Below are 144,179 nucleotides of genomic sequence, written 5' to 3'. Positions count from 1 at the left end.
CAAATTACAGATTTAGTTAAAGGCATGTGTGCTAGAGAGTGAAATACTGGCAAATTACAGATTTAGTTAAATATTGAAAGGGTTGTTACCGTAACGCAGAAAATTAAAAGTTGTTTGTTTAGAGTAACCTGATCGTAACTTTTCTTTCAACTTTTGTAAGTTCATCAGATACATGATATTATTATATGGGCCGATTTGGAACCTAAGACAGAAAATACACTATTTCGTTATTTATCAAAAGGCTTAATATGCAAGATAACTGTAGCTCAGTATAATTTAAAGCCCTGCTCCCCGGCTATTCAAATTCTTTTGTGTGTATGCAACCCATGATTACAATAGGTAACAGTTAACGGCCACGTGCCACACTTTAGCACGCAAAACCACAGGTATTTCTTATAGAATTTTATATAAAATAGACTCTATTTTAACAAGTGTCACTGTTTATAGTCGGGGTTTTCATGCTTTTTCAGTGACAATTCAAGGTTAAAAGGTAGGATGGGAGCAGGGCTTTAAGGAGACATTGTTTATAAACTAATCGATTAATCTTTACCTTAAAAAATATACACATGTACATCTAACTCTATTTGGTATGACTTTCTTTATTTCTGTATCATATTTTCATCTTAAACATATTTTTATATGTAACTATTTGCGTTATTGGGGTGTCTGCAGGAAATCACTGCATTGCAGAATGGTTCAGTGAGAGATACCATCTAGTGGTAAAGGTGCTGTCAGATCAATAGGAAGGTCGTTGGTTCAAACCGTACAAAGGTTAATCTATTATACAATACCAGTGCTATTTTTAAGAAAGCGGAATCTAGACTGGTTCTAAAACTTGAAATCTTAATCAAATTCAAATAAATTAGTATCATTGAATGTAGTATAAATTAGCAATAATAAATACAACAATACATTTAGTTCACATTCCCGTTTCTTTTGTTGTAAAGAAAGCATTAGGATGATCGTATGCTTTAGCTTGAAGTCATTAATTGTCTCGAAAAATATATAAATTTTATTTTGTGTAATACGTTTTACATGAATTTACATTACAAGAAAAACACAAAATAGCCCCTTCTTTAGCTACTTTTTTGAATGCTTAATAATAATATTCATAGGGAAATCGAACTATCGGTACTCCATGTAAAGTATAAGTACTGTAAAGTTGATTATGAATTACAGTATGTACCTATATGTGAACTTGTTTTATAAAATACCCTTAATGAACCTCAAAATGTAAAGAATGTTTAAATAATATTTTGATATAACTAAATACTAAACTTAGTTTTGTTTGCCCAAGTGATATAATATTCACACTTAAAAATAAAGTCATCCTGTAAATGGAAATTTTAAACAATTTTCCCCCTTTTAGGGCCTCATCTATGTCATTTGTCAATGTCCTATATATTAAAAGTGTATAAAATGTAACTTAATAAATATTATGTCAAAAATAGTTACTTCTCTAGGTTATAAATTAACCTTTTGGAAAAACTAAAATCTTCAATGATTTTTAAACAATTTTCCCCCTTTTAGGGCCTCATCTATGTCATTTGTCAGTGTCCTATATATTAAATGTGTATAAAATGTAACTAAATAAATATTATGTCAATAATAGTTACTTCTCTAGGTTATAAATTAACCTTTTGGACATTGCTTACATTATATATGATTAGAATAAATAAAATACAGGCCCCTTTTTGGGGCCTCATTTTAAGCTAATTGAGGTTAGCGAACAGCGTGTCTCCTCCTTTTTTTGGATTCAGCATACTTCAAAATAGTTACATACAAAGTTTGGTGCTTTCTTCACAAAAGGAAACATCTTTTTCCTATAACCTACTCACTATTAACATCCTCGTAAAGGGTTCGTAACTTAAGGTATCGTTAGTTAGTTACGATATCGTAAGTCGTGGATAATCCATTTAGTGACGTCATTTTCGACCAACTGCACGTGGTATCTGATAGCCCACAATCTGTCTGTTGCTAAACATTATAGGAAATATATCCACATCAAGTGAAATTTTATCCCTTGCCAACGGTATAATGCCTACTAAAAAGTATTTACATTACATCACATCAGACTTTATTCCGTAATAAAATAGAAAAAAAATGTCTAATATTTATTCAGCGATGACTTCTAAATTGTTAAGAGATACGCTGAACTTAAATTCTAAACTTTTGGTCACATATACCGAGTTTTGTAAGGAATGTACGGTATTATTTTAGACTAGGGCATTTAAAGAACAAATTTCATACATAATTGTATTCAAAGAACCATTTTTCAACTGTATCGACTTTGCCTTAAAATACCCAACATCTGCACAGGAGTGTTGTCACAACAATCTACTGCACCGATGAGGCAAAGAACACTGTTGGAGTTTGCAATAAACAATGTTAGACTTTTGACGAGAAGTCGAGTTTCACGCCTTTTTCTGTGATAAAATTAGTCAATTAACTGCATAAATATCCCTGGGTTCCTTACAAGTTTTAAGCTTTCTCTACAAATGCCTGGCAACTCCCCCTCATAAGCCATTTTCATTAAATGCCCTTCATTGAAATATCCAAATAACTCATTCGACACGATTAATGTTTAAAAAGAAAATTACAACCTGCTGTCGGTCGTTCCCAAAGCTAATTGGCTATTTAGCGCCAAATCTACTGAAAACTTGCATCATCTACAGCGACACCTATCGGAGCTAACCTATCAAGAGAAATCAATTTTCGTCTAATTCACTCCTTTCAAACGACGAAATTTCACATTGTGTTTTTTGTTCATTTATAAGTTCTATCGGAGGTAGGGTTATAAGGGAAATGAAATTTCGTCGTTTGAAAGGAGTGAATTAGACGAAAATTGATTTCTCTTGAAAGTAAGGATACATTAAAATTTGTTCTTTAAATGCCCTAGTCTAAAATAATACCGTACATTCCTTACAAAACTTGGTATATGTGACCAAAAGTTTAGAATTTAAGTTCAGCGTATCTCTTAACAATTTAGAAGTCATCGCTGAATAAATATTAGACAATAAATGTTAATACAACCCTATGCGCAATAATCACACATAGTACCCAGTTTGCTTATAAGCAAACTGTTAAAAGACATATGCCTATCAACCATTATCTCGGTACTAAACCCATATTTATATATAACCATAAAGATACATACATAATCATATCTCATCCCTATGTGTAACACACAGTACCAGACTTAAGTCTGATACAAATACAATGTGCCTATATCCACACATAGTTCCCAACATGAAAAAATAACATGTTGTTCCAAAGCATGCGCCTAGACAGTTTACTGCCAGCTATTTCTAAATGCAGCCACGCCAATATACCAAGGGAGGCAACTTAGTTTGTAATATACACTTATGTATAAATAAGTTATTTCCTTTATTCTATTTAAACTTCACATACAAAGCTAACATATTGAATTTCAAATTTCCAGTCCCAAACATTCCTTTCCCGTTTTTACATGCAGTACAGGATTCTTTATCTGCGGGTAAATACATCCAGTCTTTCACAAAAAAACTGCCAAATGCCATTTGTTAAGCACAATAATGGCCAAAAATTGGCAAATGTCCACTCGGGAATAACCAAAATACCTCTGGCTTTACATTTTTTCCATTTTCTTTAAGACCCTGCTTTCTAAAATAACAAGAGGAACATATAACCCAAACTTTTTGCCCCAGTCAAAAGTAAATGCATCTACACCAGAAGACTTGTAACACCAAAATTTTGAATAGAAAATTGGCAATTTCGCATTATGTTCTGACGCAAAAAAAAAGTCTATATCTAATGTTCCCCCTCCTTCCTGTATCATTTTTAAGATTTCAAAAGATATCCCCCAGTCATCAGTCTCTACCACTTTTGATAAATAATCTGCCCTTTCATTCATACTCCTTGGTAACAACTCTACTTCTAAATGAATAGAATGTATCGAGGTAAAATTGAAAATCTTTAAGGCTAAGTCTTGCAATTCTTGTTTCATAGACCCTTTTTGATCTATAGTACATACGCCTGTGTTGTCTGTAAACCACTTCAATCTTTGAATCCCTAATACATGAACTAAAGACCGTAATAACCTATAAACGGCACATAGTTCTCTCCACGTGGAGGACTTAAGGGACTCTTCTTGAGACCATGTCCCGTGAGACACCCCGTTTACAGTACCTACTTCATAGTCCGCAAATGCTGTATTAGAGGCATCGCTATAAACGATCCTAGAACAATAATCTGAGGTATTCAAGTGCCGTGCGTTAAGAGAAATCAAAGTATTTTCCCAGAATGCTGAATGCTGTCGACTCTCTACGGACAATTTTATGTAAGATTCCATGTACGGGCTTGCAAAATATCCATGCTCATAAAACGAGTCATAATTTGTGATACAGGACCTACAACAATACTCATTGGAATAATCTTTCTAAAAGGGACCAATTTTGACATTTTCAGCTCATGGAGCACTAACATTGCTTTATTAATCATGCGCTGAGGAATACTAATAGTAAATTCAATAGAATTTAAAACAGCACCAAGCCATTCCAAAATTTGTACCAGGCACCACTGTGACTTACCAGCCTTGGGTATTAAACCCGAATCAAGCAAATCTTGCTTCACATCCATGGACAAGTTTTAGTTAACCCCACATTATCTGCAACACCAAAACCGTCATCAAGAAACATAATTACCCTTTTTCCTTCTCCCCTCCATTTTGCTATTAAAGGGCGGGTCAATTTTGTATACAAATAAGGTGCTACTCCTAATCCAAATGGGAGTACTAAAGATAACATTTTATAGCGAACTATACCTTTCATGTCAACAAAAGAAAACCGTAGAAATTCTGTTTGTGCAGAGTGAATATCAAATTTTATCATCCAGTTGTCCTTTTTGATATACATGAGTGCTATTCTCAAATCTTCATATTTCACCGACTGTTTCCATACTTGTTTATTGAATAACCGTAAATCTAAAATAAGACGTTTTTTGCCATTGTTTTGTGTAGAAACAGACAAAGGATTAACAACTGTAGGTATATCTGCACACTGTTCAATTAAACCTCTGTCTAATAAACTTTGTATAGCCTCTTTAACAAAATAACTTTCTTTTAAAGCAGACGAATTATTAGTAGATAAAGATCTACTTGGTAGGGGAGACCGGGGCTAGTTGATACATGTTTTAAACTTTTGCTAATTCAAAACGTGCTTTAGGTTATAACACACTAAATAGTTTTTGTTCTTTATTCTATATAAAATTGACCTATTTCCAATGGCCGCAGCACACACCAGGACCCATTTTAAATGTTTGTAACCTACATTTTCTTGAAAAATATTATTAGTGCTAAAGAAAAATCAAAAGAAAAGTGGCGGTCATGTTTGATGCAAGAAAAATAATTTCAGTCAAACACACATACTGCAAAATCAGCTAAAAAATGAGTCCCCAAATTATACTAGTGGTGTATGATCTAAGTTTCCATGAAAAATTTTGTCATGTTGTTATTTCATTATGAAAATGCTACCTACATGTCAAGCATAGATCTGTCATGTGATTTTAGCAAAAAAATTGCAAAGAAAATAAGGAAAATAGCTCTACAGAGCAAAAAAACTGAGGACTATTTGTGTCCGCCATTATGCCATTTTTTTCGCGCCATTTTTCTATTTAGTGTCTGTATGCCTTTACAGTCTAAGAAAAAACAAAATTTAAGAATGATAACGCAAACTGTACTTTATTAACAAGAATACTACTTTAGGTTATAGAACGCATTTTAAAAGAAACACACACAATTAGCCCCGTGCTCGGGGCTAATTGTTACATGAAACGGGGCTATTTGATACAGTTTACTATTCATTGTTGTGCAATTTTGTCAGTAGCTAAAGTCATCATCAACATCTGAAGCACAGTTAAGACAAATAAATACACAGCCTTTATCTACATTGGTACACTCGGTATGCGCCCATCCACTACACTCATCACATTTAATCCAAGTTTCTCTGGGCCTTGAGTTGGAATATGGCTTTGTCTTCTTTTTACCACCGTTCATTTTAGGTTTCTTAGTTTTCTTTGTTTTCTGTTGCTGTTCCCGTTCAATGGCTTCCTTTTCAGGCGTGTCAGTCAGTATTGAACATTTACGCTTTTTACGACCCTTAGTCTGCTGTGATCTTGGTTTAGCTTTTGGTAACGGATTAATTCTGGTGAGAAGCCAATGCCTGATTTAACAGGGGATGATAAGCCATTTACTTGTGCTTTGCCGGTCTCCTGAGCAGTACTTCGATTTACACCAGTTTCGGACGTAAGTTCAATTGTAGGGTTTTGGGTAACTATTTTTCTGACAGTATTGTAGTGAGCACAAGCACTGAGACCGTTAAGTGCCAGATAAACTTTACCTCTTGACTGTACACCTTGGCGACCAGGCGGGTTACTAAAACCGCAATCTTGCCGTCCGTTTATGTACCACTGCAGTAACACTAAAGCAGTTGCAGAGCATGCCCAGTACCAGATCCACAGTCTCAGAGTTATACTGTTTTCTGTCTATGTAGTTTTGAATATCAGACCTAAGTTGTCTACCTTCTGGCAAGAAACTCTTATAGTATTCAGCATGTGCCTCTACCTCTTTGAAAATATTTTAGCAAGAGGTCTCAAATGTTACTTTTATCTAATTCTTTACACTCTAGATTCTTCACAAATGCATTTATTAAACAATGACCATCTCCTCGAATATAACATAGCTCGAGACCCATGTCATTTAGCTGTGTACCAATAGTATTCCATATATCGGTTTCCTCTGAGATTTCTATGCTTTTACCTGAAGCTGAACTGTATACAGACGGAGGATTTGTATTAGTGCATTTGTCTGTTGGCTTGAATTCGTCAGATACCGAATTGTTGGTGTCTCCTTCTGGACGATCTGTCACGAACGAAGGAGCAAAATCATCATCATGAAATATCTCCTGGTTAAGTGGACAGATGCCTGAAACTTCAAAACCTTTGATGATGTTTGTTGATATTGAGGCCTTCGGTCACGCTTCTCTTACAACTGATGGAATTTTGTATATTGTGAGGCATCGTCCCGGATTGGATCCCATCCATGCATCCATAGCTGTGGCAACATTGTGCTTTAATGGTCCAAATACAGTTCGATCAAGCGGCTGCAATTTAAACTGCAGTGTGGAGGGAACGAGACCATAACAATACCATTACTTTTGGCAAAGTTTAGGATGTCAACAGCTATATGTGAATGATGGTTGTCTAACAAAAGCAGTACTGGGCTGTCCTTTGATGGTTTGACATGCTCCACGAAGTGTCGAAGAAATAAAAGAAAATTATCTGCAGTCATACACCCAGATAGATGAGCACTGCCAGTACAACCAATTGGACCATCATGTACAAAATGTTGCTTGAAATGAGTTCTTGGGAAAACTAACATTGGAGGAATCGTATTTCCCGGGGCACTCACAGCACAGCATAATGTAACCAGACTACCTCTCTCACCAGACGTCATAGCCCCAACCTGTTTCCTACCCTTTTCAGCAATAATCAGTCTTGGTATTTGAACGTTAGCTACTCCAGTTTCATCAACATTCCAGATTTTATGTTGAGGGAAATGATATTTGTCTAACACTTTCCTCAGTATAGAGAAGAACAAGTTAACATTGTTACGATTGAAGCTAGACGATCTGGACAAGCTTGTAGCTTCCGGCACTCTAACAGACAATGTAGGATTCCTTCGCATAAAGGATGAAAGCCAGTCAGAGCCTGCACACTTGTTTGCCTTCCAATTGTCATGCATACTGATGTCAAAGCCAGAAGCACACTCGTATGCAAGTATTCTGACGTCTTTAGGCGAGAGTCCAAAGTAAATTTTTGAAGCAGTCAATAGATATTTCACAAGCACTGCTTCCTGGTCAGACGTGAACACTTGTTGTTTGTTGTCATAGCCAACCTTAATGTTCTCAACACCCATTTTTTAGCTTTCTTTATATTGCGGCATAATGTCATTGGACTTACACCTGCAGCTTCAGCTGTGAACGAATTAGTGCATGTCAATTTGTGGGAATATGGGCCGCCGTGCGAAAAATATTGAGAAATATAGAGACCTATACCACATTGTAGATTGAAGTGAGTTATCGTAATTTCCCATGTATCTCTTTCCAGACACGCGACTGGAAAAAGTTATGACGTCATAAATATGGCGGCTTAAGAGAAAATAACAAAACTTGTTGCTGAATAATTACATGTGACAACGTCTTTGAAAACTATGTTATGATTGCAAAATTGATATATTTAGTGAAGGTAATGTTTATTCTAGCAGATAAAAAACACTTTTATGGAAAAGGATGGAATTCATTATGCTTAAAATGAAAATTATATCCATAAATATCAAAAAGTGACGAAAACGACTGAATAACGATATTAAGTGAGCAAATGTCTATTTAATGGCGCAGTATGTTCGATTTAAAATAGAAATAGTCTGATAATCTATCACTACAATAGTCGATTAGCATAATTATATGTATCTATATACCCTTGTTATCTGTATGAGTTTGTCGGATCAGCTTAATGCCCCGACACTGTGGTCAGAACTCAAAATCAATAGAAAAAATATCTGTTTCAATTTTAAGAACGCTTTTTCTAATGCATTTACACCTTGTTGTAAACTATTTTACAGTGCAGATTCTCCTATTAAAATTGATAAATCCAATCAATTAATACATACTTCCCAGTAAAACTAAGTTAAAGACATCTACGCAAGGAATCATCAGAAGATTTCTCTAATGGTGGTCTATGATGTCATCGTCGTTTAGCGCTACAGTATATTTACGTTTTACAGAAGAAAATTTATAATACTAAAAACTACACCTTGAGTCCTTTCAATGAACAGGATTTGGTCACTAATCACATCCCTTCATTTGTATTTTCAAGCAAAGCTCGCATATATGATAAGCAATATTATTTTCGATTCCTTAATTGCATATACAATTAGATTTGCTCGTTATATAAATAGATAATTTAACCTCTAATACATGTACCACTTCTAATTTATTAAATCGTATAACTTCATGTCGAACTGATATTTACCTCATGTGAAAAAAAAAATATTGCGACAAAGTATATGCAGACTCTGAAAAAAAAAAACATTCCCAGAAAGATTAAAATCCAGCAATTACAGGGTGTGCTTTTCCGTCATTTCATATAATTCCTTTACTCTTTATACCTACTTGCCAAATAATCCAATGAATTAGAAAGGAACTGCTTTAATTAAACGCCTTTTCTTGTGTATTTAATTTCAGTTAAGCCTTTTTCTGCTTGTAACATTGCTAAAAATAATTTCAATGTGAACTTGTGAGGTAGTTTGTCAAAGCATCTCCTTATTAAACGATTTCGGTAAGGGAATGCAGTTTTCCGAGAGATAATATTAAGTAATCCATGAGAACTATTTCTGCCTAGATTGTCGTATGATTTAGAAAACTACTATATGAAAACTAATTCACGCATTCTTGATGAAGTTTTCAAATACAAACAATCATTTGTTGCTCGAATAGTTGACATTTTTTATGTCAGGGAGGTGTAGTTATTAAATGAAACTAACAATTCAAAGACTACAATACTGCATCGCTTGGGATTTATATATCTCCATATCTTAAATGGATTTACACTTTCAAGTTAATTTACTGGAGTTTTTCTCTATTCAGATGGGGATGTTCCCCATACAATCTTCTGCAATGTATCAGCTTAGATAACTATCTGTTACTAGATACATAGTTTGCCACAATCAGTTGTAGGTCATGTTGTTTGTCGGTTATATGCGACGTTTAATAAATACACTTTCCTTAACTTTTATATAATCTTCATATATTTGCAAGAGCGACTTTCAAGAATTCAGTTAACGTTATCAATATGTCCTTTTGCAGATATACTGCTATTATCAAGTGCAAAAATATTCTACTAAATTTTACGATTGTTATTCAGACTTGTGTGGTTTTTTTTGAAAGTTTAATAGCAATTTAAAAACACTTCCATTACTAAGTGTATTAAAACAGTAGTTATTTATCAATTTCAGTGAACATTTTCACAAATGATGAAATGTTTTATCATATGCGGTTCTGACCCTCTTATTTGGAGATAAGTTGCATATTCGGTGTTCATTCTTTTGTCAGCTGGATGCTACATTTTCCTCTTTGATCGTGGCCAACGAAGGAGGTGGACCACGCCATGACTGGTGGTTCTTAAATGCCATTGGGACTGAGCTGCTTTGATATATTTCTACTTTCCTGATTTTTCGGTTTCTTAATAATGTTCTGCTGGTATTCTGCTTTCTGTAACGGCATGGGGAACATGCGCAAATGATTTGTTAAAAGCTTACAGAAGATCCCTTGAAAGTATAGAACGCAAATAATCAAGATAATAGAAGACTTGGTTTGACTAAGTTTGTTCCTGAGAGGTTTAGAAAGGTGAAAAAAATCTCATGCCCTTTAGCACCAGCTAAGCTGAATTATAATATAATGATATTTAACGAACTTTATAATACTAAAGGACCAGAGGCTATTTACATATTTAATGTAGATATTTACTCGATCATTTTTATGTTTCAATTAATAGCGTGCCCTCGGTTTCCCTTGCGTGAATAAGACACTCAGCAGTCGGGGGATTAAGTTTACGTATAATGTTCTATAACATTGGAATATGGTGGAGATATAGAGTGTGAGCATTATTGCCAAACTTCTGTTTAAGCATACCAGCATTGTTTTGCAACTGACCGTTCCAAGGCTTTGCCGCACTACGTTCCTTTATTTTACGTTTTAAGCTTTTGGCTTTACTTAGTTCGTGAATTTATCATCTTTTAATCTATACATACATTGCTGCAGAGTTTTACGGTTCAAAGATGCGTTGTTTTAACATGTATCAGAGTTTATCACAAATCGGATCTGTTGAGTCAGAGAAAGAATGACGAAAGAAAGAAAATGAAATGATTATCACCTGCCCCTGATGCCCCTCCTCCTGCAATTAGCAAAACATAATTACGGAAAGCCCATAATAAACGTTTAAATGCAGGTTTGATAAATAATATTGTTTATAAATACTTTTGTTATCGCTGAGCTGAAGACGAATCAAGTAAAACGCTTTCAGTGTAGATGTCAAGTTTGAATGCATATGATTAACCAGTAATTCTGAGTGAGTAATAAAGTCGACTATTATGAATCTAACTTTAAGAAAATATCTGTTAAATTTCCACCGGCAAGTCGTCTTGATCGTACTTATATCTTGTTTCAATAAAATTGCAAACAACGCATGTAATATGCACAAGTTCTAATAATAACAGCATAGACAATTACTTGTGCCGACATTGATTTGTATTGCATTTTCGACAAAATCTTTTCCTTCTAGGTACTGATTAAAACCAGATATTAATAACGTATTTTCCCTTATTGTATGTTATATTTCTTGTAACGTTAGGAAATAATCTTATTTCAGATTCAACGTCATAAGATTAGTCGAAAATATTTTATTTCAAGAGGTAGAAGCGACATGTAAAAATGCATTGTAAATTAGGTGGGTGGGGTACAAAATAAAAAATTAAAATAACTTAAATATACTTTCTACAGAGAAAGTGCAAATATAACATATTTGATATGTCCAATTTGCTTGTTTAATTACATCATATCCGATAGTATAAGTAATTTTACTAATATTTTCAATCATTATTCAGCAGTATTAATTTCGTAAACGGTCGCCATATTGATGACGTCATTTCCGGATCCAGTCGCGGTCGCCAGAAGAGATACATACATATTATTTTTGTCTTGGACCAAGGAATAATTTGGTATATGCGGCTATATTTCTCAACTACTTTCGAGCGGGATTACGAATGGCCGTGGACTAAATGCTCTTTTCACCATGAATGACCATTTTCACTGCTGACATAATGGCGTCTTGGGATCTCTCACATCTGTCTGTTCTTCGTTTAGTCTTAGCATAGCGTCTTCTGCAATGCCCCTTCTAAAACTTGCATTGGTTTTCCATGGAATTAAATGTCGAAAACATACAGAAACAAGGAGCTTTATTATTTTTGAAAAATCTTATCGCTTTAGTAGATCTAACTGTCACAAAACGATTAAAGTGCATTTTTAAAATATATGTTTGGATAAAATATAGAAATCTATGTACTATATGTAGGTAAGATGGTATAAATATATAGAGTCTACAGATAAGGTTGACTGGGGCTAGTTGATACACTGGCGAATATCGCCAGCCTAAAAATGAACTCGGCCAAAGTGACAGGCATAAAATTCAAACAAATAATACTGTTGAAAAAAAAAACAGCTTAAGAGGACATTTACGAAGTGTCGTAAATAACGAGGCTTTCGAGATAGAGGAAATAACTGCTACGAATACCTTACGAACCCTTTACGAACATCTTAGGACTTAAGGTGCCTTCGAGATAGTGGCCCCTGAACGATAACTATGTTTTTTGGGGGGGGGGGGGGGGGGGGGGGTGGTGGGGTTGGGTGGGGTTGGGGTTAACGCCGTTTTTCAATAGTATTTTAGTTATGTAACGTCGGGCAGTTAACCTAACCTGTTCTCCGTAAGTAACTTCCAACTTCCCTGCATGGATTATCGGAGGTGGAGGATGATTTGAGACTTTAAGACACAATGTCTTTTATCAAATCGTCACGGAGAACATATGCGCAGCCCGGGGATGTTTTTAATTAAGAGAAAAAAGCTGAAGATATACTGTTTCGGTTATAAATGATACCAAGTATTATTTGTCACACGGTTGACAATATCTACTAAATATTTGCCCGTGTTGTATGGTTTCTTTTCCGGTGCTGCGCTATGACGTCAGCTGCTGTGACGTAATAACTGGAACATTTATACTGTGAAAGTGTTGCATAGTAACGCACAGCTAAATTGTTCTTTGATTAATAGGAAAATAATTTGGATAGAGTACGAATGTTTATAACGTAGCAATATTTAACACATTTTACGTAAACGATGGGTAACACATATCTTATACGTAAAAATAAACGATATGACTAGGTAGAAGTTGACCTGTATTACATGATGTTACACCTGTGTACCAAAATTTATGATCCTAGGTCCAAGCTTCTCAAGTTATCATCCTGGAACCATTTAGCTGTTCTGAGTCACTGTGACCTTGACCTTTGACCTACAGAAAATGTAGAACACGGCCATTGAATTTTCCAAATGACATAAAGGCAGGTAGGGGTTCCTTGAGGGTAATAGTTTTAACAATGATTATGCGATCTCCCGTTTCGCAGTTGGTCAGTTTATCGTTTACTCTTAGTTTTTCGCGAAAATGTGAGATTACTTCAAGTCCCTGTAATGTAAGAGTTCTTACTAATAAACCGTCATCTACTGATAAGGGAATATTTTTTATCCGTATTTTAGTAGAATTTTCGCTGTCCAGACGATCTGGGTTTGTGTTTAAGACCCTTATAGTTTTGCCCCTTAAAGGTACCCCTTCGGACATGAGTGTGACTTTGTCCTCTATGTTGTCCGTGTAAACACGCCACATCTTACGCACCCGTTGTAAACCTTTGATATGAGAGGCATCAATTCTCTCTCCTATAGCTTTATAAAGTTCAACATGAGTAATCCATTCAGCCTTAGAAGGATTGCGGCTACCAAATATATCAGTCTCTTTCAAAAACACCAGAGGTATAGCATGTACGTGACTATCCTGACTATTCTGGCTGTCCGATAGCTGTGACACTAACGTGTCCTTATTTTCATTCATGTTTATTATCTTCATTTATGGTAATTCAACAAAGTAAACAATACCGTTGAAGAATTATTCCGTTTTAGTCCGTTTTCTATCACTTTTCACTGTCACTATATGTCTCTAAATACTATATTTATCAATTTATCTCCACAGAGCATAAAACACCGCCATAGCGAATATCGGCATGCTCAAAATCGTAATGATCCTTTGGTGGTGCCATTAACCATAAACGAGTTGATAATCTCATATCTAATAAGCGTCCATGTGATATTTGCTTCTTAATAACAATCATTTTGAATTAGTATTTTGTATATGCCAAGGTACTAGTAAATCAGGATATTAAGTAATCGTAATATAATTATGTTTTAAATAGTTTAACTGTTGGTAATAAATACTTTGGTATTTATGAATAATGCATACTATTTTGTGGTAAATTGTTTCAAACTATGTGCTAATGAAATAATTTTACTTACAGATCGGTTGTTTGTACTTGTTTTCTGGATGAAAAGCTAATTCAGAGCTTAGTTTGAATTGTTATATGACTTGCCGATTTAATATCAAACGTAGCTTGTCTTATAATGTTTCAATTAATCAAAATGATGCAGGGTACACATCAGCACTTCCAGCATAATTGAATTCCTATAGGTATATTTCTAAAACAATCTTCGTGACGCTATTTTTAAGATCACGTGATGAAGCATCACGGGTCAGCACCCAACTGTTCAATTGAACTCTTGCCTCAACTTTGCAGAAGTATTTATGTGTGCTATGTTCAATGTCAATTCAGAGGGAATCCAAAGTAAAAGGATTTCTGAAGTTAGCAGGATTTTATTTGCCTTTGTCATTCTCATTATCATGAGGATTTCTATTGCCATAGTTATATATATAGTCAGACCATCCTTGGGATAAGAAAAAGCGGTCTTGGTTGACAGGTTGTTTACAAACAGAGGTTTACTTACAATGTTTATGATTAAACGGCAAGAGAAAATTTGGCCATTAAGTAGCGTTTTAATTAGCAGCCGTAATTTTGTAGTGATAAGTTTAAAACATTTTTATTGATTCGTTGATAAAAACTGCAAGCTTATGCATAGCACTCTCGAATCCTCTTCTTCCAAAAAAATGGTACTCGTGTCATATGAGAATTAATTCAGGCTCAAACCCACGACACACAAGTTTGACAGTACAGTAATGATGCTACAAAGCATGTTTTAATTGGGCGAGGTTTTCCACGTATTACAATGCCGTTGTGCGTTTTACATAATTTCGGCCATTTTGGCAATGGATATGGCTGTAGTATAAACTATGGATAACAAAAGTAGTGTGTAATATTTTAATGTTGTTTGCTCTGTTAATAGCTACTCAAATTAACTAAAATGACAAAACTGTATAAAGCAGAAAGAGATATAATAACATGCGCATCTTTAACGAAATAATTTTATTTTAAGATTGTATACTACAGTACTAACATTTTAAATGTAGAAAATCCCCAGCGGAAGAAATACACAAGCTGTGTGTGAAGAGCTACATTCACAATTAAAGGTAATGTATAACATTCATTTGATCAAAAGCGGAAAATGACAGTGATAATGTTTTTAAGCTACTCATCCATAGTAAGGTCCAAACTGATAAATTGAGTGAAGATAAATACTAGCATTAGATATTTGTAAAAAGTAAGAATAATGTTGATTTTCTATATTATTTTAATGTGTTGCAACAGCACAATGTATCTGGTAATTAAATATATTGGAAACAACTGTCATATTGTACCACTGGTCACTTCTACCATACCCATTTTTTTAGCTTTTTAGCTCACCTGAGCACAAAGTGCTCAGGGTGAGGTATTGTGATCGCTCACCGTCCGGCGTCCGTCCGTCTGTCCGTCCGTCCGTCCGTCCACACTTTCCTTTAAACAACATCTCCTCCTAAACCAACAGGCCAATTTTGATGAAACTTCACAGGGATGTTCCTTGGATGGGCCCCTTTCAAAATTATTCAAAGAATTGAATTCTATGCAGAACACTGGTTGCCATGGCAACCGAAAGGAAAAACTTTAAAAATCTTCTTCTCAAAAACCAGAAGCCCTAGAGCTTAGATATTTGGTGTGAAGCATTGCCTAGTGGACCTCTACCAAGTTTGTTCAAATCGTGACCCCGGGGTCAAAATTGACCCCGCCCCAGGGGTCACTTGATTTTACATTAGAAAATCTTAAAAAATCTTCTTCTCAAAAACCAGAAGCCTTAGAGCTTAGATATTTGACATGTAGCATTGCCTATTGGACCTCTACTAAAATTGTTCAAATCATGACCCCGGGGTCAAAATTGACCCCGCCCCAGGGGGCACTTGATTTTACATAGGAAAATCTTCAAAAAATTTCTAAAAATAAACCAGAAGGCCTAGAGCTTAGATATTTCACATGTAGCATTGCCTATTGGACCTCTACAAAATTTGTTCAAATCATGGCCCCCGGGGTCAAAATTGACATCGCCCCAGGGGTCACTTGATTTTACATAGGAAAATATTTAAAAAATCTTCTTCTCAAAAACCAGAAGCCCTAGATCTTAGATATTTGACATGTAGCATTGCCTAGTGGACCTCTACTAAAGTTGTTCAAATTATGACCCGGGGGTCAAAATTGACCCCGCCCTAGGGGTCACTTGACTTTACATAGGAAAATCTTCAAAAGTTTTCTAAAAATAAACCAGAAGGCCTAGAGCTTAGATATTTCACATGTAGCATTACCTAGTGGACCTCTACAAAATTTGTTCATATCATGACCCCCTGGGCCAAAATTGACCCCGCCCCAGGGGTCACTTGATTTTACATAGGAAAATCTTCAAAAATTTTCTAAACATAAACTAGAAGGCCTAGAGACTAGATATTTGACATGTAGCATTGCCTAGTGGACCTCTACAAAATTTGTTCAGACCTTGTCCTCCGGGGTCAAAATTGACTCCGCCCTAGGGGTCACTTGATTTTACATAGGAAAATCTTAAAAAAAAATTCTAAAAATAAACCAGAAGGCCTAGATCTTAGATATTTCACATGTAGCATTGCCTATTAGACTTTTACAAAGTTTATTCAAATCATGACCCCTGGGGTCAAATTGACCCTGCCCCATGGGGTTACTTGATTGTACATAGAAAAATCTTCAAAATTTTCTAAAAATAAACCAGAAGAGCTTAGATATTTGACATGTAGCATTGCCTAGTGGACCTCTACAAAAAGTTTTCAAATCTTGTTTTTAAAGTTACTTAAAGAAAATTTCAACTATATTTTCTCATAATTCTTTTGATTGATTTCTATTATGATCTTTTGACCTTGAAGACTTGTCCTTAAGTGCAATGATAACAGGTGAGCGATATAGGGCCATCATGGCCCTCTTGTTTAACAAATGTTTTACTTAGATGTGTGAACGAGTCGCTCCACTTTACACACGATACTGTTTACACAAACACATTACTTTTATGTATACTGTTAATATCTGAATATGAATTTGGGTCTAATGTATCTTTCAACTTTTATTGAGTTAAACAATAGCAATGCCAAAGTGCTAACTGAGTGTTTAAATATTGAAATAAATAGATGAAATTTTATATCAAAACAACTTACTGTTACAGGTATAGAATACCTTAAAGTCACAACTGAGTGACAACAATAGTAGAGATCACTCTGAACCTGTAAATTTAAACAACTGCAACCTTATTTCACCCCGACAGCAATTTATAACAGCAAGAATAGAATTGTTCTTTGAAACACAGACTCTGCGTGGCCATTTCATATCCAACTTAAACGATGATAGAATCCGACCTGTTTGAGAGATCTGCACAATTGAATTTGTATTTTCACTGCAAACCAGGAAACAGTCGGATGGACCTACTGCTACACCACTTGGTTCCTTTATCTGATCGTCCTTGACAACAATTCTGGTGTTAGTCTTGAAGTCATATATATAAACAGTATGTTCGAGCCTATCGGTTAGTATCATCTTCTCAGTATTCCTTATATAGGTGCATGAACTATCGCCTAAAGAATATTTCTTATTGGGAAAGCTGACGCTGAAATCTTTCTCTTCCCCTGACATTGATACAATACGAACAGGTCTTGTATCATCGATAGTTCCAACAACAAAGTGTCTCTCATCTTTCAGACATATAGAGCTATACCGTGTCTTAACTTTACATGTCCTATTCAAAGTTATTTCATTAGATTTGCTGACACGTAGAAAGTCTATCTTGTAGTGATTAATACATGTTATCGCCACTTCCTCCTCAGATACAGCAACTACACTTTGTGGTTTATACGATAACTGATATGATCCTACTTTCTTAAGCTTCTCGTTGTAAATCAAGCATTTCTTGTTGTGTCTATCCACGGCAACCAGTCTACCATCCGGTAGGAAATCCAGTCCTGTGTAGTGCGGTTCCCTGGTATCATCTCCAGTCTGCTTCAAACCAATGGAAGTAACCTTCGTTAACTTAAATTGCGGATTTACAGGTGCGACAGATGTCTTTGCTTCAGGCAGGGTGTATTTTAATGTAAGCTTTCCTGGAACGCCTGCAGAAATAGGAAGTGGTGGCAACTTTAATGTTTTATCAAATTTAAAGGAAACGGTAGCAATCTGTAAATTTTGACATTCATTGTCCACGTCCCTGTAAAGTTCATTGGCCTGTGTTTTTATTTTCTGTTTTACTATAAACTGCTGTGATGGCGTCCCGTTCTCCGAAACTGTATCAACAATATCCAGTGACTTTGTAGCATCAGCTTTATGTTTCTCAACGCTGGATCGTTTCTTTTCCAGTGTATTAGTTACTTCAGCCTGAATTTCGTCAGTTTCCCTGGTAACGTAAACTTCCAATTCGTCGAACATTTTATTCATGTCACCTCGCATTCTTTTTATTTCTATAAATATTGCTTTGATATTTGTACTGAGTTGTTCTTTCGATGAATCAATGTGTTTAACAATCATCTCCGCTTTTGATTTTACTTCTTCCATTTTTTTCATCAACTTGAAATCATCAGAACGCGACTTCTCGGCAATCTTCGGTACTTCTACGACACTGTGGCATTTCCGGTGATCAACTATAGCACATGTACTGCAGCAGAGCTGGTTCTCGTCTTCACAGAAAAATTTCAACAATTCACCGTGCTGTTCACAATTGTCCATTCCTTTCATATCAAAAGAAGATGGTTTCGATTTCACTTCGTTCGATTTCACTAACTTGTGATTTTTCATAAACGCATAGACTGTATGTACCTTCGAACATTCATTGCACTGATATTCGTCACAGTCTGAACAAAACACATCAGCAGTTGTTTGTAAATCCTTTCTGGAACATGGCTGACATAATATTTGTTCTTTGCGCCCAGGAACAGCATCGTCGAAGCTGTTTTTAGCTGAATTTAATTTACCACCTTCCGCCATCTCAAACGTGTTTTGATGAGTGACTTCGAAATGCCGCCTACTTTATATTACTTTAACAATACGCACTATTATAACCGGACGGAAGGAGAAGGTTAAGTGTCTTTCAGTTTAAAGTAGATATCCTTATAAGGCCGTTAATTGATACATTATCAAAATAATTTGCTTATAAACCTATTTTATACATTATCAAAATTATTACACCTACAGAGATATTTAACATATGGTCAAAATTATTCACTTACAAACATTCAGATGTTTTACTAAAGTGTTCCATTTTGGCTGTGGCAAGTTAAAATGACTGCGAGTTACGTTGGGTATACATGATGATTCTGATCTGTCTCAGTTTTGTACGATATCAAATATTTTTCTATATTTTACAAATTGATGATTGCACTAAACCGTCTTTAAATCGTCTTGATAAATGCACTAAATCGTCTTGATAAACGCAATTAATTGACTTGATAAACGCATTAAATTGATTTGATAAACGCACTAAATCGTCTTGATAAACGCACTAAGTTTTCTTGATAAATGCACTTAATCGTCTTGATAAACGCACTTAATTGACTTGAAAAACGCACTAAATCGTCTTGATAAACGCACTAAATCGTCTTGATAAATGCACTTAATTTTCTTGATAAACGCACTAAATCGTCTTGATAAACGCACTAAATCGTCTTGATAAATGCACTTAATCGTCTTGATAAACGCACTAAATCGCCTTGATAAACGCACTAAATTTTCTTGATGATTGCATTAAATCTATTTGATGACAGCACTGAAATGTCTTGTCATCTTGAAAACGCACTTGCCTTGATGATTGCACAAAATCGTCTTGATAAACGCACTTAATTGACTTGATAAACGCACTAAATCGACCTGACTTGCTAAAAGCCTGGGACGTTTTATTTATTTATTTATTCTTTTTTTACCAGACATGTAATATAACAGGAACGAGTATTTCGGTAAATATTTTTACACCGAAATCACAAAATGATATCTTGTCAAGATAATGTAGATATTCAGATAAGTTAGGCACGTCAGGCACGTAACTTAAATCACTTCCTCAATGAACAAGGAAAATTTGCATCATTGAAGAGGACAAAATTGTCAAGATATATGAACTGACCGACTTTTAGCAATGCACATTGCTCAGCGAAAGTCAATTTTCCAACACCTCTTCGTCCTATAATGGCGCTCCGACAGATATTTGAATCTAGACAGGAGGAGAACGGATGTCTTCGTTTAATTATTGCGATAAACACACAACATTGTCTTGATAAACATTGTTAATCATCATCACGAAATCACCATATCCTCTTGATAAACGCACAATATCGTCTTGATAAACGTTAATCGTCGTCATGAACTCACCAAATAGTCTGGAGAACAAGTCAAATCGTCTTGATAAACTTGATCAACGCACTTAATCGTCATCATGGACGCACCAAGTAGTCTTGAATAAACTCACCAAGTCGTCTTGATAAATGCACAAAATTTTCTTGATATACACACCAGATCGTCTTGATAAACGCACTAAAACGCACTAAATCGTCTTGATGATGAACGCATAAAGTCGTCTTGATGATGAACGCACGAAATCGTTTTTATGAAGGAATCTCGACGTCACGCTTTGGGGTCGGACGCCTGATGTCTAGACTGCTAGTGGTGGCTCTTCCATTAGGAATACTAAATATTTCTATCGATTAATATACTTATGACCTTGCTTTTCCCTTTTTTTCAACCTTGAGTATTCCAACAGTATTATATTACAAAGTAGGGCGAAAACCGGGTTCTTCCCGGAAATACCGGTAATCTTTCTCTTTCGCTTTTGTTCGAAAATTTTCGTATTTAATTTGCTGCGAGGCAAACAGATATTCCAATAGCACGTGCCAGTACACGGGACCCTTATCTGACAGTTAGTAATTTTAGTTGGAGAAGCGGACTCGTGGCCCCTGTTTTTATAGTCAGTGTCACCACAGAACCACTAGTACTGCGTTCATTCAAACAGGCGGGCTTAATCATCCCATCCCAGTTTTATTCTTTCATATAGGACCCGTATTCCCACGAGAAGTTATTCGGTGTCCTAAATACAGACTGTGGATGAAATAATCTTCTGTACACACGATGACCGCCAACTATGGTTTGAACTTGGCCTTGAAGATAAAGAGAGTTTACGGTATCGCAACCCTTATTTATATGTCAACTTTATATAGTTTAAAATAAAGCATGCTTGAAATGTCAACTGAGTTCATGATAAGGCCCCAGGTTGAAGGCTAAACGATAAATGGACGTAGTCAGTCATGATATTACTGTCAGTATTGAAAGAAGATATTCGTGACTTACACAATGTCTGTTTTATCAATACTTAAAGATTATTTTATTTTGATAAAGTGTTCATGATCGAGTAAGCGAACATGCAAAAAAAAAACGGTGTCCGAAAGGGTATCGTTGGCTATTGCACGTATTCATAATCTAAATATGTCCGAAAATAGTGGAATGATACTAATTTGATGATTACATTTTCCTTGGACTTTATCATAGGCTCCCTGTGTAAAATCTCAAACTTTTAACTAAAATCAAAGTATTTACAGATTTAGTTTAAGTCATATAGAAACCATAATGACAATCGGTATATTACGTATTATACTGTGTGCGATTTCGGCATTCTCCGAATTTTACGGAAAAGTCCGAGGCGTTCCAAATATTACGTAATAATACGAAAATTACCGACTGTCATCGCTAAAACTGAAATTCTTATATTCAATCAAAAAGCCTTTCCTTTTTTTCAACTATATACTCAATGGCATTGTAACATAAACATGTTCGGGGTCACTACATTCAGCTTGACAGTGGTCTGGTGGTCTATCAGTAACACGCTTGACTGTCACTCCAGAGGTCCGGGGTTTGAGTCTAGGTCCAGGCTCTGGAGGTTACTGAGATGCTCCAGAGTATCTATTACGCAACTAACAGGCAAGTACTGGTTTACACCAGAACAGACGATATCGCATGCATCGGTGCTATACACCAGAAACGTTTACAGACGCTATGCTAAGCTAGTCCATGTAGCCGGACGGACCCGTGTATCGGATTTCTCTTTCGCTCTGCTCTGGTCAGATCATACCATGTTTGTACTAAAACAGACCTAAGCCTTTTTACTGTGTAAAGCGCCTTTGAGCGTGTTGCCATGAATAGGGCGTTATATAAATAGGGTATAATATATAATCTCGGGATTAATTCAAGTCTAAACAACAACAGTTGTTAACTGTGGACCGAAATAAGCAGAGAAAAGAAAATGAAATACATTGATTTTATGATTAATCGTATCTTTTTCTTTAACTTTGTCAATTAGTATATCAACAAATACTTAACAAGAAAAAAAATGTTTATATGAAATAGGCAAATAAATAATTATACAACATGAATGGAAAATATAAACAATGATAATAAATACATTAGCATATAATGCACGATGTAATTTGTTAATATTAAAGTATCATAATAAGAAAAAGAAAGCTGGTTTTGAACCGTGAAATAAATATATGATTTTGCGCATTGGTAACCTATATTTTATATACATGTATAATGTTATTGAATAGCTTGCCGGTCAACAGTTTTGACTACTAACCGATAGGCCTTTCGGTAAGAAGTCATGATATAAAGACATAAATTGTACTGACTATTGACCGACAAGTTATTCAATAAGTATTTTATCACATTGCATCAAAAACTAAATTTTCATTTCAAGTTTGAATTTAATCCAGCACAATTTAATGCTGAACTACAGACCGATCAATAACACAGACTATTAAACGTTGATAAGTAATAACACCATGAATGCAACTAGTGCGTAACGAAAAGTAAATAGAACATACATTCACTGAAGTATTTACATCAAGTATGCGCACTAAAATATCCGGGATAGGCCCATGTGACGTATAAAGGTAAAAGTGCTCTAAGTTGTAAATATATAATACTTAAATTCATAGAGAAAGAAGCACCCTACATCATTATCTTTAAACAAAATCATGTGAGTTTTAATCACTACTTCCAAATGCACTGCTGCAGACCTTGAAGAATATATGAGCCGTGCCATGGGAAAACCAACATAGTCTGTTTGCGACCAGCATAGATCCAGACCAGCCTGCGCATCCGTGCAGTCTGGTCAGGATCCATGCTGATCGCTAACAGTTTCTCCAATTCCAATAGGCTTTAAAAGCGAACAGCATGGATCCTGACCAGACTGCGCAGGCAGGGTCTGGATCCATGCTGGTCGCAAAGCCACTGTGTTGGTTTTCTCATGGCACGGCTCATATGATGAAATCACTTGCTAAATCACATGCTTACTCAATTAACCACAAATGACAACGCACTGACATGCCAACATGACAGGTCATTAACTAGCTTAAGCTAGTTTAAGAAAAGAAAGAATTTAAAAGCTGTTTAATATTGCAGATTTAACTACGATATTATGACATGTTTTCATGCTTAATGCGTAGTTGTCAAAATGCTTGATTTTATTTTTCCCTGTCAAAATGCATTATGAATGCATTGCTGCGAGATGAAGCACGTGAAACGCACGTGAGTGTTGACTGATTTATGTCCATGTTCGAGAGAACACGTACTCATCTGATTAAAACAGATTGATGGAAGCACCTGGTGACTGTTGCATTGACTTTATGAACACTATCTACTAAACATAGCACTTAGAATATTTATTTTCAATTCAGAAAGTGAATTTTTTCGTTTTCTTTCCACCAACTTGCTCTTCGTAAGCATCGCCCAAAAATTTTGCAGTGTCACTTAACTGGTGTAGAAGTCCAAATAATCCTTGTAGATGATGTCTGAACGCTTGAGCGGTTTTACCGGCGGCGTCAATAGCACCGTCGTCGGAAGAGTCATCACTGAGAGTGTCTGATTCTCCGTCGGATTCACTTGTACCGGCGATTCTATGGGAGCTAAGCGGACCCTTTCCACTTAATAGTTCATTCTTGACAGCGTTAATCATAACAAAATGACTGTATAAGTCCTCGCCGTTGCCCGACGAGAATGGTATCACCGACATGTTGTTGTTTTCCTCTGTTACATCCATGTTAGAGTTCTGATTCAGTTCCATATCCCGGAGACGGCTTGGTACCATTACCTTATCGTCCATAATGTTTACTGTCTCCACAAATTTATTTAACACGGACATCAAAGACTGGCTGCTGCATTTCTCACACATTTGATGTTTTCTATTTGCCATTTTGTTTATAATCCAGAATTGAATATGATAGATTTTTTGATATATAGTGCACGAAGTTCTGTGTATATCCGCAATGTTTGAATCATTCGTAAGTAAGTAAGTCTTTTGGGTATTAAAGTTGCTTGAGCAGATTCTCAATGAAAAGAAATCGTTAACTTTGTACCCCTTTTATTAACGTTATTAAGGAAAGACACGGTAATGCCGTTTCTTTTAGTATGAATATGTCAAGCTCTGTCCGAAATCCATATGAATTTAGTTAATATAAAATGCTTAAAGACCCGCCACCCCTACGCAAAAATGTAACGACCTAACCCAGATTAGACTTGCAAGGTCACGCGATTAATCACGCAAGCTGATTGGTTCGTTTCGGCCTCGTGATATTTACCATGCTACAAACACGTGGTTACTCATACCAACCGGCGAAGTGACAACAAATAAAGGTAAATGTTTTGAAAATTAACGCTTGGATAGAGGTTATAACATGATCGAATAATTTTTGCATAAACCTGTCATTCATATATTTCGTGATATTAAAGGATGTATTTGCTAAACATTTAAAAGCTATAATTCCATCCATATTATGGGATATACTGATACTACCGAGATATGTAAACAAATGTATTAGTGAACGTATGCTCCTAATTTATAAGGCCCTCCTAATTTATTCTGTGTTGAACGTCCTATTTCGCTTAAATTAATAATTACCGCTTCTTATTAAATACCGTAATAAAGTATCAGTCAAGAGAAAAACATAGTGTAAAAAAAATGTCGGTTCTAATATGAACTGGACCTTTAAAATATCATAGCGCCGCAATATCGCACAGACACTTAATTGGGATCAGGACCCCTATCCACTCATTCGCCGCAAGGGTAGAATTTTCTGCATGATTAGATCATACTTTTCTCTTAAATAACTATCGAGTTTGATAAATCCATCTAGGCACTCGCAATTCTATTTAGTATTTGGCTGATCTATTTACTGAGTACTGCAGTACTCTATTTAGGAATTGACTAATCAGTGAGAAATCTATTTAGTATTGACTAATTATATTTAGGATTTAACCAATTTACTTAGGACTTGACTTCTTCGTTTAGGACTTGGCTAATTCACTTAGGACTTAACTTAATTACTTTAATTCATTTAGGATTTGACTAGTTTATTTAGGACTGGGCTGATTGGCTAATTCATTTAGGACTTGACTAATCTGTTTGATAATTAAAAAAAATCAGTGGCATTAAAGATATGATCATTTGTGCAACCCACGAGACATGAACGGTATATGCCTGTTTGTTTCCCCATAGAAGTGAGAATATAAATAATAAAATTATATACTAGTATAGCGGACCGCCAACGTAGCGGGACTAGTGCATGCGTCAAAAACGTGAAATGTAAGGATTATGATTATGCCATATAAACGACTTCGATGAATCGGGTTTTTTTTTTGTTGTTTTAAATAGTCATTATAGTGGAAAAGATACTTTCGTTTTTTACCGGAGTCAATGTCAGTGGACACGGTGGCAAACAAAGCAGGTTGAATGTGAAATGACTAAGTATTGCATTTTTTATGCTTCAGGTTGAGGACTGAAATACAGAGTTCATCCGCTAACAACTTTGTAAAGACACCTAGAAACATCACATTGCTTCCAAGACTGTCTCCATAATAAACATATAGCTTACATATACCTTCTTAAACTATGAGGTTAATTTATTCGACTCACATTGGTTTGCTGCGACAGTGTTTTGTGGCGTTCTGTGAGTCACAGTACGCAACTTCCGGTTTAGGTACACTTGATAACTTGATTAAAAGGCACACCGAGATTACCAGAGACCACATGACACCGGAAGTAGCTCTTCATTTAATAACTAAGAACTGTTCCCTGTGGAAATCTAAGCAGGACGACAATTCTCCGTTTCCTGATCCATTCTGGGCGTTTTACTGGCCCGGTGGGCAAGTTTTGACAAGGTATGTTCATTCAATAACGCGTGATTAATGTATTTGTAGAAGTTAATGTATATTCTAACACGACACGATTTATTTCCTGGAGACAAACTAAATTGAAAATGTGTTACGTGTGTTATGGAACACATTCTCTGGGGGGGGGGGGGGTTATGCCCCCGGCATCTACTGATGCGGGAGGCATATAGTGATCGTCCTGTCCGTCCGTCCGTTCGTTCGTCCTTCCGTCCGTACGAGGTTAACCAGATGGGACCGTTTCGTCTAGCATCAATACGCCTTACTAGAATGACTTGATACTAATGCAGATGTAACCTGTGACCATTCCTCATCTTCAGACATCACCCGACCTCAGTTTGACCTTGACCTCATTTTGGACTTAGATTGCTTTATATGGGCCATCTCTTGGTTAACCAAATGGGACCGTTTCGTCTAGCATCAATACCGCTTACAAGAATGAATTGATACTAATACAAATGTCCTCATCTTCAAACATCACCTGACCTCAGTTTGACCTTGACCTCATTTTGGACTTAGGTTGCTTTATATGGGCCATCTCTTGGTTAACCAAATGGGACCGTTTCGTCTAACATTAATACAGCTTATAAGAATGAATTGATACTAATACAGATGTAATCTGTGACCATTCTCCATCTTCAAACATCACCTGACCTCAGTTTGACCTTGACCTCGTTTTGGACTTAGGTTGCTTTGTATCGATAAGGATGCCACTGGGGGACATCAAGCGTTTATTGAACGCAGCTCCTTGTTTATTAGTACGTTACAGTGATTACGTCATAGCGTCAAACGTCTCCATACGACACGTATAGGATATTAGTTATTAGTCATAACGGCGCGTTAACAAAAAACAATCAAATATTTGGTGCATATCTTCAAAGATATAGATATTATCCTTGGTAACGTTTAAACAGTGATTTGCTCATAAATAAAATCATTTGTCGTTCACGAGAGCTGCGCCCTCTATCCTTCGCATCTCAACTCCAATGACTTTCTTCAACGACAAATCAGTTTGGGGTATATTATTTCTTAACAGTGCACACAGAATTCTAGGTTATCAGCTTTGCATCAAGAAATATGCACGAGTTCTGCAGTGGAAATATTGCGCGACTTTAGGAGCTAAAGAACGTATACACATTTCTCAATGCTTTTTATCGCATATTTCAAAACATATAAATATTATATTGACACAAAAACTAGAATCTATGACGCAACGTTAATTAAATGACGTCCATGTATCCATATGATATTCAGACGTCACTATGAAAAATATTGACGTTTCCGGTTCAGTGTGTAATTTAGAGTATTAAACTGGAAAATATTGCCATACAGTATTACTGATATGAATCTTGGCCGGGACCTTATTGCCATAGTTTCATACTGATTGCTCGCGAAAAGAGGTCCCTAAAGTGTTTAACAATAAAATGTAGTTGAACAGATGCGATACAAACACAGTATACCACAGCACTATTGTGTTAAGTGAGTAAACATAACAAATCATTCCAACTTTACAGATTTATTTTGGACAACCCCACCACTTTCCGAGGAAGCACGGTGTTGGATGTGGGCAGCGGATGTGGAGCTTCAGCTGTAGCATGTAAAATGACAGGAGCCAAGGAAGTTCTGGCCAATGATGTTGACCCTGGTAAGTACAGGGTGAAAACTGAATACATAACACTGTCATAGTCAGAAAGTTTGTTTCAACTTTATCCCAGTGTTTTATCATTTAATTTGGTACAATTGAACAAGTGATTTTTGATAAACATATGAAAATAGATTGATCTGTTAAAGGGAGACAACTTTATATTTATTTATCCAATCTGCATGTCAGAGTATAAAAGGGGGACAACTTTATATTGATTATCCTATCTGCATGCCAAAGCCATTCCAAAATCTAATCAAAAGTTATAATTATTCTTTTTTCTAGTTGCAATCAGAGCTATTCAGCTGAATGCAGCAGCCAATGGAGTGACAGTAAAAACTTGTAGAGACAATCTGGCTGGTCAACTGAATCCAGACTGGTCTACTGTTTTACTGGGAGATATGTTCTATGATGAAGAATTTAGAGACAGTCTAGTGACCTGGACAACAGAGTTATATAGTAAATATGAAACAAATGTTTTCATTGGAGATCCAGGAAGGCTGCCGCTTGTGAACCATCCAATCAAAAACAGGCTTACAAAGGTAGCAGAATATGAACTATCAGGAGCATGTAAAGAAGAAAACAATGGTCTTTCAACAGGCTATGTATGGAAACTTGACAAAGGTTGACGGATAATGGGATTTAAAAAAACTGTGATCATTCAAGTATCAAAACTGTGATAAAACTCTCAGAGGCAGCATGGAGAAGAGAAATGCGCAGACTCCATCAAAATTTCCAGTTTTCATTCAGTTTGATTTGTTCTTGAAAATATGTTACATTAAAAGGAGACAGTATCCTCTGTATGCAATTTTGGCAACTTCTGGACATAACAAAAAAAAGTATTTTTTAAATTAAACAACAGGAAAATCTTGATTTCGCTTAATACTGAGAATGTGAGAACAAATGGAAATTGCAGAATGTCATTTCATGTCTACTACCTTAAAATGCAAAATAAAATGAAGTAACAGGTCAAGTATTCAAATTTTGTTCTTTATTTGTGAAAATATAATTATGTAATAAAATAAACAAAGATAAATAAATTGTTCAATGTTTAACACTAAGTATAAGAACAACACAATTTTCCTATTTCAGTCCTAAATCTGAATAATACATTGCTATAAATATATTTACATAAAAAGAGTGAAAATACCTAAATAATATCACAGTACTATTTTATGTAACAAGAGAGTCCTGAAGGCCCTGTATCGCTCACCTGACCTAATTCTAACCCCTGATAAATTAGAATTTAAGCTAACCTTGATTTCATAGAGACAAACATTTTCGATTTTTTTGACCTGGTGACCTAGTTTTTTACCCCACCTTACCCAGATTTGAACTTGACCATAAGATCATCAAGATTAACATTCTGACCAAGTTTCATAGAGATGACCCAATATCAAACTCGTCCAAGATTTTATTGAGGGTAACATTCTGATCAAGGTTCATTAAGATTGAGTCAAAATTGTGACCTGCAGAGAGTTAACAGACAAATTGTTGACGAAGGACAACTGACAACGACGGACACATGGAGATCATAAAAGCTCACTTTCAGCACTCCTTGCTCAGATGAGCTAAAATAGGTTAACATCATGTTCATAACATATATAATTCTGATTTGTTCAACCTCATCCCTAACTGCAAAATATATAACACAGCTAGAGGGGACCAAACTCCCAGCAGTGATTATCTCCCCCTAGCATTGCATAAATCACGGCTGTTACAAATACTATATGCCCATGCAAATCATATGACTCTCCAGAAGAAATTCAAATACATTTGTATTATTTTATTTTTGAATTTTTTTTTTTTTTCATTTTATAACCAAAATTAGCCTTAAATATCTTATAAATACTCAAAACAATTTCAATAACTAAACTCTTCATATCAAATGATAAAAAAGGAGTTATCAAAATTTTAATGAAAATGTCTTTGGTGGCAGAGCTCTCTTTCACTCTTTATAGTAAGAGTGGGGGTGGCGGCGGCGGCCACTCTGTAAGGTACAGATAAGGGAATGGCAACACGAATCATTCCTAACGAAATGACATTATCAATTAAATCGATATATGATCCTACCTATGAGTTCACAGTAAACACTGGCTATTCAATCTTGCTTTAAGTATGAATGAGAACTGTTCCAGATTGAAGACCCATGCGCCGTCTGGATCCAGTAACTATTATGGATGAAACAGTGTTCCGTTAGTGCCCATGTCTGCTCCCTTAGTACTATAATGAACGGGAAGTGACGGTATAGTGGGACAGTAAAATGCCGGTAACATAACAGTACGATGGCAAAGCACGATAGTACGATGACAGTCCATAGCACTCGGCATAGCACTTCACTTTTGCAAAGGGCAATAGTATGATGGTAAAGCTATGATGGTGATTCACGAAAGATGATAGCGATATCATGACTGTACCATGGCTAAGCGTGACAGTACGACAGACTGTCATCATCAGACTGTTACACTTCTCCACAGTTCCATCGTACTTCGCCATCGTACAGTCATACCTTCTCGCTTCGTATTGATAGGAAGCAGGTGCTAGCCCTGACAGAACACCATTATTATTTCATTAGTAAATATCATTCTTAGATATAAATGTTTGCAAATGCCTGATGAACAACGGCTTGCCCACGGAAATGATAAAAATATGAAACTATATCAAATAAAGTTGTGATCATTTTTTGCCCTAGTATAGCAATTCAAGTAGCATTTTTTTATTTACTGTGAAATCATTAATATTCGTTGGGGACAAATTTTCGTGGATTTCGTGGTTGAGTCAATCCACGAAATTTAATCCCAACGAACAAGGAAATTTCCCATTCATTTTATGTTCAAAAGTTGAAATCCACGAATTCATATCCCCACGAATTGCTGTTTTGACCAAAACCACGAAATTTCATGCCCACGAAATTAAATGATTTTACAGTATCTGTTATCTATTTTTACAATCTGTGCATACCTGTCATAAATGATTGTACTTTTTTGTCAAGTAGTGACAAACTAGTTCCAGTTTAATATGATATGTTTTTATTGCATTAATTTCATCATGTAAGTTTTTGTTAGTTTTCAAAAATATTTATGCCAATTTAGATACTATATAAATGTAACACAAAAACAAAAATACATATATTTCATGCATACTCAATTAAAAAGGTTACGCCAAACTGAATGTACATGAAGATTTCATTTTTTTGTTGTTGTTTTGTTTTGTTTTGCTTTAATGTATATTCAGTTCCTAATCAAAAATAATCTGTCAATAAAAATAACCACTTATAAATATACAGTTTTTAAATGAACATTAAATTCTGTAAAATCATTAATATTTGTGGTTGTGAGGGGACTTACTTTCGTAGATTTGTTTGTTTTTTTTTGTTGTTGTTTTTTTGAGTCAACAAACTTTTGTCAACAAGCAAGTAAAATTTTCATTCATTTTATGTTCAAATGTTGAACTCCACAAATTCATACACCATGAAATAACTGTGTTGACCAAAATCACAAGGTTTCCCGCACATAAAATTAAACAATTCATGTCATCACAATTAAATTCTTCCTACTTCATACTTCTTTTTTACTGAGTTAGAATTACATGTCTTTTGATAGGGTATGAGAGAACTAGTTTTCATAACTTGTTCCTTTATATAATTCAACAAATCACCACTGCTGACTGTAAAACATTCCATGTCTCTCGTTCCCAATTATGGCATGTTGGGGCCTTGGGGGTTAACCTTTCGCCTGCTTGCGACAAGTGATTCTGCCTTTGCGACCAGTGCAGACCAAGATCAGACTGCACTGCACATCTGTGCAGTCTGATCATGGTATGCACTGTTCGCTATTCAGTCAGTAAATTTTCAGTGAACGCCCCATAAAATAATAAATGGTATTGCCAAAATTGAATGATGGACTGTCCATTTTAGAAATTTAGCAGGTTAAGGGTTATATAGTTATTTCATTGCAAAGTACATTTGTATTGTATACAGTTTGATAATAAGCTGGACAATATTCTGTACATTCTTTTAACTGTGTACATGTATATATGATTTACTCTCTTTAAGTACTGTATAAGTATGATCTATGTTTAAGTGTTTTGCAGGCTATACAGGGACTTATCTATCCCAGTGATACTTATATGTTTACTTCCTGAACTGGAAGGTTTACAATCATATAAAATGTATAAACACTTGATACTCCACTTTTGCTGGAAAAAGAGTACAATAAGATAACTGAAACTGAAACTGACTCATTTAATTAAACACCTCTTACTGTACAATGGCATATCCAATCACATCCTTAAACAAGAGGGCCATGATGGCCCTATATCGCTCACCTGTTATCATTGCACTTGAGGACAAGAAGGTCCTCAGAAAAAATATCTATTAAGTCTAAAGGACAGTAACAACATTAACAAAGGGAAGAAATTTAACCAAAAAGAAAAAAAAATTCTTACAAGGTACAGATATGTCAATACACCTAAAAATTGGAGGTACCATCCATGTTGTACCACAGAAAAGTGGTCTCGGTTTTTCCCTACGGCCAATAATAAAAAAGTTACTAAATATAAGCTATTTATAGTAACATAAAAGGAAAGTAATTAAAAAAAAATATTGTAAGTGAACAAAAGAAGGGTCTGCCAAATAAATCTGTTGACTTAAATGAAATTTCAGATCAGTATCTTCATTAGTTACAGAGATATACCCATTTTAATTTGAAATAAAGGGAGGTAATTTGACATAAAATTAGTCCATAGTTATCTAACCTGATTGGCTCAGTCCAACTAATGACAATAATGAAATTTCAAATAAGTCCTATATTACCTATAAGTACTTACTGATATAAATCCATTTTGATTACAATCAGGGGAGGTAATCAGATATAAAATAACTCTGAACCTACACTTGGATCTGATTTGTCATGGAATCCAAGAATTATTGTTGTTGAAGTTATTTTGAAAGTTTGCATCAAATAAAACCATAAATGAAGTCTTTATATGGCTACAAAAGCCAAAATAGCCAATTTTGAACCTTTAAGGGGCCATAACTCTAGAACCCATGATAAAATCATGGTTCGGTCCGGGGTTCGATTCCTGGCACATTCATATTTTTTTCTTGATTTGGAACTTTTGAAATATTTAAGAAAAATCCCAAGCATGCTGCTTTAAAATACTAAACGATAAAATGTAAAAAAAAGCTCACATAAAACTAAAAATTAACACCTGCTGTTATCGCAATACAAATATCAGTAAGTTTAAAACAGTGCCATGAATTCTCTAAAATATGTAGTGTCTTCTAAAGATTTTTTTTTATGAATGTTTCAAGTAAATGGTTATGGCAGTTCATACAAGTTTGCAGGGGTGATATTTCCTATATGCAGACTGGTTCCTAGGCAATAGACTGAGTCCAAGACTTCTGTAGATTAGATAATATTCACTACAGATTTATTTTCGCTGACATTCACAAATAATGTCACCCACCAATTCAAAATATTTGTAAAAATATTAATCTGCATCATGTCCTAAACAATAAAAACTTGTGTTATGTGAATCTATAATTCTTAACACTGCAAATCATGAAATCATTAAATAAAGCCTATGCTTAAACTGTCCAATCTACGTTATAAAACTATGCATGGAAATCAGTCTCTGAATGCAGCGCTGCCATTGGTTAACTTCAAAATCATGCTCAGAAGCAACCAACCAGGTGCTCTGGATTTTAGACTGGTCTCCTAATTTAAGTTTTAAAACCATCAGCCCTTTTGCACACATGTTGAAATATCACTAACTGAAGAGTTTACAAGTCAATAGTCAAAACTATTGCCCAAGGTCTGAAAGCAATAGTTTTGAGTATCACTGACCGGCAAGCCATTCAGTAAGTATTTTGTTACATGACATTAGAAATAAATTTTCATATATTTTGACTTAAGACCAGCAAAATTTACTGCTGAATTAAATAGACCAGTCAATAGCACAAAATATTGACTGTTGATTTACGAGTCATGTAATAGTTCCATCTATGAACAAGAAGCTTTGACACTACTATGCTGAGCATTCATACATTAGAAGGATCCATAACTTCTTTATTTTCATTTCGAAACCATTGCAAAATCCTGTTACATTTTGAGAACCAGCTACTGATGTCTTTTTTTCTTTTTAAGAAAGTCTTCTGGAAGCACATGTCTAGCAATATCAGAGTCTGTGAGATTTTGAAGGGCATCATTTACCATCAAACTAATTGCTTAGTACATTTCTGTATACTGCTAAAGCCTGCTACCAAATCCTAAAATAGAAATGTCTTGAATTATACTGTAAATAGAAAAAAACTACTTTTTTGATAGATGTACATGTGACAATCCAGCCACTATTAGTTTTAAAACTGTTTCATAAATGATGCTAATTTGTATGATACATCACAAACAGTATTCAAGAGTTATTCCAGAAAAAAATATTTTACAGAATGACAGCACTACAACTGAAGGAAAAGGGAGATAACTTTAAAGTCCTTTTGGATATTTACAGCTATTTGGTATACAGAGTTAACTTTCTTGTCTTCCCTTTTACTACAGGTAGATGAATGTAATCTTTTTAGCATTTTTTAAATGATAAGAAAAGTTAACAGTATAAGTTTAAAATATTTCAAACATTTTTCACAACCTTCATGGGACAATCTTATCTCATTTGTTAAAGTTAATATTGCACAATAATTCACTTAAATCTTTTATGACTTAAATAAGTTAAATTCTGCTTATCTCATTGGTCAAAAACAGCAGAGCTTGACAAGTCAACTAATCTGCTAGTAAATAAAGGCAGAAATCAGCTCCAAGTGAATGGAACTTGCTGTATTACTTGTCCTATAGGACAAATGAGATGTTTTACCAAAAATATGATAAATTCAATAAAAGATTTAATGTTGTCCTGAAGAAGCTGGTCAGCTAAAAGATCTAAAACGAAGGTTAATTTGCTCTTCGCAACTCTAAAATCTGTCCATTTATTTATTTATTTGGGTTTTACTGTGCACCAACACAGTATAAGTTATATGGCGCCAAACAGGACTACAAATTTTGGTTTCACATCTCATTTACAGCGAAATAAAAACATGAGGTATGGAGTCAAATCTAAAATCTGTCCAACACTGTTACAGCAATGTATTATTTAAGAAATAATTTATAGCAAAACAGTGCTTTATCACTATTTATACACGATGGGTGATTATACGTTGGCCGTAATAATTTCACAAGGGCGCAGCCCGAGTGAAATTATTTCGGACGACGTATAACTACTCGAGTGTATAAATAGTGATAAAGCACTGTTTTGCTATAAATTATTTCAATTCTAATATGTTCTTTATTGTAAAATTTATATCAAATATGATGGAACTGTTTCTTTGCGCAAGCATAGCCCCAATAGTAGGTATTTGTTAAAACACGCCAGGAGCAGGAAACGGCAATACGTCTTGCGGCAGAATTCAGTTCGAGCGAAAATTATTGCAAATTATTCAGCAAAGCGAATAACTAATTCAGTATGTGTATCAATTAATCAAAACATTTGTGCAATGTGACATTTCGTTTAAAACATGTTAATAAGTAAAATATTTCATGAAATTTGAAAGCGCTATTTCTTGATGCGTACATGGCGCTACATATCACAATAACGTGACATCAGTATAACATCGTTGTGATGATTAAAGAATTGTTAGTCATATTAGAATACTGCATTCACTACATGCTCTATGGTAAAGCCTATGGTATGTATCTTTTTAACTGAATTTAAAATTGACGCTTTTGGTAAAAATATCATTTTCTTAATAAATTGTACTATACATTGTAGCAGGATGAGTGAAAATTCTAGGTACTCATCATGCAGACCGAGTTGCTCTCGAAGAATTTGTCAGACCCCCAACAGGTCACACAAAAGTTGATTCTAAGAAAGTGATATTCCCCACAAAAAGAGATATTCTTGCAAACAATCTTGACTTAGAAGCTTTACTTCAAAAAAAGAAAATCACACAAGCTATTCTAATTAATATTGATCTTTCAAACACCAGACCATCCGAGAAAATTTCTAGACAAGACAGTAGTTAGTATAGTGTTGCCGACTGTCTGTAAAAAAATATTTCTTAACAATCTAACATAGGTCTTCTATACTAATGATTAATCACACTAATTTTTTTTCTGTCTAGTCTTAAAATAAGGTACTTTCTGTATAATAATATTGGTAAATATCCAACTCTAAGGGACTGACTTAAAGGTCATATTCACCTCAATCTATGATCCTCAGCAAAAATCACCCTTGGCATATATGTATTCACCTCCTATCATCTGACATTAACTGTTAAATATACATGAAGAAATATCCAGTACTAGGGAAAATGTCTCTGCCATTTTAATGCAACAATCCAATCCTAAAACAACTGTTCAATATTCGTCCCCTCTACGATACTTTATGCAACCTATACAGCCAGCTTTGTCCTGTAAAGAAATCTGGGCTTAATTTTTTACAGTTTCAAGGGATTCCATCTAATTACAATGTCGCTACACATCAAGGTACTGCAAAACCTAAAATATCTGCTAGGTATTAATTTTCTATTTCTTCCCGTTCTGTTTTTTGGGGTAAATAAAATCTGTAGGTGAAATAAAATTACTATAAATAGTTCTGTGTGTCACAAAATGGCAATATATCGTGTTAACCCCTATCATGCTGGACACGACTGATTCTGCCTTTGCGACCATCCGTGCAGTCTGATCATGATCTACACTGTTCACCATTCAGTCAGTAATTTTTTTGGTAAGCACTCTTTTTTTAATAGTAAATGGTCCTATCTAAATTGAAAGATGGACAAGTTCATTAGAGAAATTTAGCAGGGATAAGAATTTGTAGATTTCTGTATTTGAAGACGGAACGAGTTCGAATATAGTAACGTGGCTTGACGCAACCATGATATCCAGGAAAATTAGTTCACCGCACATAATAGAGGATAGTGTCTTCTCATACTGAATTTATCAAACGAGTTGAACAAAATAATAAAATGCGAGGCTCTGCTGAGCATTTTATCAATTTTATTCAACGAGTTTGATAATTTACTATGGAAAGACAGAAATGTAATATTCTTTTTATCACTGCCGAGCATTTTGTCAATTTTATTCGATGAGTTTGATAATTTAATATGGAAAGACACAAATGTAATATTCTTTTTATCACATGTAAGCTTTGTCTGCTGAAACATCAAAATTTCTTCTTTCTATACCTTTTATTGACCAAGTAAACTCGACCAACGTTTCATCTATACTTAAAACGACGTCAAAGCTTTATTACACTAGTGTATTATCAAATCTATGGAATGGTTTTATTTCTCTCGTAAGATGTCAAACATGTCATAAATGATTTTACAGCACCCTGAATGCTCTAAAATGCAAACCCATTCCAAATAAAGAAAACTTTCATCCTTGGAAAATATGTGATATTTCAGTAGGCAATATATACCAATGCTGATTATTCAATCTGTTGGTTTTGACTGACACCTGTATTGTATTTGGATATATCGTTCCATCCTCATTTAGTCAGGTGATTTCATGCTGGTTGTTTGATCTGTCAGTTTTGACTGACACCTGTATTTTATTTGGATATATCGTTCCATCCTCATTTAGTCAGGTGATTTCATGCTGATCGTTTGATCTGTCAGTTTTGACTGATGCTTGGATTGTATTTGGATATACTGTTCCATCCTCGTTTACTCCGGTTATCATGCTGATCATTTGATCTGTCAGTTTCCAACAACTCTTGTACTGTATTCTTCAAACATCCTTGTATGTCATGTGTAACCATGCACACAGATCTATCAATTCCGACTGACGCTTGGATTGTATTCGAATATATTATTCCATCCGCGTTTAGTCAAATGATCATATCCAGCTTGCTTCAGTTTTCGAGTGGTTTCAAGAATGTCCTCAGGGTCGTGAAGGTCTTCATGTATTATATACATGGGTCGGTATCCAAGCTTGATCCACTGGTGAAGAATCTGGAAATATTGCAAACTTGACGTTAGTGCTAAGTGTAGTAGAAAATGAGTTTAAAGTATGCCGTCCTTTACAACTATCTGAAGTTGCACTTACATACTTATGGCTATGTCATAGTTTAACAAAATACCTGCTGTTATCTTAGAAATAGAATTCAAGCAGCAAAATCATGCTTAAGTAAGAATTATGCCATCTCCTGCCTCTGTTTTTAAATTACAATACTTCTCCCTGTTTCAATCACTCTAGTCTGGGCCACTATTATTCAAAATACGTTTTTCTTTATAAAACTTCATATTATAGTTAATCTAGTAGAGCTAAAAATGATTTAAAATCGAAAAACATCATTCTGTCACTGTAGTTCAGCATGTTTGATAAATCTGAATTAACTTCAATTATCCTTACAATATAGACTTAAAGGTGGATAATCAGACTTTGACCATGTAAGGGATTTGCTTGTAACTTTAACATCTGATCATTTACACTCATTTATGTTCACTAAACACTTAATACAAGTTAGATTTTCACTGGAGGTATTTTTAAAATTTGATTTTCCTATCCTGGTTGCCCAACCAAGATAGAGTTATTTTATCGTAAGTATAAATTTGATAAGCATACTTTGCTTAAGGAAAGGTATTAATATTAGATATATTGTAATATATTTGTAAAATATTTTCATTAACAATTATGTATTTAGATGGAATTCGATAGAAACGCAAGTTTAAAACATTATTATTATCCTGTCACTTGCAGTATTTTCGACCCGATATCAGGGTGCCGTATATCTTTCATGATATACCGGCAGTTGATCATGTGACCAGTGATATACGGTCAGTTGATCATGTGACTATATGATCGATATTGTTGTCATAAGAAATTTTGCAACGAAACCATCATCATTGTGTTGGAAATGTCCGAACTAAGAAAATGAGTGGTCAAATAGTGAGTTTTTATTCAAATACGAAGAAGTTATTGCGATTTTGCCGGTAATCATGTCATTATATAAGTGACGTCATTACGAATATGACGTCATTAAAGCGGTTGTCGCACATTTATTTTTTTAAAATAAATTGCCAAATATCGGAAAATGAAGTAATGACAAGATAAATAGAATAATAGGTTAGTGCCTAAGATGGAGAAAGTTTATCTGGCTCGGCTCTGGACGTTATCAGGTTCGCCTTCGGCTCACCCGATAACCTCCTCCACCTCGCCAGATAAACTTTCTCATCTACGGCACTCACCTATTATTCTCTATTTATCTCCCTTTGCCTATCTTGGTTGCGCAACCAAGATAGACTGGAAATAAATGAATTCAGAAGCTACACACAGATTTAAAGCTTGCCGTTTGGTTCAGATTGTTAAATAGTTGGTATGTCTATCAAATGCAAACGTAAAACTAGAAATTGTATCGAAATAAAATGAATTACTCAGCTTTTTAAATACTTTTATATTAAAGGGGAGTAATTACAAATTTTTATAAAAAATAATAAAACATACATTTCTAATAGGAATCTAACTCTATGTAATGGGTCTTTTTGTTCCTTAAATAAATCTCTACCAGAATATACAAAAAGTAAAAAAATGGCATTAAATATTGTTTAAATGTGATTGACCACCTTTAAGCCGGGTCCCAGTATACAAAATTAAAAATCAGTCTATGAATTTTAGGCAATCTGTTAGTGAATTCATGAAAATGACAATGTTACTATCAGTCTAAAACTAATTTGAAATAATTGCAAATAAAGTTTTAAAATCAGTCTCAAGTTTTCGGATCTCTTTCATTACATGCAAATAATTTTCTCAAAAATTAGAACACAGATCCTTTACATTTTATTCAAGGGTGTTAAAATCAATAGTCTGACTTGCCCAGGTGGTCCTGAGGGCCCACAATGACAGTCACTCATTAAACTGGAATCCTCCTAAAAACTGGAATACACCGGAATACACTTTCACCGTCAAAAAACCCCTTCAAAAATATCTTTAATTAAAACAAGAGGGCCATGAAGGCCCTGCATCGCTCACCTGATCTATTGACCTAAAGATCATTCTGACCAAGTTTCATTAATATATGGTCATAAATGTGGCCTCTATTTGGCCTTGATTTGACCCAGTGACCTAGTTTTTGATCCAATATGACCCAGATATGAACTTGACCTAAAGATCATCAAGATTAACATTCTGACTAAGTTTCATGATGATATAGTCATAAACGTGACCTCTAGAGTGTTAACAAGCTTTTCCTTTGATCTGGCCTGGTGACCTAGTTTTTGAACCCAGATGACCCAATATCAAATTCGTTCAAGAATTTATTGCGGGTAACATTTTGACTAAGTTTCATTAAGATTGGGCTAAAATTGTGACCTTTAGAGTGTTAACAAGCTTTTCATTCAATTTGACCTGGTGACCTAGTTTTTGACCCAAGATGAACCAATATCGAATTCATCCAAGATTTTATTGAAAGTAATATTCTGACAAAGTTTCATAAGGATTGTGACCAAAACTGTGACCTCTAGAGTGTTAACAGTCAAATTGTTGACGACTACGGACGTATGACTGATGGACGACGGACACAGGGCGATCACAAAAGCTCACCTTTTCGTGCTCAGGTGAGCTAAAAAAGGTGTATTCCGGTTTTGGTGTATTCTGGTGTATTCCGGTTTTTAGGTGTATTCCGGTTTAATGTGTAACCCGAAAGGACAAACAGAGTATCACTGTATTTTAATTTATTATATAGTATTACCTATATAAATTCTGTAAAAAATCGACTTGTACTTCACAATTAAATATGAACAGACAGACAAAAATTCCGTATTGTACCTTTTAAATTCTGTATTGTACCTTCTGTATTGTATGCTGCCGAACTATTTTTATTAATATGCATGACCTGATTCATTTCTATAAACAGTGCACATAAAAACTTCACTAAGTTCCATTTAATATCGATAAGCATTGAAGATTTCGTTCAAGAACAAAACAAGAATCAAAATGGTAAAGGTATATAATAAATGGGTCATTATAACAGTAGCTGGATCTAGGACTTTGTATTCGGCTCTCGTGGATTTTGTAAGTTCGGATCACACTCGGCGCTTGCGTGCCTAGTGAGATCCGATCTGGCAAAATCCACTCGAGCCGAATACTGCATCCCAGATCAAGCTACTGTTATAATAACCCTATTATATAACCATTATAGTCAGAAGGTATTTGCTAACAATAGAAGGGAAATCAGGGCAGAACCTTGTTATTGAAAAGGTAGATCAAACACGAGTCAGCTGTAAATTATTCTACCTATTTTTCACAGACACACTTCTTTCCGATGATGTTTCACCTGTTGCGGCAACAATATCAATCCCATTTGAACAATTGTAACTGACAACAGCTGATTACTATTACAGATTACAATAATTATTACAGATTATGATCTGCTACTCAGAAGTGGTCTACCAATATAGTAGATTACCATATTATTTTGCCCTTAAAACATGTAACAGAATTTTAATATTATAAATTATTTGCCAGGCATAGAGTGGCTGTAACACAATTTTAAGTCATATGGCTACTTTTCCAGCTTTTGATTGTGGAGGAAGATCTTGTGCCTCTTTAGGCATAATTTCTGGCCTGGGAAGCCATCTTGGTAGAACCATTGACCTACCACAAGCAGCTTGAATGGCTTCCTCAAACAAAGCGAGGTTTTGAACCCATATAGGTGAAGAATCTAATTCTACAGTGAATGTATTAATGATAACTCTCATACTCCTGTGGATAACACAAAATATGAACCAGAAGAATAAATATTTTACCATACTTCCAAAACCTTCTGCATCTATAGACAAAATACCAAAATGTTTTGGGACTTTGAATTTGGCAGCAAACGTTTTTACAGAGTAGCACTGAACATCCATAATTACTCCTGCTTCGTCACCATCGGAGACGACATGGCTTTCCATAGCGACAATATCAGGAGACAGTTTAAACTTGGCCGTTCCATCGTAGTCACCTATCACAGCATTCAGGAAGTACACACGCTGTTCTTTATGTTGACTGATATATCTATGAATGAAAGAAAACAGCTAAAATATTCATGATCAATAAAAAAACTAACCGGACAAGTTCTAATTAAATAATACTCACTCAGATATTTACATTTGGTGTTTCATTATGTGTTCCACTTTTCCTTCTTATGGTTTTAGTATTCTCTAGTTCACTCAGCTTGATAATGTGCATCTCGATAATGTGGATCTCTAAAGAAAATCTTCAGATTTTTCAAAGATTAATTCATACAAATATTTTTTCAAAACTTCAAAAGAATTTATATATGCTAATAACATGAATAACTGGAAAACAACATATGAAATCAGCATGTGTCTGACAGAAATCAAAATGCAAATCACACAAGTTGAAAATCTGATTTTCTATCATACATGTGCCTCGAAGCTTTTTTAAAATTTTTATGATTGACTCAGTAAATATATGATAGTTCTTTGTTTCAGATGACTTTATAATCATTTTGGGTCAATACAAAAAAATTTGGTGATGAATATCATGTATACAAAATGTATATAATAAAAGGGTTATTAGAACAGTAGGTTGTCCTCAGATGTATTCTGCTCTCAGGACTTTACACTGCTGTATCACACTTGTCGACACTTGCGCCCCATGTGATCGAAACCTGGAAAAACTGACTTGAGCCGAAAACAACACAGGCTTGTTACGATAATTATAGGTTATTAGATTTGTATTGAGAAATATGCAAGAGTTCTGCAGCAAAAATATTGCGCTACTTTAGGGGTGCAATATCATTACGCGAAAAAACAAAGCATGTTTCTCGATGTCAAATCTAATAATCTTTTTATTACATATAATACTACACTTGCACTTATTATATAGATGATATAAATTTGTTCTTTAGCGCAAGTAAAACTGAAAATATTGCCATTAGAGAACTTTCATAAACGACAACATGCATGAAACTGACGTCACAAATGACGTCACGCATCCGATATGAAATCTGAACGTCAATATGGAAAAATATTTACGTTTCAGCCTCCACTGTAACTTTAACTGAGTATTTAATAATTATATTATATTTACCCGTGCAGATTCCTCTTTGCTAGATCTAGCTGGTAGCTTTGTGGTTCCACTAAAATTGCACTCCAGCCCCAGCGAATAAAATTATAGGAATTACTAGATAAAAGTCCATCATTAGCTCCGATATCGATTACTAACTTCTCCCATTTAGTTCTGTTAATTTCAAGATTTTGTATTCTTTCAAGAATGTACATTGTCTCTCCAGATGATGAAACGTCTATACCAATTCTATTTATATAATGCTGTCTCATGGCTGTGCCGTCGTTCAGTCTTGAGATGCGTCTTCGCGACTGCTTCGTACCATCAAGATTCTCTACCGTCTCCATATAAACCCTGCCAACTGTATTATCAAGCAGAGTTACAAAACCTCCTTCTTTGCCAGAATAAATCAATTTTGCAAAGAATGGATTTACAGCCAGTTTGTCCAAAATTGTCTCCCCTGGCGCACTCACTATGTCACTGATGGCGGAATGAAGGTTCCATATAATGTACAGTACCAGGGAATTAAATATGATACTTTCTATGACGAAGAAAACAACTATACATATCACACAAGACTTTAAATGTCTCTGACATGGCAGTGATAGTCCAAAAAATTTTCTCATCTTTTAGTTTTTCCTGTCCAGAACAGTTCGGTACAAATAGAAAAAAATGCATTATCATCCATTGGATTTTTTATGATCTACATGCCTAATACCAAAGCCACTAAATAAATAAACATGATTTGAAGTTGTGAACACTGCTGTTTGTATATAGATATTTAATTAAGTATGGTATGGCAATCAGTTACATAACACACCGATTTACTTTTAAAAATGTATTTCCTTCATTTTTTCAAGATCTATTCCAGAAAAAACCTGTGCTTTTAACAATTCAAGACTCATTTCAAACTTTATGCACTGACGTTTACAACCCAGCTTGGTAGACAAAATATTGCCTTGAGAATCTTCATGTTACTACAGTCATGTTCCTGGAAAAGAAAAAATCAAGTAAAAATTTACATTACAGCGACTAGTAGAGAGCACGCTAGTTGTCCAGTATCCGGGCAGCCAGAGATTCTAGGGGTACGGATCCATACCACTCTTATAGACAATTAAGTCTGTTGGGGGTTGTCTTGGGGTTACTATATAATGGACCACCTTCTTTCAGAGATTTAAAGCTATTGACATTTTAAATTTTGTTGAAAATGAAGTCTCAAATATGACTTTAATAATCAATATTCCCCTAAAACTTGAATCTAAATGGTTTTCACACACCAGCGTTCAACTGATAGTTTACATTCTTACCTTTATAACCGAGGAACTCCAAATGAATACACTGTTCTGCGTCTCATGACTCTTGTCCATTAAGTTATGTGTAACCTATTATTTAACTAACGTCTACTGCAACATTGACATGACTCTCATGAAATGCAAGTCAAGTTGATGCCTGGTAATTTGAATATCGTGATCCATTTTTTTTTTAGAATTAATTGACTTATAAAGTCAATTTTAAAAAAGTTTATGAAATACTTAGAAAGTTTAATTCCATAAATTTACATAATACCGATTCTTAACATTTTAAACAAGTGCTAATTTTTTTAATAAAGGGCTTTGATCACGACCAACTGCCAAATTGTATCAGATGTTAAAACAAATTTGATTTGTAAACCTATTTGTAATTAAAATTCAAACATATTTTATCATTAAAATTCAAAATGTGCCAAATATGATATGAAAAAGTTCAGACATTGACAATTTGAATTTGTAATTTTTGTTACAGCCTAAGTGCTCAAGTTTATTCAATAAATGTATATCCCTGATTCCTATTAAATTTTTTTTTTTTTGCATTTTTTCTGTGCATGCTTTTTTGTACACAATTTCTGTAGTGATGGTTTTCAGCTAGTTCGCGGCATGTTTGCAGCAACTAGTTCGTGGGATGATCGCAGCAACTAGTTTGCGGGATGATCACAGCAACCTGTTCGTGGGAAGCTCACAGCTACTTGTTCGCGGGAAGTTCGCAACAACTTGTTCGCAACAAAACTAATCTGCATGTGAAAAGTGAACACCAAACGAACAATTTATACCAATTGTATCAAAAGTGTTCGCCTGATATTCGCAACATGATCGCAACAAGTGTTCGCGGCAAACTATAATATTTCCGTAAGGGATGCTTAAAAAAAATCTAAAAATTATCATTTCTTCAAGGTCAAGGTCACTAGGGGCCCAAGAACTCATTACACATAGGGGTCTAAAATGAGTTTTTGGATCATCCCACCTAGTTTCAAAGCAATATATGTAACGCTAAAGCAGTTTTTTGAGAAACTGTCAATTTGGTGAATTTTCAAAGAAGTCAAAAAAATCTAAAAAAGGCTAATTTCTTCTAAGTCAAGGTCACTAGGGAGCCAGGATTTACCACTGGGGTGTAAAGACATTTTATAAATCATCCTACAAGGTCTAAAATATATAAATATAGGAGAGATCGTGTTTGTATACAAATTCTATTTTTAGAACTGATAAGACAGTGATCGGGTGGGCAGAAGCCGACCGTCCATGTTTTTTGTAAACAGTGATGTTTTTCTAACGGTCTAAACTTTCTTAAAACACAAATTACATAAATAATTTTTTGATCAATGGAAAGGTGATAAAACAAGCAATTTATTGATTACTTTTAATTGTTATTTCGAAATAAAATGGATTAATTATGAACGCTTAACTTACACTGTTTTTCTAAAGGTTGTGAAAATCACTACGCCGCTTTTAAAATTACATGTCATTTAAAACGGTTATTTATTGAAAAAAGATATTTGGATACAAAAATATGAAGATTGTTAGATCTAGTATTTCAAATCTTTTTGAATTTTGAAAATCCATAAATGAGCAAAAAAGTTATTAAAAATTCTGATTCAATACGCAAACGGTGTTAAAATCATTTGTTTTGCCAACCACCAGATAAACAGATGTTAACGCGTGACGTCACGGCGATCTCTCCTATAATGTTTTTTTAGTAATTCCCAAATGTTGACACCGTCCCAGGAATTTGAATTGCTTAGTCACGTTTAAACTAAAAGTGGGTGAGACAAAAAGGAGGTCCATACCCCTAGAAAACCTTATCAACCTTGTCTAGAGGTACGGATCCGTACCCCTAGATATTTGTAATTAAATAAGATATATCCGAAATGTCTTGTATCCGAAATAAATATCACTGTATTTCTTTATCATCCTTTTTCATTCGTACATGTAATCTGAACATCACTATAAAATGTAAGTCGTTTATACCTTAGTTGTTTTTCTATGTCAGTACATACAGGCTAAAGAATAATACAAGGTGAAAAAATCTAAATTTTTGTGAAGTTTCTCGTTGTTCTAATTGACTTTAGAGTAGCCTTTTCTTCGTTAAAACAAGTACGAAATGAATTATTGTTGTCATCTCGGAATCTATCTTTTTTATTTTATTTTACTTTATTTTATTTTTTATTTGTAAAATTATCATTTGGGTCATGCATTTTGAATCTAATCACTTTATTCCGTGCCTAGAAGAGCGCTCCAAGATCATTTTAAAGTTAGGCGGGCATAAACCATCGAAAAAAATTCAGGAATAAAAAAATACTACTTTTACTATTTGACCAACTAAACTCTTTTCTATTTAATCTTGTCTCATCCATATTTACTACTTTGCACCAATATAATATAATAGTTTTCCAACATAAACTTATTACTGGATTCCATCCGATATCCCCACAGACCGCTGCATTTGGAGTATATCTACCAACATTTAAAAAATACCTGTCAGCTCTATTCTGAACTGCATTTATACATGCAAATATTCCTGTACCCCATAAAGATGATGCATACGTAATAACAGAGCAAACAGTAGTTTCATATAGTTTGGTAAAAGCCTCATAGGGAAGTCCACCAAAAGCCTAAAGTTGCTTTAGCAATCAGAGAGCCCTGTTGGTTGATTGAGCAACTGTCTTTGCTGTAACTGAGTAATCCAAGCGCTCTGTAAGTACAAGACCAAGATATTTATATTGTGAAACAAAACCTATTGGTGTACCTCCAATTCTAAAGCAATATTTAGACAAATTGACAGATGGATTACGAAAGTGAACAATACTGGATTTCAAAGGGTTAACACTCATAAAATTGACTTAGTATACACACTGGTCAACTATTCAACACATTCAGCATATTTTGCAGGTCATCCTCAGATGCTGCTATGAGAACAATATCATCTGCATACAAAAGAACAGATACATTCGAAGGCCTTTATTATTTGTTAAATAAACAATGGTTGACGCACGGACCGGTAAGACAGCATTATGACGTCAGTTATAACGTCAAATTGCCGCATTACGTTCGGTTCTTTTCTACTCTTACAAATGAAGCTCAGTATATTTTCATCAAAGTATTTCAGTGAACATGTAAAGATGAAAAAAGTCAAGATATTCTTGTGTCTTATCGTCTAATTTACCACAGTTCATCGTTCGGATGCTTAGATATTAAACCGCTCGGACTAACGCCCTCGTGGTTCAATTCCTGCGCATCTAAACTCTGAACCGTGATAACAAACCACTCGAAGGCCTTGATTATTTGTTAAGTATAGCTTGATCGAAGAGTACACCAGCCAGTTGCCACGTTGGACTATACCTGGTTTGTAAGTTACCTCACAGACGTATTGTTCTTAGTAATGAATTCATGGTATAAGTGATGTGACGATGATCTGTATTGTTTGTGTTCGAATTCGATGGGTCCAGGGTAACAACGTATCACGAGTTTTTCTGTCAATGTTATTACACGGAATAACGTGCGCTACTGCTGTTGTTACATTGTATCACAGAACGTGGAGAAAGTAATGTATTGTCCCTCCATGTCATGAAATGCGTGGGAAATTCTGCGTTATTTCCATGAAATGCGCGGGAATTTCTGCGTTATTTTATCACGTTTTGAATTATCCGTTTTGGCCCTTATATTTTATATATATCGCACTGGACTGTGTTAAAAGCATAACACGACTACATTTTTGACGCAACTGAGACGTCACTAGTGTAAAGATTTGTCAAATTTGATTAACTCCATTTGAGGCACGGGCTGCACGTGCAAAATGACTTTTTCCAGCAATGTCTACATGTACGAAAATTCTATCGCAAATCATGCATTGCACTTGAAAGATAGTCGACAGACTAAAAGGAATACGTTAAAAAATCCAGAATATCCTTGCTAAGAATGCCACGTTTAAGGCACGATCAACGCCATCAGGTCATTGGCATGGTTAACGCCGAACTTTCATGTCCTGTAATTGCACGTCGTATGTGCTGTTCTCACCTGACAGTCATGAAATGGGTTAGGAGACATGATCAGACAGGGTCTATGAGTAATCGACCGCGCACAGGCCATGAAAAAGTGACGTCGATATTGTATAAACAAGTAAAGAGGTATATATTAAGTGGTAACTTTTCAATGACCCCCAGTATATAAAAGGGTGTTTTAAAGCATATGGGCAATTTCCGTGTGATTTCGTCCCAGTCCGTGATTCTAGTTACCTCCCCTGACGGTCCGTCCACAGACTGGTGTGAAATGAAAGTGAATGTCATGAATTGGACTAATTCTTGTTAGGCGATTCGGCATTCTTCAAACCTAATTGTAGCTCAACGCTCGCATGATTTCCGTAAAAATCGGAGATTGCCGAACTCGCGTGATAATACGCATCTATTCATAAATCCGTATATTCATAAAATGTTTCATTACACACAACATAGCAAACGCTTTCTTATAAATTGAATTTGAAGAAATCATTGAAATTCGACAAAGGTTTGAACTTTCTATGGGTCCGCGCTGCCTTTCCGTGTATGATTTTAGGCTGAACCAGTGACCCTCTGCGTTTTTTTCTTCATTTGACGGTCGAAGTGGACATCGAATCCACACTGACAAAGGGATAAGTGATTCGAATTTTGCAAGCTTACTAACTACCCCATTATGGAAGCCCCACATAAGATATAGACAAAATTTTAAATAAATATGGGGAAAAAATGTAGGGCCTATCGGTAGCCACAATGGAGTAAATGTGAGGCGAAAACCGCGCGAAAGTTGAGCAGACGTTAGCGTGAAGATGACGCCGCATAACAAAATGAAAATGACGCCATGTCATCACAATATGACTACGACAGATGATTGTGTCAAGTACGATCCTTTTCTGGACTATATTAGAAATTTCTAAAATGTCATTCTTTCAGAAACTGCTTAAAAGAAAACCAAAACGTGATGTTAATCAATATTCACCAAGTGTAACTGACTGTTTGAATAGAGAAGAAAATGGCGTCTTTACAAGCAGCTCGGAGAAAAAATCAAATTTTTATTCAAGACGGAAGTTGATGGAAACTCAAATGGCTGAGAGAATGATAAGGAGAAGGGAAAATAATGCGAAGGAATCAACGGACTCAGATGATGATAGTGATGAAACATCTGAAGACTTTGATGATCGGATGGCTGAAAACCGGAAACGGAAGTTAAAATCACAAATTTATAAGTTAAGGTAAACAGTGTGTACCTTGACGAAGAATATATTTCTTTCATTTACTATCACCGCTTCGTGTTTTATAATCTGTTCTCGCATATTTGAATGATTGATCCACTAACAAAGTATACTTGCCTTTCAATGCCCACATACTAGGGGAACGAAGAGAGTCTGCACGATAAGTTGTGTAATTATTGCGAGTTGTCGGATTTAATTTTGCACAGTCTGCTGATTCACCTTAACTTAAGGTAGTTCTGTACATTTGGATGAAATTTTATTCTACGATGTACAATTTGAAGAAACCCTATTGTTTAAAAATCCAGAATACGCTTAGAATATTCGGTACATATAAATATATGGTAATGTGCTTGATTTTTAGCAAACATTGAATAAAAGCCAGTACTGATTACTTAGACGCATCAACTCAGATTCAGATTCAGATTGAACCTCACTCCAGTTTTCATAACAAGAGCTAGTCTTTATGAAAATCACAATTTTGATAATTTCGCTAATAGATTTTTTTATATAATGTAGAGTTTAATTTAACCTTCTCACTTTTGGAATTAGTTAACATGTCAAATATTTTGATATCATATCATACTTTTAGCAAGACAATAACTTTGTCGTTTTGAAAAATTTACTCACGGGTTTCTATTAGTTAACGATTTTCATATCCATGCACCTAGTCCAGGCTTTATTGCTTACATGCTTCGTCATCAGGATAAAGGAGCTATTCCATTACTTCCGGTTTATCAAACGTTTAGAATTACCTTAAATAACAAGGCCGTCTTTATTTCTCTGTAAACATAAGACAAAATCATTCATTTTCTCGTGCATTCGCGATGCATTTCTGTTGTTTGGATGAGAGCGAGGCAGAACGAGACGAAGAAAAACAATGTTCTTTTCTTCCAAAGGACCTTGAAACTTTGGTAGATTTATTATTTTCCGAATCGGCGAATGACTCAGATAGCATTTATCTTTTGATTTCCAGCTCCTGCCGTTAATTATTTGGCATGAATCATTTAGCAATTACTAATACACTTTGATAATGTGGCAGTCGAGTCCAATAAGTCCAGGAATGTTCAAAGATAATCCGTCATAGATCTATTGTAAAGCAAATATTGGATTTACCTGTATTGGAAAATAAACAGTGTCGATTGGATTCCTGGACTTATTGGACTCGACTGCCACATTATCAAAGTGTATTAGTAATTGCTAAATGATTCATGCCAAATAATTAACGGCAGGAGCTGGAAATCAAAAGATAAATGCTATCTGAGTCATTCGCCGATTCGGAAAATAATAAATCTACCAAAGTTTCAAGGTCCTTTTGGAAGAAAAGAACATTGTTTTTCTTCATCTCGTTCGAGATAGGTGCTAATCAGGTCTCTTTGAATCTGATTCAAGGTGATATTTGATTTTTGAAGACATTTTTTAGCTGGTGCACTCTTGTATTTATATTAATTTTTTCAGAATTTTACTGATTAGATCTTAATTTATTTTTAGACTTTGGTCAAGATTAGCACAAACCTCTCAGCTTTTACATTGTATAATTTGAAGTCCTGCAGTTGTATTATGTATAATGTGCTTTTATGCTTGATAATTCATGTGCTTTTCTATGTGCTTATTTGTTTGTATTGTAATGTGACTGTTATTTGTTAAGTCGGCTAATAGCTATTCATAGCTAATGTTATTATTGTTACAACCCGACTATAAATAAAAATTTGTATCTTGTATCTTGTATCTTGTTAACTGCCACATTATCAAAGTTTATTAGTAGCATGACGTAACGTCAATACATTGTGTTGTTGTAAACGTCGCTCTGTTGAACATTGCATGTACATACATTTGTTCTAAACGATTTCAAACAAATAATTCAGATGATAACTGTAACAGTCTCAGGAAAAATGTGCAGCCTCGAACGGGATTCGAACCTCGGACCTTCGGCTTACCGTGCAAACGCTCTACCAATTGAGCTACAGAGGCCACCCGATACGAGAACCGCTACACTAACAAAAAAAGATGAATGACGCCTTCACCTTAAACGACCATGTTTGCAAATGTTACATTTTTAAAACACTAAGTTTCGTTTCAGGAGACAGAGAGAGAAGTTGAGGAGGCGGCAGACGGATGCACTAGCCATGGAACAAGAGATCCGGGAGGTAATGTCTCTCATCAGGATAACCAAACAACAAACAGAAGCACTGAAGGAAGACGTTCTTAACAAAAAATGTGAAATGAAGTTTCTAGCAACAGAGGGTATGTTTTTATTATCTTTTTAGCCGATTGTCATAACTGTCTGTCACGGTTTCGGACTCGTTCACAGTTTTGGAAGAACATGTTTTAGCGGCCCCAGTTAACCTTATTTTATCTGCCCTTTACATATTTACAATAACAGAACATACCGGTATATACAGCACAAAGAAATAAAGGAAAAAGGGTCGGGCGACAAGTCCTTCAAACATTAATGAATGCCCTCACCTGATGAAAAACATATCAAAGCTGATCGGCTGACAAACAACCTATTTAAAGCATCAATAAACAAAATGAGTCGTGAGCATTTATGTTTAGGTTGTTTTAAAGCATCACAAGAAAAGAAGAAAAAAAGCTTGAAGAGGTTGAAGAAATTGATGCCAGTTTTCACAAGGACAAAAAATCCCCAAAGAAATTTAGTCACGAGAGATGTAATTGGGGACTGTTAATGGTACACATGCAAATCACTGCTCAAAAAAGATTGCTATGTTTTATATAATTTTGAACTTCAATAAATACTTCTATATTGTCTTCTGGTAACAGCTCATTCATTTTTTTTTTTCAAAAAAAAAAAAATAAATAAAATAAAAAAAATAAAAAAAGAGAAAAGAAAGGATGAAAATGTCGAGTCAATCGAAATAAGTAGCTCAGTCTGTACAGCATTCTTATGATATTCCGGGACTTCAAGTTTGAGTCCCGGCATGGCTGCACATTTTTCGCCCTGTGAAATTTGGCATCGGTCATTGACCCTTGACAGTATTGCTTGGTTAGCCAAATGATACATGCTGAAGTCTGAAATGTTTTAGTTTAAAACATATTTATTGCATGAATTTCACAAATAACAATAGTACAGTAACCATTTTGCATGCAAAGAATATTGACGAAAGCACATTGTACTTATAAGGTCAATCTTCTGTTATAAAATATACACCAAAAACATGGCTTAAATTTACAAAACAGAATAATATTTCTTGTGCAATACATCCAATTTTAGAAGAAAATATACGATAAGAGATGTTTCTGAAAATCGTAGACACTTAACATATAAAGCTTTATTCCTATAAATCCCAAGAACAAAACAAAATATTGACAGCCAGTGTTCGTACATATTTTAGAAGTCACAAATAAGTTAAGTGCTAGTAAGAAAATCGTAGACACTTAACATCATACAAGGCTCTTTTATTCATATAGTTACCAAGAAAAAGACAAAATATTATCAGCCTGTTCATACATATTTCAGAAGTCACAAATAAGTTAAGTGCTAGTAAGAGAAGTAAAGAATTTCAAATCGTGATAGTTATAAGAAAATAATATGTAGAGAAAGAAAGGATTAAATCAATAGATGAAAATAAGTGAAAATCCACCTGCGATGAACCAGTTAAAACGTAGAAGGATGTCAGGTGTTATCAAGATATTACAGCACATGTCACAATGGAAGTCAATGTTTTAGTGAACCTTCCACTGTCAAGAATATACTTCTGGACAGCTGCAAATAGTTCTATGTTATCTTCATCAGATAATGAGTTTTGGAATTTTTGAAATGTTTTGGACCCAGTATTTTGAGCCCGTGTGGCAAGGCAATTTAGACATACTTTACATGAAGTACTTAAAATGAATGCGAGTACTTGAGTAGCTGTAGATCTTGAGGAGATGTCATAGACCGGGTAGTGTTTGAACTTAGAATATTTCACAATTTGTGACATAATCTGGAAAGTTTTAAAGTTGTCCGAACCACCGGAACTTAAAATGCATGTAAATGTAGGAATATATCATGGATACGTACAGTTTCAAATCTGGAGTAGTTCTAAAGGCTAGGGTAGGCCATGCATTGATATATAGTAGTTCATGTTAAACTCCTTACATGTTGGGTACAATGTATAGATGTGTAGGTGGATGTATTCATATTTATACAACATAAGAGACTATTAAAGAAACCATTTTGACCTATGACTGACGAATGAACGTTAAATTTTTGCGAATAAAACGGAAGGTACTTAGTCGTAATTTCAAGTTAATTACTTTAATTCTCGACGTGGGTTACTCGAAATTTCGAGTTATTAACTAAAATAATCGACTCAGTATCTCGAATTTTCAACTTACCTAACTAAGTCGAAATTTCGAGTCAGTACCTAGTTTTTTGTTAATAAATCAAAAGCATGTGACACTAATGTTTTTCTGTCGTTTGCGCTAATTTTCAGGTGCTAAAATATATCAAGTTATTCAAGTTTCCTTGAACAATTTCAGTGCCCGAGGGATACGAGATGGAGGCAAGGAAAAAGGAACCGGTGTTCTATAAGAAATACAACAACGTGAAATCAGCTTCAGAAGCCAATAACCTGCTGACAAACTTACGGCAAAAAATAAAGGCTTTACAATATATTGAATTACTGACGTACAACAAATATTTGGAACATAAACATGATGTCAAATCGTGCTCAGTTAAGCATCGATCTGGTGCTTTGTCTAAGAATAAGAAGCGTCATTTCGGCCCTTTAAAGGACGCTATTCAATTCGGTAGCGCAGGAAAAGGTTGCAATTCGGAAGCCAATTCTGCCGACCAAGAAGCAGACGACATTCCATTGCACGCGTTTGCCACAGTGACCATTGAGTCACCGACGCCGCCACAGCAATCAACACCATCTACCCCGCCAATGCAAGCACCAGCTCCACTACTTCCGGCACAGCTGTTTCGCGGTCCTTTATCACTGGTGTCATCCGCTAACATGGCAACAGAAACATTTATATAAAATAAAACTTTGAAAAGTAGTTTGATCTGAGTACTCGTTATGACCAATTCATTCTCCGCATTTCGCGAAAACATTCACTGAAAACATACGCTTTTGAATGCGACGGAGGTCTGAAACGTTTTGTAGGCATACATTTATCGAAATAGAATGGATATACTGTATAAAAAACAAAGATTTTTTTTCTTAAAATCTTAACATATTAAAACATCTATGGCAAGTATCTCCCACAAATAAAATCATCGCTGTCATTACTATGGTTGAGGTGTAATGTACTGTAGAGTTGGGAATAATCACAACACCTTTATTTCGCTGTTTGACAGACAATAGACTTATTCGCATTGTTTGACTGACAACAGACTTATTCGCGTTGTTAAGAAGTCGCGATTTAACAGACATTCTAACATGGCTCGAATTGATTTCCAGTTAAACAAAGAAGAAAATCAAACGCAATATATCCTGCGATAAACAACGGTTGACGCACGGACCGGTAAGAGAGCATTATGACGTCAATTTTGACGTCATGTAGCCGCCTGACGTCCGATACATTACTCCTCGCGTAAATGAATTCCAGCATAATATTTATTGAAATACATTAACGTGCATGTCAGAATGAAAACAATCAAGACGTTCTTGTGTTTTATCGTCTAATTTACCACGGTTCATCGTTCAGATGCTTCGGTATTTAACCACTCGGGCTAACGCCCTCGTGGTTCAATTCCTACGCATCTGAACTCTGAACCGTGGTAAATTAGACGATAAACAACGCGAAGGCCTTGATTATTTGTTAATTCTAACATGGCTCAAATTGATTTCCATTTAAACAATAAAGAAAATCAAACGCAATATATCCCGCGATAAACCACGGTTGACGCACGGACCGGTAAGAGAGCATTATGACGTCAATTTTGACGTCATGTAGATGACGTCAATTTTGACGTCATGTAGCCGCCTGACGTCCGAAACATTACTCCTCGCGTAAATGAATTCCAGCATAATATCTATGAATATTCAACGTGCATGTCAGAATGAAAACAATCAAGGCTTCTTGTGATTATCGTCTAATTTACCACGTTCATCGTTCAGATGCTTCAGTATTTAACCACTCAGGCTAACGCCTCGTGGTTCAATTCCTACGCATCTGAACTCTGAACCGTGGTAAATTAGTCGATAAACAACGCGAAGGCCTTGATTATTTGTTAAATATGTTTTTCTGCGTTGTTCAGAATTCGCAATTTGACAAACAACAGACATAATTTGCATTGCTATGGTTTCCGTGATTTGACAATGAACGTATTCGCGTTGTAAAGAATTCGCAATTAGACAGACAACAAACTTATTCACGTTGTAAAGAATTCGCGATTAGACAGACAACAAACTTATTCGCGTTGTAAAGAATTCGCGATTTGACAGACAATAAACTTATTCGCGTTGTAAAGAATTCACGATTTGACAGACAACAAAATTTTTCTCGTTGTAAAGAATTCGCAATTAGACAGACAACAAACTTATTCGCGTTGTAAAGAATTCGCAATTAGACAGACAGCAAAATTTTTCTCGTTGTAAAGAATTCGCGATTGGACAGACAATAAATCTATCCGCGTTGCTGCTAACTGACAAAGACTTTTTGCGTTATTAAGAATTTGCGATTCCTAATTGTTTATACTAAAATTTTCAATTCGTGTATTGCTGGGTTCGCGCTTATCTAAAAAATCATTTTTCGGTGTTCGTGCGAAATGAAGGACAGGATAGGATAGGCATATCCAAAAAAAAAAAAAAAAAAAAAAAAACAGTTTCATTTCTTATATTTACATTATATTTCCGTATTTCCGTACCAGTGGAAAGGAATAGATTACTGAAATTAAAGACTTCGCAAATATTATTCAATTTTCAGACTGTAGCATGTCATTTTTCAAGACCATTTGAACATGCAGTAGAAGCATGGTTTTAAACCTTCCTTTAACACTTGCCACAGTTCAAATTAATCGATTAGAGCATTGAACTGTTTTCAAAGATTATCTTCAAAAGTCGAGTCGTCTTTTTAAATCATAATGATAAAATGATAAAACGATTATAACTGATCGTTTATTTTTGTACACAATTTGTATCTCTGCGTAACATGGGCCTTGTAACTGTGCCAAAGTGTTATATAGTAGTACGGAGGAACCTATATTGATCGAGCTGTTACAATGTTCCCAGCCTTTCATCAAAAGGTCGTCTTTACGACCGTAGAATGACTCTACTGCTTATTGCCACAGGTAGTCGCTAATTAAACTTTTCGATTTTAATTTTGGATTTATTTAGATCTTATACATCCTTATTCTATGTTTTTTTCCTTATCCCACAGATACACTGTGATATCTGTGCACTGGGACTATGATTATACAATGTACCTAATATGAGTCGATTCGTTTTCCTAGTAAACAAAGAATTAGAAAAAGTGGGAACTGAAAATTGTGTGTGTGGTATTACGCAACAATTCACTGTATGACACAGTTATGACGTCATAGCGTCAAACGTCATATAGCGGCACGTTGGGAAAAAAACTCACTCAAAACAAACAACTATTTAGTGGCTGTTAATTAGGATACACATAATATAACTCTTGATAACGTGTTTAATAGAACTGAAGTATATATCACTCGGGTTTCGCCCTCGTGATATCATTCCTTCACATCTGAAGTGCAAACAATGATTTGATCAAATCGTGAAATTATTACGCCCGATCGTGTATAAATAGTTTTAAAACACGTTTTTTTTTTAAACAAATTATTTCTAAAGTTTGTTTGTTTGTTTGTTTTTTGTTTTGGGTTTAACGCCGTTTTTCCAACAGTATTTCAGTCATATGACGGCTGGCAGTTAACCTAACCAGTGTTCCTGGATTCTGTACCAGTACAAACCTGTTCTCCGCAAGTAACTGCCAACTTCCCCACATGAATCAGAGGCGGAGGACTAATGATTTCAGACACAATGTCGTTTATCAAATAGTCACGGAGAACATACGCCCCGCCCGAGGATCGATCTCGCGACGAGTAACATCCGTCGCTAAAGCTATATAGATATCTAAATGTACACTCCTGGAATTGCAATTCTTGGTGTAAGAATGCTCGTCCTGCCGCGCTAATATTATATAGTACTACGTACGTTCCTGTACGCATACACACTTTTTTTCAAGCCCCTGTGGGATTTATACTGATAAAGCGCCGGTCGATCTTTTGATGTCTAAGATGCACGCAAAACAAGTTAACCTCGATCTTTTTTTTTGATTGCCAAGTTAATTATTATCATTCTAAATATATTATACTTAAACTTGTTGCGTAAATAAAGACACTATACAAAGATAGTCGCAAATATTTACAAAGAATGCAATTAGGGTTTTGAAATTCTAACTGGATTCTATTCAAGTTATTGTATATTTTAAATAGCAGTTATAGAAATACAGGAAAGATTGACAAATAAAACATGGATTAAAAGTTAAATACACTAGGCCATATTTGTAGATCATGGTAAAATTTTAAGTAGATGGAAGATTAAAACTTAAGCGTTTTAGAAAATAATACATACTGGAGTCATTTATGCGTTGTTAATATTTAAACTATTAATCAAAACTAAGACTTTAACAAAAATTGATCCTGAAAAGAAAAATACGACAAAGTGACACATAAATCCATAAAACCGACGAAGGATTTTATGAAAAAAAAGCAACAAAAACAAACATTCGGATTAAATTTGAGAATAACAAAAGCAAAATTGAGTTTATATTTGAGAAAATTAATGGAAGTAGGTGGCATTGTAAAAAGGAAGGAACTGCAAATAGATTGATAATCAATTACGCAAATATTACCCGTACTTTTTGTTTGTGTATTCGATTTTTATGGAGCTAAAATGTTGTAAAACGAATACAGGTCGAGAGAAAATAACTGGCACTAACATAAAGTGGAAAAAAAAACGTTTTTAATCTGATGAAATTGTTCAAAATTGTCTGATTAACCAGTTTTGAGCCCTTGAATTTTTGGATCATACTGGACAGGTGAATTTTCAGTATTTGTGCAGTGGTTAACTATAAAAAAAAGTTCAGTTAACTATATGGAAGTTTAGTTAATTAAATGCAAGTTTTGTTAATTGGTTAAATATATAAAAGTTCACAAATGATGGATATTTTCACTGCGATTGCCCAAGGGCGTGTCAGACAAATAGGACACATTTTGCAAGACAATGAAAACAGTTTATCTATCACAACCCATGATGGAAAAACTGCGCTTATATATGCCGTTTGTGAAGCCAAAGATGAAATAAGGACGCATCTAGTGCGCATGCTCCTTAAACAAGGAAGTGAGATAAACGCGACGGACGAAAATGGGCGAACCGCGTTGATGTACGCGTCAATGGACAACGACAAACTAGATCTAGTACGTGTATTGGCTAGATGTAAGGGTTGTGATCCAAATATTAAAGACAATGAAGGAAATACGGCGATAATGCACGCAATCATGTGCGCAAATGCGGCGGCAATAAAAGTTCTTGTGAACTCGTCTGTCACTAAGTCAACGATAAATCTCGAATTAGCAAACGGACAAGGGCTTACGTCATTGGAACTGAGTGTCAAATTACAAATGCCAGAATGTTGTAAGGTTCTTGTCTGTGAGGGTGGTGCAAATACGAAGCACGTAAACAACCAAGTGGGGCTTATGCGACTTCTTGAGGATGAAAACTTGTTTCAAAGAAATAATACCCCGCATTCTAGACACCCTTCAAGGAATGCATTTGTAAACAGGAAATTAGATTCTCCAATTCTTGAAAATAAACAGTTCGAAGGGTCATACATGTCACGTGACACGACACCAAATTATGTTGACGATTTTCTAGGAAGAGGAACACCACACAACGGACTCTCGCGCTCAAATAGTCTCCACAGAAGCAATAGTAACTTGTACAAGCGACGTCCAGAAGCCGGAAGTCGACCTTCCAGTCTGTCGTTCGCGAAAGATGTACTTGGGATATTAAACTCACAGAAAAACTTAAAGCGAGTGTTGACACCAATTTCCGGAAGAAACGGAACACCGGTTACGACAAAGGCCGAGATTTCCGAAGATCAGTCTATCGGAAATAGAACCAGACTTCCCAGTATTCCAAGCGGCCGGAAGTTATTCCTAGTGTCATCCAAAAACAATTTTAATGGTTATGGTAATTCGGAAACGTAGATAAACAATTTTTTGTGCATAATAGACCTACAGCAAGAGCATTTGAGCCGCGCCATGAGAAAACCAACATAGTGGCTTTGCGACCAGCATGGATCCAAACTGTTCGCTAACGGTTTCTCTAATTCCAATAGGCTTTGAAAGCGAACAGCATGGATCCTGACCAGACTGCGCAAAGCCACTATGTTAGTTTTCTCATGACTTGACTCATTTCATGTCATTACATTCTGGTGAAGCAGACATATGACATTCACAAGGATATCTATGAGGTGTTTTAATTACTAAATGATAATAATGGTTTAATAACAATTACACTTTGTTCATGAGCGTTTGTTGCAGTATCAATTCGTCATGTTCTATGTTTAATGGATTTTTCCCAAAGTTTAATAAAGTTGCATAATATAAGGATAAAATAAAGTATTGATTTTTTTTCACGGAGCCTCTAAATTGACTTTCGACACTTTTGTTTTAAACGTTACAGTCTTTATTTTTTTATTTCCAAAAGAACGGAATAATAATTATTTCGAAAATACAAAATAATGTTCAGGCGTAAAAAACGAAATATTTCACGAAATGTATTTCGTTTTTATGAAATAGTATTTCGCAATTAACGAAATAAAAAAAGAATATACTAGCGAAACTAAAAGCATAGATTAGTTCATAAATACGTAAAAAAAATATAACGAAATAGTGTTATGCTTTCACGAAATGATAATTATTTCGTATTTTCGAAATATTATTTTGTTTTTACAAGATAATAAAAAGGGAAAATGGCACTTATGGGTTCCGTAGCTTTTAACAGGAGTTGGTCAGCAAGTACAGACAATTCAAGAAGTACGGAGGAGCATTAGTGCCAGTTGCATGAAATTAAATTACAAGTTTCAAAATGTTGGCAAATTCGCTCAGTAATTTAGCTCTGCTATACGAAATATATGGGGAGCTATCCTTCTCTCCCTTGCTTCGGTGTCTAGATTCCCGTTAAAGTTTAAGTGTACTTTTACTTTATTTCTGTTATTATACTTGATGAATTTGCTTCAATCTTGTAACTAGTTTACGATCACCGGCCGCATCATATAGCGCAAAGGCAATTTTATGCTTGCACCAACATTCATGAATTAATCCATCTTTTTACTTAAACATCATGAACATAAAACTCTTTATGCAGTTTCATTCTACCTCTGTTATTTCTGAATGGATTTGATTCCAGCCTGACATACCTGTTTATTCCACATCATCACGCACATCATACGGCATTAGACCATCAACACGGGCATCCGGTGTCAAACTTCTATTCTACTTAGAATTTAAGATTAAAGTTTTGGTAGCTCTAGTTACCTCTTATTTGTCTCAACAATGAGCGTTTATGAATACGGAAGTTGACTCGTAATGACATTCGTCAATTTTCATTTGTTTACGTACGCTCCGTGAGCCATTTCGGCAATTTTCGGTTGTTCTTAAAATGGCCCCGAAAGGAGCCGAAATCACGTATAAAGGATACGTAATCGCACGTAAAACTCCGATTGCCAATTCGGGTGCTTTACCTCAAACATGTTTTCACTGGGTTTTGTCTGGAAAATCGAAAAGTAATAACACAGAAAGCTACGTGAAGATATCAACAAAGTCGCAACTTTAGAAAGCCACGAAGGTCCAATTGACCTTAGATAATGAAGTTTCATAATTGACCCGGAACTGATTGAGATAAAGAAGATGTCATATTAGTATGCAGCTCAAGTTAAAACAGTGGCCTCTAAAATATTTACAAGTTTTTTTTCTATTTATCAGACCTTAGATAATCCAGCTTTACACGTCGTGCTCAGTTGAGCTAAAAACGAAAATAAATCTGCACGTCGATATTTAATCGATTCAAAGCTAATTTGATAATCGAACTTTGCGACATTTAACAAAAAAAATGATATATCGCACGTCATTTGAAATTCGAACTTTGGGCTTTTGCTATGAATGGTATTCTTCTTTGAGAAAATTTTAACATTTTAACAACAACCCCATAATTTCGTATTTGGACACGCCCCTACCCAGTCTTCCTCTCCAGTTCCCATACTCCTAATCCTGTAGCTTCAACTCGGTTAAGAAAAGTAGCTTGTGTAATATTCTATATATAACGAGTGACGCTTAAAGACGTACCACAACCTAATATTTCTTTCCCATTTAAAAAAATGATGATGTTCCTTGTGTATGAACAGCAAAAAGGAGCGGCGCAAATGTAAAGGGCCGCTGGTACAAGACCATCAATTGTTTTTCCATAGACTTTCGTTATAACATTACAGAATTCCATAAATCGAAACAATCATATCTAATTACATGTTTTTCAAGAACTATCTTAGTTCTACCAAAATTTCGGAGGAAAAACATATGAATAGTGATACTTTAATCAAATAATTTTCGTGTGAATGAAATAACGTTGGCATGACGGAAGAAATTCGACATGACTGACCAATCAGAACGGGCAAACGTTACGTTATTCCCAGGCCCCGCGTTCACAAAACAATTTTTGGTCTCAGCTGAGTTTGAGATCAAAATTTTAATATCAATTTTACTAAAACTTCAAGGTTAAATTCAAATTGAGAGTGACCATCAATACTGAATAGCCACTTGAAAATAGCTATTAACTTAAAATTTAGTTTTTGACCTGTTATTTAGATATAAATGACAAATCAAGCTGTATTATCAAACTCAGCTGAGACTGAAAATGTTTTGTGAACAAATGGCCAGGTGTACACTCCCAGTTAGTTCCCCGTACTTTTTTTGAATTGTTGGTCTCTTTGAGGACGTCCATGTAAGGTCAGGGATAACGTTCCTTGAATCACAAGGCAGTTCTTCCGTCTTTTGAACCGTGAGAGTGGTTTTAATGTTAAATTTAACAAAATGTGTGCAATTTAAAATATAACCCAGTTTTCAAAAGGAAAGTAAATATTATGTAAACATAAGAATTCATTTTTTTTTCGAAGTTCATGCGAAATGAACGACAGAATAGGATCGGCAAATTAAACATGAATTGCGCCAGCCGATTCTATTCTGTCGTTTATTTCGCAAGAACATCGAAAAAAAAATCATTAACTGAGTGACCTACTCTTTCCTCCCAAACGAAATTCGTGAAAATCATTCTGCATTCTGATAGTAGCAGAGCTACCGGCGCCGCGAAGCGGCGCCGATAGCGTCGCATTACGGTTAAACGTATGAAAAAGAAAATGAACAGAGAGATCTAACTGTGTATACTATCGAGTTGAAAATTCGTGGTACTTTTTGGAATCGGTGTTGTTCGGATTTTTTCAAGTACACTATGCACATAGTAATTAATCAGTAAAGGCGTCTGTAGACGCTTACTGTTTACGGTTGACAAAAGCGTCTCGCTTACTGCTTTGAATATTGAATAAAAATGCAATTGAGCGTTTGATAATAAGAAATAAATGCTAAATACATTTTCTACGAAGAAAAAAAGAAATAAAACACAATATTATCATTTTGAAACGACTTTCGTCACGCTGCCATTACTGAACTTTGTTATATATACTTATGTTTGTCTCATGACGTCATAACTCCACAACGGTGTAGTGGTTAGCGAGTTCGCGTTGTAATCCAGAGGTCGTGAGTTCGAATCTCACCTGGGCCAGATTTTTTTTTAATTTTTATTTTTTATTTCATTTTTTTTGTATTATTATGAGTTTTGAAAATATTGTATAACTAAAGTCTATTGTAATTAAATTTGGAATTGGAACATTAACTTTTTACATTACTTAAAGTCCTCATTGCCCAACATTCACACGCAAAGACACAGAATTCCTTTGGCTATTGGCCTAATGAGATTCTGTTAGGTTTGAAATTTTCAAAGTTCAAGCTTTTCAATTTGAAGCAGTTATCATTTTGTGACTGGTTTCCAGTATGATAATAAGTTATGTAAAATTGTTGATGCAGTGCGTTTTAAAAAGAATAACAGAAATTATTCAAATACGTTTTTTTTCTTTATCTTGGTGCAGATGTTAATCTATACCAAACTTTCTTTTGATTATATACAGAATATTTGTAGAGTTTTCACATGTCGAGAATTAATCTTGATGCAGTCTAAAACATGCCTACAGAAATCATGAATTATCATTAATAATTTTAATAGATCTAAAGAACATAAACTTCCTAAACGAATCCATAATTCCAGATAATTCCAGCACCACTCCTTTGATTTTTAACGGGCACTGGTGATTTTTCATGGGAGCTCTGCCTTTTAGGTAGCACCTACTTTCATATTACTGCTATAATGCATGCATATAACAAAGTGAAACGTGGAAAATTAAGCCCTCCCCGAATAAATGTGTTTTCGAAAATTCATCTGCAAACTTATTCAGTAAGTCTTTTCTTTAATAGCAGAGCTACCGGCGCCGCTTCGCGGCGCCGACAGCGTCGCATTACGGTTAGACGTATGAACAAGAAAACGAATAGAGAGATCTAACTGTGTATACTATCGAGCTGAAAATTCGTGGTACTTTTTGGAATCGGTGTTGTTCGGATTTTTTCATGTGCACTATGCACATAGTAATTAATCAGTAAAGACGTCAGTAGACGCTTACTGTTTACGGTTGACAAAAGCGTCTCGCTTACTGCTTTGAATATTGAATAAAATGTAAATGCGCATTTGATAATAAAAAAATTAGTGCTTAAATACATTTTCTACGAAGATAAAAGAAATAAAATACAATATTTTCATGCTGAAACGACTTTTAAATAATTGTCACGCTGCCATTACCGGACTTTATTATATATACTTATGTTTGTCATAATGACGTCATAACTCCACAGTGGTGTAGTGGTTAGCGAGTTCGCGTTGTAAACCAGAGGTTGTGAGTTCGAACCTCACCTGGACCAGGTTTTTTTTATATTCCTTTTTTATTTCATTTTTTTTTTTGTATTATTATGAGTTTTGAAAATATTGTATAACTAAAGTTATTGTGAAATTCAACAAGTGTTTAGTTTTGATGTCAGGTTCCAATGTAGTGCCTGTGCAGTAGTCAGTAGACATAACTTTAAAAAAAAAAAAAAGCTTTAGGATCAAAATATACAGGCATTGAAATGTGAAAAGCAAATAATGCTCTTTTCCCCGTTCGCATATATTTCATCCGTTAGCTTTAAAATAACTGACCAGAGTTGATAAAAAAAAACTAAAATTATTGGCGATGAATCGAGAATTTCGGCAAACACTGTTTTTCTCTAGGTAAAATTCTGATCATTAATTTTTAAAAATTGCTAGTCTTTTGGGTTTAAAACAAGCTTTGTATAGTCATGTAAATGATTGTAATTTTCCCATACCAGGCGTCTATTATAGCAGTGTTTTTGACTGAAAGCTGGACACAATCATTCTTCCTTTCAGAAAGAACCAAAATTTAACAATAATGACATTGAAAAGAATTACAATAGTCATTTCCAGGATTACGTAAATTCTAATTTCTATAAACTTTGGAACTGAAACATTAACTTTTTACATTAAGTCCTCATTGCCAAACATTCACACGCAAAGAGACAGAATTCCTTCGGCTATTGTCCTAATGAGATTCTGTTAGGTTTGAAGCTTTTCAATTTGAAGGAGTTATCGTTTGTGACTGGTTTCCAGTATGATAATAATTTATGTAAAATTGTTGATGCAGTACGTTTTAAAACAGAAATTATTCAAATACGTTTTTTTTTCTTTTGGTGCAAATGTTAATCTATATCGAACTTTCTTTTAATTATGTACAGAATATCTTTCGAGTATTTCACATGTCAAGAATTAAATTTGATGCAGTCTAAAACATACATTCAGAAATCATGAATTATCAATAATCAATACTTATAATTTTAATAGATTTAATTTAAATAGAACATAAACTTCCTAAACGAATCCATAATTCAAGACAATTCCAACACCACTCCTTTAATTTTTAAGGGGCACTTGTGATTTTTCAAGGGAGCTCTGCCTTTAGGTAGCACCTAATTTCATATTAAGCTTTGATAATGTGGCAGTTGAGTCGAATAAGTCCAGGGGTGTTCAAAGATATTCCGTCATAGATCCATTATAAAGCAAGTATTGGATTTACCTGTATTGGAAAATAAACAGTGTCGATTGTATTGAGGTCAACTGCCACATTATCAAAGTTTATTAGTAAATCATCGCCTCCTTTACTAATCTTACTAATATTTATGCATGTGACTTATTCCAACCAATCACGATCTGGTCACTCATAAATGGTCAATGTTTTGAAAACGTTTATTCTTTGATACTGTGCAAATAAAACCAAATAGCTTTGGATATATTCTACATATATTCAGGTAATAAACATTTTTGTACTTTGTAATCATATTTCTTGATGTAACTGAATTTCTGTATTGATATTTCATGTATTTAATGAATTGTTACGAGTTATAAATTACTGTGTAGAGAGCGGTCAGTTACGCGCCACCACACCTATTGTAATGCTCGTTTGTTTACCTTTTTGACAGCTGTCATCTGTCAAATGATGTTTGTTATTTCTTGTTTATATTTACTATTTGTTGTTTTATATTTTCAGAATACATCTATGATAGTAATGAAATAATATTGAACATTATTATTAAACCCATAATTGAACATTAAAAATTCTTTGTCATCCGACCCACCCCCTCATACAGCCATGTAGCCAAGTCATCTACAACTATAAAATACTTGAGCTAGTTGGGAGCAAGAGAAGAAGGGTGACATATGGATATAAATACCACAGAAACTTTGAGGTAAAGTCCCCCTCCCGTCGCCGCCCCTCCCAGATATCAGCTAGCACATGTATATCAAAAACATTGAATAGGTTTTGTTACAAATTCAGCATGTTTCAAAAATACTATTTACTATCAATCCAATGTTTTTCTGAGCATTGATAGAATATGGTATTTTTTTAAAAACATGTTGAAATATATTGGCTGAAGGTTGGCATGGGCGGATTGTGAGGGGCGGGGGGGGGGGGGGGGGGATGCTGAACCCCCAAGTGTCAGTGATAAATACAGTAATTAATGTTGTTGTTTTTTTATGCAAGTCGATCTCAGCAGCAACTTTACTATGCATATAATAGTTGACCTAACGGTTTGCATAGCAAAAAAAAATAATAATAATAATAATAAAATAAAATAAAATAAAATAAAATAAAATAAAATAAAAAAAATAGTAATACATTGAATGTAAAAGTGAAAAGTTTCAAATGTAATTAAGCCTGTAAAAGGTTTATGCCATCCACTCCTAGGTCTTGCAAGACAGCTATTGCTGGTGATTGTGAAATATATCCTATGCACATTATTAGCATCGAAACTTTGTGTTTAGCATTATTATGCTAGATTATAAAACTATAATATGAAATTAGGTGCTACCTAAAGGCAGAGCTCCCTTGAAAAATCACAAGTGCCCCTTAAAAATTAAAGGAGTGGTGTTGGAATTGTCTTGAATTATGGATTCGTTTAGGAAGTTTATGTTCTATTTAAATTAGATCTATTAAAATTATAAGTATTGATTAATGATAATTCATGATTTCTGAATGTATGTTTTAGACTGCATCAAATTTAATTCTTGACATGTGAAATACTCGAAAGATATTCTGTACATAATTAAAAGAAAGTTCGATATAGATTAACATTTGCACCAAAAGAAAAAAAAAACGTATTTGAATAATTTCTGTTTTAAAACGTACTGCATCAACAATTTTACATAAATTATTATCATACTGGAAACCAGTCACAAACGATAACTCCTTCAAATTGAAAAGCTTCAAACCTAACAGAATTTCATTAGGACAATAGCCGAAGGAATTCTGTCTCTTTGCGTGTGAATGTTTGGCAATGAGGACTTAATGTAAAAAGTTAATGTTTCAGTTCCAAAGTTTATAGAAATTAGAATTTACGTAATCCTGGAAATGACTATTGTAATTCTTTTCAATGTCATTATTGTTAAATTTTGGTTCTTTCTGAAAAGAAGAATGATTGTGTCCAGCTTTCAGTCAAAAACACTGCTATAATAGACGCCTGGTATGGGAAAATTACAATCATTTACATGACTATACAAAGCTTGTTTTAAACTCAAAAGACTAGCAATTTTTAAAAATTAATGATCAGAATTTTACCTAGAGAAAAACAGTGTTTGCCGAAATTCTCGATTCATCGCCAATAATTTTAGTTTTTTTTTTTATCAACTCTGGTCAGTGATTTTAAAGCTAACGGATGAAATATATGCGAACGGGGAAAAGAGCATTATTTGCTTTTCACATTTCAATGCCTGTATATTTTGATCCTAAAGCTTTTTTTTTTTTTTAAAGTTATGTCTACTGACTACTGCACAGGCACTACATTGGAACCTGACATCAAAACTAAACACTTGTTGAATTTCACAATAACTTTAGTTATACAATATTTTCAAAACTCATAATAATACAAAAAAAAAATGAAATAAAAAAGGAATAAAAAAAAAACCTGGTCCAGGTGAGGTTCGAACTCACAACCTCTGGTTTACAACGCGAACTCGCTAACCACAACACCACTGTGGAGTTATGACGTCATTATGACAAACATAAGTATATATAATAAAGTCCGGTAATGGCAGCGTGACAATTATTTAAAAGTCGTTTCAGCATGAAAATATTGTACAGTGGAACTTCCGAAAACCGGACCTTCTGAAAACCGGAAACCTTTGAAAACCGCACGAAACTCGAGGTCCAGTTTTTTTCTGTTCTTATTTCTATGTAGTTCTAACTTCTGAAAACCGGAAATTCCGAATTCTGAAAACCGGACGATTTTTGAAGGACTGTTTATATTTTAACACTAAAATTGACTTCTGAAAACCGAACAGCAAAATATTTGCCGGATTAAAAACGCCCATGGCAAGTTGTCAATATGTTCTTTTATTTATCTATTAGTGGCGTGCATTTATTTTGACACGCTTTATAATCAAAATGATCATTTGATGCAAAAGTAAGGAAGTAATCGGTGATTACCTTCATTTGTATTCGGTTTATGAAAACGTGATTAATTAAATATCTTACGTGTGAAAAACTTTCTTAATGTTTGAAGGAAAGAAAGATCGTATTTTCATTGATTAAATTACATTGATTTAACTATGCATTTTCAACGTTAATACGAAATATATTGACCAGTTAAGGGCTCTAAAGATGGTATAATTTAAATAGAAAATGTTTTAAGTGGTATTTTTAAAGATATGCTTTTTAATATTTGTTAATCATGTATTATTTGTATTTTTTTAATTAGTCAGTTAATTTAATACTTTATATAAACTTGTAAAATTACTAAGAATAATAATCTCCTTTATCCTACATGTAAAAAACATAACTTTCGTGCACACATCCTCTTTGCCTACAAACTTTCAAATTTCTGAATTCCGGAAACTTCCAAATACCGAACATATAGGCTGGTCCAGAAGTCGTTCGGTTTTCGGAAGTTACACTGTATTTTATTTCTTTTATCTTCGTAGAAAATGTATTTAAGCACTAATTTTTTTATTATCAAATGCGCATTTACATTTTATTCAATATTCAAAGCAGTAAGCGAGACGCTTTTGTCAACCGTAAACAGTAAGCGTCTACTGACGTCTTTACTGATTAATTACTATGTGCATAGTGCACATGAAAAAATCCGAACAACACCGATTCCAAAAAGTACCACGAATTTTCAACTCGATAGTATACACAGTTAGATCTCTCTATTCGTTTTCTTGTTCATACGTCTAACCGTAATGCGACGCTGTCGGCGCCGCGAAGCGGCGCCGGTAGCTCTGCTATTAAAGAAAAGACTTACTGAATAAGTTTGCAGATGAATTTTCGAAAACACATTTATTCGGGGAGGGCTTAATTTTCCACGTTTCACTTTGTTATATGCATGCATTATAGCAGTAATATGAAAGTAGGTGCTACCTAAAAGGCAGAGCTCCCATGAAAAATCACCAGTGCCCGTTAAAAATCAAAGGAGTGGTGCTGGAATTATCTGGAATTATGGATTCGTTTAGGAAGTTTATGTTCTTTAGATCTATTAAAATTATTAATGATAATTCATGATTTCTGTAGGCATGTTTTAGACTGCATCAAGATTAATTCTCGACATGTGAAAACTCTACAAATATTCTGTATATAATCAAAAGAAAGTTTGGTATAGATTAACATCTGCACCAAGATAAAGAAAAAAAACGTATTTGAATAATTTCTGTTATTCTTTTTAAAACGCACTGCATCAACAATTTTACATAACTTATTATCATACTGGAAACCAGTCACAAAATGATAACTGCTTCAAATTGAAAAGCTTGAACTTTGAAAATTTCAAACCTAACAGAATCTCATTAGGCCAATAGCCAAAGGAATTCTGTGTCTTTGCGTGTGAATGTTGGGCAATGAGGACTTACAGTAATGTAAAAAGTTAATGTTCCAATTCCAAATTTAATTACAATAGACTTTAGTTATACAATATTTTCAAAACTCATAATAATACAAAAAAAATGAAATAAAAAATAAAAATTAAAAAAAAATCTGGCCCAGGTGAGATTCGAACTCACGACCTCTGGATTACAACGCGAACTCGCTAACCACTACACCATTGTGGAGTTATGACGTCATGAGACAAACATAAGTATATATAACAAAGTTCAGTAATGGCAGCGTGACGAAAGTCGTTTCAAAATGATAATATTGTGTTTTATTTCTTTTTTTCTTCGTAGAAAATGTATTTAGCATTTATTTCTTATTATCAAACGCTCAATTGCATTTTTATTCAATATTCAAAGCAGTAAGCGAGACGCTTTTGTCAACCGTAAACAGTAAGCGTCTACAGACGCCTTTACTGATTAATTACTATGTGCATAGTGTACTTGAAAAAATCCGAACAACACCGATTCCAAAAAGTACCACGAATTTTCAACTCGATAGTATACACAGTTAGATCTCTCTGTTCATTTTCTTTTTCATACGTTTAACCGTAATGCGACGCTATCGGCGCCGCTTCGCGGCGCCGGTAGCTCTGCTATTAGTACTTCCCTTATACTATATATAAATATTGGAGGATTTGGTAAAAGTACGGAACACCAGACAGGACATTAACGGGGAAAATGAAATAAAACAACTAAAACATTAAGGATTTAGAGGTGCCACTATTTTACCCTACGACATACTCCCCCTGCTTCGAAAATGGCGTCCCGACATTTAACATGCAAAATGAAGCAAACCATTTTGTAAGAATATAAAATAAAACGACTATAAACGATTATAAACAATGTTTTCTAAAGTAACATCACGTGAAATATCAAAATACATTGCACACGATACATAAATAAGAATACATGAATACATGATATTATATGGTGAATGAATGAAAATGTGTATATCATTTAGAATAATTTGATATGTGTGAGGTTTATATGTGTATTTTATTTGATATGCGGACGTAATACAGGTGCCACTAGTTTACCCTACGACACATATACCATTAGATAAATAAAAAAAATGCTAAAGAACTGTAAATATATTATTTATAACTCAGCAATTGTTTTCAGTGTAAGACCAAATTAACTTTCACCAGGTGAACACTAAGAATAAGACTAAGGTATCATGCTCTAGCTTAAGACATTTGATAAACATATAGAGCAAACACATTTTCTTTTCTCAGCAGTTTTATCCGAATATCATTTATCTGAAATTTTTCACAATCGGAAATATATAATTATTATTTTCCACCGTGAATGAATGAAGCCTACATGCAAAGGGAGACAACCAAAATTTAAACAAACCGTTCGTTTAAATTTTGGTTGTCTCCATTTGCAGGTGACTACAATGTATGCATAAAAAGTACTCTGTTTTCACAAAAACCGCCCATGTATTAACGAGAGGAAAATGCTTTCACAGGGCCCTACATGTACTTCTCCGCAGATAGACATCTGGCCCCATGTTCACAAAACGTTTTCAGTCTCAGCTGAGTTTGATAATGAAACTTTATTTGTCATTTATATCTAAATAGCATGTTTAAAATTATATTTTATTTTAATAACTATTTTCCAGTTGCTATTCAGTATTGATGGTTAATCTCAGTTGGCATTTAACCTTTACGTTTTAATAAAATTGATATTAAAATTTCAAACTCAGTCTCAGCTGAGACCGAAAAAATGTTTTGTGAACACGGGGCCAGGTATCTGCGTCTTGTTTCTTCCATAATAACCTCTTTTTGTAGCATAAAAGTTGCAATCTAAAGAATGTTTGGCTGTATCAGTTACCAACGCTAAATGGAAGCCCTCACGCTTCTTCCCTTGTTTCAGTTTTTGTAGATGATAACCGTGAATGTTTAGAATCGCGTGCAACTTGTGCGATTCTTTGTTTTTACGAATCATATTTGTGATTTTGGTAAGTATCAGGCGGTATGTTTTTATCTAATTTCTGGATGAATTTCTATTATAAACAGCTTAAAAGACTGACACTACGTTCGTACCCATCCGTACTCCTAATTTGTCCGTACTCAAAATAACTAGAATGTAAAGTTATTATTCTTTAAATTGTGCTCCTGTTTACCAAATTTTGAAGTTATATGAACAATGGTAATTTTATTTTTGCAATAACGAAAAATGAAAAAAAAATCGTTCAAAATTTTTCAGTATGTGCTTTTTGGTAATGTTGTGGATTTTCTTGGCCATGGTAATTGAAAAGTGTACCATCACATATGAAAGCAATACATCGTTTTGTGTTTTTTAATGCAAAAAAGCGATAATACACGCTTGTTTGTGTATTAACGTCTGCAGAAGCCCTTGGGATATGTTTGTGACCTCGACCTTCGGTCTCGGTCACAAAAAAATCCCGGGGGCTTCAACAAGAAAACTGTATCGATCATTGTAGGGATAACGCATGTTTTTTCGTGTTATAACATCTGCAGAATCCCGAGGGATTGGTTGGTGCCCGAGCCCGTTAGGGTGAGGGTACCAACGTATCCCGAGGGATTCAACGGGGCTCGGGCACCAACCAATCCCTCGGGATTCTGCAGATGTTATAACACAAAATAAACATGCGCTAACGCTATTCTAGTATAAAACGCGTTAAAACTGACAAATTAATACAATGTCACTCAACGTCATTAAATTTCCACGAAATGCGCGGGAATGTCTAAGTTGTTTTTTTTTACGTTGACGTCATTTCGTTTTGAATTATCCGTTTTGGGGCCGAGTGACGTTTACGCTTTGCCACGGAACGCGCATATATAAAAAGGTGTTATAACAGCACGCGTCTGTTAACACACGTTTTGCACTCCTGTTAAAACACCCCCGAAAAGTGACAAGAACAACAGTTTTATGCTAGAATAAATGATTCTTTCGAAAGGGCACAAAGACGTATTTTTGTTTACGTCGTTACTTTCCCTCTCATAACGTCTATTGCTAATTTGAAATTCTTTTTTTTTTTTTCTTTTTTTTTTTTTTTGGTGACTTTTCAAAAATGGGTTTAAGTCGTAAAAGGAGTAAATTTATAAATATCTTTGTCTAACTTTGCTCAATGTTTAAAATGTTGTCGGCATCATATTGTTCAAAGAGTAATCCTTTAAGATATTGGTAAAATAAGAAATGAGGTTTACGAGTATATTTTTCGGTATTGTTACGGTTTAACAGGTATTAATCCATGTGGACTTAACAAATTCAACCTCGACAAGGAAGAGAAAAAGATCAAGTTACATTAATTTGACAAAAACAGACAATATGGGTAAGTATTTACTTAAATAGCGTCTGCTACCTCAGTGGTAGGAAATTTCCCATTTAAAAAGATCTAAAAAGATATGCCTGCGATACAGGATATTATTTGTCAGTAATTAAAGGTAAGATTAAGCGATTTGATTTTATATATAAACAAAACAAAATACTATATTTCTTTAAATAATATTTACAGTGTGCTGTATGAAAAAAAAAGGTACAATCTTTAATGAAGCTTACACAAGTTGTTTTAAAAGGTACTTTTTCTAAAAATATAAGTAGAGTTAATGCGTACGGTTTCAAAACTCTAATTAAAATGTCGTGAGTTAAGAAAGTATATTTCTTTCTTTCTTCCTTTCTTAAACTTTCTTTTTCTTTTCTTCTTCTACTTCTTCCTCATTTTCTATTTTCTTCTCCTTTAGGTTCCTTTCTGATAGCAGGAGTAGCATGATTGCCACCAACTAGGTTAAAGGTCAGTAATTCAAATCCTTCTTTGTTTCATATAAAAAACGACAACTTCAGATCGTCTTTACGTATCTTTAGAGAAATCACTTTTTCCTACACCTATTTTTCATGAAAGTTCTATCACAAGTTAACGAAAAAATGAAAAGAAAATAGGGGGTTATATAGTTCCTAGTGAAATGCCAGTCAGTTGTGGTCTGCTACCCTAAAAATAGCGCATATTTGCTCTGGTCCGCGCAATAAACACCTACTTCCGGTTTCGATCTGCAAAACTTGCCATGTGGGGTGTATGAACATGAAAACCGTCTTATTTCATGCAGAATGTATTCTAGTAGTGAAAAATGGTGATTAAAGCACTCGTTCTACACGAATTTGCGCAAAAAATGGGAAAAATTAGGATCTATTTATTATGGACTTTTTTCGACCACCACGGAAGCACATTTTCGACCGAATTACTGACCTTATTCCAACTAAACTGTCGTGTGAGCCTGGAGTAAGTATATCTCTTCTTTTTTCTTTCTTTCTTTAACACCTTTTTTTTTTCTTTTCTATTCTTCTTCCTCTTCCTCTTCCTCCTCATTTTTGTCCTTTTCCTTTTTCTCCTCACTCTTTTTTCTTTTCTTTTAGGTACTTTTCTGAAAAAATATTACGAGTCGTTTCAAATCTCTAACTGTAGGGATAACGCATGTTTTTTCGTGTTATAACATCTGCAGAATCCCGAGGGATTGGTTGGTGCCCAAGTCCGTTAGGGCGAGGGTACCAACGATTCCCGAGGGATTTTGAAGATGTTATAACACGAAAAGAACATGCGCTAACACTATTCTAGCATAAAACGCGTAAAAATCTGATAAATGAATACAACGTCACTCAACGTTATTAATTTCCACGAAATGCGCGGGAATGTCTGAGTTTTTTTTTACGTTGACGTCATTTTGTTTTGAATTATCCGTTTTGGGGCCGAATGGCGTTTACGCTTTGCCACGGAACGCACATACATAAAAAAGTGTTATAACAGCACGCGAGCGCTAGAATCTCCTTGTTAACACACGTTTTCTCTCCTGTTAAAACACCCTCGAAAAGTGACAATAACAGCAGTTTTATGCTAGAATAAACTGTTGTGACTGGAGCAAGTATATTCCTCCTTCTGTTTCCTTCCTTCCTTCCTTCCTTCCACTTTCTTTTCTATTCTCCTTTCCTTTTCTTCTTCTACTTCTTCTTCCTGTCTATATATTTCCTTTTATTCTTACTGTTTTTCTTCTCATATCTCTTGCCTTTACTTTCCTTTTTTCTTCTTACATTTTTCTTCTTTTTGCTCTTCTTTCTTCTTCTTCCTCTTTTCTCGTTCTTCTTTTCTTCGTCTTCCTATTTCATCTCCCTTTTTCTTCTTCTTTCTCTTTATCTTCTTCTTTTTTTCTTTGTCCTCTTTTATTTCTTCTTCACCAGTTCAAATAAACTTTCAAAGACGTACCGGTATAAATGAAGAAAATATGATCAGTTATTTTTTCTAAAGGCATGGCTTATGTTCTGCTATAAAGAAATGATATTTCATTTAAACCTCTGAGATGATTTGCGTCATATGTCCCTATGATTTCAGGGAAAGTGTTGCGTACAACGAAAGATGGAGTTCCAACAATGTGTCGTCTTCTTCATCATCATCATCACCATGTCAAATCGGTTAACGGAAGGTATTTCAGTTATTCATGTCCTTTGAGTCGTTACTTACCCGATTATATCATTTTCTATAATACATATCAATTATTAACCTAAATCTGTCTTATTCTTAAGTTTGCGCCTGGTACTACACGATAAAAATCTTTCAGAGATTGAAAATGCAGTGTGGGGATATCTAGTTCAACGGTTTGGTGGTAACTCGGCAGATCCTCGTTACCGCCTAAACAACGGTTATCCTCGAACCAAATATTTCCGTCCCATTCTGCAACCAGTAACATATTTTTTTTCTTGCATACATAATTCTTGAATTAATATATAGAAAAAATAAAACAAATGCTTTTCTTTTAAGCACTATTTTATTATAGTAGCGTATGCATTTACGCAGTCATGCATAAATTCAGCACGTGAGTCATCTTACACCCCGGGAGCACGTGAGTTATCTTACACCCCGGGATGCAAGACGATGTTTTTCCTGGTAGAAAAAAAGGGGAAAATCCTGTCTGGCATGCAAGAATATTATTATCATGGGTAGTTACATCGTTCGTCGTTACGGAAATGACACATTAAATGAACTGTTGTATTTTATGCCCTGATTGATTACATTTCAAATATAACCAATTAAAATCCATAACACAAGCAAATCCGCTGTATCAAACATTATCCGACATCCACGACCGATCCGATACGTTACCGTCTCTATTCATTGAATGTAGTGAAACGTAAGTAATCAGTTGCAGATATCCAACGATGATGTATGTAGTCATCCCGTAATGGCACTCAGCAATGTCCGTGTGATTACTAATTCGTAAAGTATTTTCAGGCAGAATCTAGAGTTAATACAAAATATTCATTTTCAAAAGAGTCAACTTTAGTTATATAATTAAATATTAAATATTATCGTTAAATGTCTGAGTAACATTGTAATGAAATGTTATGGGTTTGGTTTATTTCAATAAAAACTTACGTTGGCCTGCAGTTGATTGTTTTGCAGTCTACGTCCAAAGAAAAAAAGCACTTAATTATTAGGATGTATATATACATAGTTGAAAATTTGAGTAGGCCTATAAAATAAATTTTACAAAATGTTTCTTGGGCGACCCTTTACGAAGAGTGTACAAATAATTCTGTTTCATTAATAAAAAGAATTTCCGCCAGGGGACATGGTCAATTTTTCCATATATGTATGCAGTGGAAACTGTTTGATGTTGTCTCTTAGTATCTTATGCCATCATTCCCCGCCCCCTACCCCACCCCACGTCTTTTTTTCTGTCATTTGCTTATGCTAATTGTCTTTTGATGGTTGTTACTTGTCATTCGACAGTGCTAAGTTGTAATGTTTTCGTTTGTTGCAACTTGTCATTCGTCACTGGTTGCTTGTCAATCGGCAGTTGCAATGTATAATTCGTTAGCGGTGCGTAGTCATTCTGCAGTGTTTACTTGTCATTATGCTGTGTTTACTAGTCATTCTGCAGTGTTTACTAGTTTACTAGTCATTCTGCAGTGTTTACTAGTCATTCGGCAGTGTTCACTAGTCATTCTGCAGTGTTTACTAGTTTACTAGTCATTCTGCAGTTTACTAGTCATTCTGCAGTGTTTACTAGTCATTCGGCAGTGTTTACTAGTCATTCTGCAGTGTTTACTAGTCATTCGGCAGTGTTCACTAGTCATTCTGCAGTGTTTACTAGTTTACTAGTCATTCTGCAGTTTACTAGTCATTCTGCAGTGTTTACTAGTCATTCGGCAGTGTTTACTAGTTTACTAGTCATTCTGCAGTATTTACTAGTGACTGTCATTCGGCAGTGTTTACTAGTCATTCTGCAGTGTTTACTAGTCATTCGGCTACGGTATCTTGTTGTTCAGCAATGATACCTTCTTGTTCGACAATTGTGTCTTATTATTATTATTATTATTATTATTATTATTATTATTATTATTATACCACATTTATATAGCACTCTCTTCATGCACTTGTACACGTTCAAAAGTGCTTTACAGAATAAATTGCAAAAATACAAACAAATACGTATACAAAGATAATGCATTCCACATTAACAAAAATCATGAATGAAAACAAGAATAATTTAAAAACAAGATAAAAAAAAAATAAATGTATCGGTCAGTTAACAAATATTGTACAGAGAAGTGGGTTTTGAGCAGGCTTTTGACAGCAGCTAGCGTGTCAGCTCCCCTGATCTTGACAGGAAAGGAGTTCCAAAGCTTTGCAGCAGTGCACGAAAAGCTGCGATTGCCATACATCATGGTTTTAGATTTTGGCATAACCAGTGACAGCGTGTCTTGTGATCTTAGGGTCCTGACCGGTTTATGCACTTCTAGCATATCCCTAATATAGGCAAGGGACTGATTGTGTAAAGCCTTAAAGGTGTGGGTCAGAACCTTGTACTGCACCCTGTATTTCACTGGCAACCAGTGAAGCTCCTTCAGACCGGTGTTATATGATTGCGACGGGGCGTCTTAGTGATTACGCGAGCTGCAGCGTTCTGGACATGTTGCAACTTGTTAAGTGTGCTGTTTGGTATACCACTTAACAAGGCATTACAATAGTCTAACCGTGAAGTAACCAGGCTGTTTATAAGGGTTTTTGTGGCATCACTGGTAAGATACCGTCTGATGTGACCTATTCTGCAAAGTTGTGCATATCCAGCCAGGCACACCGAGTTGACTTGTTGTTCCATATCCATACCGCTGTCAAATACAGCTCCAAGATTCCTAACACATTTGTTGAAGTGTTAACTTAATATTCGGCAGAGGTAACAGGTTATCGCTGCCAAAGAACAATAATAACAGTCGAAGGACAAGTAACAACGTCATAATTTAAAGTGACCAGAACGAATTGCAATTGCACCATAATGTAATGCGACAATATCAGAACTAAAAGCAACTACAGCGTAATGTACAACATGTATTAAGGGACCATGGAGGGGCAAAAAAAAAAGGTCTCTTAACATAAATGTCTCTTAAAACATTATAATTAATTTGTTCTTTATAACACATGGACATGTTCTTTGCAGCAATTCCTGATAAGAGTGTGATATGGGCGGCACATGAAGAACTTCTGTTTTATAGCCCTCAAGTAGAACAGTGGACAAATGCCAAAATAACTCCCACTGAATTTGGTCAGGTAAGAAAAATAAACAGAAACACTGAGTTCCAAGTATTATAGTACACAGAATTCCCCAACTGAACTGGCAAGGAACTACTTTTTAACATATTTGCTCTGATCTTGTTATTCATTTACGCTTGCTAGTGTACATAACAATTTTTTAAGTTAGATTTGCAATGATCATCAAGTTGTGAAATCCCGTTTATGCACTCGGCAATTTCCGTGTGATAACGTTATTTTGACATTCTTCAGGCGTGGCTGACACTCGGTAATTTCAGAGTGATTACGTAATTTGACATTCTTCAGACGTAATTGACGCTCGGCAATTTCAGGGTGATTACGTATTTTGACATTCTTCAGCCGTAATTGACACTCGGTATTTCCATGTGATTACGTATTTTGACATCCTTCAGGCGTAAATGACGCTCGGTAATTTCAGGGTGATTACGTAATTTGACATTCTTCAGACGTAATTGACGCTCGGCAATTTCAGGGTGATTACGTATTTTGACATTCTTCAGCCGTAATTGACGCTCGGCAATTTCCATGTGATTACGTAATTTGACATAATTCAGGAGTGAATGACATTCGGCTATTTCCCCGTGATTACGTACTTTGACATTTTTCAGGCGTAATGGCACTCGGCAATTTCAGAGTGATTATGTAATTAGACATTCTTCAGGCGTGAATGACATTCGGCTATTTCCCCGTGATTACGTACTTTGACATTTTTCAGGCGTAATGGCATTCGGCAATTTCAGAGTGATTACGTAATTTGACATTATTCAGGCGTAATTCACGCTCGGCAATTTCAGAGTGATTACGTATTTTGACATTCTTCAGGCGTAATTGACACTGCAATTTCCATGTTATTACGCAATTTGACATTATTCAGGCGTGAATGACATTCGGCTATTTCCACGTGATTACGTACTTTAACGTTTTTCATGCGTAATGACACTCGGCAATTTCAGAGTGATTACGTATTTCGACATTCTTCAGGAGTAAATGTTCAACGCGTTCTTTCTTTTTCGCTGGTTTTGTTGGAGTTTGGAAAAAAGTCGCGCCGACACAATTATAGGTCATATGCGACTTTCAAGCTCTGATGTAGGAGGAAGACACAAGGCAAGGAAGACCACTGAGGGCACTCGGATAGAACCACCGCCCTTCCGTGCGCCAGCTTGATATTTAGCACCAGACAGAGGCTCTAACACACATCGATGAGGGGTAAGTGATTCGAAGCCAGCAACCTTATCCACTCAACCATGGAGGCCCTATGGGCAGCGGTTACCGCCAAAATTAGTAAATGTACAATCCATTCATAAACAAATCAGTCAGTGCAGTGCATTTCAACGCCGTCTAGTTTAAAACTTCATCACATCCAATATCACACCCGTTAACCGGTTGCGAGCAAAACAGTTCGTGGCGGACAAAACAGTTCTCCGATATTTTTGCCGGCATCTATATTGGGGTAAGTATTTTCGATCCTAGAATCGGTTGGTGCAAATTATGTTAAAGATCTTTATTTCTATAAAAAGTAGCATGAACAAAGAACATGCCATATGTTTCTCGTTTAAAAGTAACGTATATTGAGTAAGTTATGGCCAGTTAAAAGTGTGATCTTGTTGAAATATACGAAAACGAAAGTTTATCGTGATATATTTAATTCACATTTCAACTTACAGCTATACTATTAATGTCAACCTTTAAAATAATGTTTGCTCTGAATATTGTCCAACTTTTAACCGACAAAACGCAATATTCAATGAGTTATAGACATTCAAACATGATATAGTCGAAAAAATGTGTGGCGGCATTGCACAGTTCAAAATTATTTTTGTGGCGAGACAGAGCAGTCTCGTGTCTTTTGTGATTTTAGTTTAATAAATAGTATAAATAGTGATATCAAGCTCGTTACTCATTGTAAGCTGACAAAAGAAATCGGTACTAGCTCAGCAATGTCTCAGTGAGTGAAAATTTAGACAAACGTAAACCTTGGATTTAGTACCGACATTTGCGTAGTTTTAATAGCCACGGTACCTGTAAAGCAACGTGCATTGTGTCTGTTTAAGGATTGATTATTTCAAATGTTTAAATAGTACAGCGGAGATGACATTACGCATTTCTTATGCATACACTGATGTAAAATACGCGTATATTCATTATATACATCGCCAGTCCATAGTTGCTACTATTTTACAAGTATATTTTGAAATAAAGGATAATTTTTGGATTTTCATGTAATGCCATGCCGGTCAGTAGCATACATTTACGGAATAAATTGGGCTTGTTAGTTAATAATCATTATTATTTGCCCGAGGTCTGAATGCAACCAATCTATAAATAGTTTATAACATGAGATCTGAAATAGATTTTCAAGTTTTGTTAAATACCGAACACTGCTTGTTTATTTGTTGGTTCAGGGTTTAGTGTCGTTTCTTGTAGTATTTCAGTTATATAACGGCGAGCCTAACTTGTGGTTCTACCATGTTCTCAGCCAAAAAACCTGTCAACTTCTCCCCACGAATCGCAGTGGGAGGAAGAAAGGTTTTAGTAACATTGTCTTCTTTCAAATAGTCACAGAGGACGTAAGTGTCGTCCGGGGACTTGAACTCGAACTCACACTCATTATGTATAGCTCTGCCTAATGATTTAAGTGAGTGGTCTTTGTTCGAACTATGGATTGGCTTATATAAGGATTCTTATAATTTAATTAGTTTAAACATCCAATAAGCTGCCAAATTTTTCCATTTTTTATCACTTATTGGATTAATATGCCAGGTTACAGAGTTCCTAGTGAGTCAGCAAAGACACTTATTGATTTCGTTATTGATTAAGCTATTGCTTTCATTTCGGTGCGTCCATTACTGCAAAATGTAAATTTATTAGATATTCAATAAATGATCTGCAGTTGTCAGAACATAAATATTACTTTTTAATAGTTACATGCTCGATATCACTATTTAGACACTATTTATTCAACTAAAATAAAAAAATACACAGGACTGCTCTGTCTCGCAACAAATAATTTTGAACTGTGCAATGCCGCAACACTTTTTTTAGACCATGTCGTATTTGAATGTCTATAACTCGTTGAATATTCCGCTTTGTCGGTTAAAAATTGGACAATATTCAGAGCAAACATTATTTTAAAGGTTGACGTTAATACTATGGCCATATGTTGAAAATTAAATTAAATATATTGCGATAAACTTTCGTTTTCGTATTTTTTCAACAAAATCACGCTTTTAACTGGCCATAACTTACTCAATATACGTTAGTTTTAAACGGGAAACACATGGCATGTTCTTTGTTCATGCTACTTTTTATAGAAAATAAGATCTTTAACATATCTTGCACTAACCGATTCTTGGATCGAAAATACTTACCCCAATATAGATGCCGGCAAAAATATCGGAGAACTGTTTTGTCCGCCACGAACTGTTTTGCTCGCAACCGGTTAACGGGTGTGAATATATTTCCATTCAGTGCATTGTATTTTGAAACCATTTAATACAAAACTTCATTCCATCTATTTAAACATGTAACGATGCATTGAAAAACTTGTTGCGATGCACCGTACTATGAAATCATCCAACAAAACATGTTACCATGCAGCTCAATGTGAAGCCGTTTAACACAACATGAGTACGTGCAGTGTAAAATGAAATGATTTATTGCAACTTGACGCCGTCTAATGCATATTGAAACAGCTTTGTGTAATTAAGAGCGGTGTATAAATACTTGATACCATGCAGTCCAATGTGAAGTGAGTTCGTGCAGAATTTTACCACAAGGTCGGTTTTAGAACAAATTTTAAGATATTTTTTATATAAAACTGATCCAGAATCTATATTTATAAAAGGTCAAACTTATGAACTGATAGTCTTATTAACCATTTACAATGCATGTACTCGTGTTTCGTTAAACGGCTTCACATTTGGCTGCATGGCATCAAACGTTGATACGCCGCTCCTAATTACACAAAGCGGTTTCAATATGCATTCTAACATGGCTCGATTTGATTCCCAGTTAAACAAAGAAGGAAATCAAGCTCTGTATACATTGTATTTAAGAAATAATATATCTCATCCAGTGATTTGTCGTTGAATAAATCATTGTTTGGAATGCAGATGCGAAGAATTATATCACGAGGGCGCATTGGACTGCATGGCATCAAGTTTTTATACACGCTCCTAATTACACAAAGCGGTTTCAATATGCATTAGACGGCGTCAAGTTGCAATAAATCATTTCATTTTACATTGCACGTACTCATGCTGTGTTGAACTGCTTCACATTGAGCTGCATGGTATTATGTTTTGTTGGATGGTTTCATAGTAAGGTGCATCGTTCTTCAATGCATCGTTCCGTGTTTAAATAGATGGAATGAAGTTTTGCATTAAATGGTTTCAAAATACAATGCGTTGAATGCAAATATATTGGACGGGATGAAGTTTTAGACTAGACGGCGTTGAAATGCACTGCACTGACTGACTCATTTATGAATGGATTGTGTATTTACTAATTTTGGCGGTAACTGCCGCCCATAAGGCCCCTCTCACGCGTACATGGATTTTTATAAAAACCGAAGAATGCCGAAATTGCAAACGGAAGTTACGTAATTTGCCGAGCGTAATTACGGGTCCGTCAGCGTTTTGTATTTATTTTGTGACAGAAGTTAATTTATAGACATAATTATAAACACAGTAAATTATAATTCGTGTTACGTATCATTCTATCTTATTCAATCCTTAGGATATATTCGTTATTGTCTCCTTACTTACAGACTATAACACCTGCCACTTTGACTGGAACACAGTCCGTATACGGTTTGGCCGGCGACATTCCAACACGGCATTTGGTAAGCTCAGACAGAAAAAGTCAAAGAATTGTCATTTACGACCTTGACGATATGCAAGCTACGTTTTTTCATATGGGAACGTCAAAAGGTAAATAACTATTTTTATTAAAATCATAGTCACACCGAAACAAATTTAGGTCATATGGCGATTTCCAATATTTGAACCAAGGTGACACTACGAGTACTATAAGTATTATATCAGGCATTTAGACAGAACCAGCGGCCTACCGTAAGCCGACTGGATAGCTTCGATCTCACAAGGAACCAGCGGCCTACCGTAAGCCGACTGGATAGCTTCGATCTCACAAGGAACCAGCGGCCTCCCGTAAGCCATTTGGATAGCTTGGATCTCACAAGGAACCAGCGACCTACCGTAAGCCGACTGGATAGCTTTGATGTCACAAGAAACCAGCGGTCTACCATAAACCGGCTGGACGGCATGGGCCTCACAACAAACTAGTCGGCTGGATCGCTTGGACCTCACAGGGAATCAGTGGCCTACCGCTCGCAACGAACAGGCGGTCTGCCGTAAGTCGGCTAGATAGCTTTGGTCTCACATGGAACCAGCGGCCTACCGTAAGCTGGCTGGATAACATGGACCACAAATTTAGAAAAAGAAGAATTAAATGTCAAAAATTTCGAACTCACATCGGTTCGAAGTGTGGTCTATTGATTCAAAATCAGCGACCGTTACCACGCAGCAAAAGAGTCTTAGCCGTGGAGGCCTCCAATGTATGGAGCTGCATGATGTTTTTATTTAACTATTTGGTGTACAGTTACTACTTTTCGTACTGGAAAGCGAAACCCACCAGAAAATGGAACAAAATGTCAAGAGCATCAGGAATTAGTGCCTATGTAGGGATAACGCATGTTTTTCGTGTTAAAACATCTGCAGAATCCCGAGGGATTGGTTGGTGCCCAAGCCCGTTACGGCGAATGTACCAACGTATCCCGAGGGATTCTGCAGATTTTATAACATAAAATTAACATGCGCTAACGCTATTTTAGTATAAAACGCGTAAAAACTGATAAATGAATACATTGTCACTCAACGTTATTAAATTTCCACGAAATGCGCGCGAATGTCTGAATTGTTTTTTTGTTTTTTTACATTGACGTCATTTTGTTTTGAATTATCCGTTTTGAGGCCGAATGGCGTTTACGCTTTGCCACGGAATGCACATATATAAAAAGGTGTTATAACAGCACGCGAGCGCGAGAATCTCCTTGTTAACTTCTGCTAGAACATACCGAAAAATGACAATAACAGTAGTATTATGCTAGAATGTTAAATCTATAATGCTTAAACATTTTGATTACAAAGATGTTTATAACATGTATACGACTACAGTTTGATTAATTAGTATATCAAGATATAATTACTATTTTCAGATATTGGTCAGTTGGCGATTGATTGGTTAGGTAGAAACGTGTACTGGGCCGACACAGGATACGGTTGGATAGCCATGAAAAAATTACCAGCAGGAATAAACCAACATAACTCTGCAGATCCAAATTTCAGACTAGTTGTTGATACGTATTTAGAAAAGCCTACAGGAATAGTTGTGCATCCAGAGAAATAGTAATTTTTAAATTTGATATTCTTCACTTATCTGAGTTAAGATACGCGTTTCCGAAAACGCATCTTCAATAACATAATAGGTATATCCGTTCAAAATACAGACGAACTTTGTTCGTTCGAGCTCAGCGAGATCGGCAAAAATTTGGTGGTGTGATCGGTAGTCTGAAACACCGAAACAACAGGGATTTTGACGGGACCTGACTATGTGTTTGAGTTGAAGGCGTTAATTGAATTATCCGAATTCGAGCGAACGGAAGCCTGACTGTTACATCATCGGATGGGGAGAGGAGTAGATTCTACTGCAATTTTTATTATCCATCATGAACAAGCTAAGCTGTGTCTTTTATATTGTTGTACTTGGTTGCATCCTACAGTCCCATATTTCTTATGAATTCGTTTTGTCAAAGTTAAGTTCTTAACGGAATATAACCCGAAACGTGTTTATTACTGTTTCGGTACAGTCTTGCAAACTTTAAAAGTCTGTATGAAAACTTATGGGTACAATTTAAATCAAAAGTTCATGTTTATTGGTTAATTTCAGTTTCTTGTTTTGGACTGACACAGGCAGTACTCGGAAGATAGAAAGGTCTGATCTTATTGGTGGAAAACGAAAGATAATTATCTGGCATAGTCTAATCACGCCCACTACGTTATGTATTGACCAATCGGTGGACAGATTGTATTGGAGTGATCCTGCACGAGGAACGATTGAATATTCTGACTTTGATGGCAACGGAAGAAAAATTCTCTTGTCGGATCCAAATGTGGATTATTACGGAATTGCAGTCTTTCAGGTAACTATGTATTTTATTATAGAACATTTGACCTGTACATGCTATGATATTTAAAGTTTTCTTTCAATCCCTGTGTATTTGGGTACAATGAATATGTCCTTTTACAGCAAATCCAGTCCATGTCAGTATCAGTTTCTGTGTTATCTAACAACCTTGCAATGACTTAACATTACGGAAACTACACTGATGTTTTAGTATAATAGGGTTATTATACTAATAGCTCGATCTGGGAGGCTGTATTCGGCTCGAGTGGATTTTGCTAGCGCCGAGTATGACCCATCCTGAGCCAATTATAATATCCAAGATCGAGCTGCTGTTTTAATTATCGTTCTATTACGAACCTCCACCTTTTTGTTTGTTGTTTTGCTATTGAACGATTCCTTAACGACTCTTGGATCATAGAATTGTTAATTTACATGCGTTTCAATAATGACACTGTCTTAAAATTGTGAAATTAGATATAGTTGCGTTTTCGTAATGGTATTGCAATAAAGTTGTTTTCCAATTCGGCCAAATAATGGGTAATAGATTCCTGGTCATGTTATAAAAATAGACATATATTGGACATCTAATAAATCCATTGCGTGGCCAGTAAAGCAGACAGGCGCGGTGTTTATATTGATATTTTATCATATCTTATTATTGAAAGTAAAATACTAAACAAACCAATTTGTTCTTTTTGTTTTCACATACTCCCAGGATTCACTTATTTACACGGCACCGTCCTACAACCGTACAGGATATGTGTCTTTAAAGGAAAACAACGAGGGTGAACATATACAAGCCAGCATACAGATTCAAGATCTTAAGTTTTACCAGATTATGGTGTATGCTTCAGAGTTGCAGGAAAAGTCTTCCGGTGGTAAGATACATCCAGACAGATATTGCTAAGTGACTCAAAATATGATATGTAAAGAACTGATTTTCTTAATTTTGGTTTGGCTTTTTGTTTGGTTTTACACCGACAAAATTATAGGTCATATGGCGACATTCTAACTTTGATGGTGGAGGAAGACCCAAGGTGCTCATCTGTGTACTCTTTCATCACGTGCGTGCACCTGGGTAGAATCTAATATGAAATAAGGCACTGCCTCAATAGGTAATCGATCCGACTTAAACACATCCCATAAGATTTGAAAAAGAACTATCTGATGACAGCATCGATTCCGTATCGTTTTAAAGGTAGATTTTGGAATATAAAAAAAACAACACTGCCCATATTTTTTCTGATGACATTCATGTGCGAGACGTTGCGGTTCGGACAAGTTATTGGAAGCTTATTAGGCACAAGGAAAAGCGTATTCTTCCAAAAAATCCGAAGTCCGACGCTCTGTGCACGTGCCGGAAGACACGTTTTTTAATTCGATAGTATATATCTCATTCTGTATATCACATGCTACCGTAGAGGATTTGATCCCTATTTCCGTCGCTTTGCGACGAAAATCGGTAGGATCGATTCCCTATTAACCTTCCATAAGGCAACTAACTTCCTCTCATGAAGAATTCCACGGCTCCACCTCGATTAAGACCAAGTGATTCAAAGTCAGTCACCTTAACCATTCGGACATGGAAAGTATAGCAAAGATATTTTGAAACAAATTTCAATCATATAAGTTACATGCAATTTATTCAATAAAACGTAAAGATGACTATAAACTTTCTTCTTTGAACTTCGTATAAAATTGAGATAATCCTTTATCTGTAGAGATCTATTTATCTTTCAGTTCTGTGTGAAAATGTTCAAGAGTGTAGTCAGATATGTTTACACATGGAACAAGATGCTGGTTTTACATGTTTGTGTGATGACGGGTATGAACTTTCAGTGGGCCGTAATTGTTTAGGTATGGTTGCTCCAGACAGGTATTAACTATGTGTGGGCCGTTATTGTTTAGGTACGGTTGCTCCAGACAGGTATGAGCTATCTGTGGCCCGTTATTGTTTAGGTATGGTTGCTCCAGACAGATATGAACTATCTGTGGGCCGTTATTGTTTAAGTATGGTTGCTCCAGACAGGTATGAACTATGTGTGGGCCGTTATTGTTTAGGTATGTATGGTTGCTCCAGACAGGTATGAACTATGTGTGGGCCGTTATTGTTTAGGTATGGTTGCTCCAGACAGGTATGAACTGTCTGTGGGCCGTTATTGTTTATGTATGGTTGCTCCAGACAGATATGAACTATCTTTGGGCCGTTATTGTTTAGGTATGGTTGCTCCAGACAGGTATGAACTATGTGTGGGCCGTTATTGTTTAGGTATGTATGGTTGCTCCAGACAGGTATGAACTATGTGTGGGCCGTTATTGTTTAGGTATGGTTGCTCCAGACAGGTATGAACTATGTGTGGGCCGTTATTGTTTAGGTATATATGGTTGCTCCAGACAGGTATGAACTATGTGTGGGCCGTTATTGTTTAGGTATGGTTGCTCCAGACAGGTATGAACTATCTTTGGGCCGTAATTGTTCAGGTATGGTTGCTCCAGACAGGTATGAACTATCTGTGGGCCGTTATTGTTTATGTATGGTTACTCCAGACAGATATGAACTATCTGTGGGCCGTTATTGTTTAGGTATTGTTGCTCCAGACAGGTATGAACTATGTGTGGGCCGTTATTGTTTAGGTATGGTTGCTCCAGACAGGTATGAACTATCTTTGGGCCGTTATTGTTTAGGTATGGTTGCTCCAGACAGGTATGAACTGTCTGTGGGCCGTTATTGTTTATGTATGGTTGCTCCAGATAGATATGAACTATCTGTGGGCCGTTATTGTTTAGGTATGGTTGCTCCAGACAGGTATGAACCATGTGTGGGCCGTTATTGTTTAGAAATGGTTGTTTTATATATCGTTTTCGATTGCTCAAAATTTTTGTATGATAATGGATTTCGCCGTGATCGTTTAAGTGTGTTGTGTAATGGAGTGTTTTAACTATCATTTGGTCGTGATCGTTTAGGTATGGTCGTTTTACATGTCTGTGTTTTGGAGGTGTGGCCTATCAGTTGGCCGCTTTTGACTAGAAATGATTGTTTTATATATCTTTTTTTATTATAAATATGAACGCACATGGAATGGATCGCTATATTGTCTCATGCCATAAATATACTACCATTTTAGATTCCCTACAGTTTGTTAACACAGCGCCAGATAGGTCAGTCTACCTACCCCTCTGACCCGTGACATTCCGTGCAAAGCATTGTAATTACATGTACACTACTGACTAGTGCACAAATTAAACCAGCTAAAGCTAATGCGGCTTAATATATTATGTTATTATTAAGTTGATAAGCAAAACATTGTATCTATTTCGTGAATTTTAACAAAACATTTGATAATTTTAGGTTTTTATTTATTTCTTGATAACTCCCTGACATCTTTAAACAATGTTTCAGCAAATAACTTTTTTATTTACACTACAGTAAATTCTTTCATTTTTATGCCCCCGAAGATGGACATATTTAAATCGCACTGTCCGTCCGTCCGACAGTAACTTTGCAAATTCTTGTTCAGGCTGTTACCCTGCCATCCATGAAGGGATTTTGAAATAGCTTGGCATAAATGTTTACCTTAATGAGACGACGTTTCATGCGTATGACCCAGACCACTAGCTACAAAGTCAAGGTCACACTTAATTAGAAGTCAGACGTCAATATGGTCTGTTTCGTGTCCAGTTCGTAACTTTGCAATTCACCAAGGAAATTTGAAATTAGGTATCATAAATGTTTATCACAATGAGACGACGAGTCATGCGTAAGACCCAGACCCTAGCTCCAAGGTCAAGGTCAGACTTAGAACTCAAATGTTAATAGGGTCAGTTTTTGTGTCCGGTCCATAATTCTTCCATCCATGAAGGGGTTTTGAAATATCTTCACATAAAACGTTAACCATAATCGGACAATGTGCCATATGCAAGACCCAGACCCCTAGTTTAAAGGTCAGGGTCATTCTTAGAAGTCAAAGGTTAATAGGATCTTTTTCGTGTCCGGTATATAACTCTATTATCCATAAAGGAATTTTGAAACAACTTGGCCTAACTGTTAACCATAATGAGACAATGTGTCAAGCGCAAGACCCATGCCCATAGCTTCAAGATCAAGGTCACACTTAGAAGTCAAGTAAAAGATCGATATGGTCTGTTTCATGTCCGGTTCGTAACTCTGCGGTTCATCAAGGGATTTCGAAATTATTTGGCGTAAATATTCCCCATAACGGGAAAAAGTGGCATGCACATCAACTAGACCCCTAACTCTCAGGTCAAGGTCACATTTAAAGGTTAGAGGTTTACATGGTCTGTTTCTTGTCCGTTCCATAACTCTTCCATCGATGAAGAGATTTTAAAATTACTTGGCATAAACGTTCCTTATATTGAGATGATGTCAGACGCAAGACCAAAACCCCTAGCTTCAAGGTGAAAGTCACATTTACAAGTCAAAGGTCAACATAGTATGTTTCTTGTCCGGTCAATAACTCTGCCATTCACCAAAGGATGTTGAAAATACTTTTATCACATGTTTGACGTCGCGGGAGTGTAATAAAGCCATTAAATAAAAACGACGTTACACTAGGTTAGAGACCACCAATTGTTTTCCCATAGACTTACATTGTAACATTATGGCGTGTACGGCCTTCCATACATCGAAACATGTATATCTAATTACAAGTTTTTCAAGAACTATCTTAGTTCTACCAAAATATCGGACGAAAAACATATGAATAGTGATACATTATTTAAGTAATTTTCATGTGAATGAGATGACCCCCTGTTTACATCATAGACATGGCGGGAGAAATTCGTTTGATAAAACTTTTTTTTCAATACACATAAAATGTAGCAAATTTTATTAAAATGTGTAATAAAATACTGTAAATGCAGTGAAAAAATATCAGTTTTGAAAAAATTATCACTTCCTGGGTTTGTTTACATGACTGACCAATCAGAACGCACAGACGTTACCTTATTCCCAGGTATACACTTACCTCATTCCCAGTAAGTTCCCTGTACTTTTTTGAATCGGTGGTCTCTGACCTATAGGTTAGAGACCACCAGTTGTTTTCCCATGGACTTACATTGTAACATTATGGCGTGTACGGCCTTCCATACATCGAAACATGTATATCTAATTACAAGTTTTTCAAGAACTATATCTTAGTTCTACCAAAATATCGGACGAAAAACATATCAATAGTGATACATTATTTAAGTAATGTTCGTGTGAATGAGATGACCCCCTGTTTACATCATTGACATGGCCTGAGAAATTCGTTTGATAAAACTTTTTTCAATACACATAAAATGTAGCAAATTTTGTCAACATGTATAATAAAATACTGTAAATGCAGTGAAAAAATATCAGTTTTGAAAAAGTAATCACTTCCTGGGTTTGTTTACATGACTGACCAATCAGAACGCACAGACGTTACCTTATTCCCAGGTATACACGTACCTCATTCCCAGTAAGTTCCCTGTACTTTTTTGAATTGGTGGTCTCTGACCACTAGTGTAATAAAACTTTGACGTCGACGTCGTTTAGAATATAGGAAACGTTGGTAAAATTGACTTGTTTATATAGTAAAAGAGAGTAGATCTTTTATGTTTTGACAGGAAAGGCTAACATATGATAAAAAGAATATTACATTTGTGACTTTCCACATTGAAGTTATTAAACTCGTTGAATGAAAATGATAAAATGCTCGGCAGAGCCTTGCATTTTATCATTTTATTCAACTTCTTTAATAAATTCAATGTGGAAAGACACTCATGTAATATCTTCTATGCCTCATTTCTTCCCTATAATGGGTTGGTGATGAGTTGGAATTTTAAATACTAAAAAATCTAATTAAATTGTAGTGGACGAGAGAGTGTTGGAGAGACACATTTTGTTTACAAGTGGTACCAACATCTGCGCAGTGCCAATTTCAGTATTAGGCCTTCCATCATCTGGAATCTTTAAAATACACTGCGATGTTGTCACAAACGACACTGTAATTACAAGGTTTGTTAATGATATTTTATACGCTCTTTTTGAAAAAAAAGACAGACGTTTAATGTGATGGCGCGCGGATAATCCGTCCGTCATATTTCTTGTCCGGAGCATGACTCAACAACCATTTAAGGTATTTACTTTAAACTTAGCATATTAGTAGATGTCAATAAGAAAATATGTATAGCACATAAACCAGGTTGTTAGGTCAAAGGTCAAGGTCACAAGTGGATCTCAAAGGTCATATTTTCTGTCCGGAGCATTACGTTATAACTATTCAAGTTATTGACCTTAAAACATGGTATATTAGTGGATGGCAATGAGACGATGGGCAGAGTGCAAGAACTAGTCAGTAGGTAAAAGGTCAAGGTCATAAATGGATCTCAAGGTCTTGGCTGTCTAATAGTTGAAAATTGTTCTTCTATCTAGCACTCTAAGACAGGGTTAAGGTTACAGATAGGGCTCCTCACAAAACTGCATAAGTTCAATGATTAGCAGTTTGATAGGTCTGCAGCAGCTATGGTCAAAAATCAGTGTCACCCAAACGCTTAATCCTTGAACAACGCCGCATCCAATTATTCCTTTGTTCTTTAAATATAAAAAAGATACAATCTTAAAGTAGTTGACTATAACCATCTTCTGCACACAAGGCTTTGGTATGTTCCAAGTCGACAATGTTTGAACTCGTCAGAAAGTTCTGAATGTCTTATGTTGTTCCATACAACAAGTGCAAAACATAAAAGAAGTTTTTGTACCATTGGTCCAAAACTGTGGAATGAACTGCCGTTAGCATTACGCAAAAGTAAATCACTAGATACATTTAAAAAATAAGACAATATATCTGAGAGATTTTACGGCATTGTTTCATTTTTTTAATTTTTTTGTTTTATATGCGATAACAGCAGGTGTTAATTTTCGTTTTAACATTTCATCATTAATATTTTAAGTTTGTTTTTTTTTAATTAAATGTATAACGTCATTGAATATATTATTGTTAAGAAATAGGTGTTTTATCAAATGAACCAGTTTCAGTATTTCTTAAACAGTTCGTGTTATTATGTTGTTGTTGTTTGGTTTAAAGTCGCACCGACACAGTTTTAGATCATATGGCGACATTCCAGCTTTGATGATGGAGGAAGACCCCAGGTGCCCCTCCGTGCATTATTTCATCACGAGCGGGCACCTGGGTAGAACCAAAGACCTTCCGTAAGCCAGCTAGATGGCTTTCCTCACATGAAGAATTCAACGCCCCGAGTGAGGCTCGAACCCACATCGATGAGAGGCAAGTGATTTGAAGTCAGCGACCTTAACCACACGGCCACGGAGGCCCCGTGTAATCTTATTAAGCTAACCCCGTCTGAGACCATAAACAGTTCTAATATGACTAGCAATGCTCAAATCACCACAACGATACTATGCTGACGGCACGTCGACGTTCAGTTTGGTTATTCGCTGTTTAGAATGACTTGACTTCATTTGCGCTCTAATGGAACTATTCCGCCAGACGTATTACCATTTCCGGTCCAGGCGTGTATTTATATATAAACATAGTTGTGTGACGATCAACCATTTGGCACCAAACATGATCGAAAAATTAGTTCTATTATTTGAGTTGTATAATACAAGTAATATTAGAATCGAAGTAATTTATACATGTAGTAAAACTGGTTTGAACACTATTTATATACGATAGGCGAGGGCGTAGCCTACAGATTATCTCTAAAATGAAAGCTACATTAATTTTTGTTTATTTCAAGGTTTTCTGTTGATATGACGAAAAAGATGATCTTTTACACAAATGGTACAGCTATTTTCAAGCAAACAGCCTTTCAAGACAACAGAGTCTTGCTTTATGATACAGATAAAACAATTGCAGGTAATATCTTATTAATTAAACTTGATTTATTGAAGGTTATAACACACTAAATAGCTGTTCTTCTTTATTCTAAAAAAAGAGTATATAAAATTGACCTATTTCAAATGACCGCAGCACACATCAGTACCCATTTTAAATGTCAGTAACTTACAATTTCTTGAAGAACATTGTGAGTGCTAAATAAAAATCAAAAGAAAGATGAGGGTCATTTTGATGCAAGAAAAATATTTTCAGTCAAACACACAAACTGCAAAATCAGCTAAAAATAAGATCAAAAATTATAATGGTGGTGTATGATCTAAGTTCTTATGAAAAATTCTGCAATATTGTTATTTTATTATGTAAATGCTACCTACATGACAAACATTGATCGAGAAAAAAAATTTGCAAAGAAAATAAGGAAAATAGCTCTACAAAGCAAAAAAAACAAAACAAAAACTTATGACTATTTGTATCCGCCATTATGCGACTACGATTTTTTTTCGCGCCATTTTTCTATATAGTGTCTGTATGCCTGAAGTCTAAGTGTATCCGTAATGACGGTCGGCAGTTCACGTATGATTACGTAAATTTCCGTATATATATTCGGTATTCTTCCTACGACCACTAGCCGGGAAATGCGGATATCGCATACGGAGAATTACGGAATTCAACGAAAATTACCGATTGTCATTACAGGCGCACTTACTGGATTATCGTAAAAATGTTTATGTTCATCAGTTATCCTGTAAAGCAAGTGCAAAGTTGTAAAATCTTTACTTGAACCTTCTTATAGCGACAACCTATATTAAGCAACCGATTGCCTTAGGCAGCCAGTTTGCTCACTTCACATTCAGATTTCAATTACCTTAAAACAACCATCTGCCTTAAACAACCGCCTGCCTTAAACAACCTTCTGCCTTAAGCAGGTAGATTGCGTTGCTCCCTTGACTGGTTTCTGGACACGGGTTTAAATGTAAGAATTTACGTCACAGATTGGATCACTTCCACAGATTATTTTATGATTGGTTACTGAAAATTTCTTTGGATTATTCTATGTAGTCCTTGGCGTCTCTTGTCATATAACTGTCCTTTATAGACTTAACATTCACTTAATACGGTGTTTAGTTTTCATACTTATACAAATTTACGTCAGAGTGTCAATGAAAAGATGACCGTTGTGTCTAAAAGAATATAAAAAAATGAACAAAGATAACCGTATTCATGTATGTAAGCGTAATCATGTAAGGTTAAGTTTACCAACTCACTCTTTTTGCGGTAACTCGGCAGAGCCTCCTTACTGCCTAAACAGTCAGCTAAGAGCCAGATATTTCTAGTGAAAGAATCTGATATATTTACACACAAAAAAGCACCAAGGTTTTTATCATACCATTGCTTTACCTAATTTTTGGAAGACAAATTTATTGATTGTTAAATACGATTTCTCTAATAAGAAATTACGGAATGGCTAACATGTATGAATTATCATTAATCTTTAGATTTGGATTATGACTGGAAAACTGGACAATTATATTGGATAGAATCAGCAGACGGTAACCTCTACCATATTTATGTGAATGCTACAGAAGCTCGGGAACCAGCCACAAAATGGTTGACTGATTTAGATGTCACTAATGTAGCTATTGATCCGCATAACGGGTGAATCAATTTTCTCTCTCGTAGACTGAGATTGACATGGAACTTTCGTGCAGAACAAAACATTTGCATATTTTTTGTTTCTTAAATCATATACATTATGTTTTTTTAGAATGTTCGCGAAGATCATAAAGGAAAATACACAATTAAAGGAATACATGTCTTCCGTTTTTTGATGCATTCATAATCAACACTTTGTTATTTTCTGTGATCTGGATCATACAATTTCAAAATTGCCAATAAAATGTCTTTTTGTCAATTTAGAAAAATATTTTGGATATCAAAAGACACTGGAGGTTCTGGTACTACATATACTCTAAATGTTTGGAACAAAGCGGAAGATGACGTAGAACCTATACAGACGTCATTACTTTCAAAACCAACCGACCTGGAATATGACAGACTGAAGGACAGGTAAACACTGGGTATAGGTTATAGATCATTTATTGAACTTCTAATGCAATTAAGTTTGCCGAAACGGAGCGTAGAGTAGTGAAGGCAAAACTTAATGCATTTAGAAGTTCAATAAGTGTATCTATAACCGGCTTATAGTTTAACGCCCCGTTTCATTTAACTGACAGGTCAAAACCGCAAAAAGTTCTCGGAAGTAAACTAACCACGCCTTCTGTTAATTCATTGGCTAGTCTTATCTTCACTCATGGTGGAGAAGTACATGTTTACTACAACTTTTTACAAGGTCATTTTAGTGCCAACCTTTAGCAAAACAGCGGTTGATCCAGTGCTGGATTTTAATTTAGTTTATATCACAAATACATCAGTCTTATTGAGTAGTTTGTGGAACACAATTTTATATTCTTATTCAATGGAAATATAATATGCAGGTTTAACTCGTAATGATCTAACAGTACAATTCATGCAACTACATGTATAAATAAAACAAGACAAAGTAGAATTTAAGTGCACCCTGGTTTATTTTTAGACCAGTAGAGGTAGTGAAAGGTGCAGAAAAGTCAAACTTGAACTATGAAAGTACAGCTTGCATTAAAATATTTGAGCCGCGCCAGTCGTCTGGTCAGGATCCATGCTGTTCGCTTTCAAAGTCTATTGTAATTAGAGAAACTGTTAGCGAACAGCACGGATCCTGACCAGACTGTGCGGATGCGCAGGCTGGTCTGGATCCATGCTGGTCGCAAACCCACTAGATCTATGTTGGTTTTCACATGGCACAGCTCATTTATCTATTTGGTTCGTTTATTACATAGACACATTACTTGTATGCTGTCCCTGCTTTGTTAATTGCTCCGCCTCCTAGAATGTGGGAAATCCATAATAGGCGGAACAATGAATACTCATTAATTTTGAACTACTTCATGATTAAGTGGATCAGATTCTTCAGTTATGAAACAATATGAAAATAAGTTGGTTACTTTTTTGAAAATCCCTCGCTTGTCATTGGATAAAAACGATGGCTGAACTATAAATCTATTTATAGATTATATTCTTATACTCACTAGTTCACGCGAGATATACGTTCATTTTCATGAAACATGTAGAAGTAAACTATTTTTGTACAAATGTACGACAGTTAAACACTCTTTATTAAATGACATCCTTTATAAATCGGCGGTCCATAGTTCGTGCTGTATGACCGGTCTGTATGACCATACTTCAGTTTAAAAGAAAGATAAGTTTTAGCCAAAATCTGGAGTTCAGTCCCTTTAAACAATTACCCCGTAGATTCAGTATATAAACTTTAAATAAATGAATTTCATTAGTCAGAAAGTCCTCTCGCTGCACAACCTGAAATTACAACGCAGTGAGCAGAAATTTTGGCTGGTTAGAATTCATTCATTTATATACGTATATCTATGGGTTACTTGTTTATTGTGATATTTAAAAATGAGTTTTGTTTTTAAGAAACTATTTTTGTTCAATCAAGAAAATAATGATAAAAAAACATAAGTCTGAGTTTGGAATCGAGCCGGGGTCGCCTCAGCAATAAAAACCTTCCTACCATCTTGACCAATACACTACTTACAGACCATTTATATAAGGCTTTATAATTAATGCAGTTACTTTTGATACCCCGTGACAAACGCTTTTTAATTTCGAGTGGAAAAATTAGTAAACAACTAATTCTCAAATCATATAAACATATAATCTGTCAGTCAGTAACTAAGTATAACAGCTTTCTGAAAAAAAATATATCAGTATTCTTCCTGACATCTTCTTTTTGCTTTGTTTTGTACGATCTGGATGTCAGTCCCTTTAATAACCAGTACGACCTAGTATAAAGCCAATTCGCAATTGCCACGAAATTTTAAGGTAAAGAAAAATGTTAAGACACGGACAGAAATTACTAATTTAGTAAAGGTAGACACACTAAGAACTAAAGAAAAGATATAAAAAGAATTATAAAAAAGATGTTAAAACTTTAAGGTAGCTGAGCCGTTATGACAGTCGGTATTTTCCGTTCGTTTTCATGTTCTTTTCCGTATGTGATTTCGTTACTCTATGGTCGTAATGAAAATGGCCGAATGATGCCGAAATAGCAAAACGAGATTACGTAATCGCACGGAATTTGCCGATTGTCAACAACGATAACGTGTAGACGCTGCTATGCTTTGTTGTTTCAAATCTCTCACATTCACTGGCATCACAAAATTTCCTCCTTTCTTTAAACTGGCAAAATAGAATTTTCACTACCAAATCAAACCAAAATTTGGGGTTACGAAATATTCATTTTATCAACTTCGAAGAAGGAAGTGATCAGTCATAAAAAGAAATAATAAAAAAAGGTTTGAATAGACTGTGTGCATGAATAAGGTGCGTCTTCAACGAATTTGATTTCATTGAAATGAAACAGGATGTAGTAAATGTAACACGATTACTGTATGCCCAATAGAGAATCCTCACACTCGCTGGCGGCGTCGGTTTCCTCCGAATAAGTGTCATCAGCTAGTTGAATGACCAAGTTGTGAAAGAGCTATGTCAACCATGTTGAATAATTCACAATCATTTGAAATTTGATATTGATATTTGAAAAATCTATATTATTGCGAAAATAGCAAAATGATACAAGTAATGCAATTCAAATACATCTTTAACATTATTATCATTTTAAATGTATGTTACCAAAACATAAAATGAAAAAAAATATATATATATATATAATAAAAAAAAATTTTGATCTCCGTTGGAATTCGAACTCATAAAAGTTAGATTCTAGAGCCGTCACGTTACCACTGCACCACGGCGTCTAATTGTCGAAGAGGCAGTCATTTAAATATTTATTATAAAAATAAGTTATAAAAAGGTAGGTTATCCCTTTACTGAAGTGGTTTGTTCCAGTAACCTTTCAAATCTATTAATAAAAGCGACAGGTCACTCCTAAATGCTAGTACATTACGACGAAACGAAATGTAAACAAGGAAATTTTACATTAGATGAATTTATTTTATTTCTGCCTTGAAATGAGATTATAGATAAGATAATAAACAACCATTACCTTGATTTTTTGCATTCGGAAAATGGCTGTCCACCACATAGGTGAGAGTTACAGCCTGCCAAGAATAATCGCTGGTTTTGGATAACGCTTTGAATAAGGCTGAGTTCTGTAAAACACTATTGCTTTCTTTGGCAATGACAATATCCAGCATCCACTGTGACTTAAAGAACGTAAGTGCGATTTCCTGTTCGGTATCCGAGTAACTGCAATTTCCGTTCACACTCACACTGTCTGGGACAGAAACAGTTGCCGTGCCGGTCTAATAATAGAAAAAAAATATTATATCGTCATGATAGTTGAATATTTCAGTATGTAACCCTTTTTAAGGTTTCATGAAAAAGTAAAGGGAATGTACAGATTTCAAGAAACATCTGCAAAAAGTCAAATTGGCACCATTCTAGGAGATGTACGTACGCATATAACCAGTTTGTAAGCGAATTGATCATTGATAAAGAAATTTTGACTTTGATTTAAGCATAAACGCTTCAATTGGTAAACAATAACGGTGTTGTGAGCTCCCATAGCTCTTCTCGTTTCTTGTGAATTTTGTAATAATTGAATTTAAGAAACAATACTTACACTGCCATCCCTTTTCTGGAACGGGATGTCAAATGTTATTCTTCCTTGCAGAACAATACACACTTCCTCGTTGTCTCTTACAACGTACTTAGAGCCATGTGGAAAAGGAGTAGTTGGGATCATGGTCGTCGTTGTTTCTATTTCTGGAGCAGTTGTCATATTTGAATATGGTTCAGTCGTCATGTTTGGTTGTATTGGGGTTGTTGTTTCCGGTTCAGGTTCCGTAGTCGTGTTCGGGTGTATAGGAGTTGTCGTTTCCGGTTCAGGCTCTGTGGTCGTATTTGGCTGTATTGAAGTTGAAGTTTCCGGTTGTGGCTCTGTGGTCGTGTTTGGCTTTATTGGAGTTGTCGTTTCCGGTTCAGGCTCTGTGGTTGTGTTTGGCAGTATTTCAGTCGTTGTTTCCGGTTGAGATGAAGTTGTCTCATTATGAGGTACAACTGTCGTTTCCGGCCGAGGTGTAGAGGTAGCCGAGTCTTGACTACATTCTACAACTGATAAAGATATAAACCCGTACTTTTAGTAGATCAACGGTTATAACTGTCTCGAATTTTATAAAATAAAAGTAAAATCAGTTTTGCTTTACATTAAAAGACTAACTTTAGAAAACCGGGGATTGTTCTGAAAATGTTGATGCTACCCAAACAAACTTTAATTGATTGTAAAATCTAAAAGTAATTTACATTCACTGTGCTCGATAGTTCAACATTTTTACTTCTATCAGTTTATATATATATACATGTATACCTGTTTATGATGTTAAAACATACCTATCTATTGATATACCTTGAACAGCATTCCAACAAGTTATAACAATTTATTTATTTATATTGTTGGGTTTTAACGTCGCACCGACACAAACTTATAACAAAGTTATTCAGAGTATACTCGGATTATGCGCTTTGGTATATACTAGTGACAGTAAAGTAATTGTGAAATGAGATTAGTGTTAAAATATTACCTTACCTGGCCCAAAAGTGCTGTCTCTGATGCGATACGCCTGCACCTTTAAATTCCTTATCATCATTGCCATCATAAAGTTATTATTTGGTCTGAATTTTACCGTCTCCTGAGTCACGCATACGTATGAATTAGGGGTATCAGTGCCTAATGATAAATGTTTCTCATCATTTAATTCAATCGCAGTTGTATCATTCATATGTTTAAAATGTTTGGCGGCGTTGAGCGTAAATCGGACAGACATATCAACATTGCCATTTTGTCTTTCAAATGTAAACATGAGAAGTTCTCCGGATGGAAAAATACGGGCTGATAAAACAGCTGTTGTTCCTATATAAACATTTCCGCAGTTGCTTGAACCCTTAACAACAGTTGCACCCTTCAGTGTGAAATCTGGTGCTTCCTGAAAAAAATAAACGGTTGCAAAATCATTTAAAAAGCTATACACAGTCACTGCACATAATGATGGACTATACATTAAAGGTTTTAATACATGCTTTTCAGTACATTATTGAAATATTAGAGCAGAATATATATCTGGTATTTTCTTAGTGAAAAAAATCAAATATATTTGTCACTGGTAAAAAACTATAAAATGAGTAAATTTAATCAACCATGAAATATAAAGAAAAAAACTGAATAGTTTTCATGTATGATCAAAATATCTTTTACTCGTGAACACCATATTTTACATATTCACTCGGGGTTATGCCAATCCTGAAAGATATTTCAGTTTTACAGTTTTACGATGAAACAAACAAATTTGTCTATTTAGACATTTTCTGACCATAATTCGCGACATTTGAACAATTCTATACAATTATTGCCTTTTTTCTGAGGTCGATATGTGGATTTATCGACCTGTTAAAAGCCATATCTTATTTATCGACAGGGCCTGAAAGGCAACAATTGTTTTATAATCAAATCCGGATTATTCATAAGTATAAAAAATTAAATATGAATGTATGCAGCCTTTGGTAATATTTCGTAGTAAATTGTGTACGACGTATTGTCTTGACGTCAAACCATTGTTGTTTACGTATGACGTCACATTTATTCGTACCTAAGCGATTTCGCACGTGACGGTTTTCGGTACGGTAGGCCCAGCCCACCAGTCAATATGATAATTTATCACAGATCATGTGACCGTGTTCAAACCAATCGCAATCAACAAAAAAAAAATCAATTTAATAATAAAATGCTGTATTTCACGATTCTGTTACATAACATATTAGGTAAACATATAGAAAACATACCACTCCGAAAGGAGTTTTAGTAATTTCTAAATATAACATTGCAGCAGATTACCATTTATCCAGACTGATCATATGGAAGCAAATTTTAAATGACAGATAATCATTAAAATCATAAAAGAAAATGTTATGAATATGGGGTAGAAGGCAAAAGGAACATCGTTCATTACATTGAAATTGTTTATAATAAAATACATGTAGTATGGGCTGGAATATCAAAGCTATATTTGGTACAATTTCACTGACCTCAGTTTTGTTATGATTTGTATAGGCAAGATTGAATGTTGCATCAATGTCAAGCAAAATACACGCTCCTCCAGGTATTAAGCTGTGGAGTTCAAAATGTTCGCTGTTTGCTGCAGTGAAAGAATGTATTATAAGTAAACCTATCAAAATTTTTACTTCTTTAATATCATAAAACTTGTAATCTTGTAATCAAGGCAAATCTTGCGAAAGTTTAACATTGTAAAACACTTGTCATGTAGAACTGACAAAAGTATGCTTTGAACACAACAGAATTGACAGAAGTGTTCTACGACTGACGTATATAATACTGTTTCGAATAAAAATAACCATGGCTGAATGGTCATTAAGCACTTGTTCCTCACCGCTACACGTTCTGAATCTCACTTTGGAAATAGAATATATCATGTGATGAAATCATCCAGCTGTCCTATGGAAGGTCTGTGGTTTTACTCAGGGCGCAAGCCTTGGCCTGCAATCGTGTCCGGAGGGGCGGCTTGGGTCTTCTTCCACTATAAAACAAAACTGGAAAGTCCCTATATTAACTATAATTATGTCGATGTGACCCAACAAAACGAAACAGTAATACTTGCAACAAACGAATAGAAAGGTACAAACCACTGATGAAGCATCCAAGAAGGAAAACAAAACCTCCAATAAACTTCATTATTACTATTGTTGCTGACTTTTCTTTTAAATATTCACTAAATGTTTTACATAGTAATTTTATTGTACAGTTGATAAATATCAGTCAGTTTGTATTACAACTTTATCAAGTCATGATAAAATTTAGGTATGGTCACGGGACACTGATATGAGGATAGGTTTGTAAATCTTAATTTCTTGATAACGTCTACAAATTTAAAATGGGGATGGTGACCCAGGAAGCACATAATCTATCAAAAATCAAATAAACCTGACCGTTGAAACAAGCAGGCCTGGATTTGTTGCCCGAAAGTGTTCTTTCTTTATGGCGATTTGTTGTGCTAACATTATCACAATATATCATTAATTCTGTACAGAAGATAATCCTTAAAATTATAAATGAACCGCGCCATGGGAAAACCAGCATAACAGCTTTGCGACCAGCATGGATCCAGACCAGCCTGCGCATCTGGATCCATGCTGTTCGCTTTCAAAGCCTATTGTTATTAGAGAAACCGTTAGCGAACAGCATGGATCCTGACCAGACTGCGCGGATGCGCAGGCTGGTCTGGATCCATACTGGTCGCAAAGCCACTATGTTTTCTCATGTTGCGGCTCAAATATCAATCGGTCATTATTTACATATACATGTATTTGGTTTCCTTTCCTTACGAAGACGCGATGCAAAAACAATTTGCTAGAATTTTGAAATATCTTACATAGTTTTACTATCAATATTTAGAATCTGAAAATATTAATAATAGCTGATATTCTTAACAGACTTCGTAAACCTTTCGGGAAATTCATTAAAAATATCAAACGTTTTAATAGAAAAGGCTATAATCTTTATTTCTACAGCTGCTCTTTTGATTGCGAGATAACGGAACTGTTAGGTACTTCAAGATAATCCGGCCTAAAATCCCCTCAAGGGATGGACTTGTTTAATAATTACCCACTGTCCCGTTTCTTCATGTTCTTAAATGTGTTTCTCTTAGTGCTGTCACAGAATTAAATATATCTTTACACAGGCATATAATTTATGTGTTTAGGTTTTACAATGCGTTGCTATGGTTTCTGAAAGAGCGTAAGGGATTCACCTGACGGACAGTTATTTTATTTACTCTGTCTTGTTATATATGTTATTTTACAACTTCCTGTTGGAACATTGTTGGAACAATAGAGTGAAGTTTGGCGTCAGAAATTTTCTTAAGTCTCCCAAGCAGTGGTTTTGCTATTGACCTTTCAAAGACAGTGCCCTGCTGAGTTCTGCATGTATGTTTTTGTCTGTCTGTTATTTGTATGATTTTATTATTGCATTTATTTATGTTTATGTATATTCATTTTCTTGGCTTGTGTACACGTATATTTTACCCATATCCCTATTTCTTTGCATTTTACTGTATATTGTAACATGGTATGACGCTATTCAAAGAGGTTTTAACTTTTTTTTTTATTTTCAGGCACAAAATGTTTGGTAATTATCATACTTAATACATTTCTCAATTATGTATAATAACAATTATGGAAGAACAAAAATTGTTTGTTTTTGGTAAACGCAGGTTTTTAATGTATAACGGTGGGCAGTTAACTTAATCAGTGTTCCTGGATTCTGTACCAGTACAAACATGTTCTCCACAAGTAACTGCCAACTTCCCCACATGACTCAGACATGGAAGACGAATGATTTCAGACACAATGTCTCCAATCCAATCGTCAAGGAAAACATAGGCCTCGCTCGGGGACCGAACTCACGACCCCACGATCTGTAGATCTGCGCTCTCCCCACTGAGCTAAGCGGGCGAAGCAGTTATTCTGTTTCGTTTTGGATCATTAACATTTGTGTCTTATCAAGTTTCATAAAAAACGGTTATCAGTAGGTACAGTGAGATATGAGCCGCGCCATGAGAAAACCAACATAGTGGCTTTGCGACCAGCATGGATCCAGACCAGCCTGCGCATCTGCGCAGTCTGGTCAGGATCCATGCTGTTCGCTTTTAAAGCCTACTGCAATTAGAGAAACTGTCAGCAAACAGCATGGATCCTGACCAGACTGCGTGGATATGCAGGCTGGTCTGGATCCATGCTGGTCGCAAACCCACTATGTTGATTTTCTCATGGCGCGGCTCATATGAATAAACAGTTAACAAAACAAACAAACAAACAAACAAAAAAGAAAAAAAAAGGGGAAAAAAATCTTGGACTTTATGTATTTGATTTAGTTAACAAAAACAACCTTTGTTTCGTTTTTATCAGAAAATCATATCTGATCAACATGTAGAACACATCTGTAATCATATCAAAAACATTGATAAACACGAACACTAATTAAATGAATTCCAGTTTCAGTTAGCAGCATAATACATGATTAAGTATGCTCAGTTCCAAAAGAAAGTGTGCACTTTTTAAAGGTCCAATACTAAGGAAAGTGAACATTTTAATTTCTTTTAAAAAGCACAGAAACTATTTCATTTAATTGGAAAATGAAAGTTGGTATGTAGAAATTCGAAATAAATCGCAGTATATGTACAATTATTTTTCTATGAAGTATGAAGAAAGTTAAAAAGACCTGGGGGGTCATTCTGTCGATTCATTGAAATTTCAACATAATACACATACATTTTTTTGAGTTCCAAAGACCTTCTGTAAATTTTGACCTGCCAATCTTCATTATTTAGTGTCTTGCAGAAGTCTATGCACTGGCTATGAAAAAAATTGCCAACTCACTTTCCCTTAGTAATGGACCTTTAAGTTTAAATATTTCAAAAAATTCTCCGACGTTTTTTTTTTCATTTTTTCATACACTAACTCTCAGGTATAACTCAAAATCTAAAATATAAAATGCACACCAATTTGTTTACGAACTGATTTAAATTTTGGTACCAAACATGATAAGTTTTCATGAAAATAACCGAAAAAAAATAACAGAAAACTAAGTGCACACTTTCTTTTGGAACTGAGTGTATATTAATTTTCAGAGAACACTCCTTCATATGAAAATGGTATTACTAAAATTGAATCATGGACCAGTCCATCTTAGAATGTAGCAGGCTAAATGTTAACTGGCAAAAGATGGCTCAAGAGCATTAGTACACGTGTTGTCGCCATATAGCCTTTAATAGGAAGTGCGATTCTTATTCAGTGAACTGTTGTTTACACAGAATTGGTATATTTGTACACAGCAATTGTTTAAAATCCCGCTTTTCCGGAGTGATAAATTACTATCAGCCCTGGCCATAACCTGCCAAATCTAAAATATCAAAATCGTAATTTGTTGTTAAACTGCCAGGGTGATAAGTGGTTTTGAATAAATTGTAAATAAAACAGCACTGTCTGGTAACTCGTGCTTTTGAAAATAAGTTACCTGATAATGTTTTTTTTTTTTTTGTTTTTTTTTTTTTTGCATTCTTATGTTAATTTGTGATTATATTGCAATGAAATGAGAGAATAATTCTTCAGAATGAAAATTTTAATAAGAAGAATAATTCTAACTCTATGAGATTGTCTTTTATATAAACAAAGAAGGATTTTACCGTGTATTGTCTTGTCAATAAAACACGTTTCGCAAAATGACCTGCCTTTGGCTATTCCGCCTTATAAAGGATTCAAGATTAGTGTCCCTCTCTGGTGTAATTCGAACGTGTTAGAATGGAAATAGATTTTAGTTTTGCGCGCTTTGTTGGCAAATAAAAACATGTTTGTTTCTTGTTTTTTTTTCTCGCAAAACTGAAATCTATTTCCCAAACATAACACACAATAAAGACATGATTGCTTATCAGATATCAGCGTTATAGATACCGAGCTGCACCATGTATGTGCTGTCATGGTGATAGAAACATACTTTAGTTTCATTTTTGTAACAACTGGAAAGAGATACACTTGGCACTTAACACGGTAATGGTAATGAAATTATGGAATAACGCATGCGCAACAAAATGGACGTACAATTTGAAATTTAAAATATAAACTGTAGAATAATTGGATTTAAAGTGTTAAATTTGGATTAAATCACGATTAGGTGTTTCATAAAGTTGTATTATATCGTTGTGGACTTTTATCGAGACAGTTCTTATGCCGAGGAACAAAGCAAACAAGCGTAAAAAGTCCAATTCTTCACCAAATACGAGTAACGGGCAAACAAACAACAAACAACAAAGGAAAAACATGTCACAGAGTTTCACAATGCAAAATACAGCTAATGGACAATATGCTGTGAATACAGGATTTAACAGTGGAAATCAGATGAATCAAAGCTTTGGCCAACCGGTAAATATGAACAATATGACTTATAATATGCCAGGTCAACAAATTCAAGGGTCGCCATTTTCTGGTCAAAACAGTGCAAATATTGTGAATCTAGGTCAACCAATGTCACCCCTTGGGCCAAATATACCAGGATTACAGCTGACGAGCACTCCAGCACTGCAAGCGCCCCCGAGCCAAGATCAGTTCAGTCAGATATTGAATCGTTTAGCGGCAATTGATCAACAACTCTCAACTGTTCAGGAGATTAAGAGCATGATGACTGGATTAACGGTAAATGTCAAAAATCTGGAACAAAAAGTTGACAATATAGACACAAAGATCAAAGAGTTAGAAGCAAGCCGAGAATTTGACAGTAAGACAGTTGAAGAATTAAAGAAAAAACAAGAGGAGCTTGAGTCTATTGTGCAGAGCTTAAATAAAGTTGAAACCAAAAAGCAGGGAGTGTGATGACTATATAAATGAGCTTAAGTGCAAAGAATTCAAAAACAATTTAATATTCTTCAAGGTCGCTGATGATAAAGATGAGACAGATGAGCAAAGGAAAGAGACAATAAAAACATTATCAAAAATGACACTAAGGTAGACAAAGCCGAGGAGATTCATTTCGAAAGGATCGAGCGTATGGGAAAGCACAACCCAGGAAAAACAAGGCCTATTCTTGTCAAGTTCGAGGATTATAATGTCAAAGAGGAAGTCAGGAAGTCTTGTGGAAGTTTGAAAGGAAAGGAAATCGGTGTTAGCTAGCAGTTTCCTAAAGACATCCAGGAGAGACGCGAAGATCTCGTTCCGGAACTTAAAAAGGCAAGAAAAGCGGGCAAAACGGCATATTTGAAATATGACAGACTGGTAATAGTTGATAAGATCAAAGAGGTGCCCGAGGAATTAGTCGGTAGTGCGTAGGAGAGACACGAGAGTGTTTTGAAAGTACTTTCTTGGAATGTAGAAGGTTTGACTGCTAATAAGAAATCGTCAGAGAACTTTTCGAGCTTTATTTCAAATTATGATATAATATGTTTATCTGAAACATGGACAACGGCAAAATCAAGCATTGAACTTGAAGGTTATGTTACATTTCATTCATATAGAAAATTTCAAAATAGACGAGCGAAGCGAGCAAGTGGCGGTCTAATTGTTTTTGTGAAAGAGTCGATACAAAAAGGAGTGACTTTAATAAAAAATGAAATTGACTGTCTTCTATGGATTAAACTTCATAAAGACTTTTTCCATACGGAAAGAGGATTGGTATGTTGCATCATTTTATATTGCACCTGAAAATTCCCCCGTTCACGATATTTATAATTTCGATATATTCCAGCAGCTGGAGCAAGATATTACGAACTACTCACAGGTTGGACGCGTACTTATAACTGGTGATACAAATTGCAGAATCGGACAGAAAAGTGACTATATTGAACACGAATCTCTCACAGACCTTGATCTAAATCAAAATTTGAATTATGTCCTCTGTCAGCGACGCTCAATGGATTATGGGAACAATCGGTTTGGAGATTTAATCCTTGACTTATGTATAGCTACAAATATCTGTCTAGTCAACGGTAGATCAAGGTCAAGTGACGATAACGGTCGGTTCACGTGCATGACACATAACGGTGAAAGTTTGATTGATCTCGTAATTACCCGTTATTCGAACTTTGAACATATTGTGGATTTTAAAGTGCATAATTATACAGAGTATTCCAATCACGCCCCTGTTACATTTGGATTAAAGGTGTTTAACTGTGACAACGATACGAATCAATGCCCGAAGGTGTATTACAAATGGAACGATACGTTCAAGGAGCAGTTCAGGCATGAATTAATGTCTGACAGAAATGTCCTAGATGAATTCATGAATAATGAGAATTATTCAACGGAGGAAAAAACCCAGTTCTATACAGAGTTTGTTGTATCTCGTGCGAATAAGTACTTTTAAAAAATCCTCATATCGCAAGAAACCAGTTTTTCTCAACGGAAAGCCACATGTCATGAATAAGTGGTTCGACAATGAGTGTAAGGAGAAACTTCAGAAATATAAGGAATCAATTGAGCATTATACGTGTAGAAGAAATGAAGAATTTTATTTATATGGAGCAGTGTAGAAAAGGTTACAAATATTGTGTTAAAAAATGCAAGAGGCAATTTAATCTGAAACGTGCACGGGAAAATGAATGAAATGAGACGTAAAAAGCCGCGTGAATTCTGGAACATGTTTCGTGCAAAGGGCAAACAATCCAGTGAAAATATATCGATGGAAGAATTTTACACACATTTCAAGAATCTCGCGGCAGGAACGAATGACGTTAACCCGGACGTGGAAGATTTCATGGAGCATTTTGAGCACAGGGATGTGACCCAGGATGAACCATTAGAAACTATTGATTTACCAATTACGCAAGACGAAATTCGTAAAGCTTGTTCAAAGTTAAAACGAAATAAAAGTAGTGGCATAGATTGTATTATAACTGAATATTTTATTGAAACAATAGACATATTAAGTGATTCTCTAGAAATATTGTTCAATAGTGTTCTTGATAGTGGAAAAGTTCCAAAGCAATGGACACAAGGTGTAATTGTACCATTATTAAAAAAGCCTCCGGCAACTGATACAAATAATTATCGGGGTATTACATTAACGAGTTGCTTTGGTAAACTCTTCACAAGTGTATTAAATGAAAGGCTTAAGAATTGGGCTATAGAGAAGTTTATCAAAGTTTATTGTCTTTACATATAATACATGAAATCAATTCAATAAAATACATGTATGGCCAATCTTAAAGGATTTGTAATAGACATCAAATCAAACATTAAAACAGTTTAACAAATCAATGGCACCTTACTTAATATATAGTTACAAAGAACTACAAGAGACTGCATAATCTCAATCATATTATACATTACAACAATATGACTGAGTATTAATATGTACATGATAAAATGTAGACTATAACTGCTAATCAAGACTAAAATCTGCCATAAAAGGATTCTAGAACTAAGACACTGACAGGGAAGTTATGCACTAATGCGCTAGGGGAAAAAATGGTGTTAAGAAACTAAGTATCACCTCAGATCAGATCTGAAATGAACAGATTAGCAGTAATATTCTACATAAATGATAAAAATAATGTACATATGTACTAAAAGTAAAATACAATGGACATTATTTACAAAGAAAACACATTCTTCTATTAAGTATACAAAAACAGGTTTTGGCACTAACCCTTATAACATCATGGTTGGAAAATATAAACTTAATTCTATCATTATCAGTGAGTGACATAAAATTTTCACCAATATCACAAGCTTTGCTGAACAAGGCATTTCTTAAATCACTATATACCTCGCATTGCATCAGTACATGTATTTCAGTTTCGACATCATTACAGAAAGGACAAATTCTGTCATCAAATCTGAGACCTTCATAGCGCCCAGTTTCTATTCTGAGAGGTGCAACACCTAGTCTAAATTTACAAAATGATGATCTATGTGAAGGCGGTAAACTCATTGAACAGTATTTTTCTACAACATATTCTGATTTAAAAGTGCAATAAATACGAAGTTTGTTACCACCATTTCTAGAAGGACCAGTATTATTATTTATTTTTGTTAACCAATCTTGTTTAAATTTACACATAGCAAGATCTTTAAGTTTCTGCACATTGGAAGACATAATTGGTGAATTAATACATGTATTTAACATACCAGTATCATGTATTTTCTGACAAACATAAAAGAACCAGTTCTTACAACGACTGCCAGCCAAGGCCATAGACCAAAGCGCAACTCGTTTATTCAAACGAGATTCATTGGTGCGGGAAAGACGTACCAAAAGCCGGTACACAGAGACTAATTGACGGACCTGCGGAGGATCCCAAACCAGCTCACCATATAAACCCATAGTTGGTGAGTACTTGCCTACTCCCAGAAAAAAGCGCATTGCCCTATTCTGGACTGTGTCTATACATGAGCGAGCCCTGAAGCCCCAAATGCTAGAACCATACTCAATAACAGGCCACACCAATGAATCATATAATTTCTTAAAAACATCATGTGGGAAACCTCCTGCCGGTTTACTTTTAGCAATTAGTAAGGCTAGAGCACGACCAGCGCTTTGTGCCACAGCCTTGGCAGTAATACTATAGTCTAAAAATTCATTTAATACTAAACCAAGGTAAGTGTATCTATCAACTACATCTAATGTTTGATTACCACACATAAAACTGAAAGAAGACCTCTGAACAGATTGTTTTCTAAAATGCACAACATTACTTTTGTTAACATTGATAGTCATATCATTTGTACCACACCAATCATGTAAGGCGTTCAATAAAAGTTGCAAATCCTTGGCTGACTCTGCCATAAGAACTATGTCATCAGCATACATGAGAAGGCAAACTTTCTCATTATTTATAGTTACATCAACATTCAAAGCTTTTATATATGTAGCAAGATCATTTATATACAGATTAAATAAAAGTGGCGAAAGAACACAACCTTGTCTCAACCCGCACGTTACATCAAACCAATCTGTATGTAAATTATTGACTCTAACGCAAGAGTATGTGGATGAATACAATGACCTTAAACAAGAAAACATTTTACCGGACACTCCAATATCCGAAAGACGCTGCCAAAGCTTATGACGATTGACTGAATCGTACGCCTTACGAAAATCAATGAACGCACAGAAAGTCGATTTCCCGAATGCCTTACGAGTCTCAATAATTGACGTAAGGGACGATATCTGATCAACCGTACTACGATTCTTCCTAAAGCCATTCTGTTCATCCACAATCTTGTCATTTACATTCACCAAGAAGTCAGTCTATCATTTTATATAAAACAAAACATCTTGTACATAGCAGGGGCTAAAGCTAAAATTCCTCTGTATGAAAGAGGGTCTCTTGGATCTAATGTAGAAGACTTAGGTATTGGATTTATGATGCATTTGCTCCAAATAGATGGTAAACTACCAGAATTAAAACAAACATTATACAGTGCATGCAAAAATAATACTGAGGTATCATTTTTCAAAACATCAGCTGGAATTGTATCATACCCCGAAGCCTTACCACGCTTGGCATTGTCAACGGCTTTTTTCACTTCCAATATTGAAATATTATCATTAAAGATTCTCGGACTATCATCATTGGACGACATTGTATAAAAGTGACCAGATGTATTTCCATGGTTAACATTAAAAAGTGAGCTAAAATCAGACATTTTCTAAGAACCTTGTCAATGTCATGCGTGATAGAGCCATCACTATCAACAATTTCTACAGGGATTTTTGATGGCTTAGAACAATCAACCCCAACTTTACCTATAGTTTTCCAAAATGATGTATTATTATCATTACATTCAGCAATAATATCATTTTGTAGATTATACCAATATGTTCGTTTAGCTCTTTGAACCTCCCTATCAAATTGTTTTCTTGCTTGTACAAAGTTACTTTTACAATTTACATTACCTTTACTTTTACGCCAATTTCTTTCCAGCTGACAGACAGAGCTCCACATTTCAGACAATACCGGATTCCACCAGGGCTTACCTGGCTTAAAACGCTTACTTTGAGAGCCAGATTTGAACGTTTTATATGGCACATTATTGTACATATTTTGTTTAACAATATCACACCACTGAGTATATACAGCATCTATATCATGTTGTCTTTGTAAACCTTGTTCTAAATTTACAATACTTTCATTTAAAAGCAACAAAGTGGTTTCATCCTTCATAAAATTATCTGGAATTTTTGACAAGTCAAATTTAACATATGACTCTGAATCTTTGTTATTTTCAAGCAAATTACAATCATAATTTTCAGTACATGTATCAATATCAAGCAAAATATTCCACAGTAAAACAGAGTGATCTGGTAAACAAGTTGACATCACACCACAAATAGGGTTATTACTACCCACTAAATCAGATGGTGGAATAACCTTAAAATCAGTAAAAACATTTAAGTTCTGGTGTTTACAAATACAATAATCAACCACTGAAAGTCCTTTAGTTGAAACAGACGTATAAGTATTGAACATCTCGTCAAATCGACCATTGAGCATACACATGTTTGTATTTATTAAAAAATCTATAAACAATTCACCATAACTATACACTTTAAAATCAACAATTTTCCGAGGTCTAACATTATCTACCCCAATAATCATATCTTCTAGCTCACCACATCTACTATTAAAATCTCCGCAAATAAAAGGTAAACCAGTTTTCTGATATTCATAAAAATTACATAAAAGATTGTCGTAAAAAGAAATAACATTAAAATGCCTTGAAGAATTTTCAGGAGGAAGGTAGCAGACACATGGTAAAATTGTGAAACTTGTAACTTTATGTACCAACTTTAACCAAAGAATTCCTTCGACTGAATTGTCTAAAATTGAAACATCAAAATCATTATAAAGTTCATTTTTTATCAGAAAGCCAATTCCGCCGGACCCAGTTCGAGCATTCTTGCGTAAGTGAGATCTGTTTTGCCCGATCCACTTGTAACCTGTAATGTTGAGCTCATCAAGTCCTACCAGGTGTGTTTCAGCTACCCCTAAAATGTCACAAGAAAAGTTCTTCAAACAAAATGATCTAAAAACACTATTGTCAGAATTTGGATCACTTTTCCAACCTCGAACGTTCCAAAACCCCGCAAGAATCTATCTACGGGAATTGTACCCACGACCAGGTCCTCCACGACCCGAGCCACGGGAATTACGATGTCTACCCGCAGAACTCCACTCAGAATCACGATCACGGTAGTCATTTCTCCTGCTGTTATCATCACCGTGGTTACCACGGCTATCACCACGACGATCTCGATTATCTCGACTGTTATCATTGTCATGCCTACCAGATGAGTCCCTCCGGTTCACGACATGCGTACCACGCATTTCAAGGTTGGAATCCCCAGTCCTCATTGCAGAAAGAATTTTTCTAAAATTGTTTGCAAAGACACGTTCACTTTTAGGCTGATCATGGTTTATGTAAACTTGTGCATACTGTCTACTGTCTCTCAGAGATTTCTTGGCAGACATAACTTTCTGCTTATCTTCCCTAGAGGAAAACTTCACAATCACCACTCCGTCACTGTCTTTGTTGGCTGCTCGTTTTCGAGACACACTTGAAATTCTAATGTCACGAATTTTCAAGCCTTCACGGACTAATGCATTCACTTTGGTTTCAATGTTCTCACCTCTAGACTCTGGGAGGTTTAGTATTGCCACACTACGATCAAAATCTCTCGACACTTCACTTCCTGTTTGTTGTGAAAACTGTCCAATTTTGTTATTCAACTTGCCAAGTTCTGAATTCACCTCAGCCTTTATTTCACCTTTAATTTCTTCCTTAAATGTGTCAAATTTTACATCAATCTTATCATCAACTTTCTTCTCCAACTTATTCACTTCAGTTCTAAAACGTTTGTCAAACACATTGGATATCCTGTGCACAATTTTATCTTCAAGACCTGATTCTAATGCCTCAATTCTACTATGTACTATGTAGAGAACGAGCGTTTAACCGATGCACAGTTTGGGTTTAGGTCTGGGCACAGTACGACTGATGCTATGTTCATTTTACAGTCCCTTATTAATCTGCACAATAGTAAAAACAAGCGTTTATATGCAGCTTTTGTTGACTACCAAAAGGCATATGATACTATTTATAGAAATGGTCTATGGTATAAGCTCATTAGAGAAGGTGTTGATGGCAAAATGTTAAAATTATTGAGATCAATGTATGAAGATGTACAGTCATGTGTAAAGCATATGAATTCATTGTCTGATTTTTTTCTCATGTGATATGGGTCTTTTCCAAGGGGAAATAACTTCGCCGATCTTGTTCTCTTTTTTCATAAATGATCTTGAAATGCATTTGCAAAGTAATATACTTTCTGGACTTAATCTAGACCAAATATGTATATACTTTATTTTATTTGCCGATGATTTATATTGTTAAGTGATACGCCTGAAGGTTTACAATCTCATCTGGATTTATTGTATGATTATTGTAGACTTTGGAAGCTAACGGTGAATATTAATAAAACCAAAATTGTTGTTTTTAAAAAGAGAGGACGATTAACTGTAAATGAAAATTGGAAGTATGCAGGAGAAGATATTGAAATTGTTGATCAGTTCAATTATCTAGGCTTTGTTGTATCAAGTAATGGCTCATTCAAGCACGGTATTGAAACTTTGGCTGGCAAGGCTTTAAAAGCTATGAACTCTCTACAGATGTTAACTAGAGGTATGGAAATACCTGTTAATATTAGACTGAATCTATTTGATTCCTATGTTTCATCCATATTGTGTTACTCATGTGAGATATGGGGTTTTACTAATGGAGATAAACTTGAAAGACTACATAGAAAGTTTCTTAAGAGAATGTTAAATGTGAAAATGTCAACATGTAATGCTGCTGTATGTGTTGAAACAGGCAGGTTTCCATTATGTGTAAACTGGAAGATTCGCACGGTGAAATATTGGTTGAAAATAGTAATGAGTGAGAATTGTATTATAAAAAATGTGTATAAGTCATTGTTAACTGACTGTGAAAATGGTAAAAAGAACTGGTTGTATAATGTTAAAATGTTGTTACATGAGTTAGGTTTTGCATATGTATGGTTATTTCCTGCATCTGTTAACGTCGATGTATTTCTGCATGTACTTAAAACAAGATGTGTTGACAATTTCATCACTGAATGTAGAATAAAGATGGACAGCAGCCCTAGTTTGACACTGTTTAGAGAGCTTGAAAATGGATTTGAGCTTGCGCAGTATCTCATGAAAATTAATAATTTTAAACATAGACAAATACTGTCAAAGATAAGAATGTCTTCGCACTGTTTAAACATTGAATATGGAAGGCATAGGAATATTGAGAGGCATAATAGATTGTGTTAGCTGTGTGATAAACTAACCATTGAAGACGAGTTTCATTTTGGGTTGGAGTGCGATGCCTTTAAAGACTTGCGTATTAGCTACATACCTCGCTATTATAGACAGAGGCCAAATATGTTCAAATTCGTGGATTTAATGAAAACGGACAATAAACGTTTACTCCATAACATTGCTCTATACTTATTAAAAGCTTTTCAAAAGAGAAATGACTTACTGAATCGTGAATGAAATAGACACTCTCGTTAAATATTTATTTGTAAAGGTTATTTCATACTTGCACTATTTGTTACCATGCATTGCTAGTATCTACCATTGTTTATGTCTATATGCTGTATTATGCATTCGACTAATAAATTTTCTGTTCTGTTCTGGTAAAAGTGGGCTTGTTTAAAGACAACAAATGATAAAGCTGATTATGTATTATTATGAAAGTCATTTGAGATTAAAGTCGCATTCCGCGAGGTGTGCTGCAAAATGAAAAGAAGGCCAAACAATGAAAATGAGCGAAGATCTTTTTTAATATACGACTATTGTCATCAAACAACTTTTTCTCAGTGGCTAACCGGCGGAGGCACTGTACAATGTTGAGTCACTGTGGTAGCAACACAACAAACAATCACTATGAAAGACATCAGAACAGACCGACTATTTTAGATTTATTAAAAACCATATAGTACGTTTATCTTATGCCATTTGTTTTTATTTCCAGCGCAACTGTGTTTTGATTTTTTTACGCTCCCTAACACCGGCTTGAGTGGAACCGTATTATCCATATATATTGGATGTACTCTATGAAAGGACCAGAAAATATAACAATACGGGGAGACCTGTTTTATATTGCTGGAGTCAAATACAATTTGTTGTTGGAATAGTATTATACACATCTCTAATCACAACAATATAACTACTCATTTTGAAAATATCTTTGGACTCTTAAGCCGAACACAGCGTGAATAACACCAGAAGGGAGGGGGAGGAAAATAGAAGAAGAAATAATGGTTATTCTCTTTTTCTATCTTCTGGTGCAATGGAAACAAATTTATTGTTTTTGCATTTGATAGAGTACTTCTGGGGCATGAAGGGTTTGCAAATTTCATAATATCACATGAACAGACTCGATAGCTGTAAATACTTCCTCATGTAAGTACACGTACCGCTAAACTTTGTCTGAAGCATGTGAAGAATTGCAAATAAAAGTACATATCATCACCTCAGCCCAAGAAATACAGTTGAACCTGCCTAAGGGTCATCTCTATTGAACAGCCACATGCTTTAAGCAGCCATTTATCTTACTTCCTAAAATGATTTTCTGTCTAATTTCAACCTCTCTTAAGCCAGCTGCCACCTGCCTTTAACAGCCAGATCTTGCTGCTCCCTTGGCTGACTGCTTAACACAGGTTTTACTGTATATCATAGAGAAGTACTTCTTGTGTGACAGGTCTCTATACCTATCAAAGCTTGATCCAGCACGGGTATAAGTAAACAATGACTATAACACATACTTCAACAATTTACACTTTGCTGTTTTTGATGAATATTCTTGAGAGAAACATGGAGGAATATTTATTGCATTGGAACGAACAGTTACCAGTTAATTAATGTAGCGGGTTATAACCGGTTTGTGGAAAGCCAGCTTCACACGTGCTTCATACCTGCGCAGAGATTGTCACTTCTGAAAGCGGTGATAACGCTATGAACGGACAATATCTAATTGAAATTTTATATAGAAAACATGTATTTAAACCTGCAAAACATTGTCAACCGAATGACCCAGGTTTCTAATTTAAAATACTATCACATAATTGCACATCTAGCCAATCAACATTTATTTCATCAACTGATATCAGATTTTAGTTATTGAACTTGCTTCGAATATTTTTATGAGACTAAATGCTAATGTGGGTGATAGTATGAAAAAAATAATTCGAAAATAAGGAAATAACATCTGAATTTCATTTTTAAAGGTCGTCTGATTTTTATGGTCACGTGGTATATTTGTGACGACAGAGATTGATATAGCGCTAGCGGGGATAATCATTTACTTTTTTTCTATTTTTGAATATTTAAGTAGTAAGTCTAATCATATTTCCCATTCGATTACATTCGACAAAAGTTTAGCCCACCCGCTTTGCTCAGTAGGTAAGAGCGTTGGTCTACGGATCACGGGGTCGCGAGTTCGATCCTCGGGCGGGGCGTATGTTCTCCGTGACTATTTGATAAACGACATTGTGTCTGAAATCATTAGTCCTCCACCTCGATTCATGTGGGGAAGTTGGCAGTTACTTGCGGAGAACAGGTTTGTACTGGTACAGAATCCAGGAACACCGGTTAGGTTAACTGCCCGTCGTTACATGACTGAAATACTGTTGAAAAACGGCGTTAAACCCAAAACAAAAAATCGACAAAAGTTTGTCACAAGAGAAATTATTAGACACGGATCAAAGACTTAAATATTAGCATAATGTTATTTACACATATTGAAGTAACACATTTTAATTCTTGCAAAAAGTAATCAAGTGTTGTCCAAAACATTCATTGTTTCTTTTCACTTCCCCTACCTATTACTTTATCATTATACATTGTGTATTAATAGCTTTAGATTGAGCGAAATCTAATGTGATTCCGTTCATCTTGTTACATAACTTCATAGTCTCGTTGCTTTCGTCTTTTCACACACACTCCTATGACAACAATCAATATGATAAATGCCAATCCTCCGAAGACAGACCCTAAAACAATTGCAACTGTATGATCGTCATCGTCATCATCGTCACCCCCTTTGTCTGCAGCACATTCAGAGACATCTGACATGAAAGAAAGCAAGGTTACTTGTTAGCAAATAATTCGTTTTACTTTTCTAATCTCTTTTCAGTGAATTATTGGAATATCACAGTGAAACATATCAGGTATTTTCACAGTAAATTTTCACTGGTAAAGAACTACAAAATCAGTAGCTTTTTAAATAAACCATGAAAATAAAAAGAAAGTGTGTTACAGATCAAACAATCATTCGCGAACATCATATCTTATAACTTCACTCGTGGCTCCACCTTTCGTTAAAATATTATATAATAATTATGGTGTACATTGCGATGTTAACATTAGACAAGAAAATAGCTTATTAAAAGGCAAAAAATGTGAATGTAAATGTAATCACTCACATTTCGGAATTTATTTTGATAATAGGCAATATGATTGTGTAACGTTTATATTTTTACAAAAATATCTAGGACAAACTCAAAATGATCGCAGACCGTATACTTAAAATATTAATTATTCTGTCCAATCTTTTAAACTTTGATTGCAGAATATTCAATGCTATTTTTTTGCAAAAATGGGAAATTATATCCACATACCGTTATTAGGAAAATCTGCTGATTCATCTGTGCCAAAGGCTTTGTATTGAAAGTTTTCCAAATCCATGGAAACCTCTTCATCTAATTCTACAGTTTCTACTGTATTACATTTGTAAGATCCTTCGTCACTGGCCCTGAAGACTCCCTGGTCCTCATTTTTGATGACAGTCTGTTCTTTTCCAATATCTAAGAGGGTTATGATACAGTTAGAGTAACCTTAGACTAAGGTATATAATTATGTCATTCTTATAAACCGAATAATCGACAGCAACATCGTTATACAGGAAGGAAAAGATACATATATCCATTTACAATGTAATATGATAAATTCCATGTACATGTATGTATTTTTGTAATACATTGAACAATGTGACAGCGAGTTTGGACAAAAAAATAGATAAAAGTTAGCACTGGTTTTTTCAGCTGAGCAATGTAAAAATAAGCCGCACCGTGAGAAAACCAACATAGTGGGTTTGCGACCAGCATGGATCCAGACCAGCCTGTGTATCCGCGCAGTCTGGTCAGGGTCCATGCTATTCGCTTTCAAAGCCTATTGGAATAAGAGAAACCGTTAGCGAACAGAATGGATCCTGACCAGACTGCGCGGATACGCAGGCTGATCTGGATCCATGCTGGTCGCAAATGTTAGTTTTCTCATGATGTGGCTCATTAATGATTAAAGGCACCCACAGCCAACTATTTATTATTAAAATGCTTTAGTTTTAAATATTTGCTTCAAAATTCAACTTTACTAAATATATACATTAATTTTGTACGTAAAATTATAGTCATACTTAAATTTGATTGTTTAATATAACTTCCACTTTTTGTTATTCAATTTGATAGTACACATTATAGATGTACATGATGTATTTAGTCTGTTCTATCTTACATCTAATAAAGGTATTTTCAATACGCATAATTTTGTTAATTTCATGTTTACATAAACTATATATAGTAACTGTTCATATTTAAAAATATGAAATTTGAGCTTACTATCCCTTTAATTCTCTCTAAAACGGGCACATTTAAACACAAAAAGTCCTATGATCACTGCCAAATAAAATCTTTAAGAAGATCCTTTGGAAGCGTAGAATCAACCAAGCAAAGTAGTAGATCTATTACACAGTAAATGACAGATTCATTATATGTATATATGTACACCTATAGCAGCGGTTTCTGGACCCACTGACACAATAATACGTGTATATTAGAGTATGAATATCAGTTATACATTTGTGGCCATATTTCCTAAAATGGGTAATTTTTATGATTTGATAAGTACATTTCGAAGAAGCAGTAAAATAACATGTATGACACTTACCGGATTCTTTAGGCTCATCGAAATGTTCTGTATCTACAACATATGTTAATTGTATCTTTTTCCACGAATAGGAAGGCTCGGCTTTGAGATCCTGCAGTAATGAACCAGAGCTTTTCAACAAGTTTTCCTCATCTTGCGATATGAAGGCACTAAAGCTCCATTTGTCATTGAAGAAGCTGACCTTGAACTCTTGGGTTGTGTTAGTTCCATTATAATTACATTGTCCGGTGACCTTTGCATCTTCAGGCAAGGGTATGTTTTGAGTATCAGTCTAAAAGAATAAAAGAAGCACTATAAAACAAAATAAAATGAAATGAAATAAAAATAAAACAATAACAACTATGATAATAATAATTTCATAGAATAATAGTAGCAGTAGACGTGGTACCAGCACCACCAACAGCAGAAGTTGTTATCAAAATTTATGTTGGCACTAGCCGGGATCGAAACCGGACCGCTACGGCAACAGCGCCTAGCAACAGCAAAGTCAACCATGCTTGCAAACATGCAACAGCTCCGCAAAAGGTTTCGAAAGTTAATACATATCAATCTTTTTGACCGATCAGTTTCTATGGAAACGAACCTAATAGCATGTAGTAATTTTTGTAAATACGTATCAGAATTCATTAAACATGCGATTCAGTCGTAATAATGCACATTTTGGTAAATTGCTCCTTAAGATTGAAAGATAAAGGATGAGATTTATCGAAAAACCTGCATTGATCACAATGTCACAGGAAATGTGAAAGATATAAGTATGTTAGGTGAAAAATAAGATTCTAATCTTCACACATGAAAAATAATGTGATCTTGGAAAATAGGGCCATACATATGTAAGATGCAAATCTCTTATGTGATCTAGAGTTCTTAATGACAGTTTTGAAATGATATAAATCGACATTTATCTATAAAACACATAGCAGATGTTGATGAATATTCTTTATAGTGTATAATTGCTTAGATAAAAAAGAAAACGTTTACTTGCCTTATTATCGTTTCGTTCATAATTAATGTTGAACTTGATTTCACCTTGAACCAGAACGCATACCTTATCCCCGTCTTTTACCTCGTATTTAGGAATAAGTTTCGGTGTAGTAGTTGGCACAGGTTCCGGAGTGGTTGTTTCCTGTTCCGGAGTGGGAGTGGTTGTTTCCGGTTCCGGTTCCGGGGAAGTAGCGTTTGTTTCCGGCGTTGTTGTCTCCGGTACAATGGTAGCTGGTGTTTCAGGTGTTGTTTCAGTCTTCATAGTTGTTGTCGGGTTTATGGGTTCTGTTGTTTGTTCTTCCATCGTTGAAGCAGGGGTAGGTGTAGTGGTTTGGTCTGTTGTTGCAAAGTCCTGATCACATTCTATTGCTGAAAAAAAGAACACTAAAATTTAAAAATCCCATACAACACTATGGAAACAATCAGTCAAGAGATTTACTTTCATAAATCAAATTGCTATATTGTACTCAGCGTTTCATGATCTAGGGCTTAATTTAATTTAATCATATTTTATTGCTTATTAATATTTACATTTATAACAACAAACATTAAAAATGTACATGTACAGCCAAGAAAATAAGCAAATGGGTCGGGCCACAAGTTCTCACAATATCAGTAAACGGCCCTTCCCAATAGAAATAACTTAATATAACTCGGCGGAGAAAACAAAATAAGTATGCGAACTTGTGTTAATAATATTGAAATAATTTGTTACTTAATTGATGGAGAGAGAGAGAGAGAGAGAGAGAGAGAGTTGGGGCTTGTCCAGCATTTTAAAGTGTCGTCTATTAGTTAAGATATTTTCATATATAAGAAAGTGTCATTAGAATCTGCCTGTCTGTTTTACATATTTTTGAACTTGTAGAAAGATGAACGTGTTTTCATCTTCCGTATATCGATCATTCCCAAACAGAATTGTTTGTAGGTGTGGCGGATGAAATTTACGTGTCTCGTGAAACAAGACGGTTCTCTGATTATGATAATTTCTACAGTTAAAGAAAAAATGATTGGCGTCTTCGTTTTGATGACCACATTCACATAAATGATTGTTAAAAAGATCAGCATTCAGGTTACTACAGCCGTTGCGTAAGCGTGCGTGATATACAGAAAATTTTCGGTCACCAATACAAAAATATTTAGGAACTATATCTGATTTGTATTTCGCTTTCAATCTGGTTTTGAAAATATTCAATGAGTCTGAATTTTTAATATCTATTTCAAGATTATTCCATAGAGAAGTAGCAGATTGAATAAAAGATGAATTATATACCTGGGTGCGGCGGGCTAATGTCACGTAGTCATTGCTATTACGAAGTCGGTATGAGTTTGATTCGGATACAGTTCCAGGAAATAAATCAGCAAGATAATCTGGAAGCTTTCCTTGTCTTGCTTTGTGTACAGTAGTTAGTTTTTGAATAATACGTCTGTCTTTTAATGAAACCCAGCCTATTTCTGTTATTAATTTTTCAATGGAGACAGATCTAGGGCTTAGAATGAATTAAACTCTTTCGAAAATGATTGGACAAGAGATACATTAGAGCTTCGGAAATAAATCAAGAAAAAAAATATTTCTTTGTTATTATGTTGTATTGGAACAACATCAATGACGGATAATAATCGAATTACTTTCATGAAAAAGCATTACCTGGACTAAACGTTCCGTTCTCTATATCATACGCCTGTACATGAAGATTTGTTATTTTCATTGACATTGAGTACCCAGGGTCCTGGTTAAATACCATTTCTTGTTGAGAATTGCACTTGAACGACATGTTTATCATACCAATAGGTAAATCAAGGCTATCTTCCAGCTCAAACGGAACGATTTCACTCGCATTTTCAAAATGTTTCGGAGGATCAAGTGTCAAGACCACAGACATGGAGACACTTTGGGTGCTCTCATCTCTGCGGAAGTTTATTTTTAATGGCTCATCAGTCGGGAACAGACGAAGTGACAAAAGTGCGGATGTGGTTTCTGAGCCACACAGGCTTTGTGATGCGGTTTTGTTGGCACCTTCTATTGAAAAAGGGTCCGCCATCTGAAAAGGATATCGTAAACGATTAACAAAATATATATGACTTTTTGTGGGAAATATGTGCATATTTGACCCGATATTACATTCGTTTCCATATTTTGTCGACTATTTTATATGTATGGACCAGCAATTTAACGTTACTTCTTTTTTATGTTATTGTACTTCCGTTACTTCTTTATCTTTAAAAGAGGCGTTGCATAGCACTGTAACGTCGTGTGCAAATAAAGTGCAAATAATTGTTAATACCGTGTTGGTGTCGTAAACAACAAACGTTAGTCAATCTGATGGATAAGATAGTTAGTGTTTACTGTTTCTAATGTTGATTTTTCATGCTTTAGCAATGGATCCTAAATTTCCCGCACAAGTCTTCAGGGTTGCAGCTTAAGAATACATTTCACTTAATGTAAAAAACCCACACATTTCATCATGTTTGAGACAAATACAAATATCTGCAAAAATTTAGCTACCAACAATTTGTGCTGTATTTGAATTCTAAATTATCTATTTGTCAGTCTCCGACACAGATGCTTTAAGCATGATCTGCCTCTTTAAGTTTTTTGTTATTTTTATTTTGGTATCTCGGTTTAAAATTGCTATCTGTTTTTATCATGTAAATGCTGTTTAGCTATATCATATCAAATATTACCATGACATTGTTATCATAAATATAGGCGACCTGTCTTGCAGGCGCAAATGTAAGCGGCCATTCTGATGCTAATATCATGCTTAAAATCTATGTGTATTGTTAAGTTTTTATACACATTACTTTAATTACAAAATATATATTTACAACAACCTGAATCATGCGTAATCAATTGATCACCGGTCCGCTTTTTGTTGGGTGGACAACCGAAATTTTAAAATATGTATACAATAAACAATATATAAAGCAGATGTGTCGTGCGTTTATTTGTGTCACGGACACATATCATATTAAATCCACATAAGCACTAACGCCACATACCACATGATGCCAAATACGGGTTTCGCCTATAACTACTCAAAGCATCGTATGTCATAGGAATAAATGATATTTAAATAATCTAGTTAAATAATCACTTTTTAGCATCTCAGATGACACAAATCAAATACATTTCTAAGTCGGTATCCGACGATCTATTTCCAGCGGGAACCATGGAAATATTTTCCGCGGGCACCGTGAAAACCGCAGTCTGCTAGCGACGAGTGTATTGTCGTTTCTATCTCAAAGCTAGTATCTACACAGGTGTTTGAAAAAACAACGTATCTACGTATTAAAAGTGAAGGTATGCATCTTGCAAATTTTGTGTCAGTACAAAACAAAATCTAATGACATTATTTGCCAATCAAGATTTAATGACATTATTTTCAGAACAAATTAAATTAATTCTGTCAAGTAATACGTAATACATTTTTATGTGGGCCTCCATTAATCTTGCACCAGCCAATAAACACTCTTCTCGCATCCTATAATAAATACAACATAAAGTTTAAAAGGTTTGCTGTTGCTGGGCTTCCGTGAATGAGAGATAAAGGTCTTCGAATCACATGCCTTTTACCGCTGTGGGTTTGAAACCCAGATGCCAGCCCATGTCTGAAATAATGCCCGGAGGGATACCCGGGATCTTCCTCCGTCCTGAAAATCTGGAAAGACGCCGTATTACTTATAATTGTGTCGGTATGGCGTTAAACCTCCCCCAACCCCCACAATTCCCAGAAAAAAATGATAAAAGTCACTGTATTATGTATGATTTGTAAATTGGAAAGTTTTCTTACATTACACATACGCCTGTGTGTATAGCGCCTTTGAACGTGTTCGAGCTACAGTCACACATACGGATATGTCCGTGCGTTGAGGTACGGTGCGGATGGGATTGGTCTGTGGTGGGGGCGGACGGTGTCACCCCGGTATTGAAGTACTTCCGGGTCGTTGTATCCTAGGAAGTAGTTCTTTGAAATTTTGAAGTTCCTAATTTGACGCTATCCCTACTTTGACATGTTAAATTCCAAATGTATTTATTGACACTGTGTACATTTTGTGTCATTTCTGATGTCTTTAACAGTTGTTTTATCTGTGTTTTTCAGGACTACATTACTGTGCGGAAGGATTAAACAACTACACCAGACTTGCGGCCATGACAGATGTCAGTGGGAAATTTAAACATGGACTATATACTTTTATGTGTAGCAAAAATGTTCATTATTGATGATGGTGTTTTGCTGTGATATATTGACTGGGATAGTATTACTCTTCTGAAATACAGAGCTGTCAATGCTGCAGTTTTGTAGTGAACTTCACAATTCATATCCAAAAGTGCTTGTTTTACTCAAAGAGCTATAAAAATAAATAGATCGGCAACTTGAAAGGCATATAGAGCAAATCTCGCCAACATCCCGTGATAACTGAATGAGATCTCGTTTATCGGAAGTGGCGCTTTCTCCACGCGCCATTTTGTATGCGAAAGCAATTATTCATCAGTAAATTAATTATCACCGTATGGCCACGCTTCTTTTGATGGCAAGAAACATGAACCTTGTGTCTTATACCACAGTCACACATACGGCACAGGTAGCTACGTCTAGCTACGGATAAAAACGTAGTTATTCGTATCGATCCGTACCTGAGCCGTACAGATTGGTACGGATTGATACGGGTTACTACTTTATGGTACGGCTCAGGTACACATTGATACGGATCGATACGGATTACTACGTTTCTATCCGTGGCTAGACGTAGCTATCCGCGCCGTATGTGTGACTGGGGTATTAAGACTATTTCACATTAAACTAACGCTGTTTTAGAAGCTAACATTTATTCTAAATGTAGTTTTAAAGGTACAAATTGTAACTCCATGCTCGCCGGTGTTTGTTTTTACTAAGATAACGCCGATTCACGCTCTGACACGAGATCACGCGAGATTACAGCCGGTTGCCATTCTGTGTATTTTATAGTTCTTTGCTTAATACCACAGTCACACATACGGCGCAAATAGCTACGTCTAGCTACGGATAGAAACGAAGTTACCCGTATCGATCCGTACCTGAGCCGTAAGGATTGGTACGAATTGATACGGATTACTACTTTTAGGTACGTCTCAGGTACGTATCAGTACGAACAGATACGGATTACTACGTTTTTATCCGTGGCTAGACGTAGCTTTCCGCGCCGTATGTGTGACTGGGGTATTACTATACAGCAAAAAAAAGAGAAATTGTACTGGGTCGACACCGGACACGGATTAGTACGGAGCAGTACGTCTTGGTACGGGAAAAATGGTGAAAAACGGAGAAAAAAACACGGGGCGCGAATAAGTACTACGTTGAACTACGTTTTACTGCGCCTGGCAACTTGCCTAGAGCGTGGACGGGTCTGCGGTGAACTACGTTGAACTACGCTTTAGTACGCCTCGGATAATTACGTTCGGCTACGGATCAATACAGTAAGGTACGTTTCCGTGCGGATAACTACCTTTTAGTAAGTTTAACTACGGATGAATAAGATTCAACCAAGTTTCAACCAACTTTGACTAAAGCTACGCTCAAATGGCTACGGATCGCTCAAACTTTTGTGCAGGTTGAAAAGTTGGAGAAATTTGCAAGTTTGGGATAAGTCTTGAATAAGTTTTGACTAAGTGTTGGTACGGATCGATACGGATTACTACTTTGAGGTACGGCTCAGGTACGAATCGATACAGATTACTACGTTTCTATCCGTGGCTGGACGTAGCTATCCGCGCCGTATGTGTGACTGGGGTATTATCATGAAAAACGGCGCTATATAAATCTTGTATAATAATAATAATACCCCTACCTGGGTTCCCATTGAAAGGTCAAATGTTGCATCTATATCAAGTAAAATACATGGCTGTTGTCCATCGCTAAATTCAAAGTGAGCTCCATGAACTGAAATAAAAAGAGCAATGAACATGAAGAGAGAGAGAGAGAGAGAGAGAGAGAGAGAGAGAGAGAGAGAGAGAGAGAGAAAACAGTAATAATGAGGCTAAGCAAACAACATTTCCGAAATGTATAATCTTGTGTTCCGCTTTGAAACTCTTTGTTTTTCTTGTAGGGCCAAAAAAATATGTGTGTTTCCAGTCCCCTTGAAAAAAAATTGAGGTAGGTAGGTAGGTAGGGATTTTTTTGTTGTTATCGAAGGACATAACAACTAACAAAATTCTCAATTTTTAACTAACGCAATATGATGTAGACACCGAGGAAGACTCCCTTAAAGAAAAAGTAAACATGCTGTGTGTTTCTGCTTGCAAAATCCTTTAGAATTATCTGGATATAAAGACATTTTGAAACTTGGAACATGTTGTTATATATTTTCGGGTCCTCTTCATGTTCCTGTGGCACTATTAAAACTGGTCTTGACTCTTGACAGCCAGAAAAATATTGATCACAAGGTGGCGTTTGACATTTGTATATACCATGGTGTCAGATGAACAGACTGAATAAAACCTGGTCCGCAATATTTTAATGTGACTACATTCTTTGGTTCAAGACGATTCTTTATCTCCTGGCTATGTTTAAGCAATTAGTAATACCTATAAGAGCCAAAATACTATAAAATAAACCAGATACCAAAAATGATTTCAAAATATAATGCCAGAAAACTATGATTTCAAATGTTATACATGTGTATTAAGAATTCATACACTATAAACTTTCAAGGCAATGCTCTATAAAAGAACAGCTGGTGCATATTATCTAACACTTCCATTAAAATTGTTATGTCTATATCTGTATGCTAGGTGGATAAAAAATAAATACCAGACAGAAAAATTAGAATCTGTTATATTCAAAATCTTTTGTATAGAAGAACTTGAACTGATACATTTTAACACATGCATCTATAAGTGTTTGTATAATTTCCAGCTTGAAAAACCAGAATTTTGCTTTATATATGGAATCAATAGACAAGTGGCCTTTAATATAAAAATGTTTATTTATTTTAAAAGTTCAAAACCGTTTAAAGTGTTTACCCATCTAGAAGAAGAGGTATAAGCATAGCCACTAATAAAATGAAGTAAAAATGCACATGATTCTTTTTATACAGTGACATACTCTTGTATAATATTATTACCGTGAGAGCAGATAAATCATGGTGTCTTATTTAAAGTAGCATTATGCGCATCTTAGTGTGTTTGGTGACTGTTTTAGCGACTTAGTGTTTTGAAAATTTGTTCAAGTTTTTAAATATAGATTGCATCAATCAAAAAAGAAGAACTGACAAGCCATTCGGCCCCCTGCAGACAACAATCCAATTAAAGCAAAGAATCCAAAATTACAGTAAAGCTGCTTTACTTTATTCTGTTATTGAAAAGTGCTGATGTCTAACCAGCCTTTACACAAATTTCAATTAAGGTGAATCAAAGGCAAAGCAAAATCTCTTCTCTGGTGGAATTTGATCCAGTGACCCCCGGATCTTAGAGTCCGCTGCTCTACCACTACTACATGAGACCAGGGATTCCAACATGTGGGTGACTTCATACAAGTCGAAAAATGTTCACCCAACAATAATTTGACGGCACAACAAAATTTTAATTATATGGGTAGATCTATATATAGTATTAGAAAACAATGCAAAACTTTATATGCCGGGACAGACGTCTGGAAAGTTTATTGGTCCTGACCGAAGTTTTTGCACTAGGTCCGACAATTTCTGAGTAACTGGCGGACCATATGTCCGACGTTTTGTGAAAGAAATACTAGTAGTTTATTTACGAATCCAGTCGTACCATGTCAATCATTCAGGATACAATTCCAATTGTATCTGACAAATGCCTCACTACTGACACATTCTTCTCACATATTTTAGTATTTACATTTATTAGAAGTAGCTCTTCTTAGGAAACCAAAAAAGAGGCGACTTTCTAACCAAACATTTTCGTTTGGACCAGTAGTATTTTTGGCTTTGTCAGTCCGAAAAACCGGTAGAATTTTTCAACTTTTCAGAAGTCTGCGGGATCAATTTTCACATGCGTCAGGTTTTCGGGTGCAGTGATATACAAATCCTCTGGTGTATTATTAAAAACAAAAATATTTTACATCAAGATTCACAACGAAAATCTACAGCCAAAACCTAACCGTGCAGGGGCGCTGCCATTTTGTATAATTACCGTTACAGTATCGTGACGTACATCATCCGTGTATAATAACAGTTACAGTACCGTACCTTTCCCTACGACTGTTGTAGCGCCTCTCGGTGTGTGCGACCATAGAAACAAATTTTGATTTTTTTTCTCAAAACCATAAAAATGTTTCAGGTCGATGGAAAATGGATCAGGTCGGTCTGGAGACTGGAAACACACCTACTTTTTTATTGGCCTTAAGGCAATTGTTTCCACACCATTATCTATAATGCAGATAAGTAAAATGATTCTGTTTTTGGCATGACGCTGTCATCGGCACATATCCGTCCTTAATCTTTAATTATAATACTCAGTCTGGAGAAACAGGACGGAGAAACATCAATTTGAGAAGAAAAAAAATAGATTTTTGAATAAAATATTAAAAATTTAACCCACCTATAGCAATAAAAAGTCCCAAAATTACACAAGAGCTTGAAAATACATGTCTTGCCTCCATGTTTGTACAATTTGTCCTCACTTTATAATTCACATGAGTACTTTGATATCTTTGATAAATAATGAAATATCTTTATCATGTACTAATATCCTACACCATCCTACGCCATTTTATATGATAATCATCTGACTGATAAACCGAATGTGGGTAAATAAACACCATCAGGGAATGTTCAGTCTATCTATAGATAAAATATTTTTAATCTTCATGTATTAAATGTTACGTTTAAAAAGACACTGAAAAAATTCAATCAAGTTACATTGTTTTCCAAGGACTAGCTTGGTAGACTGTATATTGGTATATAAGCAAAAGCACTAGTTTCATATGTGTATTATTTATTATGTCGGAATTTCGATATAATAACCCGAAATTTCGACTTAATAACTCGAACTCGACATATTGAGATTTTGGAAATACTAAGTTGCCATATAACTGATAAATGTGTTGCTGTAACGTTAATTCCAACAAAAAATAAAACTAAGAAATAATAATGATTTTAAGAAAAACTAAAAGACTTATACAGGTGCTCGATATTGGTCGGATTCAAACTAGACGTTCATTTATGATATGTTTATACTTTCTTGCCATATCATATGGGCTCAAACTTCGTATTGATAATATTTCAAGAGCAAATGCTATACGGTTAATCTTCACGACTTTTAGGGCTGCAAAAGGTACTTACTCTTAACCAGGTTCTAAGTATGCTTCAGTATTTATGAGAGGTATAATAAAAAACAATACGTCACTCTGACAAGATAGTAAATACGTTAGACATGATAGCATTGCAACTCAACATGATAAAACACAGTAATCAATAAAACATTACAAGATCTTAAGAAGATACTACTCTAAATAAAGAAGATACATCGTAGTCATCTGACATAAGACAGCTCCGGCGTTCCATAACGTACGTCTACAATCTGACATAAGACAGCTCCGGCGTTCCATAACGTACGTCTACAATCTGACATAAGACAGCTCCGGCGTTCCATAACGTACGTCTACAATCGAAAAAAAGGAATACAAAATTCCATCCAGGATTAAAAGTTCAGTCAAGTCTACTGGGCAAGTTGAAATATATCGATTTTAAACTGCAAGTGCATGCTAAATATAAAGTGCATATGCATGTTAGTATATACGTATTCCAACTTACTTTTAAAAATCCCCATTTCTTGCTTGAATTGTTTCGGATTGACGACAAATTAGCTTTAAATGTAAACTTAATTTAGGCAGACTAATTCTTAAACGTACTGTTGAAACGGCTGAACTGTTCCACTTGGAAAAATATACAAAATGAAATGTCATCACAACTATATATCCCTATTCACTTTAAGCTACAAACACCCATCATACATACAGCATTTGTGGAAACTTTAGGTAAAGAAGCTCCCCTAATATGCTCATTCTTTGAAATTAAGGAACCGTGCTCTGTTTTTAAAATTAGGAAACAATGTATCGCTTAGTATGATTACTCTGTACAAATTCAGGGAACAAGCATCACTTAGCACGATTAGTCTTCAAAATTCAGGGAACAAGCATGGTATTCAAAATTGACGGAAAAAATATCACTTAGCACGATTAGTGTTCAAAATTCAGGGAACAAGCATGGTATTCAAAATTGACGGAAAAAATATCACTTAGTACGTTTAGTCTTCAAAATTCAGGGAACAAGCATGGTATTCAAAATTGACGGAAAAAATATCACTTAGTACGTTTAGTCTTCAAAATTCAGGGAACAAGCACGGTATTCAAAATTGACGGAAAAAATATCACTTAGTACGTTTAGTCTTCAAAATTCAGGGAACAAGCATGGTATTCAAAATTGACGGAAAAAATATCACTTAGTACGTTTAGTCTTCAAAATTCAGGGAACAAGCATGGTATTCAAAATTGACGGAAAAAATATCACTTAGTACGTTTAGTCTTCAAAATTCAGGGAACAAGCATGGTATTCAAAATTGACGGAAAAAATATCACTTAGTACGTTTAGTCTTCAAAATTCAGGGAACAAGCATCACTTAGCACGATTAGTCTTCAAAATTCAGGGAACAAGCATGGTATTCAAAATTGACGGAAAAAATATCACTTAGTACGTTTAGTCTTCAAAATTCAGGGAACAAGCATCACTTAGCACGATTAGTCTTCAAAATTCAGGGAACAAGCATGGTATTCAAAATTGACGGAAAAAATATCACTTAGTACGTTTAGTCTTCATAATTCAGGGAACAAGCATGGTATTCAAAATTCACGGAAAAAAATATCACTTAGTACGTTTAGTCTTCAAAATTCAGGGAACAAGCATGGTATTCAAAATTCACGAAAAAAAAAACATCATTTAGTACAATTAGTCTTCAAAATTCAGGGAACAAGCATCACTTTGCACGATTAGTCTACAAAATTCAGGGAACAAGCATAATCTAGCACGTTTAGTCTAAAAAATTCAGGGAACAAGCATCACTTAGCACGATTAGTCTTCAAAATTCAGGAAACAAGCATGGTATTCAAAATTGACGGAAAAAAACATCACTTAGTACGATTAGTCTTCAAAATTCAATGAACAAGTATCACTTTGCACGATTAGTCTACAAAATTCAGGGAGCAAGCATAATCTAGCACGTTTAGTCTTAAAAATTCAGGGAACAAGCATCACTTAGCACGATTAGTCTTCAAAATTCAGGGAACAAGCATGGTATTCAAAATTCACGGAAAAACATCACTTAGTACGATCAGTCTTCAAAATTCAGGGAACAAGCATAATCTAGCACGTTTAGTCTTCAAAATTCAGGGAACAAGCATCACTCAGCACGATTAGTCTTAAAATTCAGGGAACAAGCATGGTATTCAAAATTCACGGAAAAACATCACTTAGTACGATCAGTCTTCAAAATTCAGGTAAAAAGCATAATCTAGCACGTTCAGTCTTCAAAATTCAGGGAACAAGCATAATCTAGCACGTTTAGTCTTCAAAATTCAGGGAACAAGCATCACTTAGCACGATTAGTCTTAAAATTCAGGGAACAAGCATGGTATTCAAAATTAACGGAAAAAACATCACTTAGTACGATTAGTCTACAAAATTCAGGGAACAAGCATAATCTAGCACGTTTAGTCTTAAAATTTCAGGGAACAAGCATCACTTAGCATGATTAGTCTTCAAAATTCAGGGAACAAGCATGGTATTCAAAATTCACGGAAAAAACATCACTTAGTACGATTAGTCTTCAAAATTCAGGGAACAAGCATAATCTAGCACGTTTAGTCTTAAAATTTCAGGGAACAAGCATCACTTAGCACGATTAGTCTTCAAAATTCAGGGAACAATCATTTGTATTCAAAATTCACGGAAGAAACATCACTTAGTACGACTAGTCTTCAAAATTCAGGGAACAAGCATAATCTAGCACGTTCAGTCTTCAAAATTCAGGGAACAAGCATATTAATCTAGCACGTTTAGTCTTCAGAATTCATGGAACAAGCATCACTTAGCAAGATTACTCTTAAAATTCAGGAAACAAGCATGGTATTCAAAATTCACGGAAAAAACATCACTTAGTATGATTAGTCTTCAAAATTCAGGGAACAAGCATAATCTAGCACGTTCAGTCTTCAAAATTCAGGGAACAAGCATCACTTAGCACGATTAGTCTTATAATTCAGGGAACAAACATGGTATTCAAAATTCACGGAAAAAACATCACTTAGTACGATCAGTCTTCAAAATTCAGGGAACAAGCATATTAATCTAGCACGTTTAGTCTTCAGAATTCAGGGAACAAGCATATTAATCTAGCACGTTTAGTCTTCAGAATTCAGGGAACAAGCATCACTTAACAAGATTACTCTTAAAATTCAGGAAACAAGCATGGTATTCAAAATTCACGGAAAAAACATCACTTAGTATGATTAGTCTTCAAAATTCAGGGAACAAGCATAATCTAGCACGTTTAGTCTTAAAATTTCAGGGAACAAACATCACATCGCACGATTAGTCTACAAAATTCAGGGAACAAGAATAATCTAGCACGTTCAGTCTTCAAAATTCAGGGAACAAGCATATTAATCTAGCACGTTTAGTCTTCAGAATTCAGGGAACAAGCATTACTTAGCAAGATTACTCTTAAAATTCAGGAAACAAGCATGGTATTCAAAATTCACGGAAAAAACATCACTTAGTACGATTAGTCTTCAAAATTCAGGGAACAAGCATCACTTAGCACGATTATTCTTATAATTCAGGGAACAAACATGGTATTCAAAATTCACGGAAAAAACATCACTTAGTACGATTAGTCTTCAAAATTCAGGGAACAAGTATAATCTAGCACGTTTAGTCTTTAAAATTCAGGGAACAAGCATCACTTAGCATAATTAGTCTACAAAATTCAGGGAACAAGCATAATCTAGCACGATTAGTCTTCAAAATTCAGGGAACGAGCATCACTTAGCATGATTAGTCTACAAAATTCAGGGAACAAGCTTAGCATAGTTTGATCAGTAACATTAAGGGAACAAGCATAACTTAGTATGGTGAGTGGTGAGTGTAAGATGTTCTTTCTACGCGCATCTTTCCATATATATTAAACAATAACTTCAAATTGAGAAAATCTCCGTCGGATATATTTAACTGGTCTAAGTAGAAATAAATCAAAGTTATCTGTTTGATTCACTATTAGACTGAAATACCAGAGAATATCAGATGCAATAGCCACGAGTGAAAATGTAAGCTATCGTTTTCATGAGCGCATCATATTTTGATCTTACATGTAAAACAAGCGAATTTTCTTTTTATTTCAGGTTTTGAATAAATTTACCCATTTTACAGTATAGTTTCTTAACAGTGAATTATATCTTTGAAATTTTTCACTGTGAAAAAAAAAAAACTCTAATATTTTGGTAATTTACTAAAAACATGTTATAAAATAATATATGTATACGGCTGATACATTAGTATCAATCCTTTAAAAAACATTACAAGTTTTTCAGTAAAAGTTTAGTTTAAACAATATTTTATTTTGAAACAACATACACATAACATGTACAACAAATTTTTTACAGGTCATATACATGGATTGGAAAACAAGCTGATAGCTTATGTAAATTCCTTTTCAGTAGTTTGTTGCTAGTTATACATTTATTAAATGTTTTATATTTGTAACCTAATACACATTACTGTTTATATACACAAACATTTATTTCATGTTTACATAGATAATGTTCTGTAATTGTTCATTTTTTAAATATGAAACTTAGTCATACAACATTAAATCTTTGAAACAGTTTCGTTCAACATGCTCGATCTCTCAGCATATACATATAACATAAGTTTCTGAGATCAAGCAATATGTAGAACAATTAAGTATAAAACTCCATATTTGGTCTTTTATTTTTTGCATGGAGTCAAAACCGTAAAAAATAATCAAAAAGTTCACACCATTACGGCTGGTTACAAGTTAAACGGGTACAACTGATATTCTTCCCCTACACCACACGGACATGTGAAGCCTCTACCCTAATGTAGGGCACAAATGACGTCATTAGCGTTTCCAACTGGTTCTCCAGCTGTTTCCTGTATTTGCACTCAAGTTCCGCCTTTTCAGTCTATACCACGCCCATTTCATATCTGACCAGAATTCATATAGTTTAAACAACTTTTTTTTGTTTAATCAGAAGAGTTGGTGGCATGGTCATCGTGGTTTACTGAAAAGTATTTTTAGGAATTTAGGTTTCTAATACAAAAAATAGGTGAGTGCTGCATTTTATTCATATATTTGATTCGCAAATTGGGATTATATTTTGCATCATATATTTATTTCAAATATGGCTGAACTTTATCTCTTTGCCTTTTGCATGGAAACAAAAAATCGCCTTTATTAAATCCTGGGTTAGTTTAATGTTCAATCTTATTTTTTCTATTTCGCTAGTTTTCGTTTTTGTTAAAGCTTTGGAATACTTATTTTTAGTGTTTTGAGATACGTTGGTACAAACTTTCACGATTTCAGACGAAACGGCTGTTTCGAATGCGTATGAATTCGTGGATATTCAAACTGCTGAATATAAAATGAATGGACATTTTACTTGCCGTCGTCGTACTGTCTTGGCATCGTACTGTCATGTCATCCTAATATTGCGGCATCATACTTCCGTGGAGTCGTACTCTAATGTCATCGTACTGTCGTGACACCGTACTGTCATGACATCGTACTGTCGTGGCATCATACTTTCGTGGAGTCGTACTGTCATGTCATCGTACTGTCGTGACACCGTACTGTCATTATATCGCACTGTCGTGGCATCGTACTGTCATGGCGTCGTACTTTCGTGGCATCGTAATGTCATGTCATCGTACTCTCGTGTGATCGTAATGTTGCGGCATCATACTGTCGTGGCGTCGAAATGTCCTGTGATCGCACTGTCGTGGCGTCGTACTATCGTGCCGTCGCATGATCGTGGCGTAATATGGTCATGTCGTCGTACTGTAGTGGTGTCGTACTGTCATGACATCGTACTGTCTTGCCATTATACAGTGGCGTCATACCGTCAAGGAATCATACTGTCGTGCCATCGTACTGGCGTGGCGTCATAATGTCATATCGTACTTAAGTGGTGTCGTACTGTCATGGCATCGTTCTGTCGTGCCATTATACTGTGGCGTCATACCGTCAAGGAATCGTACTGTCGTGCCATCGTACTGGCGTGGCGTCATAGTGTCATGTCGTCGTACTGTAGTGTGTCGTTCTGTCATGGCATCGTACTGTCAGGCCATTATACTGTGGCGCCGTACCGTCAAGGATAGTACTGTTGTGGCATCACGAGCACATGTTCACAAAAGAATAACAAGATGGCAATAACATAACACTCTTAAAATATGAATGTCGCAGACCCGTATTGATACCCGGCTATTTCCGTGTTTTTGCATATTTCTGTTAGGCGATTCGGCCTTCTTCGAACGGAAATATTGCTCAACGCGCGAATGGCTTTTCGAATAACCGGAGAAAACCAAAACTGCATACGGAAAAATACATAACTTACCGATTGTCATTAGGGCCGACTGTCTTATCTAAAATAGTATTATGTCGTTGTCGTCTGTTCTGATATCGTCATGAACGTCCTTTAGAAAAAAGAAAAAAACTCAGTATATAAGCATTCATTTACCTTTTTTCATTTACGCAGGATATCAGCAGCAGACGAGAAAGTGATGGCCAATATGTCATTATCTGAGATGATGGAGCACATTTTGCCTGTGTTGGACCTAAATATTTCATTCTCGGATCTATCTTCAACAGAGCAGGTAATGGAGGTGTTGAATAAAAAAGTTTATTTATTTATTTTTATTTTTTTTTATTTATTATTATTTTTTTTTTTTTGATTTTCATTAATATAACCCCATGTAGATCTATAGTCGTATAAAATTTAATGATTGCGTACTAAACGGCACGAATAACTAACAATTTATGACGATTGTTTAGTTCTGGCAACGTGTATCCGTCCACAGTACTTCTGTATAGTAACCTATTTCATGCAGTACTCTACACTCCAACCCCACGCCCCCGCAAAAAAGAAAATGAATGAAAGAAACTAAAAAATCCTCCATTAATGTAAGAAAATAAGTCCATGTATACATACGTTTCAATTTTTTTTCAGATACAGTTTCTTGCGATACTGGAAGAACGTATACAGAAAGAATCTGTTGACAATCATGGGTTTCTCGAGGATATCGTCGAATATCGAATCCAGGGTTATCTAAACCTGTATGTTCCACCAGTACTTGTCCTAGTAGGATTGTTTGGCAACCTGTTGTCACTGTGTGTTCTTTTAAACAAGTCCATGATACGACATTCAACAAACGTGTTCCTAGCTGCCCTAGCTTTCGCTGATTCCTTTGTTCTGACAGCCGGCTTGATAAGACAATGGCTAGGGGAGCTAACTGGTGTGAACATCCTGCTTGAATCAAGCTACTTTTGTAAGATAGTGTCTTTAGTGGCGTACGGTAGCAGCAATTTTTCCGTCTGGCTTATTATAGCCGTGACAATAATACGGTATATTGCCGTCAGCAGACCGTATAAGGCATCCAGATATTGTAACCGAAAAAGAGCAACACGTGTGATATTATCGCTGGCTGTGATAGTGATAATTGTTAACCTTCATTTTATGTGGACAGTCCAGCTTCAGGAGCATGCGTATGGCGATAGAAAAATCACCAAATGCGACGCTTCAGAAAGCTCTGCGTATTTCATGTACACTATCTGGCCTTGGTTAGACGCCGTCTTGTCCGTATTAGCACCGTTCGCACTACTTGCATGTTTCAATACAATGATCGTTGTACATACTTTACGCGCAACGAATTGGCGACGTCTTTCTCAACCGGACTTGCAGATGAAACGGCATTCTCAACCGGACTTGCAGAAGAAACGACATTCGCAACCGGACTTGCAAAGGGAACGACATTCCCAGCCGGACTTGCAGAAGAAACGGCATTCCCAACCGGACATTCAGAAGAAACGACATTCTCAACCGGACTTGCATAAGAAACGGCATTCTCAACCGGACTTGCAGAAGAAACGGCATTCTCAACCGGACTTGCAGAGGAAACGGAAAAAATCAAGCCGTAATGATATAAAAGTGACCATGACACTATTGTCTGTCTCATTCTCCTTTCTGGTGACCACATTACCGATGGCCGTTGTTATGGTGTTACAAAATCAGTGGGCGAAAGACGCAAATGATCCAACTGTTACCATACAAACAGTTTCTCAGAGAAAGTTGATCCGGGCTATCGCTGAGCTACTCATGTACCTTAATCATTCAATAAACTTCTTTCTATACTGCGCTGTAGGACAGAAGTTCCGGGATCAGATATTTAGACAATTTTGTAAGAGATCTGGCACGAACGTTTCAAGCTCAACAAATCATAGCAAGCACTTGTACTGCTCAAAAACAGACAGTAAACATATTCGTTATGGAAAAGAAAAATCTGATTCTACACCGCTATAACAGAACAAAATAAACGTACAAACACACAAACTATAACAGTTATTAGAAAGCAAAACTCTGCTTCATCAAGAGGTAATAAACATATTTCTTGCATACCGGTAACGGGGATTTCCGGTGTTTTTACCGGTGCTCGAAAAATCCATCTGAAGATGACTCATGCTATATATGACGTATTACTATTATGAACTACATATACCTAGAAGATTTATGTGATAATTTACACTTTATTTCATAAAACGGAATAAAAATCCAATACCTTGACAGTAATTCTTATTTCCTGATTTCAAAAATTCATTACGTTACACTGCAACTGATAAAACAAAACCTGAACTTATTAACATTTTTATTTGTTTTTTTTTTTTTTGAAACGTCATGACGTCTTTTCATCTTTACGGACGTTGTTTTCCGTCGCTTTGTTTAAATACGCTGCTATAAGAAATAGTTCTTAAAAGAAAGCCGTTCGATTGAGTTTATCATTATTATTATTTCTTAAATATAGTATACAAAAAATGATTGTATTACTGGTTGACGGTGCAGATGGGAATATCCGGCTCTCGGGTAGCTGTTTTCGCGGTAACTCGGGAAGAGCCTCGTTACCGCCTAAATACCTTTGAGAACTGAAATTCCCATCTGCACCTACAACCATTACAGTTATCTTATAATAATTATTATTCGCCTCATTAAATCAATCCGCTCGATTGTTTGTGGTATATACGGTCTAAATTTAATATAAATATATTTGCTTGGCTTCAGTCAAAACTTGAAAAAAAATCTTTTGAAAATTTATTCTTGATGTCATATAACATAACCCATATTTAACTGCTTGACTAGCAAGCCTTTCAACAAGTGTTACTTTTTAAGTTAAAAAATAATCTATGAATTACCTTGACACAATGACCTCAAAATTCAGACATTTCTTTCATTTGTTATCAATTATAAATAATAGTAAACTAGAGCGGATTAGTTTGACTGTATTCATCTATGACATCATCCATGTTGTCGGTAATATATGAAAGCTACCTACCGCGTTCGTCAAAAATTGTTGTATTAAATAAAGTAAAGGGTCATGGATCCGTAGCCTAATGGCATTCGGCAAGTTCCGTAAGATTACGTGACCCGCACGCGATTTCGGCATTTATCGGCTGAGCGGTTGTATGCGTTGTGTTGACCGAGTTGTTCAACCCTAAATCCAGTGGATCAGCTGTCCACTGGATAACTTTGCCCTTTACCTGAACACTATAACTGATGAGAAATGCACGAAAATACATTAGATTTTGTGTTTTGGTAACAGGGTACACTTAGATGCGACAATTTTGGGCACGGACGGTCTTACATGTAGCGAGTCGCAATATTGCACTTCCGTTATGAGCAGAATCAGGGTGGCCATTTCGTGCATGTTTTGTGCTTTTAATTAATGGCAAGATCAGGATTCTCATACAAGAATAAAGAAAGTTATCAAAACGAAAGGTTTACACCATCCATGAAAAATAGCATGCCAAAATCATCAATTTTGCACTTTTTGAACAGCCTGCAATGATCCTGCTGCAAGAACAATGCCCAATTTTATTGCATTTCTCAATTTAATAGTCCTTACTGAACGTCAGGATATAAACGGAATGGGGGCCCATCCAGCTCGTTTTTTTCAAAAAAAATAGCGAAAATGTTTCCGAGTATCAATCAACAAGCACAGAACCCTTCCGTGATTTGAATTTTTCCGCGAAAAGGTGTCTCATTGATCATACAAAGCTACCAGCAGTTAGTTTTCCAACTGACATCAGAATTTTACATGTATCGGCTGTATAAATTTTCTAAAGAATTAATAATCATTATCTCTCACCTTAATTTACAGACATCCAAAATCACGAAGTTCTATTTATCACATATATTGACGGGGGCCAAAATTCAAAGTGTACCCTGCTACCTTAAGATTTTTCAGTTAATGAACAAAAGAGGGTTTTACTAGTTCTGAACTTTTATATGTCTTTCGCAAATTAAACCAAACAAAAATATTTTCAATAGCATTAAAAGAAGTCTGTATGAGAGAGTTTAAACTTGCCCACCCCTAATGCGCAAATTTAGCCAAAATTTATAAATTGTCGCTACGAGACAAAGGACGTACAATACATCCGTTTTTACCATTTTCTGACATGATTTAACGTATTTTGTCATTAGGAATGACATAAGGGCAATTCTGCACCATTTTGCGAAAATAAAATGTCCCCACCCCCTATTTTCCTATTTCATGGGGTCCCACTGTCCGAACATCCCCCCTGGATGACGAAATGCATGGCTGGTGGGCCATATATGCGCTGTGTTGGTTAATAACGATACAAATGATGTTTTTACTGTACCAGAACCTTGTTACTGGAGCTAGAATCTAAAAAAATCGTATGCGTGTATATTTACTCTTATGCTTTTATGTGTCCTCACCGTAACATTTTTTGAGCTGCTGTGCCGTCAGGTAGCGTTTTAAGTCCCCAGAAAGTTTAGAATATCGAAGAAGAGGTTCTAAACTATGTGAAACCGCACAAATTGAAGAGTTCTTTCAAAATTTAATTTTGGCAGATTTCCCTTAGTGTAGCAGGGTACACTTAGATGTGAAAATTTTGGGCACGGACGGTCTTACATGTAGTGAGTCGCAATATTGCACTTCCCAACTGACATCAGAATTTGACATGTATCGGCTGTATAACTTTTCTAAAGTATTAATAATCATTATCTCTCACCTTAATTTACAGACATCCAAAATCACGAAGTTCTATTTATAACAAATATTGACGGGGGCCAAAATTCGAAGTGTACCCTGCTACCTTTTTAACATAATTGGCGCCATTTTATCGTGACCTTCTGTGGACGAATAAGAAAAAAACAACCGAGAAGGATTTGTGTCAGTTTGTGTACCAGTACAGTATTGAAATTTCCTGTTTGACAGCGGCACGTTGCACAGCTTCTTTACGTCAATATCTGGAACCTGCTGATATTCCTTCACACATCTATACGTCGACTTAGCTGGTATTCTCAGATATTTATACAACTTAACGTCCTCGATCATAGAAAACAATTATTTCTGTTCCACTTGTTAATGTTGTTAAGTTCGAACTCCATGAGAGCTATTGCATGGTGCTACCTAACCTGTTTGATACAAATTTTGTCACGATTAAACTTGTGCAGGTAGCAGAAGTCTTATAAATAAATCAAGTAAACAAAACTTCGCTATGTCAGTACACGTGAGTACATGGCCAGATTTTTAATACTTTTTTTGTATACTTCTTTTGTCGAGTAAATTATTTTCACATTAATGGGCATATTGTGTTTGCAAATTCGTGCTTTTGGATTGATGACAAGGTTCGTTTAAAAAACTCCTTTTTTGTGACTGGTACTGTCCTGATATTAGTCACGGCGTTACGTCATCGAACTTTCGGTCTAATCAGTTCTGTTCTCTGTGGGTAAACTTTGATTCTAGCTCAAACCAGGAATTCTGATGCAGGAACGTTTGATCAAAGCAAATGCTATTAAAAGATGTTATCGTTATCGTAGAATATTTGTGCAATCAAACATTGTATACAACAGAAAAAGTGGAAACTCCACAGGTCGCTCAACACAACAAAAACGAAAATGTTGCAGGCTCGGTTTGATTGAGCCTGTTCATGGACGGTAGTGGAAATGCATGCTACCGTCCACGCCCTCTAGCCCCGGGTTGAGCAGAACTCAACATTTACACATTCTAAAAGTACAAAAATCAATTTAGAGACATCCGCAGATGTATTCACCTACTTTATATGATCAAATCTCTTACTAATGCACTTGGTTTGGATCAGGGCCGACAGTCAACGGCAAAGTGAATAACAAATGTATATTATACTTCCTGCTGTCCATGCTGTTTTATGCTTCTGACGTGAAGTCTGTGAAAAGATCCTTTGGAAAAAAGCTCGCAAAAAAACTGCGCTTGTGAGGAACACATCTTATCCGTTTAAATTCGGACAAAATACTTATATACTGAGAAAAAGTTCCAACTAGATCCCTTAGTTTCTATCATATTTCTTTGACAGTATTGGGAGTAGGCAAAAATAAATAATATACATGTATCTTGAAAAACAATTTCTTTTCACATAATAAAAGACCGAATAACTTCCAAGCACCGACTGCGCATGGACCTGATGTAAGGACGAATGTACGCCTGGTCTATGGCAGACCATTCTCGGACGATGTTTTCTTCCAATTCCCGAAGATTTTGAGGAACATGAGGAGCAACCGGAAGTCTCCTAATGCGCCTATCAAGCTCGTCCCACAAATGCTCAATTGGGTTTAAGTCTGGTTATTTCGACACTCAATCGAGGACATAACGTCGTAACGTTGTAAAAAGTTTCTAGTGCTGGCAGCTGTGTGACTTGTAGCTCCATCATGCATGAGGAATAGACAACCATACATCATTATATGGGGAATCCCCATTGGAAACAACACGTCATTTTGGTACTTGTGCGCATTGAGATTACCATCAATTACAATGGCAGGTGTTTTAGAATTGAATGACTCGCCTGCCATTATCATCAATGAACCACCACCGAACTTGTCACTTCAGTAACACAATTGTCCTTGTAGCGTTCGTTACGACGGCGGTTCACCCTAGCCCCTCATCGATGTGGGTTCGAGCCTAACTCGGGGCCTTGAATTCTTCATGTGAGGAAGCCATCCAGCTGGCTTACGGAAGGTCGGTGGTTCTACCCAGGTGCCCGCTCGTGATGAAGTAATGCACGGAGGGGCACCAGGGGTCTTCCTCCACCATTAAAGCTGAAAAGTCGCCATATGACCTATCATGTGTCGGTGCGACGTGAAATAAAAAAAAAATATCTTACTATCACTGCGGTGAAGTGAGAATCTGCTTTCGTCGAAAAACAAAATGTTTGCCCATTGTCGGCATTTATCGGCTTGGCGGTTCTATGCGTTATATTGACCGAGTTGCTCAAACCTAAATCCAGTCGATCAGCTGTCCAGTTGATAACTTTGCCCTTCACCTGAACACTTTAAATAACTGATGAGAAATGCACAAACATACATTAGATTTTGAGGATTTTTTACATAATTGCCGCCATTTTATCGTGACCTTCTTTGGACGAATAAGAACAA

The 144,179-nt window shown here is 35.3% G+C and overlaps 10 protein-coding genes across 11 annotated transcripts; 5 read left to right on the top strand and 5 right to left on the bottom strand.

The window, feature by feature from the left end:
- Positions 1-17,396: 17,396 nt before the first annotated feature.
- LOC123556083 (E3 ubiquitin-protein ligase TRIM71-like) lies at positions 17,397-19,154 on the bottom strand. Its single transcript, XM_053548924.1, has one exon. It carries the CDS (start codon positions 19,152-19,154, stop codon positions 17,397-17,399), a length of 1,758 nt encoding a protein of 585 aa, XP_053404899.1.
- A 3,309-nt stretch (positions 19,155-22,463) lies between these two features.
- LOC123555128 (mid1-interacting protein 1-like) lies at positions 22,464-24,652 on the bottom strand. The gene has a single exon (XM_045345737.2). It carries the CDS (start codon positions 24,397-24,399, stop codon positions 23,881-23,883), a length of 519 nt encoding a protein of 172 aa, XP_045201672.2. The 5' UTR covers positions 24,400-24,652; the 3' UTR covers positions 22,464-23,880.
- Positions 24,653-24,758: 106 nt separating this feature from the next.
- On the top strand, positions 24,759-29,044 carry LOC123555127 (electron transfer flavoprotein beta subunit lysine methyltransferase-like). Its single transcript, XM_045345736.2, has 4 exons — positions 24,759-24,839; positions 25,974-26,363; positions 27,887-28,017; positions 28,300-29,044. The coding sequence occupies exons 2-4, from the start codon at positions 26,095-26,097 to the stop codon at positions 28,641-28,643; spliced, it is 744 nt and encodes a 247-aa protein (XP_045201671.2). The 5' UTR covers positions 24,759-24,839; positions 25,974-26,094; the 3' UTR covers positions 28,644-29,044.
- An 8,490-nt stretch (positions 29,045-37,534) lies between these two features.
- On the bottom strand, positions 37,535-46,474 carry LOC123555125 (uncharacterized). Of its 2 annotated transcripts, none has more exons than XM_045345734.2 (4): positions 46,358-46,474; positions 43,104-44,070; positions 41,813-42,062; positions 37,535-38,020 (listed from the first exon to the last, which is right to left on the bottom strand). In XM_045345734.2, the coding sequence occupies exons 2-4, from the start codon at positions 43,703-43,705 to the stop codon at positions 37,841-37,843; spliced, it is 1,032 nt and encodes a 343-aa protein (XP_045201669.2). In that variant the 5' UTR covers positions 43,706-44,070; positions 46,358-46,474; the 3' UTR covers positions 37,535-37,840. The 2 variants fall into 2 exon arrangements, with proteins under 2 accessions (XP_045201669.2, XP_053403359.1); XM_053547384.1 differs by lacking the exon at positions 46,358-46,474 and adding an exon at positions 44,387-44,408.
- Positions 46,475-49,195: 2,721 nt separating this feature from the next.
- Positions 49,196-54,611, top strand: LOC123555124 (uncharacterized protein DDB_G0284459-like). Its single transcript, XM_045345733.2, has 3 exons — positions 49,196-49,610; positions 51,688-51,851; positions 54,090-54,611. Exons 1-3 carry the CDS (start codon positions 49,246-49,248, stop codon positions 54,590-54,592), a joined length of 1,032 nt encoding a protein of 343 aa, XP_045201668.2. The 5' UTR covers positions 49,196-49,245; the 3' UTR covers positions 54,593-54,611.
- Positions 54,612-58,740: 4,129 nt separating this feature from the next.
- LOC123556109 (ankyrin repeat domain-containing protein 26-like) lies at positions 58,741-59,790 on the top strand. The gene has a single exon (XM_045346709.2). The coding sequence runs from the start codon at positions 58,741-58,743 to the stop codon at positions 59,788-59,790; it is 1,050 nt and encodes a 349-aa protein (XP_045202644.2).
- A 13,756-nt stretch (positions 59,791-73,546) lies between these two features.
- On the top strand, positions 73,547-95,894 carry LOC123555122 (low-density lipoprotein receptor-related protein-like). The gene is made up of 13 exons (XM_053548922.1): positions 73,547-73,623; positions 73,921-73,970; positions 75,555-75,645; positions 78,661-78,770; positions 83,542-83,704; positions 85,009-85,198; positions 85,740-85,992; positions 86,692-86,854; positions 87,717-87,833; positions 91,833-91,977; positions 93,723-93,841; positions 95,320-95,479; positions 95,741-95,894. The coding sequence occupies exons 3-13, from the start codon at positions 75,579-75,581 to the stop codon at positions 95,892-95,894; spliced, it is 1,641 nt and encodes a 546-aa protein (XP_053404897.1). The 5' UTR covers positions 73,547-73,623; positions 73,921-73,970; positions 75,555-75,578.
- A 3,017-nt stretch (positions 95,895-98,911) lies between these two features.
- On the bottom strand, positions 98,912-102,773 carry LOC128558762 (uncharacterized). The gene is made up of 5 exons (XM_053548969.1): positions 102,596-102,773; positions 101,981-102,090; positions 100,488-100,884; positions 99,525-100,015; positions 98,912-99,204 (listed from the first exon to the last, which is right to left on the bottom strand). The coding sequence occupies exons 1-5, from the start codon at positions 102,642-102,644 to the stop codon at positions 98,917-98,919; spliced, it is 1,335 nt and encodes a 444-aa protein (XP_053404944.1). The 5' UTR covers positions 102,645-102,773; the 3' UTR covers positions 98,912-98,916.
- A 14,523-nt stretch (positions 102,774-117,296) lies between these two features.
- LOC128558396 (lysosome-associated membrane glycoprotein 1-like) lies at positions 117,297-130,166 on the bottom strand. The gene is made up of 7 exons (XM_053547383.1): positions 130,004-130,166; positions 127,285-127,376; positions 123,104-123,497; positions 121,460-121,827; positions 120,475-120,745; positions 119,151-119,336; positions 117,297-118,598 (listed from the first exon to the last, which is right to left on the bottom strand). Exons 1-7 carry the CDS (start codon positions 130,062-130,064, stop codon positions 118,429-118,431), a joined length of 1,542 nt encoding a protein of 513 aa, XP_053403358.1. The 5' UTR covers positions 130,065-130,166; the 3' UTR covers positions 117,297-118,428.
- Positions 130,167-136,997: 6,831 nt separating this feature from the next.
- Positions 136,998-139,297, top strand: LOC128558761 (trissin receptor-like). The gene has a single exon (XM_053548968.1). The coding sequence runs from the start codon at positions 137,676-137,678 to the stop codon at positions 139,053-139,055; it is 1,380 nt and encodes a 459-aa protein (XP_053404943.1). The 5' UTR covers positions 136,998-137,675; the 3' UTR covers positions 139,056-139,297.
- The last annotated feature ends 4,882 nt before the right edge of the window (positions 139,298-144,179 follow it).

The sequence above is a fragment of the Mercenaria mercenaria genome, chromosome 7 (assembly GCF_021730395.1).
Source record: "Mercenaria mercenaria strain notata chromosome 7, MADL_Memer_1, whole genome shotgun sequence".
Taxonomy (NCBI): Eukaryota; Metazoa; Mollusca; class Bivalvia; order Venerida; family Veneridae; genus Mercenaria; species Mercenaria mercenaria.
Note: the sequence above shows the minus strand (reverse complement) of the source record. Positions and strands in the feature narration are given on the sequence as shown.

Coding starts and splice junctions, on each gene's coding strand:
- LOC128558761 (XM_053548968.1), top strand. CDS start 137,676: ATGTATACATACGTTTCAATTTTTTTTCAGATACAGTTTCTTGCGATA.
- LOC123556109 (XM_045346709.2), top strand. CDS start 58,741: ATGGATATTTTCACTGCGATTGCCCAAGGGCGTGTCAGACAAATAGGA.
- LOC123555127 (XM_045345736.2), top strand. CDS start 26,095: ATGAGGTTAATTTATTCGACTCACATTGGTTTGCTGCGACAGTGTTTT. Junction 26,364..27,886: donor GGTGGGCAAGTTTTGACAAG/GTATGTTCATTC, acceptor CCAACTTTACAG/ATTTATTTTGGACAACCCCA. Junction 28,018..28,299: donor GGCCAATGATGTTGACCCTG/GTAAGTACAGGG, acceptor TCTTTTTTCTAG/TTGCAATCAGAGCTATTCAG.
- LOC128558396 (XM_053547383.1), bottom strand. CDS start 130,064: ATGGAGGCAAGACATGTATTTTCAAGCTCTTGTGTAATTTTGGGACTT. Junction 123,498..127,284: donor ACCTTTCAATGGGAACCCAG/GTAGGGGTATTA, acceptor TATCCTTTTCAG/ATGGCGGACCCTTTTTCAAT. Junction 119,337..120,474: donor CGATGAGCCTAAAGAATCCG/GTAAGTGTCATA, acceptor TAACCCTCTTAG/ATATTGGAAAAGAACAGACT.
- LOC123555125 (XM_045345734.2), bottom strand. CDS start 43,705: ATGAGAAAATTTTTTGGACTATCACTGCCATGTCAGAGACATTTAAAG. Junction 42,063..43,103: donor GCAAAGAGGAATCTGCACGG/GTAAATATAATA, acceptor TTTCATTCATAG/ATATATCAGTCAACATAAAG. Junction 38,021..41,812: donor CAGAAGGTTTTGGAAGTATG/GTAAAATATTTA, acceptor CAATATTTCCAG/ATTCTTCACCAGTGGATCAA.
- LOC123555124 (XM_045345733.2), top strand. CDS start 49,246: ATGATTGTGTCAAGTACGATCCTTTTCTGGACTATATTAGAAATTTCT. Junction 49,611..51,687: donor TCACAAATTTATAAGTTAAG/GTAAACAGTGTG, acceptor GTTTCGTTTCAG/GAGACAGAGAGAGAAGTTGA. Junction 51,852..54,089: donor GAAGTTTCTAGCAACAGAGG/GTATGTTTTTAT, acceptor GAACAATTTCAG/TGCCCGAGGGATACGAGATG.
- LOC123555128 (XM_045345737.2), bottom strand. CDS start 24,399: ATGGCAAATAGAAAACATCAAATGTGTGAGAAATGCAGCAGCCAGTCT.
- LOC123555122 (XM_053548922.1), top strand. CDS start 75,579: ATGGAGTTCCAACAATGTGTCGTCTTCTTCATCATCATCATCACCATG. Junction 75,646..78,660: donor GTCAAATCGGTTAACGGAAG/GTATTTCAGTTA, acceptor TGTTCTTTGCAG/CAATTCCTGATAAGAGTGTG. Junction 91,978..93,722: donor AACGACACTGTAATTACAAG/GTTTGTTAATGA, acceptor GTTTATTTCAAG/GTTTTCTGTTGATATGACGA.
- LOC123556083 (XM_053548924.1), bottom strand. CDS start 19,154: ATGGCGGAAGGTGGTAAATTAAATTCAGCTAAAAACAGCTTCGACGAT.
- LOC128558762 (XM_053548969.1), bottom strand. CDS start 102,644: ATGAAGTTTATTGGAGGTTTTGTTTTCCTTCTTGGATGCTTCATCAGT. Junction 100,885..101,980: donor CAAATCATAACAAAACTGAG/GTCAGTGAAATT, acceptor TATTTTTTTCAG/GAAGCACCAGATTTCACACT. Junction 100,016..100,487: donor AGACAGCACTTTTGGGCCAG/GTAAGGTAATAT, acceptor TATCTTTATCAG/TTGTAGAATGTAGTCAAGAC.